Here is a 144,179-nt window from a genome sequence, read left to right as displayed (position 1 = left end):
TCTCTCTTCAGGTGAGTTACCTTGAGAAGAAAGTATCAGAGTTGGAGAATGACAGCGCTGCTAACGGAGATCTCAAGTGTAAACTCAAGCACGAGAACACACACCTGGTGCACAGGTAGGAACACACACACACACACACACACACACACACACACACACACACATACACACACACACACACACACACACACACACACACACACACACACACACACACACACACACACACACACACACACACACACACACACACACACACACACACACACACACACACACACACACACGCTTACACATCAGTATCCATTCTTGAAGTGGCCTGCACCTTTGACTCTAGCTCAGAGGAAGCTTCAATGACTAAAGTCATTAAATACCAGCCGCTCCTCCATACCATCACAGAGCTAGGTACTTGTTTGTTTGTAAGAGGCTTCTAACAACTTGGGTTGCCGAAAGAAAAGCAATATTCCGTGCAATCTCTTCTACCATTGGTAGCCGCCTTTATGGCTACCAATGGTAGAATATGGCGAAGACGCTGTTACAGTACTTGTACGCCTGAGGGATGTTTGGTTGTTTGTCCTGAAGATTTGTTGACCGTACTTTTCTACAACACCTTGTAAATATCTGTGTTCTTATATTGTACCGCTCCCAGGGGTCCATGAGGGGGTCCCCAGTAAAAGAATTGTTAATGCAGCATCACAATCATTTTAACCACGTTATCCATTTATACGTTGGCTTTTCAAAAATAGCAGATGTACAAGCTCACAGCGCGGCACTTCGTGCCGCGCTGTGAGCTTGTACATCTGCTATTTTGGACTATTTTATTTGGTAATATAAATCTTCTTTTATGGGGGTCCCTGGCAGAAAACATTTTCAGATGGGGGGGGGGGGGGGGGGGGCAGGGTCCATAATACATTTGTGGGGGTCCTTGACACGAAAAAAGTTTGAGAACCACTGGAATAAAATGATTACTGTGTGTGTGTGTGTGTGTGTGTGTGTGTGTGTGTGTGTGTGTGTGTGTGTGTGTGTGTGTGTGTGTGTGTGTGTGTGTGTGTGTGTGTGTGTGTGTGTGTGTGTGTGTGTGTGTGTGTGTGTGTGTGTGTGTATGTGCGCGCGTGCTCTCCAGGGTTCATGAGCTGGAGGAGCAGGTGAAGGATGCAGAGCTGCGTTCGGAGCAGAGTCTGGAGGAGGAGATGAGGAGACACAGGGAGACCTACAGCAAGATGGAGAGAGACCGCAACATGGAGATAGAGCTACTGAGTAACAGGTACACGCACACACACGCACGCACGCACGCACGCACACACGCACACACGCACACACACACACACACACACACACACACACACACACACACACACATACACAATTTACTATATGGGCATTTAACCCATTTAAACGGGGAAAGCATCTGTCTAATTTTAGACTTTAGCTATACATCGTTGCTGTCGGACAGAAACCTCTTATCTCCATTATTAGCAGCTGCAAAGCTGCTGCTCTACAAACAGGCTGAGACATAGTCCGACACCTAAGTGACACCTAAGTGTCATTGGCTGTCCTGACTGTCCTTCACTCCTTTAAGCCAATGGCGACACGAATGGGGAGACGGCCCGTCCCCCGCAGTAACCGTGCTCCGCTGCGCTCCCCTCATGGCGACACGAATGGGGAGACGGCCCGTCCCCCGCAGTAACCGTGCTCCGCTGCGCTCCCCTCATTCACAGACAGTGCAAGTTTTACTGCAGCCTCAGGCAGGAGGGTTAGCCTAAATGCTAGCGTGCTTCATTAGACCTAGTTTGGCTATTAAGTTATTATTTGGCAATGTTCACACTGACTTCAATCTTAGCTATTGTTGGGAAGACCCGTGTGGTGTCAAAACATTTTGCCACCACTTATATAAAAAACTTTAGAACGTTTAGCGTCGCAGATTCTGTCATGCTGATGTTGCCAGGTTTGGCGAGAGAAACAAGCAATCCGAAAAACAAGTAATCAGGTCTATGAAAACAATCACACACACACACACACACACACACACACACACACACACACACACACACACACACACACACACACACACACACACACACACACACACACACACACACACACACACATACAGAATGCAGCTGCTAATAATATGACTGTCAAGTCATATTTATTTCTTGTTCTAACTTGTTGTGTTTTTTGGTAAATTGACATCCTACTTGATCATACTAGACAGGCAGATAGACAGGTCGGTCGACAGACACACAGACACACTCGTAGGAATTACACACATTTAAAGATAGATTATTCTCTACTCACACCATTATGTACTCCATTATGTACCCCCAAAATGATACGTACTGTACTAGCAGTGGTCGAAAAAGTACTCAAATTCTTTACTTAAGTAAAAGTACCAATACTGCAATATAGAAATACTCTGTTACAAGTAACAGTCCAGAATTCAAAATTTACTTTAACGTAAAAGTACAAAAGTATTGGCATCAAAATGTACTTAAAGTACCAAAGGTAAATGTACTAAAATATTTGAAAATAGCCTATGTATAAAATAGGTCTAAAGTGGTTAATGTGTGTTTCATAATATGATAATTTATATCTGAAAAGTAACTAGTAACTAAAGTTTTCAAACAATTGTAGTGGAGTAAAAGTACAATATTTGCCTCTGAGATGTAGTGAAGTAGAAGTTAAAGTACTGAAAATTGGAAATGCTCAAGTAAAGTACAAATACCTCAAAACTGTACTTAAGTACAGCACTTAAGTAAATGTACTTAGTTACTTTCCACCACTGCGTACAAGATATGATATGTACAAGATTTAAAAAAAATAGCAGATCTACAAGCTCATACCGTGGCACTCGGTGCCGCGGACAAGAAGAGTTAAAATCTCTTCTTGTCCTTTTTAACCACCTAACCACTTAAAGGCCTAGCTGGGGCCGATTCTACAAAATGCCTTCTAAACAGGCATGTAACGATTCACTCAACTCACGACACGATTCGAATCACGATACTAGGTTTAATAATAATAATACCTGGAATTTATAATATATATTTATAATAATACCTGGTTTACGAAACGATGTCTCACGATTTTTTAAACACAAAATTATTTTCCAGACAAATGAACATTAAAAAAAGTGTGTTTGTGTGTGTGTGTCGGTGTGTGTGTGCGTGTGTGTGTGCGTGTGTGTGTGCGTGTGTGTGTGCGTGTGTGTGTGCGTGCGTGTGTGTGTGTGTGTGTGTGTGTGTGTGTGTGTGTGTGTGTGTGTGCGCGCGTGTGCGCGCGTGCATGCATGCATGCATGCATCAGGGTACAGCAGCTGGAGGACGAGAATGGAGAGATGAAGTTGAATGTCTGCAGACTCAAGTCCCAGACAGAGAAACTGGACCAGGTAGGGTGTGTGTGTGTGTGTGTGTGTGTGTGTGCGTGTGCGTGTGCGTGTGCGTGTGCGTGTGCGTGTGCGTGTGCGTGTGGGGGTGGGTGTGGAGGTGTGGGGGTGTGTGGTGTGTGTGTGTGTGTGTTCTCCCACAGAAAGAGTGAGCAGAGACAACAGAGCCAGGCTGAGAAGAGAGTAGAGAAACTATACTATGTTGCTGTCTTTTACTGACCTCTAGTGGCGGTTACGGGGAGCTGTAGGCACTAATTGCCAATTCAAAATCCATTACTGAAATATGAGCCCTGTGCTTCATTGTGTGACAAATAGTAAAAGAATATCTATGTACATGCAACATTTTCTTTCTTTCTTTCTTTCTTTCTTTTAAACTGTTTGTGGAGGAAAAGAAGAAGTGGGTGAAATTTGTTTTTGCAAGTGACCATGTTTTGTAGCTTTGTAGCTAGTGTGAGGGCAGCATTATCCCTGCTGGCACGGGCACTTCTTATTCACCTTGAGAATCAACCTACTCATCACGCCTCGTTGCTATGCTGTTTGCTATGGTGTGACGCGTCAATCCACAACCCCCATACATACATACATACACACATACATACATACACATATACATACTGTACACCATACATACATACATACATACATACATACATACATACATACACATATACATACTGTACACCATACATACATACATACATACATACATACATACATACATACACATATACATACTGTACACCATACATACATACATACATACTTACGTACGTACACACATACATACATACATACATACATACATACATACATACATACATACACACATACATACATACATACATACATACATACATACATACATACATACATACATACACACATACATACATACATACATACATACATACATACATACATACATACATACATACATACATACATACATACATACATACATACTGTACACCATACATACATACACACATACATACATACATACATACATACATACACACATACATACATACACACATACATACGTACACACATACATACATACATACATACATACATACATACATACATACATACATACATACACACATACATACATACACACATACATACTGTACACCATACATACATACATACATACATACATACATACATACATACATACATACATACATACATACATACATACATACATACATACACACATACATACATACACACATACATACTGTACACCATACATACATACATACATACATACATACATACATACATACATACATACATACATACATACATACATACATACATACATACATACACACACACACACACACACACACACACACACACACACACACACACACACACACACACACACACACACACACACACACACACACACACACACACACACACACACACACACACACACACACACACACACACACACACACACACACACACACACATACATACATACATACATACATACAAACAACACGTTTCGGTGAAAACAAGTTGGAGGTGAATACGGCAATTAAAATGCGCTGAAGGGAACGGCCATTGAGATGTTTTTTTTGTGTCCTCCCCTGGTCGTCCAGGAGAAGCAAAGGATGACTGACAAGCTGGAGGACACCAGCCTGAGACTGAAGGACGAGATGGACCTGTACAGGAAGATGATGGACAAGCTGTGGCACAACCGCCACCAGTTCCAGAAGGAGAAGGAGGCCATGCAGGAGGTGACGCGCACGCACACAAACGCACACACACACGCACACACACACACACGCACGCACACACACACGCGCACCTACGCGCGCGCGCGCACACACACACACACGCACACGCACACGCACACGCACACGCACACTTATACACAAATACTCTCTGTCATGTCCGGTCATCAAGATACCGTTGCTGTCGGGCAGAAACCTCTTATCTCCGTAAATGAATTCCCTACTTGATCATACTACAGCGTCATACAAAAAGCATCACAAAGTAGCAGATCCACAAATCCGATTGATCAGATTGTAAATCTGCTGCTTTTGCAATTTTTAAACAATTTTGGACTTAATGAGGGTTCCACCCGACAGCGACTACAGTATATATTACAAGTCACTTGATAGGACGTTCACATTAGTATGGTTGTACAGTCTAGGATTTGGGTATGAGCGCCATTTATATGTGTGTACATTGTATAATGCATTATGGCATATACTGAAGTTGACCTCTGAACTGGCTGTGCGTGTGCGTGTGCGTGTGTGTGTGTGTGTGTGTGTGTGTGTGTGTGTGTGTGTGTGTGTGTGTGTGTGTGTGTGTGTGTGTGTGTGTGTGTGTGTGTACTGTACGTGCAGCTGATTGATGACCTGCGTCGTGAGCTCAATCACCTCCAGATGTTCAAGCTGGAGACGGAGCACCCGGGTCAGGGCATAAGCACCAAGACCAGAGAGATCGAACTGGAGCACGAGGTCAAGAGACTCAAACAGGTCAGAGCGGACCCACAGGTCATTTACAACAGTGGTTCTCAAACTTTTTCAAGTCAAGAACCCCCCCCTGGGCCCCCCCCCCCCAAACGGTCAATCACGCATACTGTTTAGCACTGCTTTCTTTTAACACCTTGTATGCATTTATTTGTTTGTTTGTTCATTTATTTATTTTCTGTTGTATTTGTTTTTGTGTCAAGATTTTATTTAGATTTAATTTCAAGCACTTTGGATTGCATTTGTTGTATGAATGGTGTTATATACACAACAAATACAGTTTATTATGGCAGAATACGGGGAGTCAGGATTGATTCACTCCTTATCTTCTCTCCTGGAGTCTGAAAACTCACCTCTTCAGACTCACACCTCCTAGCTCTCCTTGTTTCTTTCAATTTAACACAACAATTACATTTTATTATAGTGCCAAATCACAATCAAGTTGACCCTTTACATAAAGAGCAGAGACCTTTTGTTCTACATGTACCATGTATTTTATTTAAACATGAGATGTTACTGTAGGTGTGATGTCTGCCCTGCTATTCTAGTTACTTTGTAGCACCTAATTGTTTTCTTTGCATTCTATTTCCTCCACCAATTACCCTGTTTATTGACTACTAGGGTGCACTCTTGCATGTTGCAGGTCTGCTAAATTGTAATTAGATGGAGGGGGATGAGACAGAGTTGTTTCCCACAAGTAACAGAACAACAGCCTTACAAATTACACCTCAATCTCTTATCTCACATTTTTTCGTAAATGAATGCCCCACTTGATCGTACTACAGTGTCACACAAAAGGATCAAAAGTAGCAGATATAAAAGCCCGAAACGCGGTGCGTTTTGAAGGGACTCCCTCTTTCTTTGGCGTGTCCCCCAGGTGGTGCCTGAACCCTAACCTTTTAACTTGACAAAAACTATGCCTAACCCTAACTATCACACCCGACAGAGAGGATATCCTACCAGTATAGATTATACCAGTACACATAATCTAAGTATACACACAGATTCTAACATCATACAGCTTTTTTACACCAAATGCAACCAATATATATATATATATATATATATATATATATATATATATATATATATATATATATATATATATATATATATATATATATATATATATATATATATATATATATATATATATATATATATATATATATATATACTGTACACGTTCCATAAAGAATGAGTGAATCACAGAAGATAATAACACATCATCTGACTGTCACCTCCAGGAGAACTTCAAGTTGCGTGACCAGAACGACGACCTCAACGGTCAGATCCTCAGTCTGAGCCTCTACGAGGCCAAGAACCTGTTTGCCTGTCACACCAAGGCTCAGTCTCTGGCCGCAGAGATCGACAACGCCTCCAGAGACGAGGTGAGTCCACTGTTTCTCAAACTTTTTTTCATTTCAAGGTTCCCCCCAACCAACGTCTGTGTGTTGGTTATAAAAAATATTGAACGAATGAAAAGTATTAAAAAAACACTTCTGACAAAACCAGCCAACTCCATTGGATCCTCAAACACTCTGTTAAACCAGCTAACTCCACCAAAGGGGGGTGGAGTCAGGTTTTCCATTTACTCCACCAATTACCTTGTTGGTTGTCCACTAGGGTCCGTGCAAATCACTGCTCTCTTGTACTTTGTAATAGAGCTGCACCCTATTAGGAAAACATGTGATATGCGAAAACATTGAATATTGCGATGACCATTTGACTCCACTTTCCAACAATATGTTTTTACTGAAAACTTTGCACCTGCTATTGACAATGAATATATACTTTGCAATACAGTTTCTCACTGTATCAATATCTTTATACCTGGCTTGGTGAAATGAATAAAAACCTGAAGACAAGTAGCAGTGAGTGACTAAATGTATTGATATGCAGAGTGTGAATACATGGCACAATGTATTGTATTTTGCTATTTAGCCTATATTGTGCATGTTGATATTGCGATGATGGTACATTTTCGATAGGGTTGTCCGATATTGGCTTTTTTACCGATAACCGATATACCGATATTGTCCAACTCTTAATTACCGATACCGATATCAACCGATACCGATATATGCGGGGATTATTGTGATTAGGGTAAGCTCAAATTTCATATCACACACACCATATACAGTAAAAACTCCTGTAACTTATTTATAAAGCAAAAAAAAAAAAAAAAAAAAAAAAAAATTTTTTTTTTTTCAAAAACCGATACCGATATTTTCCCGATATCAATTTTTATGCTAATATCGGCCGATAATATCGGGAGGCCGATAAAATCGGACATCCCTAATTTTCGATATAGTGCGCAGCCTTACTTTGTAAGTCTGTTAAATGGCTAATTTGTAGTTGGAAATGTTAAATCTCATTTCCTTCTCTTGTATTGCCTTTCCACTCTCTCTCTCTCTCTCTCTCTCTCTCTTCCTCCATTTGCCTTCCTCTTCCTCTCTTTCACGTGCTCTTCCAGTTGGTGGACGCCCTCAAGGAGCAAGAGGAGATTAACTACCGTCTAAGGCAGTACATGGACAAGATCATCCTGGCCATTCTCGACCATAACCCGTCCATCCTGGAGATCAAACAATGAAGACCACACACGCACACGCACACACACACACACACACACACACACACACACACACACACACACACACACACACACACACACACACAGACAGACAGACAGACAGACAGACAGACAGACAGACAGACAGACAGACAGACAGACAGACAGACAGACAGACAGACAGACAGACAGACAGACAGACAGACAGACAGACAGACAGACAGACAGACAGACAGACAGACAGACAGACAGACAGACAGACACACACACACACACACACACACACACACACACACACACACACACACACACACACACACACACACACACACACACACACACACACACACACACACACACACACACACACACACACACACACACACACACAGGGGGCGGCCATAGCTGAATGTTTAGTGAGCCCGCCTAGGGAGCCAGAGGCCCTGGTTGCCCCAGGTTCGATTCCAGACTAGGTCAGCATATGTGTCGATGAAATGAAATTTGTCCCTGAGCAAGACTCTTAACCCCTAATTGCTCGCAGGTTGTCATTGGAAACAAGACCGCAAGGACTTTCATGAACGACCTGGAATTATCCTTACACACACACACACAGACACACAGACGCGCGCATTACCATACCTTATTGTTTCCATGTGCACAGCCTCACCATGAACCCATGGACCGAATACAGACGTTTCAAAGTGAAGACGAGCTAATTGTCCACACTTCCCTAAAAGGTCCTGACTTGTTGTATACAGAGACGTGACCTCTTCCTCACAAGTATAGATACATGTTGGTGCACAAACACACACTCTATTCTACTCTACCCTACTTTACTCATTATTGTACTCTGCTCTACTGTATTCTACACTACTCTACTATACTTTACCGTATCCACCAGTGATTTATGACAGAAACACAAATGGAGCGACAGAGAATGACAGGAAAGAATAGATAGGAAACAGGAATCTTGATGTACACTTATTTACTGTTATTACACTACCTCAGCAAATTTGACTGCTGTCCACAGCTAACACTAACAACTCTACTGTCACTGGATGACAGGGGGTCTGCACCTGAAGCATCTGATTGATTCGAAGTGGGTGCGACTTAAAACATCCTGACATATTCTTTGTTCAATGTCTTTACATGTGTTAAATGATGGCGTGGAACTGGGACCAATTATGTGCTTCGGTAGCCCAAAGTGATTTCCCCTCGTTGCATTCCTTGCCTTCAGCTAAAGGCGGATCTTTACGTATTAGGATCATGGTGTACCATTGACTTCACCAAGTAAGCTAAAGGAGCTTGTACTCAACTGGCTTTCTTCTTCCGTTAACACCTCTCATACCCGGCGGCTTCTCATTGCTTTCAAAAAGACATGAGATGGCATTCCGCCATTGAGCTGGTCAAACGTAAACATTTGGCAAGCACCTGTCAAACGCGGAAGTATCGGTCAAACCTTTAAATATGTGTCAAAGTATTGCTGCTTACAGCCAGGTTTGACCTCAGTCAAACCTTTAATAACTTGCAACCTTGCGTCCCTATCTATTTTGGGCATGTCAATCAATGTACATTTTTTTAAAATGCCTAAACGTTTTGACAGATTTTCAAAACTAAATAGCAAGGCTCGCAACATGTCACACATGTGTTCCATAAGGACGGACGTTTATAGGGAAGCAGGTGTCTATTTAGAAACGGGTGAATATGGCGTTCCATAAGGAAGGAAGTTTATAGGGAAGCAGGTGTCTATTTAGAAATGGTTGAATAAGGAGTGAACAAGGAGTTAATGCGCACTAAGTCACCAGCTTGTACTAAAGGCTATTTTACTTTGTTAGTATTGATAGTATACAGTATTAGCCTTAAATCAAGTCTGTTCGTTGAAGCACAAGTCAAGGTGAATGGTAGATTCAAAGAAAAGCGTCTCTGTAGGGCTTGATTTATTTTACTTATGAATTAGGGGAACAAAGAAATAACTGTGGAAAAGTGGTGGGTGGAAATGCAATGTGTAAAGAGGAACATGTTTATTTTTCTTACATAAAGTAATCCTATTATCTTTTCCCTGTGATTGTTTGTTGGACCTGCTAGCTAGAGCACACGTTCAGAGTATGTTCATTAGTTTTATCAAGACAATGCAAATCAACTGTTCCTCACTGATCACAGCGTGTGATGAAGTTTCTTTGAAGAAAAATGGGTGCATAAGATTCAAGGTGCCCCTATACTGTAGGACCTGACGCACTGAAAGTGTCATTGACGCAATCATCACATGAGTCCGCCTGTTCACATCGTTTAAAATAGAACCGAGCTCTGAAAGACCCGTCAACAGGTTTTGATGCGCTGCCACCATTTCTCGTAACTGGCAGTGAGTTCCACGTCTCTTTCTCCTATAGGAACCATTTCATTTAGCTTTTGAGGTGCACTATGAAGGGCATATAGCATTACTGAAGGACATTACTAACACTAACCCTACTCCTCATTGAGCAGAGACTAATGGTTGCTCTTTGTCAGTTAAATCGTTTATGTGTCACTATGCGAAATGCAAAGAAAAAGCTATAGGCACTTGTGAGACATATTCAACGTTCAACTTTGAAAGTTGTTAGATAACAATCTTCATTGCAGTTAATTCTAGAGAGGAATGATCTTTTACCACTTTTACCGCATTTCACAAGATGAAGAGAATAATTCAGTGATTTGTACAGAACTGAACAATGGAAGTTTCTCAAATAATGATTCCAAGTATAGAAATGTGCAGGTGAAATGTTTACTTGCATTGCTTAGAGTTATGTAGAAGTGCACAGATATTCATGAACAATATATTGATTTGAAATGTCACAGGGAAAATCACGTCATGTTTCACGTCACTGGCCCCAAATGTAACTTAGGCATTAGGTATTTTCTTCTGTATTGTTATGAATGGAAATGGATTTTGCTTCATCCTTAAGATTTGCTCACTCAGAAATCATCCACTGACATGAACGTGCACGTGTACACACACACACACACACACACACACACACACACACACACACACACACACACACACACACACACACACACACACACACACACACACGTACACTGTAGTTGATCACGCATAGATTAGCTAGCCAGACATAAGGTGTGTTACACCAAAAAGGTCGCCATGGGCTATCAAATATTGAGCCGTGTGAATAGAAATGTATTGTATTGTCAAAAACACAAAACTAGTTTTGCTTGGTTGCACAAATATTGTACATCTACTTTCTTTCTTTTTTGGTACTGTTTTTCTTTGCGTGTTCATTCACAGTTATCTTGTTTTTGTGCCTTTGTATCAGAGGTATCACAAATGATATTTTTTCACTAGTCGAGCTCTGATTGTCTGCAGTGGCCATTGTGAGTGAGCTTTTTTGATATCTAAACATTTGCTATTGGACTCATCCCATCATTTGTGTTTTCTTACATTGTAAATGTTGTACAGAATCTAGTTAATATTTGTATTTATGTGCCACGCATTAAACTTAATGAAGAAAAAAGCTGTCTTTTATAATGTTTTATGATAAGAAAATAAAAAGGGATAATCTGTATCCTAGACATTATTATTATATACGTGTGACCTGGAAATATATAGCACACTTAAAAAGATGTCATAGCCAAAGTATTTCCTTATAATCGATCCCTTAAATGTTCTAAAAGTCAATGAAAATCTAGGCTTAAAGTTATGTTATTGATTCATTCTCACATGCAGAGAGGAAAATACTTGTCTTTAGATGCAGATAATGATATAGTCTGTCACCAATCCTACATCAATAACTTAAACCCTATATACTTAGTTGTTCGGGATCCCCTTGGACTCTATACTTGGTCTGCTCCATTTTTCACTATACACCAAATATCTTCGCCGAAATTTGCCAATCGACAAGCTCACAACGTTGTGATGCATTGTGAGCTTGTATATCTGCTATTTTTGCCGAATGTTCATCCCAGAATAAGGACGCTAGGCTTCATGTGGTTTAATAGATCACTGACATTTTTTGTTCACTTACAGACTGTCAATGGTGTTGTACAAACTAGACATGATGCTGTAAATAAACTCCATTGCCTTTGGCATGACCAACTGTTTTCTCTGTCTTCTCTTCACTTGTTTCTGGGGCTTTAATGCAGTATTTTAATGTGGAAAACATTCATAATTAAATGAATAAAACAAACAGGATGTGAAAGTGGTATGATAAGCATATACACATGCAGTATCTCTGCAACATGTGGTCTTCCTCTGGTTTGCATTATGTGGTGGATTATGATGGTAGTTTGATTAACAGAACACACTACTACTATGTATTTACATTCTTTGTGTCACTGACTGATAGCTGTTCACTGGAGACACACCCATGCTTTCCCTGCTGAATAAAATTAATGCCTGCATCAAGGTTCAAGGTTGTACTTTAATGTACCTGTGCACAAGATGTAACAATATAGTAAAGTAAAACCTATTTTTGTTCTGCTTCCTTCAGACAATGTAGCAGCATTGATAATAAGTATAATAAGTAAAGAAAAGATGAAGAGAAAAACGTAGAGTAGTTTTATACTACAGTAATAGGATAATACAAATGTTATACCTAGGTCAATATTATACTGTACTATTCAATATAGACAGTACTTTAAAGCTTAATACACTAACTAAACCATATGGATAGCTAGCGTACAACAAGTAGTGAGGCCAAATCAGGCCATAATGACAGCAGGGGCAAACTTCTGCATTTTATTAGCCTGATTATCAGACTGAAGCGTGAAGGCAGTCCACTCAGAGAGCAGGAGGGGTCTATGTTCAGTTCAGTTTTATTTTCAGATCCTTTGGACAAGTATACAAATAATACCAAAAACACACACACACACACACACACACACACACACACACACACACACACACACACACACACACACACACACACACACACACACACACACGCGCGCGCGCGCGTATATGTACATACAATTAATTAATTTGGTTTATTTATAAAACTATTCATACTAATCATAATAATAATCATAGTATCTATCGTAATAATTGTCCATAAGGGAGAAGCATTCAGCTTGTCGGGCCCAATATTACCCCTGGTAATATTTCCCCCTTTTTTTTTAAATTAAATAAATAAATCCTTAAAGCCTGGTGACGCGAGGTTAATCCAGGGAGGCTAGCCTTTCTTTCTCGGCTCTGAGACACCGTGGTTCTCTGGTCAGGATCCTCCTTCACTGGGAGGACTACAGCACATTTGTTATTGTTACAGTTGACTCCAGGAATAAGACCGAATTGTGTCAGGAAGAGGGAAGACCGGTGGAAAGTCCAGGGCTAAGGCTAAAAGACCCGCTCATCTCGTGCCGGGCTCCAGTTCACCGTGGGTCGTGTCCAGTCCACCAGGCTGCTGCGTAAAAGGCAACTATGCCCAGCGTGTCGGTGCCGGCGCCCCGGTCTATCTGGCAGCTGTTCTGTATCTGACCGCTCACCGCTGAGATCCTGGAGCTGGCTGGAAACGCTGCTCGTGACAACAAGAAGTCTCGCATCATCCCCCGCCACCTCCAGCTGGCCGTCCGCAACGACGAGGAGCTCAACAGACTGCTGGGTGGAGTGACCATCGCTCAGGGCGGTGTGCTGCCCAACACCCAGGCTGTTCTGCTCCCCAAGAAGACCGAGAAAACTACCAAGAAATAAATCTCATTCGTCAAAACAAACCCCACAAAGGCTCTTTTAAGAGCCACCCACTTTCTATATTAAGAGTTTCTCCTCATGTACCGTTTTCTCCTGTCCACGCTAATTTTCTGCAACAGCAGTTAATAACTGAATTTTATTATTTGTCATACGTCTTACAATTATAACGTTTCCAGTGCAGCCTCATGCATATCATTCTTCTGAGGTCGGATCACTCGCACCGTGTGTGTGTAAGACTACACAATGTAGTTATATACTACATAGGCCTACTCATTAATAAATTAGCCTAATATAGTTAAAGTGCTCACCATCACCCATTGCCTGGACAGATCTAAACATCATAACCGATGCTTTTAAATGCTAAGTTTATTTAGAGTTTACATGGAACACGGATTGTAATCCTTTTAGGTGCTTTTTTGTTGCACTGTGTACTCTTTAAAGTTGTAAATAATGTATGGTCTATTCTGCAATCTTATGGCAAATATAGTTGCTTGGTTCATTTTTTTAGTGTAAGCATCATAGGGTTCATGAAAGGCGCTATATAAATTCAAGCTATTGTAGTGAACCTGCACTGAGTGACGTGGACAATGACGCGTGTCAATCACAGGCTGATGGCACGCACCTGATTGTGAGTGACAGACGCCGATCAATCACGGCTGGACATGATTGTGTTGAGGGTGACGGCGGGACACTATAAAAGTGTGAACTCAGAAGAGACTAGTCGTGTCTGGATAGCGGAGCTCATTCAAGTTTAAAGACGAAGCCAGCGTAGCTTCGGTCTTACACCGCTGCGGGGGGTGGTTGCTGCTCGCATGCCGGTTAGGGCTGCCGGCAGTGAAGATAGATAGGAGGGCAAGGGACAGGTTGCTGTGTTAGGCAGGGCGAGATATTAGTATAGTGGGGACGAAATAGGAGTGCTTCATCATCCCGCTCTCCAGTTGTGCGAGTGGTCTCCTAAAGCCAATGGAGGCTGCTCACGGCGTTGGACGAGCAGACGCAAATCACACAAACTGTCAATCAAAGTCTGCTGACCCAGCGCCAAAGTCCAGACCCGTTGGGGGTCGCCTATCCTTGGAGAGTTAAGTAGTAGTTTTAGAGTTTCTAGTTAATGTGTTTGATTATATTCTAGGTGTTCATGCTCGAGCTGTTTTAATTATAGTTTATATTTGATTATTTAATGAATTGTATTATGCGATTTGCCAATGAATTGTATATGTGACTGGCCTGCCGCCTGGTTACCTAATCGTTTTATTAGTGTCTGCTGCTTTAGTATCTAGTTAAATAAATAAAGAATCCTGTTTAAATTGACATTGGAAGTTCTGCCTCCGTACGTTATTAATGCTTACAGTAGAAATATTCTGTGGGCGGGCTCTTTACATTTCTCACCTGAGACAAGGTTTATTACACTACTATAGTTAAAGTGCTCACCATCACCCATTGCCTGGACAGATCTAAACATCATAACCGATGCTTTTAAATGCTAAGTTTATTTAGAGTTTACATGGAACACGGATTGTAATTATTTTAGGTGCTTTTGTGTTGCACTGTGTACTCTTTAAAGTTGTAAATAATGTATGGTCTATTCTGCAATCTTATGGCAAATATAGTTGCTTGGTTCATTTTTTTAATGTAAGCATCATAGGGTTCATGAAAGGCGCTATAGGCCTATACATTCAAGCTATCATTATAGCGATTCCAGCCATGCATAACGTCATCCTCCATGTTTTATCGAAAATACGTTTTTCCCACTAGATAAAAATACTCTTGCTGTCCACTACATTGTTTTTAAGTCAAGCCTGGTTACATCAAGGTCTATTTTGAATAAAGGACAATCAGCCGAAACGACTCCAGTCAAAATCAAGACAATCAATGGGACAATAAAATATGCAAAAACAGAACCCTCATGGGGGGTAAAGTAGGCTACTCAAATTACAAGAAGCCTACTGTATGCTATTTAACAGTATACTACCATTTATCTTCATTTTCCCATAATTGTGTAGTGCACTGTTTATCTAGGCTCTCTTAACATTGATCATTTTTAGGTATTATCTTACCATTACGATGGAAAATACATGTTTTAAAGGCAAGAAATACAAGAACCGCCTTTGTAATCAGTTTAAACAAATCGGGCAGGGGTGGCATAGCAGTAAATAAGGGCAGAAGTAGCCATTGAGCCTCCACCATTGGTCAAGCATCCACTGCATTTCTGATAAATATCCAAAGTAGTGCAAACTGAAATCTATATGGATATATTCTATTTTGATAAGATGCATGGTCCTTAAAAGGAACGTTGTATTAAGAGCGGACTATGTATTTTACTTGGCGCTGGTGTACTTGGTCACAATGTTCGTGCCCTCTAGCCAGTTTGGAGGCTTCACCGGCGATGTGCTCAAAGATGTCGTTGACAAAGGAGTTCATGATGCCCATGGCGTTGGAGGAGACACCGGTGTCAGGGTGGACCTGCTTCATCACCTAGTAAATGTAAATGGCGTAGCTCTCCTTCAAAGACTTTCTGCGCTTCTTACCACCCTTGGTGGAGATCTTAGTGACAACTTTCTTGGAGCCCTTCTTCGGCACTGGCTTGAAGGGGTTCAGGCATGCGTCTATCCTTGAATCTTGGGATGTAGTGAAGAAGTGATTATATGCGCGTTGCACCAGTAGTTATACCAGGCCAATGCAAATGAAGTGTGCTACTCCCAGCACATGATTGGTGCCACTGCTTATGTGACCCACAGAGGGAGGGAGGTGTCTTACACTGGCTGTCTCTGCTCCAATTTCAATCCAGTTGTAACACTTTATTATCGATACATAATGTATACAGTATAATCTAGTCAATCCACTAACTGCAGACTATCCGAGATACTTCTTCTATCAGATATAAATTAAGTAGATAGTTTTACACATTCCCGTATGGTCTAGCGGTTAGGATTCCTAGTTTTCCCCCAGGCGGCCTGGGTTAGACTCCCACAATGGGAACTTATTCCAAACTGAATCAGGGAGCATGACATGGTGCTGGCAAGTGAATGTGAATTTCATCTGCGTTCAAAAAAATAAGTAGGCCTATAACGGTCAAATAAAGTCACTCCCTACACTAGACAATATAGAAAATGCTGGACCAGTGGACATTGGTTTCCCTATCTTAACTCCTTAACTTAATCTTGACAAGATTTTATAAAGCTTCTTATAACAATTAAATTCGTGTCATATTACTTATCTTCCTGGAATCTATCGTATTGCTTGCTGAAGAAGTTCAATGTGCATTGTGCAGAGAGTTGTACACCCTCAGTTTAGACTGTCTTGTTAAAATAATCTGTTATAAAATAATAAGTTACCATGGTCACTGCATGCAGTGTACTTTTCTTTGATCTCATCCAACCCTTATACAGTCTATGATCCAACCCCGTCCCCCACTGGCGACTCTTTGAATAGCATACATATAAATGAAGACAGACAGGTTATCTTGGGTGTTTTTAAGCGTCTATATTCCAACTCACCCAATTACGGTCGTAATAATGTTATGTCGGAATTATGAGCGGACCTCTACAATATGCTTGTATGGCATTTTATCCAATTTACATTATGACCAGTCCACGTTCGAGTACGAGGTTGTAGCCTACATGTTAGGAGTTTGACCCGTTCACTGACCATGAATCATTTATACGAGGCAACCTACCTGCCCAAATAAGTATAACCTTATAATGTTGCTCACAATAATGGAATAAACTCTGTAAAGAAAATGTGGGTGGCTCTTAACAGAGCCTTTAAGTTGCCGGTAAGAGTCAGTCCTTCATTTACCCGCTGAAGCCGTACAGAGTGCGTCCCTGTCTCTTCAGAGCATAGACAACATCCATGGCGGTCACGGTCTTTCTCTTGGCGTGCTCGGTGTAAGTGACGGCGTCACGGATCACGTTCTCCAGGAAAACCTTGAGGACACCACGGGTCTCCTCGCAGACCAGACTGGGGATCCGCTTCACACCGCCACGGCGAGCAAGTCGGCGGATAGCGACCTTTGTGATTCCCTGGATGTTATCACGAAACACTTTGCGAAGACGCTTTGCGTCTCATTTACCAAGACCATTGCTTCCTTATTTTTTAATTGACTTTATTGTAGTTTGACAGGTTTACAAGGCATGCGTGGCCACACAACATGGCAATAAACATTTAAATACAAGGCAATATACATCAATACATATTTACAAAAATATAGTGCTTTTTTCTTTTTCGTTTTTTTATTTATTTTTTTATTTTTCCTTTCTTTTTTCACAATGTCAATAGGTGCCATGGCTTCAGTTTTTTTTCTCTGGAGTCAAAAGTTCTTTGTCTTTTCAGTTCCGTTATGATCTGTTTCCAGACCACCTCTCCAGATATTGACTCCTGAATTAACACCATGGCACATCGTGTTTTCCATAGCTTGTTTACCACAGTACACACCACGTTCCAATGAAAGTCTTGGTCCATGGCCGACATTTTTTCCTCAAACTCCATACATAACAACATTATAAGTGACATTAATATTAAAACCAATGTGTGCCATTTTCCCCCAAACATATTGTGACCTCTGGCAATCTAAAATAAGATTGCTTCCTTATCCTCGGCCCTACATATTGGAAATGCTGTTGAGGTAGAAATATTTCATTAGACCGAAGCCATGCCTGATTATATGTGTTCTGAGGACGTATAGGAAGACAGGCAGCACTGGGCGTTGCCTAAAAAGTTGCAGCCCCCCCACCCCCTAATTATAAAAAGCTACTATCTATTTATACTGCTATTTTAAAACAATGGTGAAAATGGAATCCACGTTGACTGTGTACAAAAGTTATCTGACCATTACATGTTTATATAACAATATATGTTACTGTTTAAACTTTGTGGTGCTGCTATTCTTGTCTCCCTTATAAAATAACATGGATTATCTATTCCAGGTGTTCATTTTCACTGAGCTCTAGAATATTTCAAATGCATCACCTGGGGCTGAAGTGACCTAATGAAAACCTAATGAGACCTTAAATCATAAAGACATTTAGAAAGACCAACTTAAAACAGTGGACTGGATAATGAAATGATCATTATTAATAAAATAAAATAAATCAAATCAAATCACAACAAATCCCCCTAGTTTCTGTTGACATGACTCTGTTTTAGTTGGTTTGTTTAACTAATAAATGTATTAATTGATCTGAGAGACATATGTTTGTATATATTTTTAAAAAACAATGTATTTAGAGGTCTATGTATGTGACGTCACGGTCACGGGCTTCTTTGGCTTTTTAGCCGCGGCAGGTTTCTTAGCAGCAGCGCTCAGCAACGCTGGGACCTGTCTTCTTGGGTCGAGGAGCTGCCTTTTTCTTGACGGCCTTGGCCGGTGCTGGAGCTGGTGCGACTGCCAGACGCGAAGAACGCTCTCGTTGTGTATTGATAGGCTCAACATCTCACTCTTCATATTTTATTGACAGATCGTCTGATTTTGATTGAATGAATACTTTATCAACAGTTTGCAAACATTGGTACAATTGTACAATGATACTAAAAGGATAACACAGAAAGCCCTATAGGGGCTTGTTTCCATTACAAACAAGTGGGGGGGCGGGGGGGTCATTTCTGGTGTTGGGCTTAGATTACTTTTCTAGGACCAGTTAACTTTAGACTCGGAAAAAGCCATTTGTCTTATTATTACCTATTACAAACGTGTGTGTGTGTGTGTGTGTGTGTGTGTGTGTGTGTGTGTGTGTGTGTGTGTGTGTGTGTGTGTGTGTGTGTGTGTGTGTGTGTGTGTGTGTGTGTGTGTGTGTGTGTGTGTGTGTGTGTGTGTGTGTGTGTGTGCGAGTGTGCGAGAGAGAGAACAATGCCAGTTGGGATTGCATCATGCGGGACTACTCGGGATTTAAAAGAGTACTTCTACATTGCAGTAGTGATACTGATGAAGTAGCCCAGTAGAACATACCATTATGGTTATTTCATATCAGCATTAAAAAAAACAACGCCCTTTGAAATATTATTTACAACTTAAGTTTATATTATATATTCACTGCTATACTAACAGCCATAACGTTATGGCTGATATGACTATAACAGTGTTAATACGTGGATTTCTTTTTTCAAATGTCAGTACAGTTAAATGCCCTATCGATAATTGTAATGAGGACGAATCTGTTGAGCACCTGCTTTTAGATTGTCAGAAGTCACAATATGTTTGGGGGGAAAATGGCACAAATTGGTTTTAATGTAAATGTCACTTATAATGCTGTAATGTATTTAGTATTTAATGAAAACATGTCTGACATGGATCAAGATTTCTATTGGTATGTGGTCAACCAACTATGGAAAACGCGATGTGCCATCATGGTGTTACACCAGGAGTCCATCTCTGGAGAGGGGGTCTTTAAACAGATCAAAACTGAACTAAAAAGAAAGAACAATTGACTCCAGAGAAAAAAAACTGAAGCCAAGGCACTTATTGACAATGTAAAAAAAAAAAAAAATACAAACAAATATTTTTGTATAGAAATAATTATTAACCTGTATTGAAATGTCTATCATGTATTGAAATGTTTATTAACATGTTATGTAACCTTGCATTCTTTGTAAAACCTGTCAACCTGAATAATTTCAATAAAGTATGTTAAAAAGTAAAGGAGGAAAAGGTCTCGGAAAAGGAGGCGCTAAGCGCCACTACAGAGTGCTTCGTGATAACATCTAGGGACTCACCAAGCCCGTTATTCGCCATCTAGCTCGCCGCGGCGGTGTATCTCCGGTCTGATCTACGAGGTGTTCGCGGAGAACGTGACGCCGTCACCTACACCGAGCGAGCATGTCAAGAGAAAGACCTCGACCACCATGGATGTTGTCTATGCTCTGAAGAGGCAGGGACGCACTCTGTACGGCTTCGGAGGCTGAACTTAACTACTGACTTCTATCAACGACCCAAAGGATCTTTTAAGAGCCACCCACACTTTCTTTACAGAGTGTGTTGATTCCGTTGTTGAAATGTGAGCAACTTTAATTTATTTAGACAGTAAATCAAGACCGTGAAACTTAAGGGTGTCCGTGTTTGAACGGACCAAAATATAGTCAAAGGGATGACGGCATCATCATTTTGCTTCCATCAATTTTCATTCAAAACAATCTAGCCGTCATAACTTTTAGTATCTAGTATACATGTTAGAGCTACTAGCAGACAGATCCCTTTCACAGCACTGTCATTTTGACAAGTGAACGCAGGCATCAATTGCCATATTTAACACATTTTCCTCCCACTATGTCATGTTTTGTAAATGACACCATTGGCGCTTGCTCTCAACTGGCCATCGTTGAATAAATATAAATATTGTGTGAAATGAAAACATGTCAGTTTTTTTTTAATAATTATTCGCGAAACAAGAGCTTAGCAGTCAGATTTGATCCGTAGACTAAGTGGTGTGGTGAAAAGATGAATAGCTCATATTAGACTATGCAGAGCAACTCCTTCTTGAAAAGATGGGTGGTCTTTAAAACGACCTTTGTGTGCTGATGCTACTTGGTGACGGCCTTGGTGCCCTCAGACACGGCGTGCTTGGCCAGCTCACCGGGGAGCAGCACGAGGACGGCGCTCCCTGGATGAGATGGTGCGGCGCTTGTTGTAGCGAGCCAGTTTGGAGGCGTCACCGGTGATGCGCTCAAAGATGTCGTTGACAAAGGAGTTCATGATGCCCATGGCCTTGGGAGAGATACTGGTGTCAGGGTGGACCTGGTTCATGACCGTGAAAAGTATATGGCGTAGCCCTCCTTCCTGCGCTTCTTGACGAAAAGCGGTCGCAGGGTTTTGCTCATGTTTATATTGGATATGTATGCAAATGAGGAGTGTGCAACTCCCAACACAGGATTGGATCAACGGTATCACGTGCTAGGAGTGGGTCGCTATAAAGTTGTGTGACGTTAACGCACACCGTCACTCGTCAACACTTATTGGAGACGTTAACAAGCAACATGTCCCAGCAGCACAACTCATCAGCTCTTCCAGACTCGGCGCCAGCGGCATCCCCCGCAGTGTTGATCCCCGGCACCGTTGTCCAAGGTTGGACCTCCGTCTCTGTCTTCCCAACCTTTCAGTGTGCCGGCCGCCGACCAGCAGCCGAGCAACCTCTTTGCACCAGCTCAGGCCGCCATTGGGGCGCCTCGCGGAGATTGGCAAGGACCCACACATCCTTATTTAAAGAAGGGGTCCGGGCTCTTAAGGAAGGTTCTTATCGGGCAGCAAAGGAGAGCAGCTGCTACTGCCTAGAGGGCGGCTGCTGCTCGGGCGGCTGCTGCTCGGGGAGCTGCTCCCCGCCAAGGCAACTTCGCTGCTTTCGCAAACGCCGAGGCGGATGGGGGCACTTAGACGTGATGTTCATTCTGATTTGATCTACCAACAACCCAAAGGCTCTTTTAAGAGCCACCCACAACTTCATTTAAAGAAAGTTCCTTGATTAATATAGCTGTCAGCAGTGACAATTGTCTGTCAATGACTGATGAGTCCCTAATGCTATTAAAACGTCACAGTGGTTTTGGTTATGGGTCAGAAATGAACCATGAAGGGGAACAATGCTTCGAGCACCATCGTAGCCAAGATGTGCAAGCCCACAAAGCATAAGGGGAAAACATCAGAGCAGTTAGCTTACAGTAAACTGTACACAAGATCAAAGATCAAATGCATAGAAAATAGTAATCTAATAATAATAAAGTAACAAGGATGGAAAGCAGAAATGCTCCTCGTGCAAATGCCATCGGCATGGAATATAATAATATAAAAATATGAAAATCTAATGTTTTTTATTGACATCTTTAAAATACACTTTGGCAAATGAAAACAAAAATCAACGGCCTCTTAATTAAATTAGTGTTTCAATTCAAATTAGTTTGCTATTGGTCAAAACAAATACTGGAATGATTTTTGCATAGATGGATAACATGATTGATCTCTGCTTTCCCTACTGAATGGAATTGGCGTACAAATCAGAGTTATAAAGTAAGTAAGTACTGTACTTAAGTACAATTTTGAGGTATTTGTACTTTAATTGAGTATTTCCAATACTTTTACTTCTACTCCACTACATCTCAGAGGCAAATATTGTACTTTCACTCCATTGCAATTATTTGAACACTTTAGTTACTGGTTAGTTTGCAGATATACATTATACTATTATAAAACATAATGCAGTAACCTCTTTAGCCCTATTTTCAAATAGCCAAAGTATATATATGGGTTAATGTATGTTTTGTGGACAAACAATATAATATCCATTAACTTTCCACCCTGATGAAAAGTTAGACTAGACAAAAAATATATAATATCCTTTATATCCCTTTTGTCTGGCGTGATTATTATCTGTGTTATAGATTGCTATCTATGATTTTGTGATCATATTAACGCTTGTTCCCATTTAATGAGACACTGACCCACAGGGTCAGAGATCATTTGCGATATAATGGTCCAGGTGATGGGAGGAAGGTGCCAAATGATCTTGTGTGGTTTGTTAACTATGCACAGAATTTCTATGTGTGAGTGACTGTTCATGCTGTTCACAGTTACTGTTCCAGTCTCATATGGGTGAGGAGGATACAGGTCAAGTGGGCAGACCTAAACAATTTGGACAACTCAAAGTTAAATTGCAAATATAAAAAAAGTTGTTTTTTTTAGATAAATGTATGTTTTCAAAAGTAGCCAGGAATAATGTCAAGTATACATGATTTGAACATGCACAGTACTTCATTATCAAACCTAAATGTACCAGTTTATCATAGGTTTTACAGCAATTGTAACATTAGGCAGTGGTGTGGACTGACCAGTTGCAGACTGGTGCTATTTAATTTGGGGATTATGTTTGCAAGTAGTTGCAGTTGCAAGGGGTTGCATTGGATTGTGGACTGGCCTTTAGATGTCATTAAAATGATGCGTTTGCCACATTTTATAAAATGCATCTAAGAATAAGAACAAATATTAACATATTAATAGAATAAATACATGCCCAGCGGTGTGGATACTAACTAATGATGCAGAATCTCCATTTTACTTGAGATTGTGTTTTGATGTGCAATCTGCATTCTTTTCCCATCATCCTGCACCGTTTTCCACCCTATACCGCGTTTTTTTTAAATCACCATGTGATTACTATACCATTTGACATGCAATTTTCAGTTAGAAAATGCCACCACTGGGTGGTCCTTAAAAGGACCTTTGAGTTTAGAGAGAATTAGGCAGTCTACTTGGAGCTGGTGTACTTGGTGACAGCCTTGGTGCCCTCAGACACGGCGTGCTTGGCCAGCTCACCGGGGAGCAGCAGGCGGACGGCGGTCTGGATCTCCCTTTAAGTAATGGTGGAGCGCTTGTTGTAGTGAGCCAGTTTGGAGACTTCACCGGCAATGCGCTCAAAGATGTCGTTGAGGGAGGAGTTCATGATGCCCATGGCCTGGCCTTGGAAGAGATACCGGTGGCAGGGTGGATCTGTTTCACGACCTTATTATGTAGATGGCGTAGCTCTACTTCCCGGACCTTGTAAGTTTCTTGCCACCCTTTTGCAGGACGGCAGCGGACTTGGTAGCGGCTTTCTTGAAGGCCTTCTTGAGCACCGGATAAACGGTTCAAGGCACGACACAGTTGAAATAATTATGGTCTGTGTAGCGCACGATTATATACGGTACGGTATGCAAATGTGGTGTACAACTCCCAACACATGATTGGATCATCAGCGGTCTCGTGTACCAAGCAGCCAAGCATGTTAGGAGTGGGTTGCTATAAATCTGTGTCACGTCTGCAGGTTTCACACGACACTGAAGGCTCCATCATGGATGAGAAAGAAACCAAGAAAGAAACCAAGAAACAAACTCCTACTGAATCTCCCTCCATTGAGCAAGAGGAGGTTGAAAAGACCGAAGATGAGCAGCAAGGGTATGGAAAGCAGGAGCGCCCATATCGCCATGATTACACCTCGCCGCCCTACTATGAGGCCAGCATTTTTGAGAATAAGAATTTCCAGAACGCTGGAGACCTCAAGGCCGCTGAGATAAAGAGGAGACGAGAGCTGGCGCGCTTGGATGCAGAGAATCAAACGCCGTGGGACAACAGTATCACTTGTTCTTCCAACCCGCACTTTGAGCCATTCATCGCAGCAAACAAGAATTTCGGGAAGTCTGGACGCCTCAAGGCCGCTGAAATTAAGGAGAAAAAAGAGCGGGAACGCGCGGCTGCAGAGAAACGCCCGCCGTGGGACAGATCCATTACCGGAGGCAGTGGGGACCTGGGACATGAGCCCAGCATCCATGATGGCAAGTGGTGTGGAGCATATGGAACAGGAAGAAGAGGAACCAGTGACGGACCATCCGTTCCTGGGGAGAAGAAGAAGGAAAAAAAAGGGAAGAGTGGCCCTGACAACAACCCTGAGCCTTGTTGGAAGTAATGGCAACGAGAAAATCAGCGACGAAACGGCCGAGGAAGACTGTGAGAAAATCAGCGACGAAACGGCCGAGGAAGAGGGTAGCGGCAACAAGGAAAGCAGGGACGAAGATAACAATTGAGAAGAGAAGAATGCCGCTTCCGATACCAGAATGTAATTTAAGACTTTCTGCCTGCATTTAATTAGGCATGTTTAACTTTGCCATGTCATTTTTGTAAAAATGTGTTATTAAAAACAATTTAACGGAAGAGAGAGATTTATTTATATTGAAAACTGTCACCACCCTGGGTGAATACAGGGATATTTACTGCAAAAGTTAGTGAATGCATATATCTTGGGTATTATGGGTGTCTGCTCTTCCACAAACAAGTGGGGACCATCTTTTGAAAGAGTTGTAATGGATATGTTTGTTTCCCATAATTATTATAAATATGCTGACTAATACGTGGCAATGATTATTTCTGCCTATAATTATCATAATATGTATGCATGTAGGAGTTTCAACCATACTCAATGTGCAGAACAGAAAACAGAACTAAGCCTCCTATTTATGTTTTTTACAGCATTTTTTAACCGTGTGAAGGGGCAGTATTGCCATATATTATAAGCGACTTTGGGCCTCTTTTTCTGTAACGTTGCTATATTTGGCTGAAAATGCTTTGTGCCAGGGAGCCACATACCAGATTTGTATTGTGAGAATGTTTCAAAAAATCTTCCAAATATTCCATATTCCGAAATTAGCCGATCTACAAGCTCACAACTCATTGCGCGCGTGGCCTAGGAGCTTCTTTTGGGCTTGTTTTCCTAGACCTGGTTGCTTATTTCTCTCTATCTTTCTGGCAACACTAGGGAGGGTGTCTGTAGCTTTGGCACCGCCCAGTGCAGAGTGGTTTGCCTGTCCTCACCTACGTCCTCAGCTCAGTCAGAACACAGTTTAACATGCTGCATCCTACAGCGACAGAGGTGTGTTTCACTCGCTTTGAAAAAAAATGTCAGAACGAGGATAGATAACTAGTTTTCAAATAATTGTAGTGGAGTAAAAGTACAATATTTGCCTCTGAGATGTAGTGGAGTAAAAGTATTGGAAATTGGAAATACTCAAGTAAAGTACAAATACCTCAACATTGTACTTAAGTACAGTACTTAAGTAAATTTACTTAGTTACTTTACACCAGGGTTCTTCAACGTTTTCAGGCCAAGGACCCCCTAGCTGAGAGAGAGATGAAGCAGGGACCCCGTACTCTATATTGGAAAAAAAAGTACAAAAGTATGGCGTCAAAATATACTTCAAGTACCAAAAGTAAGATGCAAAATGAAAATAGCAGATCTACAACCTTGATTGATTGATTGAATACTTTATTACAGTTAAATATATAATAATCTAAATCTATGAAGTAACTAGTAGCTAAAGTTTTCAAATAATTGTAGTGGTGTAAAAGTACAATATTTGCCTCTGAGGTGTAGTGGAGTAGAAGTAAAAGCACTGAAAATTGGAAATACATCAGTAAAGTAAAAATACCTCAACATTTTAAGTACAGTAAATGTACTGAGTTACTTTACACCACTGCTATTCTGAGTACTTATTTTACTACTTTTTACTTTTATCCGTTACATTTTAACACAAGCACTAGTACTTTCTACTGAGTACATTTTCAAAACAGGCTCGTTACTTTAGTTTTAATGCTAAATATTAATGTTGCGTGGCAGCCGGCAGATCAGACGAAAATAAGCGCTCATGATGCATGCAGTTGCCGTTACGTCAGTTAACGGAGTTTAAGCAATGGACTGCTACGGCAGAGGACTACGGTAACCGGAAATGATCAGCGCTCGATAGATAAACCTGCCGTCGCCGCAGCCTATTTTACTACGCCAGAAGCTACCGTTCCAATCTATGGTGTGTGACACATACTGAAAATGTACTTCCTGTAACTAGACTAAAACATAAAACTACTGTTGACTAATCATATACATATATTACAACATGCTCTTATTTTGAAATCGTTTCCGCTCGTTTTAGAGGAAGTGTGTTAATTGTGTGTGTTAATCATAGAGTTAAAAATAATAGCGAAGCCACCGGATATCGCATCCCATCCACTTGCATTGAGTTGCTCACATTAGGTGAGTAGTGGTTATTAATGATCTCATTATGCTGGCTAAAGTGCTACTCCTACTGTGTGTGTGTGTGTGTGTGTGTGTGTGTGTGTGTGTGTGTGTGTGTGTGTGTGTGTGTGTGTGTGTGTGTGTGTGTGTGTGTGTGTGTGTGTGTGTGTGTGTGTGTGTGTGTGTGTGTGTGTGTGTGTGTGTGTGTGTGTGTGTGTGTAAAGACAGAAGTCCGCAAAACTGTAGCTTTGATTTAACAACTTTTCGGTCATTAGCTGTGTGTGTGTGTGTGTGTGTGTGTGTGTGTGTGTGTGTGTGTGTGTGTGTGTGTGTGTGTGTGTGTGTGTGTGTGTGTGTGTAAAGACAGAAGTCCGCAAAACTGTAGCTTTGATTTAACAACTTTTCGGTCATTAGCTGTGTGTGTGTGTGTGTGTGTGTGTGTGTGTGTGTGTGTGTGTGTGTGTGTGTGTGTGTGTGTGTGTGTGTGTGTGTGTGTGTGTGTGTGTGTGTGTGTGTGTGTGTGTGTGTAAAGACAGAAGTCCGCAAAACTGTAGCTTTGATTTAACAACCTTTCGGTCATTAGCTGTGTGTGTGTGTGTGTGTGTGTGTGTGTGTGTGTGTGTGTCTGTGTTGCAGATTCAACTTTTTCATAGATTTCATATAGTTTGGCTGTCATCAGTGTTGTGTAAATTAATGTTTTTAAATTATTTCAGACATTTGACCACTTAAACCTTCAATAGGCTACTTAGTACTTGATTTGCTCCTTTTCCCCCCAACAGCTTTGCTGAAAATAGATCTACAAGCTCACAACGCCTTGCAGCGTGAGGCGTTGTAGATCGGCTATTTTCGGCTAATGTTCCCCTGATAATAGGGATGCTATAGGGTTCAAGTGGTTAATGTAAAAAAAAACATCCTATCACACAAAGATTTGCCGGACCCCCTATAGTAGCTCTGAGGATCCCCTAGGGGTCCCGGACCCCCTGTTGAAGACCACTGGTCTAAAGTAAAGTCTATATGATCAGAACATGCATAAACATTCGACAATTAAGGTTGCTACAAAACCTGTATCCAGTCATTTTGGGGCATAAACTAGAAGTTGAAGGATAAATTAAGTCTGATAATGATGTACTGTGCATGTTCACATCATGTATACTTTACTTTAATTTTCAAATATTACATTTTTTAACATTTTGGACAAAATAGCCAATTTTACATCGAGGTGCCCAGATGTCCCTAGTGCCCACCTATCTGTATCCTGTAGTATAGCCGAGTATTGTATTGAATATTGTACTGTATTTTAACATCAGTCATAATGGTGGTAGCCTACTTGGAGAAGCAAATATTTACTGAGGTGGTACTCAGTGTAAAAAGGTTGAGAACCACTTATTGATTTCAAGAGTTGGGTCGACTACTTGCATGATTCCTCACATCACAGTTTGGAAACTTATCCTGGGCTTTTAAGACGTGTGGTTAGTGGGGATCTTTTAAGTTTAATAGCCGTGGGGTACAGTTGGCTTTGCACAGAAACATCCGGTAAAAATACTTTTACTTTTACTCATAAAGTACATTTTAGAGCCTGTACTTTTTGGGGCGGTGTAGCCGCCCCCTATAAGTGAGTTTTGGACACCGACCAAAACATTTGTGTACCCCCTAACCCTTCCATTGTTAATGCAAATCGATACTTTTTTCATATCAGCCAATCACATTACAGCTAGTGTCATCACCACTAACTGTAATGTGATTGGCTGACTTTGCAAATTCAGGACTGTGATTGGCTAGCGAAACACATGACACATGTGCAGCCCTATGAATAGCAGTATGGACTTTAAAAAAAGTCATTTATCCTTTTTAAAGTGAGTCATGTTGTGATGACCACACACCGCCCACTTCACACTGGGTGTGATTTTTTACTTTTACTCGAGTAATTATTTGAATGAGTACTTCTACTTTTACCAAAGTATTTTTTTACACAAGTGATTGTACTTCTACTCGAGTACAGAAAGTCAGTACTTTCCCATCTCTACCCTTTTCTGACCAGAGCTCAGACTCATACAGTCTGCCTACAGATTACTTATAATATTATATTATATAATATTATAAGTTTGCACTGCAGTGCACAACCCTGCTGTGTGTAACTTGTGTCTTAAGGTTGTTTTCACGACAGTCTGTGTAAAGAGTGTCAATCTGCACATATGTAATTTCTACACAGGGTTCGTTCAGAGACTTGTTGTGTTAAATCTACCGCTAGAGTCAGTACATTACACGTGAGCAGAAGTTTTCTAAGTTGAACTTCCTCAGTTGGACGTTTTCAGGGATGGTCTGCTCTGCTGTTTTCAACCTGAAGAAACAAAGAGGACAATCCAGATAGTTAGTTATTCTGGCTACGTGGATGACAGTGACTGGACTGGGATACCTTGCTAACGTGTGTGTGTGTGTGTGTGTGTGTGTGTGTGTGTGTGTGTGTGTGTGTGTGTGTGTGTGTGTGTTACTGGGGGGTGACAATTGTGGGTTTCACTTGAATATTTCCTTTGAGAAGGTATACTGTACATTATTTTGGTATATTGTTGTTAGCCCTGAAACATGGATGAACTTCAAATTGGTGTTTGCACTTTCTCCTTTTTTGGTCCGTACACCTGCACAAACGTTCATATTTCAAATATAAAGTGCTTACCTCATGGCCACGGATGTTACAATTATGTACGGGCCAGTTTTTTGCAGTCTGGTCAAAGAACTGCCTCATTCTGGATTTTATACTCCACTGTACGACCTGAATGAAAATAGCCCACCTATTTACACACTAGGTTGTAGATCTGCTATTTTCAACACATTCTCTCTGAAAGTTTTTTTTTAAGGTTTTGAACAATTTAGAAGATGTTTGATATGCCCAAAATTGGGATGCCAGTTGGAACGTTGTTGTTGTTTTAAAGCTGTAGTCTAATTGTAATAACGTCTGTTTGTTTTAAAGCTGTAGTCTAATTGTAATAACATCTGTTTGTTTTAAAGCTGTAGTCTAATTGTAATAATAACGTGTGTGTGTGTGTGTGTGTGTGTGTGTGTGTGTGTGTGTGTGTGTGTGTGTGTGTGTGTGTGTGTGTGTGTGTGTGTGTGTGTGTGTGTGTGTGTGCGTGCGTGCGTGCGTGCGTGCGTGTGTGCCTACAAGTGATGTCCATCTATCCAGTCACAGCATGTTGCCTCAGCACCACATGCATTCCTACAAATCAGCAGCCCTGAGTCCAGACCATCCAATGGCTCCTTCCACCTTCACCTGGGAGGACAACAACCGCACTGATACAGGCAGTGAGTCTCTCTCTCTCACACACACACACACACACACACACACACACACACACACACACACACACACACACACACACACACACACACACACACAGTGTGTACCCAAATTGGTACACTGTATCTCTGTAGTCATGTGATCAAGATGTATCTTGTCAGATTGTTCAGATTCTATTCCGATTGATTATGATTGGCTTTCAAAGTTTGCTAGGTGGGATTGTTTTACACGACATGCTACAAGCACCACTGGACCGATTGGCGGGAAACTTTGCACGCACACTCCCAGTAGGCCAAGGAAGAATCTCCACCACATTGTTTTTTTTTCCTCCAAATTGGCATGTTATGAGACAGATGTTTTGTCTGTAAAAGAGAAAACAAGCCACAACACATTCACAGATGTACAGTGGAGAGTTTTTATTTTAATTATTATCAATGTTGTCATAAGAAGTGAACAAAACTTTTACTTGTAACAGAGTATTTCTCCATTCAGTAAATAGATTGTGTAACAGGCTAACTAGGCAGAGAGCTGCTTACCGTAGAATGCTAGTTGTTGCTGTAGTTGTTGTTGTTCTCTCTCTCCACAGTACAGACAGTGATATATGGTTGGTTTGAGCCCTGGTTTCCCACAACACTGACCCAGCACCACTTGGAATAGCAGAGCTTGTTGTGTATATGGTCGCTGTCAGGCAAAAACCTTGTGTCTACATTTCAACATTTTGTTTATTTAATTATTTTCGTTATTTTCTTTTAATGAATTAATGCCCCACTCCGTCGTAAAACATCCCAATCTACAAGCTCACATTGATGGCCTTTTGCTATTTCTGTTTTTTTTTGGAAGCAAGTCTGTCTGTGAGTTTTGTGAATAGTAGGCATGTAACGATTTATCGTAAATCGATTAAAATCAATTCAAACTGGTGACAATTTAAATCGATTTGATAAGAAAATGCATTGCGACGCAAACAGCAGAGGGCGCGTAAAAAAAAGTTTTCAGTCATTTGATACTGTATTGAAAAGAGAATAAGAGAAAACACAGTATTGTCAAAAATATAAAGGAGAAGAAACTGGATTTGTGTAAGAGAAATAATACAAAAATATATTTTCCCGTCATTTTTTAAAAATAGAATCATGAAAAATCGTATTGTGTGTGTGTGTGTGTGTGTGTGTGTGTGTGTGTGTGTGAGTGTGTGATTGAAACATCTTCTTTTTCTGAAACGAGCCATATGCAACTGCTGATTACAACAGAAATGCATGTTCATGGTAAAAAAAAAAAATCTGGTTAATAGACGAGACCCGACGAGATCTTCAAAATAAGTTAAAAAAAAACGCTGGCAGCAGTGGATGAATTAATTAATACCTGGCAGAGAATGTGTTAAGTCTAAGATCTGATTTAATTTCGACAAATCATTTTCATTCACTGCCAGGAACGAATGAATGAATTCATCCGTCTACGGTCCTCTTTGCCTGAAAAAAAAAAGAGAATTAGTATACATTGCACAGATCCAGTGCAGTCATTCCGTGCATAGTCGCCTAGAAACCCCCAAATTCCGTGCATATGTACGGGGAGTCCCACGGTGGGCGTAACCAGTCGCAACCCGGAAAAACCAGGAAGTAGAGCAGTCCCCACAACAAAATTTACGATTCTGTGCCTATCGGTACGTAACTCAAACGGCGCTGAGTAGGCTCAAGGGAAATGTCGCAATGTTCAGGACGGCAACTCGCTCGCTTTAGCTCGCTCGGTGGTCCTTCACACGGCGACAATTCCCTTGAGACTGCGCGCCTCCGAAATGGTTTAGTCACAATGGGGGAGATGCGAGGCGGCTATGCACGGAATTTGTGTTTTTCCAGTAGTCTATGCACGGAGTTTGAAAAACGTTGAAAAACGTTCAATGAGAACGTTTCCTCTGGCGATCGGGTTGTTCTTTTTGTTCCTGTTGTCATGGCTGCCAGTTCCCACCTGATGTTGTGTGGGAGTCCCCACTGCTGCAGACCATACTGAACAACTGCTAGCTTGCATACCATCTTAAGACTAGGACTTAAGTCTAAGATCTGTAAGATGGGCTGTGCATGGTCTCTGTATCCTCCAAAGAGTATGATACGATCTCCTACCATGCTACACCACCTAGCAGAACTCCAATCTTGGCCTTTCCCCTTGGGCTCAACCTTCTTCCAAGAAAAGGTCTTAGAATTTAACTTCCACAGATCATTGTACATCCAAATGTCATATGTCATTCTGAGGATGGAACCACCAAATATGTACAGATCTCCATTGTACACAAAAGCTGAATGACCACGGCGTCTTTCTGGAAGAAGCTGTGCAGAAGATGTGTTCATCCAACAGTGGGTCTCTGTGTCAAACACACTAATGTTGTTGTAGTATTCCCCCTGTCTCCCAAAGCCCCCAAATACAAACATCTTTGTCCCGATGATGGTGGCAGAGTGACGTTCTGAAGCAAGTGGCGGAGTGCCTCTGGTGTTAATTAAAGACCAGACCATTGTACAAGTGTCCAACTTGTAGATGTTATTATTAAATCCAATTAGCTTGTTGCATCCTCCATAAACGTACATGACCTTCGCCAAGACACAGGCTGAGTGGCCGACACATGTTGCAGGAACAAACCCAGAAATCTTGGGCTTTAACCAACTGTGGGTGTCAACATCAAATGCATAAAGAACGTTGTCCCAGAAGTCCCCTTCGACAGTAGCCCCGGTATCTCCGACATAATATATTCTCTTACAATTCACTGCACCCCCCCATATGTAGATGATAGATTCTGCCAGCACAGCTGTGTGACCCCAGCGCATGGAGGGAACCTCAAGAGGACGTCTTCCTCCTCTTTTAGGTGTCACTGGGGGAAACTTCATCCAGCGTAAAGTCACTGTGTCTAAGACGCTCACATCAATCTGATCCATGGTGTAGGATGTGTTGTTAAAGTACCCTCCGAAGTAGTAGACCTTGTCCCCTGCTGGTTCAGCAGCACAAGCAAGCAAGTGTCCCTCTTGTATTATTTCCGGATGCACCGGACCTCTTTTCATGGGCAACGTCCAGCACAACATTTCACCCTGTCTCTCTCTGTCTCTCTCTGCCTCTCTCTGTCTCTCTGAGTTCCTCGCTGTATTAGTGTCCCTCTCTGCCACTCTACATATATCTCCCAATAGATGTCTAGATTCTCTGTTATGGATGTGTGCATCTTCTTATATAAGTTGACCAGAGCTCTATTCTGATGTCACACACAACACAAACCATTGTAGAACAACAACGATTTGCGCAGGCGTTAATATCTACATACATTTATTAGAGAATCATGAAATATTTGTTTGTCGGTGTGTCCTGGACATAATTATGCATCCACACTGTTAGTTTCAAATTTACTGGCTACCATTCATTTTCAGTGCAAGCCAGCGACATGAAGATACAAACTAAGTGACGACCGACATTTGTAGCTGCTACAAAATCTACAAAGCTACCATTAAAGTTGAGCTGGTTGCAGCTACAAGGGCTCACTCTGTCGCGCTTCTTCCACGAATCTACGTCCATTCTATAGAATAAAGTCAAAACATGTTTCGCATGCTTTACGTGAAATGTGATGTTTAACATCACTCTACAGTCTCTACAGTCTTCATACACAGGCAGAGGAAGAGAGTGAAGGTAGAGCAAAAGAACAAATGGTTGAAGAATGTCCTTTAGAGGTCAGGGAGGAGCTAAGACTCTTGGCCGCATAGCAGTACGTTCCCGACATGCATGGTCCCAAATAGGCCGGCCTAGAATAGTCCTACAATCTGTAATCAGCATGGCCCAGGTTATTGTGTGGTTGAAGGAGGCTCTCTTGAAATAGGTTCCAAAGTGATGCCTTTTACTGTAGATTGTCAGTGTCATATGACAGATTACTTGGAGGCCGGTCTATGACGTCAAATATATGATCAGTATGTGACGTCAGCACTGTGTGCCTGTCTATATCAGTACCCAGCATCGACCAGGTTATTGTGCGGGTAGAATAGACACAAAGTATTTTGAAGCCAGTTTTGACACCAGCCCATCTACGATGACAGAAATCTATGACGTCAACATTGGGCATAATATCTACTATAAGGTTCAATTGTATGTCGGGGGTCGGGGTGTTAATCTGTGTGTCTGCATTATGCCCAACTGTCTCTGTCTGTCTGTCTGTCTGTCATTTCTAAAGTATATATTTTTGTTCTCTTGTGTTTCAGTCCGAACAGAAAGATTTCCAGTACAGCGTTTGGACGGTACGTATCATCCACACACCACCTACACACTGTGTGAACAGAGGGGATTCTTGCCATTCAAAGTTCTTGCAAGCCAAATATACAACAAGATACAACATTACTGTCTTCTCTGTGAATACTGCGATCCCTGTTTTAACCACTTAAAGGGATAGTTCACCCCCAAAAGGTTTTTTTTCTATCGATTAGTCACCCCATGGAGACTTGAATTTATGGATATCTTTTTGCTGAAAATAGCAAATCGACAAGCTCACAATGTAGTCACGCATGCACGTGCGTGGGTGGGCACGCATGCACACGCGTGCATGCGTCCCCGACCCGTGGGGTCAATAACCAAAAATGTGCGGTTATTGGTCGGATTTTGCGCGTTTTTTGTTACTTTATTTCGGTGTTAGGGTTAGGTTAGGGTTATGTTATTTAATTCTTATTTTTGCCTGATTTTACCGAGTTTTGATCAAAAAAATAATTATATAAAAAGAAAAAAAAAAGTATTTTTTTTTTTTTCTAAATCGATTGAGTGGGCCAGCTTTCTATGTGGGTGGGCCACGGCCCGCCCAGGCCCACCCATGGCTGCGCCCCTGACGTGCGCACGCACACACGCACGCACGCAGGCACACACGCACGCACACACACCTGCACACTATCTACAGTCCCATATACACAGGGACGGATTATGGCTTGGGCAAAGTGTGCACATGCACAGGGCCCTGAGCCAATGGGGGGCCTTGGATTTAATAGGCTTTTAAAAAAATATATATAATATACATAATATATATATATATACCCTAACCCTAACCCTAAAACCGAAATAAAGTAACCAAAAAACGCCCAAAAACGCCCAATATAACCGCAGTAACCGCAAAAAAATCCGCGCGCGCTGTGCGCGCGGGGGGGGGGGGGGGGGGGTCCGTTGCGATTTTGTGCACAGGGCCCATTTTCACTTTAATCCGTCTATGCATATACAGTAGGCCTTTATGACAGATTGATACAGTAGCTACCAACAATTTGCATGGCCCCCTTTGTGCGTGCACACACACACACACACACACACACACACACACACACACACACACACACACACACACACACACACACACGTACACACACACACACACACACACACACACACACACACACACACACACACACACACACACACACACCTCATAAACTCTAACTGGGTAACTTTAAATAGACAAATTTACCGAATGTATTCATGGCACATGATGCGGGGGACATGTTATATGTTATGACTCTGAATATCTAAATGTAGAGGTTGTATGTGTGTGTGTGTGTGTGTGTGTGTGTGTGTGTGTGTGTGTAATCCGCGGTCCTCTGTGTTTGTTGTGTCTCAGTTCTGTGCCAACGACCCAAAGGTGTTTGTGCAGGCTGCTCTTCTGGCCCAGGACTACTGTGACGCCATCGACCTCAACCTGGGCTGTCCCCAGATGATAGCAAAGAGAGGTACTCCACCACATGTAGAGGAAACACAGGAAGTAGAGCTACTCTCACTACATGTTGAGGAAAACACAGAGGAAGTAGAGCTACTCTCACCACATGTTGAAGAAAACACAGAGGAAGTAGAGCTACTCTCACTACATGTTGAGGAAAACACAGAGGAAGTAGAGCTACTCTCACTACATGTAGAGGAAAACACAAGAGAGAGCAGGGGTTTAAAAGGGTTTAAAGCTCACGTAGTGTAATATAATTGTACTCCCCTTTATGCAAGGCACACAGGAATGAACCTTTAATTCTGTTTGCTTTATCTTTCTAAGGGCGTTATGGAGTTTTCCCTCAAGATGAATGGGAGCTGCTGGAGAAAATGAGTAAGTCTGCTTTAGGGCTGCACATAATGGTTGAAAAAAATCCTTTGTATTTATACAATATAGCATTTGTTTTTATCTTAATTTATATTTTCTATTCATTGCAATACCTTTGGGCACACATGTATCCTTCATCTCTGACTGTGCTCTTATTTATTAAATGTTATTTCAGATTCTTGATCATTTAAATTAACATTAGTCATTATCTCAATATGTATTGCAATTAACTGTGCAAACTTTTATGTTTGCCCTAAGAAGAAGGTTGATGGAAGATACCAATCTTTACTGGCAGTATGGAATTACTTCACCATTGCATTGTAAACCTGCACAATAACATCCTGACTGTTAATATAACAAAAAGAGAGAGTGTTCAAAAGGAACCAAATGAACCCTTAGACATTTGTTACTCAGGAGTATGCAGATGAAACTGAAAAAGATGTACTAAATAACATCTTAACATATTGTGCTATTGAGCTTCAGGCAGTACTACTGCCTGAATCAACCAGTAGGTGTCCTACCCGACACCAGGGCGTACATTTTCAATGGAAGAGTAGGGAGACCACCCACCTCCAACCACTGCAGATGTGCTAGTTATATCGTATTAATGCTCCACCAATACAGATTGGTGGAGTTGCAGATAAGTTCCCCAGATTGGAGCTTTACCACTCAGGATTTTACAGTATATATACCTGCTGTTAACATCCTGCTTTTCTTTTTCCATAGTCAAGTTGGCCCATGAGAAGCTGTCTGTTCCCATCACATGTAAGATCCGTGTGTTCAAGGAGATGGACAAGACGGTGCGCTACGCCCAGATGCGAGAAGGCTGGTTGTATACAGTTCATTGTATTCAGCTCTGCATATGATCCTAGGTTGTCTGTTTGTAGGTTGACTGTTTTCTTAGTCCTGCTCCCGTTCCTGCAATTATATACATATAAGTACTAGCCTAGTCCCACAAAATTTCCATTAGGACCCAAATACATAACAAACAGAAGCAGAGAGAGAGACGGGGAGCGAGAGAGACGGGGAGAGAGAGAGAGAGACGCCCTTTCCAGGACCACGGCAGACAGCAACACAGTGGAGTCGGCTTGCTGCTTATTAACAATTGAGAAATGCTTCCAAAGGTCAGACCCGCCTCCTTGCTTCGCTTTTGTATTGTAATCTCCGGGACGATACGGACGTGCAGGATTTTCTTTTGATCGCAGTCACTTAAAGAAACGCTCACCCCTGTGATATTTGCATTGTGTCACCCAGGATCCCAATCGTAGCTTCGTAGCATTTAGTTGCACTTAGCATTTACTCCGATCTCACACTTTGTTGGGCACTCTGGATAGGAGTATCTGCTAAAGGCCTAAATTGTCATTTTAGGAGGAGATCGCCAAAGGAGAGGAGGTGGGACAGAAACAGGCGAACGGCCTGCCCTTCCCTCACTGGATATGCCAGCCGTACGTCAGACCACCGTGAGTCATCACTTCACTTCTCCTTACTATTCATCCTCACTTAGTCCCCGGATACATATCAGTTTGAGGGGTTGGATAACATTTTTTTTTTAAACGGCCCCTATCCACATTGACAAAACCAATCCAGCCCAGTTCCAGGTTCGTAGTTGTATTAAAATAATGACATGCTCTTTATGACTTAACATTGACTTACAGACCAAAGTTCCCAACGGCAATGGGCAGGAGTCTGAAGTGAAGAAGACGGTTTGTCACAAGAGGGCGCTGGAGGATTCTGATGATGGGCCTGCTGACACTCTCTCCAAAAACCAGCAGAAGAAGAAAGCCCGCAACCCCAACAAGAACTTCTGTCCTGAGCAGAAACGTAAGATCAACAGCGTCGCCAACCATATCCTGGTTATTTTCTCTGTTTAACATTTGTTCATCTGCTTGTCTAAAGTATTGGACTATAAACTAGAAGAGAACTCAATATATTCAGGTTATTCTTTTTCTTTTTGATTAAAGTCTAAATGGATATGGAGTAGTAATATAATTGGCATGTTGTTGTTGTTGTTTTATATCTAGAAGAAAAGTTGAATCATGTCAGGCAACAAAATGACCTTTTTTCTTCTTCTTTTGTAGCAAAGTACATCAAGTTTGAACAGTGTGGGAACCCAAAGGTGAGTCATGTAGCTCAGCGGTTCCCAAAGTGGGGTCTGGGGACCCCCAGAGGCCCGTGAGGGGGTTCCAGAGGGTCTCCAACCAAATGGTTGATATAGTTATAGGAACCACATGGACTCAGAGAGCATACAAAGGTTCCATTTGTACGCTCTCAGTGTTAAGTTAACCCTGATGATACTGCAGTGTAGATTGGGGGTCCCAGCGATCAAAATGGTATCACATTTAGGTCCTAATGCATATCAACTGCTGGGGGTCCTTGAAATTAAAATGGTCTCTTATAGGGGTCCCTGGTGTATCTTTTCAAATGGGGGTCTGCGGGCTAACATGTGTCATTTTGGGGGGTCCTTGACATGAAAAAGTTTCAGAAACACTGATATAGCCGACCACATGAGGTAGAAGAGTGAAGAGAAGCATTTTGACAGCAGGTGTCTGTATCATGACCTGAGTGAATGTTATATTCCACATTTTGCTACAGCACTGCTCGGCAAAGACTTTCTTTTAACACATTTTACATGTGGGGTTCTCTATGCATGTTGCAAAGGGATATTGTTAGCTTGTAGATTGGCTGTATGTAGATTGGCTATTGGGGGGAAAAAAGGAGGTGACCAAGTATAGACCCCTGGAGGACCCCAGTCAATTAAGTAGAGATCGCAGACTGTCCAAGTAAGTACACACACACACACACACACACACACACACACACACACACACACACACACACACACACACACACACACACACACACACACACACACACACACACACACACACACACACACACACACACACACGAAAACTCATCAATGGCCCATTTGATAGATTTATGAAAGGAAGATGGTGTCATTGTGGTCCTTGTGAGGCAGGCCAGAGATGATTGGTGCTTTTGAATACAGCGCCACCCAGTGTTCTGGTTAAACATTGTCCTGTACAAAGGGCCGAGCCCTTGCGAAATAGCCTCGATTGTAATTTTTTTGTCCTGTGAGGACGAGAACTCGCCATCGCTCACTAAAACGTTGGCCCATGGGAGCACCACAGCATGCCGAGATTCATCTATATTGTGCAACCCAGTTGTTCCCAAACTGTAATGCTCAATACCCAAAAAAGGTGATGTCTCCCTGGGACCCAAATCAGTGAAAATAGTCGATCTGTAAGCTCACAATGTGTCGCACCATGACACGTTTTGAGCTTGTAGATCTGCTATTTCCACTCCTTTTAAAAAAAATGTTTTAAGACATTCTGTTGAAAGATTTCTATTTCATTTCTGAAAATGTTTTTAGTTTTTTTGTAACTTTAACTTTTCCCGACCCAGTGTTTTTGGGAAGCGGTGGTGTATAACCTGTCTCTGTTGTCCACACAGGCCACGGACTGAGGTTCAAGACCAAAGCGGAGAAGAAGCAAATGGAGAAGGGGAACGAGGGCTGGGCGGAGGAGAGCAGAGCCGAAGAGGAGACTTGAGAACCATCCTCTACCAAACACACACACAGAGCAGCTCAAGTGTCTTCACACAGAGACTGCCAAGTAATCTGGTTGACGGTTTCTGAGTGCCGCTGTCTTTCAGGACGGGGCTGCTCTTAATGGATTTGTGAAACTCTCTTGACCTAATAGCATATGGACAACCTATCTGCAGACCAAAAACTGTGTCTTTTTCATTGTAAAACGGCAAGATTATAGACAGCTCTCTCTGACTGACTGAGATACACATTTTCAGGTCCTTTTTTTTGGGCACATACCTTAACACTCAAAGTGAGGCCATGACCTCTAATGCCGTCATCTGAACATAATCATGTTCACACATCATATCATTTTTTGTTTTTGGAAATTCTTGTTCCCATGGCGCAACAAAAAAAAGAAGAAAAAGCTTTTGGAAGTGCTGTGCTTGGCCGGAAAAGCAGATCAGATCTGCGCTTTTTATAAGGTGACTGCTTTCTGCGAGCTTTGCTGTCGCTTCGCATCGGGTTCGAATGTGAAGAAGGTGATGGTTGGCGCTTGTAATTAAATGCTTGTGAACATACCTTGATGGAGAAAATCTGAGGCTTCCACTTTCCATCCATTTTTTCCCCAAGATGGCATATGATTTTGTGAGGATTTGTGTCCTTTTGGGTCAAATTTATTACAGTCACCAAAGCTTGATGATCCAAGGGGCGGCAGTGGGCCAGGAGATAAAGCGGATGTTTGGGACCCCGGCTTGATCTCTGATTCCTGGCTTAATGTCGAAGTGTCCTTGAGCAAGACACTAAACCCTGACTGATCCCCGGGCGCTGTTCAATAGTTGAACACTACTCCTAATAGTTACGATGGGTTAAATGCCTAGGACAATGTCCAGGTATACAGTATGTGCAAATGTACTTGGCCAAATACCGCATCAACAACTAAAGGTTACACTATTATTATTATACATAATCTGATCAGGTGGAGGTAGAAATGCATCATTTTAGTAAACCAAATGGACATCTGTTTTCATCTTTTAATACCTTCATTTAGGGTTATGGATATGGCTGCGTTTACATTAGTTGACTTTTTAATATTTCTTTTGCTTGGGTTTTGCTAGCAGTGCATTGACTTACAGTATGTGCCTTTTTCATTTAAAGAAAATACTGCCTATCTTGATATGAACTTGAGTTTATATTTTAGTACTCTGTGGACAGTGTATAGAATATTGGTTAGTCCATTACTGAAGGATTACAACTATTATGGATCATAAAATCAAGTAAAGAAAGTTTTACCCCTCAGATTTCTCATCTGTCTTTATATTGGTTGGTTATCATCACTATCGGTGGAAACCATGTACAAAACGGTTATTTTTCAGGAAATCGAAAAAATAACCTGTGTTCCAATATATCCCTTGTTAATACTTTTCATTGGTTCCAATATTTATAAAACCCACACACACTTAACCACATTCACTTTCACTTAGATATTTTTGTTCAACAATATCAGATCTGCAAGCTTGCAATGCAAAGTGCTGTGAGCTTGTAGATCGGCTATTTTTGCTACTTAAGTGTGACACTAGTATGACAAATTAGGGCATTACTTCATGAAGTGACATTAAAAGGTTGAAATATGTGCATACAAGGGTTCTGCCTGGTGGCAACGTTTTCACATGCCCAGCCTTGATTTGCCCTGGGTGAGGGGAGTAATAAAACGACCAAGGGTGTTAATCTTTCCTGTATCTTCCCAAGGGATTATACGAATAGCGAAAATAGCCAATCTACAAACTCATGACACGTTGTGAGCTGGTTTTGTCAATACATGATTGAATATAATAGCTGATGTCGTGTGAGGATGCAGTCACCCTGTAGAGAGAATAAAGATAGAAAATGTCAGCTTAACAACGCCCTCCCACCCTGAGCACCAGCGGGCGCCCCTGTGGTTCAGCAGGGTGGATGGATACTCATGCTGAGTGTTAGCAATGTTGGAGGGGTTTCATGTCATAGCCCCAGTGGTGGAAGAAGTACTCACATTGTTTACTTAAGTAAATGTATTTATACCACAATGTAGAAATACTCTGCTACAAGTAAAAGTTTGGTGTTAAAAATGTACTTGAGTAAGAGTACAAAAGTATTGGCACCAAATTATACTTAAAGTTCCAAAAGTAAAAGTACTCATTATGCAGTGTGTAAGTTCGTCATGTATACAAAAAACATCTTTGGGAAATAGCAGATCTACAAGCTCACAACGCATCGCAAAACGACGCGTTGTGACCTTTTAGATCGGCTATTTTCAAATAGCCAAAGTATATATATATGGGTTAATGTATGTTTTGTGGACAAACAATATAATATCCATTAACTTTCCACCCTGATGAAAAGTTAGACTAGACAAAAAAATATATAATATCCTTTATACCCTTTTGTCTGGTGTGATTATTATCTGTGTTATAGATTGCTATTTGTGATAATATTAACGCGTGTTCCCATTTAATGAGACACTGACCCACAGGGTCAGAGATCATTTGCGATATAATGGTCCAGGTGATGGGAGGAAGGTGCCAAATGATCTTGTGTGGTTTGTTAACTATGCACAGAATTTCTATGTGTGAGTGACTGTTCATGCTGTTCACAGTTACTGTTCCAGCCTCATATGGGTGAGGAGGATACAGGTCAAGTGGGCAGACTGGGCACCTAAACAATTTGGACAACTCAAAGTTAAATTGCAAATATAAAAAAAAAGTGTTTTTTTTTTTAGATAAATGTATGTTTTCAAAAGTAGCCAGGAATAATGTCAAGTATACATGATTTGAACATGCACAGTACTTCATTATCAAACCTAAATGTACCAGTTTATCACAGGTTTTATAGCAATTGTAATATTAGGCAGCGGTGTGGACTGACCAGTTGCAGACCGATGCTATTTAATTTGGGGATTATGTTTGCAAGTAGTTGCAGTTGCAAGGGGTTGCATTGGATTGTGGACTGGCCTTTGAAGTCATTAAAATGATGCGTTTGCCACATTTTATAAAATGCATCTAAGAATAAAAACAAATATTAACATAAATAGATTAATACATGCCCAGCGGTGTGGATATACTAACTAATGATGCAGAATCTCCATTTTACTTGAGATTGTGTTTGATGTGCAATCTGCATTATTTCCCCATCATCCTACACCGTTTCCCACCCTATACCACGCTTTTATTATCACCATGTGATTACTATACCATTTGACATGCAATTTTCAGTTAGAAAATGCACTGGATCAACTCCTTAAAGGATAACATGGGTGGTCCTTAAAAGGACCTTTGGGTTTAGAGAGAATTAAGCAGTCTACTTGGAGCTGGTGTACTTGGTGACAGCCTTGGTGCCCTCAGACCTTCTCTTTATACAGTCTATGCCTCAGACACGGCGTGCTTGGCCAGCTCACCGAGGAGCAGCAGGCGGACGGCGGTGGAGCGCTTGTTGTAGTTAGCCAGTTTGGAGACTTCACCGGCGATGCGCTCACAGATGTCGTTGAGGGAGGAGTTCATGATGCCCATGGCCTGGCCTTGGAAGAGATATCGGTGGCAGGGTGGACCTGTTTCACGACCTTGTATATGTAGATGGCGTAGCTCTCCTTCCCGGACCTTGTGAGCTTCTTGCCACCCTTGGCAGCGGACTTGGTGGCGGCTTTCTTGAAGGCCTTCTTGGGCACCGGTTGAACGGGTCGAGGCACGAAACAGTTGAAAGACTTACGGAAGTTTCCCTCAGGATAGTTGACGCTCGACAGCTCGCAGTTTTATCTGGTAAAGCGAATGATTAGAGATCTTGGGGCCGAAACGATCTCAACCTATTCTCGAACTTTAAATGGGTAAGAGGCCCGGCTCGCCGGCTCTGTTTAGCGCACGGTTATATACGGTACGGTATGCAAATGTAGTGTACAACTCCCAACACATGATTGGATCATCAGCGGTCTCGTGTACCAAGCAGCCAATCATGTTAGGAGTGGGTCGCAATAAATCCGTATCACGTCTGCAGGTTTCATGCTGCCACGTGCTACGATGGATGCTGAGCTCATTTCCCAGGTCGCCACTGCCTCCGGTATTGGTGAGCTTCCACGGCTGGCGTTGCTCTGCAGTCATGCGGTCCAGCTCTCGTTTCATCTTTATTTCAGCGGCCTTGAAGATTCCAGGCTGCACGTAATTCCTGTTTGGTGAGATGCTGGGCTCATAGTAGGGCGACGTGGTGAAATCATGGTGATAAGCCGGCAAGCGCTGATGCAGAAGGGGGGGGTGTAATCGGAATCATTGTCGGTCCCTCCCTGCTCTCCAGACACTTGCTGCTCAGTCACAATGAGGCTAGTCTCGCGTAGCCAGACCCCACAGAAAATGAAAAACAGCGACCTCTGTTTTCTGATATTCAGGTCAGAATCTGTTCTTGAGAGATTACAATGAGGCCAGATCCAGCGGATGGTGTGCTGCAGGCATCATCTTCGGTCTTTCAGACTCTTGCCCCGTCACAATGGAGGTAGATTCAGGAGGTTGAGTTTGTTGGGCTAATCTCTCAGCCAGCCATGATGGAGCCTTCAGTGTCTGCACACGTGACACGGATTTATAGCAACCCATTCCTAACATGATTGGCTGCTTGGTACACGAGACTGCTGTCCTTCCCTGCTCTCCAGACACTTGCTGCTCAGTTACAATGAGGCCAGATCCAGCGGATGGTGTGCTGCAGGCATCATCTTCGGTCTTTTCAGACTCTTGCCCCGTCACAGTGGAGGTAGATTTAGGAGGTGGAGTTTGTTGGACTTCTCTCTCGGCCATGATGGAGCCTTCAGTGTCTGCAGTGCACACGTGTAGGGAAACCAGTGACATTGACGAAGCACCCGTTCCTGGGAAGAAGAAAAAGAAGCGTGGCTCTAAAACGGTGGCCTCGGGCAGGCGTGGTTCGCCCCCGCCGTCCTCATCGCCCCAGGCAACGGTCGAGGAAGAGAGTTGTTGGCGCAGCAGCCATTACCAGCAAAGGTCTGGATAGCCTTGGACTAATACGGAGGAATAAAAGACGCCACACACTTGCATGTAGTTCACATGACACTGACTGACCGAATCTCACGAGTGAGCAAGCCGTGATCCCTTTATTAGCACCAGCTGTGTAGTACAACCCCTACTGATTGTGATTGACAGATGACAATGATATGACGTCAGCTGTGACCATCATGCCCAAAGACATCCAGCTGGCCCGTCGTATCCGTGGAGACCGTTCTTAAACTCACCTGTCACTGTCACAACCCAAAAACGGCTCTTTTAAGAGCCACCCACTTATTTCTGTAAAAGATTTCCACTCTCCAAACCCCACAAGGCGACTAACAGTTATGGCTGTAATTCTAAAAGGGAAAATATAAACCTTTTTTTTTATTTTTTCAATTACCATTTTACAGGGACTGGGCTATTTGATCCGTGATAGGGGTCTCTCCTCACCATCTCTAGCCCTTTGTGAACACAAAATAAAACGAATGATTGATAAAGGAGTATAGAGCCCTCCAAATAACATTATTTCCCCTGGTTCTGGCGACTGCTATCCTTATGCGTGAGAGGGCCACGTTTTTGTCACCAGGACCATGGATGTGTGGGTTTTCAATGAGTCTATATAACATGCTCAATTATATAACTTATAATGGGGTTACATCTGCATAGGCATTATATGGACACAGGTGGGGCATGACGCATTCCCCAAATGCCTTTGTTCCCGAGTAGGCCAGTCAACGGTCTAATTAACAGGCATATCAGGCCTACAATGACCACAGGTGGACATTTTGTCTGCAACAGTAGAAAACACTGCATTCACATTATTATGTATTCATTAAAAATGAAAATAAAACAATCCTTGATGATTTCGATCCCCGTCACACATGCATTATCCCGTTACATTTGATGCCAAGCAAATAGTTGTTTGTAGAACCATCTTTCACGTATTGTGTAGACTGCAGATTGATCTGGTAAGGGTGTTAAAATATAGCAAAAATGGAAAGAACACCAGAATGTAAGGAACCATTAACAATATTTGGTTATGGAATTACAAAAGTAAAAATATTAAGACACACACACTATTTGTTGTGAGTAGACCCTAATCCAAAACAATTGTATAATAAGCCGAATGTCTTTTTCCTGTTATTAAAGTATTCAATCAACAAAATCAGACGATGTGTCAATTCAAATACATGAGTAATACATATTTGCTCCCAGGTAGCTTTATACCAAAGAAAATAACGTACAGCAACAGTTCACTTGTGATATATTTACTGAACAGTTCTGTCCCATGCTGCTATAAAGGCAGGCCTAATTGATATGGGGATGGACATATTTGCTATGGCAGTCCCACTATTTTCATACAGAACGCAATGATAATTAATCATGCAGCAGGATATTTGCATCATGGAGTTCTAAAATGTGTGTTTAAAATTGTGTAACCGTTAGCTAACTCTAACTGTATTAACCATTACATCGTTGATTTAGCTATTGATGACATATACATTTTAATAAAAAATAGATAAAATCCAAAATTACATGGAGTAGTGCCAGTCGGGGGAAAAACGTTGTCACAATAGAGGACCAATTATATGAAAATGGGTGATATGGCCCATATATAAATATATATACATAAATAAAAGCAGCAATAACGCAATGTAGAAGTAATGCATACACAGCAATGCATAGAATACATCCACATTTATTCACATACATAGACCTCTAAATGAATTATTTAAACAAATATATACAAACATCTATGTCTGTCAGATCAGATCAATTAATACATTTAAGAAAAAATGCTGGGGAAAAAACACAAGATGGACAGGTTTTACAAAAAGCACACACATTTGTGCTTGCGCTTAGTTGCAAGTGTGAACTCTTAAGGGTATGGGCAAACTCAGAAAGGGATGCTGTTATAACCGGTAGTTAAACAAACCAACTAAAACAGAGCCATGTCTCCAAATGAAAACAGAAACTAGGGTGATTTGTTGTGATTTATTTTATTAATAATGATCATTTAATTATCCAGTCCACTGTTTTAAGTTGGCCTTTCTAAATGTCTTTTTGATTTAAGGTCTCATGTCTATTTTAGTCACTTCAGCCCCAGGTGATGCATTTGAATATTCTAGAGCTCAGTGAAAATGAACACCTAGAATAGATTATCCATGCTTGTCCCATTGAAATAAATGTTCTATTTTATAAGGGAGACAAGAATAGCAGCACCACAACGTTTAAACAGTAACATATATTGTTATATAAACATATAATGGTCCGATATAACTTTTGTACACAGTCAACGTGGATTCCATTTCACCATTGTTTTAAAATAGCAGTATAAATAGAGAGATAGTAGCTTTTTTAATAGTTAATTGCCTCCACCAAGTCTCTGTTTTTTTTTTCAAAACCATGCCCAATATAACGTTGGAGAGGTTATTGTCATGCAGAACACATAATAAAGGGGGTGGGGGGCTGCAGCTTTTTAGGCAACGCCCAGTGCTGCCTGTCTTCCTATACGTCCTCAGAACACAGATAAGTATGCATGGCTTCTGCTCAAGGAGTCACTTTAAATTCAACAATATCATTAAAATGTCAGGCAGAGGAAAGGGAGGAAAGGGTCTTGGAAAAGGAGGCGCTAAGCGCCATCGCAAAGTGCTTCGTGATAACATCCAGGGAATCACCAAGCCCGCTATCCGTCGTTTAGCTCGCCGTGGCGGCGTAAAGCGTATCTCCGGTCTGATCTACGAGGAGACCCGCGGTGTCCTCAAGGTTTTCCTGGAGAACGTGATCCGTGACGCCGTCACCTACACCGAGCACGCCAAGAGAAAGACCGTGACCGCCATGGATGTTGTCTATGCTCTGAAGAGACAGGGGCGCACTCTGTACGGCTTCGGCGGGTAAATGACGGACTGACTTACCGATAACCCAAAGGCTCTTTTAAGAGCCACCTACACTTTCTTTACAGAGTTTATTCCATTATTGTTGGCAATATAAGGTTAGACTTATTTGGTTTAGGTTTCAGTTTGACTCTTATAAATGATTCATGGTCAGTGAACGGGTCTCAATACTATCTCTCAATAACCACGTAGTGCACACTCAAGCTTGGAATGGTCATATTGTAAATAACAACACAAAACATAACATCATTCTGACCGTTTTAGTTACAATTGGGTGATTCGGGATATAGACGCTTAAAAACAGCCAAGATAACCTGTCTGTTTTCATGTATGTGTATGCTATTCAAAGAGTCGCCAGTGGGGGACAGGGTTGGATGAGATGGAGGAAAAGTACACTGCAGTGGCCATGATGTAACATCATGCCACTTATTTTTTTTTTTACAGATTACAAGACAAGACAGTCAAAGTTGAGGTTGTACAACTCTCTGCACATTGTACTTGTGGAAATCTTCAAGCTATAGATTCCAGGAAGATAAGTAATATGACACGAATGTAATTGTTATAAGAAGCTTTATAAAAGCTGGTCAAGATTAAGATAAGGAGTTAATATAGGGAAACCAATATCCACTGGTCCAGCATTTTCTATATTGTCTAGTGCAGAGAGTTTATTTGACCGTGGTATACTTATTTTTTGAGCGCATATGAAATTCACATTCACTTGCCAGCACCATGTCATGCTCCCTGATTCAGTTTGGAATAAGTTCCCATAGTGGGAGTCGAACCGAGGCGGCCTGGGTGAAAACTAGGAATCCTAACCGCTAGGCTAGACCATACGGGAATGTGTAAAACCATCTATCTATAAATTATGTATCGATAGAAAAGTATGTTACAACTGGATTGAAATTGGAGCGTGGAACAGAGCTATTCATTCCAATTTGAATATAGATTTACCCTAAATGTTTATGATACGTTATCCCTAGTAGGCGGGGAAACATGCAGAAACAGAGACAGTGTAAGACACCTCCCTCTGTGAGTCGCATAAGCAGTGGCACCAACCAATCATGTGCTGGGAGTAGCACACCTCATTTGCATTGGCATGGTATAAATACTGGTGCGACAGCGTTTCACACACACTTCTTTACTTCAACCCATAAGGAGAGAATCATGCCGGAACCCGCCAAGCCAGCGCCCAAGAAGGGCTCCAAGAAAGCCGTCACTAAAACCGCCAGCAAGGGTGGTAAGAAGCGCAGAAAGTCCAGGAAGGAGAGCTACGCTATCTACATCTACAAGGTCATGAAGCAGGTCCATCCTGACACCGGTATCTCCTCCAAGGCCATGGGCATCATGAACTCATTTGTCAACGACATTTTCGAGCGCATCGCCGGTGAAGCCTCCAAGCTGGCTAATTACAACAAGCGCCGCACTATAACGTCTAGGGAGATTCAGACCGCCGTCCGCCTGCTGCTCCCCGGTGAGCTGGCCAAGCACGCCGTGTCTGAGGGCACCAAGGCTGTGACCAAGTACACCAGCGCCAAGTAAACTACAGTCCGCTCTAAACACAACGGTCCTTTTAAGGACCACCCATATTATCAAGAAAGGGCGCATCCATATAGATTTTAATTTGAACTACTTCGGCTATTTATTAGAAATGTGATACTTGACACTGCACCCCCCCCCCCCCATTCGTTTAAACGGATTACAAAAGCGGTTCTTGTACTATATGTATTGCCTTTAAAAGATGTATTCATTGTAATGGTAAAATAAATACCTAAATGATCAATGTTAAGATAGAGAAAGCTTAGATAAACAGTACACTATAAAATGATGGAGATGTAATGGATTGTAGGTAGCCTACTGTTAAAAAATAGCATAGTAGGCTTCTTGTACTATAGTAGAATTTGAGTAGCCTACTTTACTGAGGGTCTTTTGCATATTCTAGTGTCCCTTTGACTGGAGTCGTTTCTGCTGATTGTCCTTCATTCAAAAATAGACCTTGATGTAACCAGGCTTGACTTAAAACAATGTAGTGGACACCGAGAGTATTTTTATCTTGTGGAAAATCACTGGACTTTCTATAATGATAGCTTTAATTTATTTAGCGCCTTTCATGAACCATGTGACGCTTACACAAAAAAGCAACTATATTTTAAGATGGCAGAATGGACCTTACATTTACACCTTTAAAAAGTACACAGTGCAACAAAAAACACCTAAAAAGGATTACAATCTGTGGTCCATGTAAACACCAAATAAACTTAGCATTTATAAATTATGATGTGATGTTTAGATCTGTCCATGCATTGGGTGATTGTGAGCACTATGAGTAAGGCCTATATATAGTATATACCTATACATACATTGTGTAGTCTTACGCATATAGCGAGTGATCAGACCTCATAAGCATGATATGCATGAGCGTGACAGCTCAACACTGGTCATGGCATTATTTGCCATAATTAATTTAGGTGTCAGTGGTGGCCAGCTAATGTACATTAACACATTTAACTGATACACATGTGGTGTTTATTTTCCTCTGCTGTGCTCCTTGGCTACCGTATTCCTTTTGATAAAATACAAAAATATATATTGCATACCCATATTGCCTATTATAATTACTTATGAAGCAATCTGGGTATACATGTGCTGTGTAAATTGCTTGTAAATAAATGGTGTGCTGTGTTTATACATTTGAAATCATGTCAAGTAATAATTATGTAATATGTCATATGTTTTGTAAATGGCACCATTGGAAAAGTGGAGCTTAACTGGCCACAGGGAAGGACAACAGCAACACTGTGTTTGCAGACACTGGAAAGTTTGAAATTTAAAACAAAACGCTTTGCCAAAGAGGATCTGTTTAACTGTTGTTCCAAAGTCAGACATCTCAGCTTGATCTGCAGCAAATATGGAATTGGATATTCTATGTTTAAACTATTTTAAAAGACAAATTACAGAGGAAAGCTGGCAAACTCCTCTCCTTGTAATGGTGTATATGTGAGGTTTTTAACATCTCCAAACAAAACTCAGGAGTCCTCAGCGCTCCACATGATTTGATTATGAAGTGAAACATGTCTGCTATCGGCTCCATTTGTTGTTTTGACTTAAATCCATTTCTACGTCTGTATTTTATTTGGTTTTAGTTGTGTAGAAAACACAAGTGTCTCAGTATTCTGCAGCACACAGAGCACTGACCCAGTGGGTTGAGTCTACATGGTTCTCACACATCCTTTAAGTTCCACCCCCTCCTCCTCTATTTCATCAGTCTCTACTCAGACTTTAGTCAGGCGCATCTGAAACATCAACCAGAAGACAATGGCAGAAATTGCTCCAGCCCCAGCTGCCTCCCCGGCTAAAGCAACCAAGAAGAAGGCCGCCGCCAAGCCCGTGAAGGTCGGCCCCAGCGTCCAGGAGCTCATCGTCAAGGCTGTGAGCGCCTCCAAGGAGAGGAGCGGTGTGTCTCTGGCCGCCCTCAAGAAGGCTCTGGCCGCCAATGGCTACGACGTGGAGAAGAAGAACAGCCGCGTCAAGATCGCCGTGAAGAGCCTTGTGGCAAAGGGTACCCTGCTCCAGACCAAGGGTACCGGTGCGTCTGGATCATTCAAGCTCAACAAGAAGGTTGAAGAGAAGGTAAAGAAACCCGCCAAGAAGGCAGTCAAACCCAAGAAGCCGGCAGCCAAGAAACCCGCCACGGCAAAGAAATCGCCCAAGAAGGCAGCAGCTAAGAAGTCCGCAGCCACTAAGAAATCTCCCAAGAAGGCAAAGAAGCCTGCTGCAAAGAAACCAGCAGTCAAGAGCCCCAAGAAGGTGGCCAAGAGTCCCAAGAAGGCGAAGAAACCCGCTGCCGTTAAGAAAGCACCAGCAAAGAAGGTAGCAAAGCCCAAGGCAGCGAAACCCAAGAAGGCAGCCGCTAAGAAGAAGTGAACATCCACACAGCAACCTGTTTACTCCACAAAGGTTCTTTTAAGAGCCACCCACAACTTTATTTGAAGAGTTCCCTTTTCTTTTGTTTCATATCTTGGCACTGACGTTTATGATTAGTTATCAATTTAAAAAGAAAAATAAGCACAAGGTATATGCAAACTAGCCCCAAAAGAGGCCACATGAGCGCTAAAGCCTGTACATCGGTAGGCGTTGTGAGCTTGTAGATTTGCTATTTTGAAGAAAATCTGGGGGGGAAGCAGGGGAAAAGCGACATGAATAAATATATGAAAGTCTTTAAAAGTACACAGTGCATCAAAAAGCACCAAATGAATGAAAGCACATTGTAAAACATGCAACACACAAAAGACTAGACAGACAACAGCTACAAGCATTGGGTGTGAGTTTTAGATACAGATAAGGCTGTCCATGCAATCAGGGTGATTGTGTACAAATTAAATATGGTAATTTTACAAACACTGATATTTATTGATATGAATATTATATATATATATATATATATATATATATATATATATATATATATATATATATATATATATAGTGTGGCAATAGTTATTAGGAGAGAATATAAATATGCATATTGAATTCACTCATTTTATTTTATTTTTTAATCACATCTAACAGCCATGGCATATCTACATAATGATACATCACACAGAAACGGCATTATGTTCAACAAACAGTTCGTTTTACTTTGGACTATATTACAACTTAATACATTCATTATAACAATTGTATTAACAATGTAATATTGTCACACGACACTCTAAAGTCCCAGTAATATGTTTTAAAATGTGTTCATCATTACAATGGATCCTATTCACAGCAGCCTGTACATGTTGCTTAGTTGTACCTTTTTTTAGCTTAATACTGACAATGTTATTTTAGTAGCACTATTATACAGATGTTTTAAGTTTAAAGTTAAACTTTGTAGCACTAAATCATTGTCCTTTATTCATGCGACCTTTTACTATATTGTCGCTTGATTGTACAATCTGTAAAATATAAATCACACATTAGTCAATAGTATGAAGAGTGTCTGATAACTGTACTGTCTAAACTGGACATTGAACTGAGAGACGCCGTCATTCTCTGATTGGTCAGGAACGTCGTTTGAGGAGGAACCGTACGTTACTGGTTCTGATTGGTGGGGAGCATTTACAAACTTAACTCCGCCCACTTGAAGATATAAATAGTCCTGTATTCCTCTCCTTAAACACATTTCTCTCTCTAAATCTCAAGGAATCAAACACAACCATGTCAGGAAGAGGCAAAACCGGTGGAAAGTCTAGGGCTAAGGCCAAGACCCGCTCATCCCGTGCCGGGCTCCAGTTCCCCGTGGGTCGTGTCCACAGGCTGCTGCGTAAAGGCAACTATGCCCAGCGTGTCGGTGCTGGCGCCCCGGTCTATCTGGCGGCTGTTCTCGAGTATCTGACCGCTGAGATCCTGGAGTTGGCTGGAAACGCTGCCCGCGACAACAAGAAGTCTCGCATCATCCCCCGTCATCTCCAGCTGGCCGTCCGCAACGACGAGGAGCTTAACAGACTGCTGGGTGGAGTGACCATCGCCCAAGGCGGTGTGCTGCCCAACATCCAGGCTGTTCTGCTCCCTAAGAAGACCGAGAAAGCCGCCAAGAAATAAATCTCCATTCGTTTGACAAACCACACAAAGGCTCTTTTAAGAGCCACCCACTATTTCACCTTAAGAGTCTCTTTCACACCCTGTTTCACACCCTGTTTCACACCCTGTTTTCACACTCAACCCGATGATAGTAATTTAAAGATGGCAGTGTATTTCTGTTGCACTTCATACATTTCTGGCTTAATAATATCACTAATCTAATTGACTAACATTACTGAACATATTAAGCATAAAAAGCTCCTTAGGTGAATGAACACTTCTAGTGGCCAATAAGGGGCATGACGTGCAGTATATTTGAAAATGTCATATGTATGCAGGCAACCTCTAGTTGTCCGTCTTCATTAATAATCCACGTTGGTGTGGGACTATGTCAGTGACGTACTCTTCACCTTTCATAATCAAAATATAACTATTTGATTAATATCCGCAAACGTCAGCTCATTAGATTTGTGATGATTAACGCAGAGATTCTTAACTGCAATAGAAAAATGTGCATTATTATCTTAAACTCAATATTTTCATCGGGATGAGTTAAATTGAAACGCCATGCATTGCAGGGAGGGTGAAACAGTTGGTGTCTCTTAAAAGAGCCTTTGGTGGAGTTCGTTTAAATGAATGATTCATTTATTTTCTTGGCGGTTTGCAAACGGGCGCGCGAGTCCGGAACATGAGTCTCTGGCTCATGTTCAACTTAGTACTGTCTGTGAGCGCCCCACCAATCACTTAAGCGAACGAAAGCGCGGGTTGAGTATGTATGCGCTCCCCTCCAATCAGTACTAGTGGCGCGAGCGGCTCCTCCCAAAGAAGGAGGTTCCTGACCAGAGACCAATCAGAGAAAGACGGCGTCTCAGCGCCGCTGTAATAAAACCAGCATTTTGTATATGTTTAAGCACAACTCTTAACTTCGCCTTGCTGAGTGAGAAAAATGGCAAGAACCAAGCAGACCGCCCGCAAGTCCACCGGTGGCAAAGCCCCCAGGAAGCAGCTCGCCACCAAGGCAGCTCGTAAAAGCGCGCCGGCAACCGGTGGAGTGAAGAAACCTCACCGGTACCGTCCCGGTACAGTGGCTCTGAGGGAGATCCGTCGTTACCAGAAATCTACCGAGCTGCTGATCCGTAAGCTGCCCTTCCAGCGCCTGGTGAGGGAGATCGCCCAGGACTTCAAGACTGACCTGCGTTTCCAAAGCTCTGCTGTCATGGCTCTCCAGGAGTCGGCTGAGGCTTATCTGGTGGGTCTGTTCGAAGACACCAACCTGTGCGCTATCCACGCCAAGAGGGTGACCATCATGCCCAAAGACATTCAGCTCGCCCGTCGAATCCGCGGAGAACGTGCTTAAACTCACTTAACAATCTTGCCCCAAAACGGCTCTTTTAAGAGCCAACCATCTAAATTATTTAAAGGGCTATTTCCATAATGTGTAATGCATATACATTTATGAATCCAGGGCTGTAAGATCCTTATATCTAGATTAAACCCATATACAAATGCACCAATAGAACGAAAACATGACGTATGTTTGCAAGAACAAAACAGACTATTTCTCCATATTTCCACTATCTTAATTGGTCAAATCCTGAGAACACATGTTTTGCATAGATAACATGATTCATTTGCTCACTATGTAATTCTCTACCAAATGAAATGGCCTTTTTCCTACGTAAGGCATCTGCTGGTGAAATAAGTCAAATGAGGAATACAATTGCCTATTTTGTGCATTTGTCTACTAGTCTGGGACTGTGTGTTGCAGGTTATAATGCGCATGGCTACATTATCTCTGGTCTCTGCCAAATCATACTCCCTTACTCAATTTTGAATACACTATCTTCCCATACTAGGAGTTGAACCCTGTCTGCCAGGCTGGAAACCAGGAATCCTAACTGCCAGAGTAGACCATATGGGACAGTAGCCTAACAGAAACCACAGAGAGACAACGTTCATGTTCATGTTGTCCACACTGGTAATATGTTGATAATATGTATACATAAACTCATCATTTAAAGGTACAGGTCTAAAACAAACAAACACACACACACACACACACACACACACACACACACACACACACACACACACACACACACACACACACACACAGTTTGGATAGATAATCTTTATCATTCTTTTCATATTGACTGTTAACGTGTTTAATTTCCTTATTAGTGTACCTTGATCAGAGAGAAACAAAAGAGCAACGTGTAACTGGTCCTAGAAAAGTAATCTAAGCTTAACACCAGAAATGACCACCCCCCAACTAGATAGATAGATATGTTTAGATGATAGGTAGATGATATGATAGATAGATAGATAGATAGATAGATAGATAGATATGTTTAGATGATAGATAGATTATATGAATAAATACATGTACTGGACTATTGAAATAGTTTAATTAGGTACACATCAAATATGTACACATGCATAGCAATCCTCCTACATTGTACTATTTGATGTACTGTTTTGTGTTTTTTTTTTGCTGTGTAAAACTACATATCAGCTTGCTACTTATTACTGTCCTTGTAACATTTATGTTGTTATGAGCAATAGTGTAAATGATACAAATGTATATTCTCTATTGCTGTATTATGTATATTTGTCACAATTCATGTTGAAGTATGGAGATGAACCTACTCATGACCATGAGTGATAATGTGAATGGTATACTGAGTGTTTTTGAAAACCAAAACCAAATACATGTAAAAAAAAATAACCACTTTACACCCATGCCTGCCTGGCTTACAATGATTTATAATATGGTATTCTTAAAAAGACATGGTATACATAATGGATACGTTGGAATAGTTTGTTAATTTCATTCACAAAGTCTCAGCTTTATAATCATGCCCAATATAACCGTTGGAGAGGCCATTGTCATGCAGAACATAGAACCCAGAATAAAGGGGGTGGGGCTGCAGCTTTTTAGGCACCGCCCAGTGCAGAGCAGGCTGCCTGTCTTCCTATACGTCCTCAGAACACACATAAGTACCCACGGATTTTGCGACAGAATTATTCTGTTCTGAATATACTTTAATATTAATCATGTCTGGACGTGGCAAAGGAGGAAAAGGTCTTGGAAAAGGAGGCGCTAAGCGCCATCGCAAGGTGCTCCGCGATAACATTCAAGGAATCACCAAGCCCGCTATTCGCCGCCTGGCTCGCCGCGGTGGAGTGAAGCGTATCTCCGGTCTGATCTACGAGGAGACCCGTGGTGTCCTCAAAGTGTTCCTGGAGAATGTGATCCGTGACGCAGTCACCTACACCGAGCACGCCAAGAGAAAGACCGTGACTGCCATGGATGTTGTCTATGCTCTGAAGAGGCAGGGACGCACTCTGTACGGCTTCGGAGGTTAATTTGCGATTCGATTACCATCAACCCAAAGGCTCTTTTAAGAGCCGCCCACAGTGTCTTTAAAGAGTTGTCTGCTAATTATAGGATAGAGCTCTTAAGCAGATATAATTATGAGCTGACAACCGGTAAATAAGTAGTAATGTCAGTGCCACCGTGTCGTGTCTGACTAGTAGAGTTGGCATGAGAAACTAGTGTGTTAATACAAATGTATTGATTGAATACTAGATGTTTGCAGAAAAAAGCACATGCAAATGCACACTGGTAATCTGCATCCACAACCCAGTTACATTTGGCTGCTGTATTCCTTTTGATGAAATTAACAAAGACATATTTTACACCCAGATTGCATATTACCATAAATTATGATGCAATCTGGGTATACATGTGCTATGTGAATTGCTTGTAAATCGTGTGCTGTGTTTATACATTTAAAATTATGTAGAGCTGTGTCATTATGTTTTGTAAATGTCACCATTGTAAAAGTGGAGATTACACTCAACTGGCCATCCATAATATTAAGTTCAGTTTTCCATTTTTTGCAGCACTTTGGTAACCTTGCGTTGTAAAAAAAAATATGCTGGATTGGAATTTAAATGATACATTTAAGTGTGAAATGAAATGAAACATGTCAGGTTTCTTTTAATTAATAACTAAACAAGAGCTTAGCAGAGCCAGATAATGAACCAGTGTCGTCTCATAAGTATCCACTGTGTTTGCAGGCACTGGAAAGTTGTACATTTAAAACAAAACCTTTGCCACCGACGACCTGTTTTACTGTTATTCCAATGTCAGACATCTCAGCTTGCTCTGCAGAAAATAGAGAACTGGGTATTCTATGTTTAAACTAGTTTAAAAGACAAATGACAGAGGAAAGCTGGCAAACTACTATCCATGTAACCGTGTATATGTGAGGTTTTAAACATCTTCAAACAAATCACAAGAGTCCTCAGCACTCCACATGATTTGATTATGAAGTGAAACCTGTCTGCTATCTGCTCCATTTGTTATTTGACTCTAATCTAGTTCTCAGTCTATATTTTATTTGGTTTTAGTTGTGGAGAAAACACAACTGTCTCAGCATTCTGCAGCACAGATAGTACTGACCTAGCGGGCTGAGTCTACATGGTTCTCACACATCCTTTAAGTTCCACCCCCTCCTCCTGTTTCACCATCAGTCTCTACTCAGACTTTGTATCTAAAATCCGGACCAGAAGAGAATGGCAGAAGTCGCCCCAGCTCCAGCTGCAGCCTCCCCGGCTAAAGCGGCCAAGAAGAAGGCTGCCGCCAAACCCAAGAAAGCTGGCCCCAGCGTTGCCGAGCTTGTCGTCAAGGCCGTGTCCGCCTCCAAGGAACGGAGCGGTGTGTCCCTGGCTGCGGTCAAGAAAGCTCTGGCTGCCGGTGGCTACGATGTGGAGAAGAACAAGGCCCGAGTCAAGATCGCCGTCAAGAGCTTGGTAGCAAAGGGTACCCTGGTTCAGATCAAAGGTACCGGCGCGTCTGGTTCTTTCAAGATGAACAAGGAAGCAGTGAAGGCAAAGAAACCCGTTAAGAAGGCAGTCAAACCCAAGAAGACGGTAGCCAAGAAACCCGCCGTGGCAAAGAAATCCCCCAAGAAGGCAGCAGCCAAGCCCGCAGCCGCTAAGAAATCCCCCAAGAAGGCAAAGAAACCAGCAGCCAAGAGCCCCAAGAAGGCGACAAAGAGTCCCAAGAAAGTGAAGAAGCCCGTTGCCGCCAAGAAAGCACCAGCAAAGAAGGCAGCAAAGCCCAAGGCGGCGAAACCCAAGAAGACAGCCGCTAAGAAGAAGTAAACATCAACACAGCCAGTTACCCCACAAAGGCTCTTTTAAGAGCCACCCACAACTTCATTTAAAGAAAGTTCCTTGATTAATATAGTTGTCAGCAGTGAGAATTGTGTGTCAATGAATGATTGACTCCCTAATGCTATAATCAGAAATGAATCCCGTTAGAGGGGAGCTATGCTTCGAGGCAAGCACCATCGTAGCCAAGAGATGTACAAGCGCACAAAGCATAAGGGGAAATCGTCAGAGCAGAATGATGACACGTTACATTTGCGGCGTTATACAAATAAGGACAGGACGCAGTTAAATGCTCCTCGTGCAAATGCCATCAGCATGGAATATAATATAAATATGAAACCATGGAATCTAATATATTTTTATTGACATCTTTAAAATACACAGTGCAACAAAAAGCACCCACTGGGGTCCATTTAAAACACTAAACGCAACAGTGCAACTAACCCCACAAGAATAAATGCTAACATAATTCGGTATATGTTTTTTTGTATATATGGAGATAAGGCTGCACATGCAATCAGGTTGATTGTGTGCAAATTAAACTATAGCAATTTATTAATGTATATGTAAATATATATAGTGTGTGTGTGTGTGTGTGTGTGTGTGTGTGTGTGTGTGTGTGTGTGTGTGTGTGTGTGTGTGTGTGTGTGTGTGTGTGACAGTGTGTGACTGTGTGTGTGTGTGTGTGTGTGTGCGTGTGTGTGTGTGTGTGTGTGTGTGTGTGTGTGTGTGTGTGTGTGTGTGTGTGTGTGTGTGTGTGTGTGTGTGGGGGGGGGGGGGGGGGGGGGGGGGGGGGCATAATAGCAAGTGATCTATGAGCTTATAACCCAATGATAGATAGAATGTGATATACTAAAATATAGGCTAAAGACTGAACACAGACTGCAATGACCGTTACACGCTGCAGTGTAGGACTTTAATTCCAACCCAGTTTAACTCTTGTTGATTCTATAAGAGCTTATATTTACTTAAATTGTTTTAATGTAATATTGCTGCAAAGACGTGGTACAGTCCGCCTTGTATTAATTGTATCTGAAAATAAGCAATGACAGCCTATACAAACAAACATGACTGTCAGTTCCTTATAACCACACATACGTTATCAGATACTTTATATTATTCTTTTATTTGTATATATATATACACAACAAACTATACTAAAAACACAAATCATTTTCTTCCCGGGGAAAATAGTGGATGGCTCTTAAAAGAGCCTTTAGGGTTAGTCAAACAAATGAAGGTGGTCTATTTCTTGGCGGCTTTCTCTGTCTTTTTAGGGAGCAGAACAGCCTGGATGTTGGGCAGCACACCGCCCTGAGCGATGGTCACTCCACCCAGCAGTTTGTTTAACTCTTCGTCGTTGCGGACGGCCAGCTGGAGATGACGGGGGATGATGCGAGACTTCTTGTTGTCACGGGCTGCGTTTCCAGCCAGCTCCAGGATCTCAGCGGTCAGGTACTCGAGAACAGCCGCCAGATAGACGGGGGCGCCGGCACCGACACGCTGGGCATATAGTTGCCTTTCCGCAGCAGCCTGTGGACACGACCCACGGGGAACTGGAGCCCGGCACGGGATGAGCGGGTCTTGGCCTTAGCCCTGGACTTTCCGCCGGTCTTACCCCTGCCAGACATGGTATATGCGTCTTTCTAGAATAAACCTTTAAAGAAAATAAGAAATGTGGTTGAGAAAAGGAACACGAAACTTTTTATATCTTCAACTTAGTACTGTCTGTGAGCGCCCCACCAATCATGAAAAAGGCAGATCTGTCAGCCGGCTTATCTGGTGGGTCTGTTTGAAGACACCAACCTGTGCGCCATCCACGCCAAGAGTGACCATTATGCCCAAAGACATCCAGCTGGCCCGTCGTATCCGTGGAGAACGTGCTTAAACTGATCTATCACTGCCCGAACCCCAAAACGTCTCTTTTAAGAGCCAGCCACATATTCATTTAAAATATTTTTACATTCCATAAGCACAGATAGCCTGGTAAACCCTCCCTCTGGAAATCTCATTTCCATTTGATTCCAGGAAATAAAATACAATTGAGATTTCTGGAGGGAGGGTTTACCAGGCTAAAGCACAGAGACCGAGAGAAGTAAATTAATGTAAATGTTATAATGTGCTGTTCTGCTGAGCATATAATGCATTATAACCAGCACTTATAATATCCCTAACATTGTCATGTCATACATGATTATAAACATTTATAACAGGTGTTATAATGCCTTATAGGCGCAAATGCATTATAGACATGACCTTTAAGTAAAGTGTTAACAAAATATCAGCAGCAGCTTTGCTCTGGAAACCCAATACCCCCCAAATGCACACAACATACATGTCATGTAGTAGCTATTTATTTAAAAAAATCCCATAGAGATTTACACAATTATTTATATCAATTATTTTAAGCCTAAAATCAAGCCATCCAGGGTCCTGGTGAATCATGACCATAAAACATTTTATTCTGTGAAAAAAATGGAATATGTAATTATATGATATACTATATTTTATACCTTTTCTTTTTATTTTTTTCACAGAATTAAATAAATATTTTTGGAAATCTCTATTGGAGTGGAATGCCCTATTCAGCATTTTAGTCCTATCAGTGTCTTTTTCTCCCACCAACATTAGTAGCCTAATAATCTAGGCTAGTATTACACTATTACCATATAATTGATATTCTAAACAATAACACAGCCATATTTAACTTTTTTGTTTTTGTTTTACCTGGCTGGAGTTTAATACTTTGACTTGTGTTTGGTTGTATTGTATTGTATTGTTTTGTTTGTTGTTATTAGTTTGTTTGGTTGAAGTGCTTGTAGTTGTTTTATTTTGTTGTGTTTTTTCAATTGTGTTTAGGACCCCTCAAAATCAAGATGTTACAACTCAAGGTGTTATTCCTAAAGAAGAATTTCAATCTTCATCATATTAAATATTTTTTCAGATAATTGCACCAGATGATTTAGGAAGGGAATAAAAAATATGAAGATATTGGAAAGTAATATAAGTATCTTTCTTTGCACCTTTTCTTTGTGTTAGTCTCAATGCCTTCTCTACAATAACCATGTTTACTTACCGCCAGGTGGCAGTATATACTCTCATACGGATTGCATAAAGCCTCAATCACACAATCGCCACAGTTACAGGATTTATAAATTACTAGATTTTCAGGCCGCTACACACAGCCTTCAAATGTAGTCCTGTATTGCATTGTTCAGAACAATGGTCACCGCGAGTTATGGCCATTTGAAATGTTAGAAATTGCTGGAACACTGCTGTATTGCCCCACATGTGTGCAATTAATTATAGGTAGGGTTAGTGATTTTCTTTGGTTAAAAAAAGTGTTAAATAGCTCTATATTCTGATAGTACTCATTGCTATAGAGTGTTTGTTCAGTAAAAGAAGTGTCCTTGTCTCTCCAGCTCTTTATAAAACAGAAAATGAATTTTCGTTTCAGTTTCATTTCCAATTTTATCCAATCAGGATAGAGAACTCAATCAGGATATAGATTATACAAGTGAAATTGGAAGTGATGACATTAAGAAATGAGCAGACAAAATTGGAACTGGAACAGACACTCTATAGCAATGATTACTATCAGAATATAGTGCTTTAACCTTTTAACAAAATACTTTTTGTTTTAACCAAAAAATATCACTTACCCTACCTTTAATTTATTTTTTTGGTGTAACTATTGTCATGGCAGATCCCTGAACTGCATTTGTTCGGAGCAATGGTGTGCCTGTGGCCCCCGGGGGACCCTGACATGGCCCCTGGTGTGACTATTGTCATATCAGACCCCTGAACAGTGTTTGCACCAACATGGCCCCTAGTGTGACTATTTTCATAGCAGACCCCTGAACAGTGCTAATTGGAGCAATGATGCACCCATGTCCACTGTCATACCTGTGCGACCTTGCGTTCGGGAGGTAGGGGTAAATACATTATCAGAGTGGGGGACAAATTGCAATCTCAACCACTTCCAGTGGTCTGATCAACATCAGATCTTTACCGCTGTACCCAAAAATAGGTAGGCAGAGTTTCGGGTCTCTACGGCCACTTTCGGGTAAAACTGGAAAAATTTTAAGTGGTCATTTTTTGATGAAATTTGAAGTCGTTGGGTTGGGACCACCCACCAAGTTTGGAGCCTTTAGCATGGGAACTGGAGTTATGGCTGTTTAAACCCCAGCCAATAGGAAAGCAGAGGGGGCAGGGCTTCAACAATTACAGCCCATCCTGTAGGACCACCTACCAAGTTTGACGGCTTTAGCATTCTGGGAACTGGAGTTATGGCTGTTTAAATCCAGCCAAAAGGAACGTAGAGGGGGCGGAGCAATGGTGCGCCTGTGACCCCTGGTGTGGCTATTTTGATGGCAGACCCCTGACCAGTGTTGGTGCCAAGTTTGGTGCGGATTGGAGCAACGGTGCGCCTCGCAGGTCTGGAAGTTACGTTTGTGACCACAGCCAGCGGTCCATGGTCCACTTATTCTGTAGGCAATTTTAATATAGGATTTTTCTCTTCCTACTATTGAGGCATTCACATTTGTCCTTAGAATAATTTAGAGGGACAAGAGAGCATGCGGCGGGAAAACATTATGCAAGGAAACCGAATGTCTGCTTCAAACACTTTTAAGGACCACCCAAATCTTCAAGCAATAGTTGATTGATAACTTACTGACCTACTTGCAATGTTAGCCTATGAAACCCACCATTTAACATTATTGCTTCATCCTTCTGAGAACTGAGAAAAATTGAATTCTCAAGGAGTCACAAGAGAACAAATTATTCCCCTCCCAGTGTCACAGCTTATTTTTAGACTAATACTCTCAATCTGTAAATGTATTAATTAGTAACAACTCTAAAAGGTTAATGTCTTGCATTATTTTATAGGAAAATAAACATATTTAGGAAGATTTGACCTTTTACCCCCAACATAGTTGTTCTGCCACAACATTTCTCCCCACACACATTTGTGTGTTGTATCCTACTGACTCGCCTGCCAGTGAGGGGCCCCCACCGGGAGGACATAGAGCCTTCGGCCTACTCCTCCCGCCCAACACTCCCTGCTGACAGGTGCTGCCCCAGTCTGTTGTATTACCTTATTACCTTATTATTACCTGCAGTGACCCCCACCCCGCTTAGCCGGCTTCCCTCCCGTGAACATGGGCCAATTGTATTCATAAAGATGCCCAACAAAGCCAGCTGCACCACGGTGGAGTTGGTGGAGGAATCGAGGAATCGAACACACAACCTCTGTGGTAGTGGGCAGGTACTTTACCACTGCGCCACCCGAGCGCATCTATCTCTTGACACCTCAGTTAAGAGTGCAGTTGCCTTTAATAAATCGTCAATCTACAAGCTCACAACACATTGCAAAGCAACGCACGGCTAGGCTAATTTCGCCGAAGACATAATGTTTGTAGCCTGAAAAGGGAGCAGGCCTAGGTTGACCCCTGGGTTCCTCCAGTCAATGAATGGTGATTCAAATTATAAGAAAATATTTCTTTATATGTTCTTGTGAGATGTATTAAATTACATGATCATGATGGGTGTTGGAGGCCATCAGCTAAAAAAAAAATACAAAAAAGGTCACAGGCACAGGATTTCCTGTACATCATCAAGCGGCATGAGTTCCAGGGAGTTTGAACAAAGGCTGAGTCATGTTCTGTTTATTGAGCTGGGCATGAAACACAACAGATGGCTTGATTCTGGACTACTAATAGGTTGTAACATGAGCTGCTGAAGACTGTGAAAACATGAATAGAACACATTTATATTTTGTGAATATTCTTTTTAGTGAAAAACGCAACATGTAATATTGCCAACATGTAATCACAATGAGAGACAAAAATCCATTAATTAGAATCTATCAATCTGACAAGGTAACACTTTGTTCAATTAGTTATGTGTTGTAAATGCACAGTAAATTAATTACTTGTTTTGTGACAGAGGAACAGTAAGGACAGGTGAATTCATGATAGATAGATAGATAGATAGATAGATAGATAGATAGATAGATAGATAGATAGATAGATAGATAGATAGATAGATAGATTGATTATGAATGTTGATTTAGTGTTCTTTAGCGATTTAAGCCCAATTGATCACACAGTGAATATAGTTGATCTATAAGCTTGTGATGTGACGTGTTGTGAGCTTGTAGATCAGTTATTTAGAAAAAAAAAGTAGAATGACATGCCCAAAATAGGGACAAAAGCTTCAAAGTGGTTAATAGAATACATTAATTAATAATACAATAAGATAGACAAATATGCTGTAAAATATGTTGCATTATATAAGTGGTTTGTAACTTTTTAAGTGGGGTCCAGGGACCCTCCTCAGGAACACTGGCCTGTGACTCTGAGAGAGTGTAAAACTGGTTCCATTTTGTTCACTCTCTTTAAGAGAGAACCAGTTTTACACTATAAGAGTCTTATGGGAGACCTTGAAATGAAAAGCTTTGAAAACCACTCTCCAGATAGTACAAACGTGCCTTGCCTTGCCTGGCCTATAGGTGGATGTAATACATGAAATAGGTTTTACACCCGCGCACACCAGAAGAAGAATGTGTTGGTAGGCGGCAGAGGCGGTGTTTGCTTGTCACCAGTGTTGCCATGTCCGCTTATTATAGGCGACTTTGGGCTTGTTTTTCTGCAAAGTAGCTTGTAAATATTGGAGGTTGCGGGTTTTTGGGCTTGTCTCCAAAGTAGTTGCTTATTTTGGGCTTGATTCCTAATGTTGTTTAAACCAGTGGTTTAAAAAAAAAAATGTAATGATCAAGGACCCCCAAATTAATATGTATTTATTTTGTCCACGGACCCCCATCTGAAAATATTTTGTGCGAGGGTCACCACCATACAAGATTTGTGTGTGTTGTTAAAATGTTTCACAATTTTATTTGAAAATAGCTGATCTACAAGCTTAGCCGACGTGTGTTGTTGTTGTAATGTGTTGAAAAACATTATTCAAGTATTATTCTTTGTAGGACCATGCTGGTTTTTGGTGACTGATTATGTATTACTCTATTCCTTCTTTAAAAAAAACAAATCGCCAAAAATTGCTTTCTTAAGGTTCAAACTGCTCGTGTGGCTTCTTTTTGGGCTTGTTTTCACAGATCTAGCTGCTTATTTCTCTCCCAAAACCTGGCAACCCTACTTGTCAGAGCAGCAGAGCCTCCAGTCCACAGAGGATCGATAACAACATCGTCTAACCTCCAGGAGGAACTATAACAGAGACATATATACGACTTGTTTTTAAGTTATAACATAAATAAACACTCCGCCGCCATGGAAGTCCCCGGACCAGACAGCGACTGGCGGAGCCCGCAGTTTAGACAAAAAGTTGTTACACAAATGTGAGACTTGTTTTTTTTTTCCTCCTTTCTTTTCTCTTACAATATGTTTAAAAAGCTACGGAAATAACGCATGTTTAAAGTCCGTTTTTCTTTTTTTCTTTTTGCTAAGCTAAACATCATATGCTGGGTTATTGTGTGTGTGTGTGTGCGTCGCAGTACGGGAAACAATTAGCTTAAATAATTGACGAGGCCTCCAGCCCCTTTCTGTTAATTTTGCATGTAAAACAAAATGATGATATTAAGCTAATTTGACGCAGCAGCCGCTATATGTATGGTGGAGGAGGCTAATGTTAGCACGCTAGCTAGCTAGCATGCTAGGTTAGCCAGCGAGCTAACCTCGTTGGTCAGTGAGTCGTGTGACGTCATCAACGTTCATATAGTGACAGTATTTATTAAATAGTGGGGTTTTATCTATTATAGAGAGATCCCGAGGCTTCAGTTAAACAACTTTGGGGCCAAACAATATCCTATATATCAGGGGGTCTTTAAGCGTTGTTCAGGCCAAGGACCCCCTATGGCTGAGAAACGGATGAAGCAGGGACCCCCCCATCTCAATTTGTTGCAGATTAAACTTTTTCATAGATTTCATAGGTAGCTTCATAGACTTGCTTTAACAGCACTAACATCATATCAGTGTGGATCCATGTTAATGTATTTTCAGACATTTGACCACTTAAACCGTCAATTCTTAGTAAACATGATCTTTCGGTCTGCTCTTTTTTCCCCTCTACACCAAACCTCTTTGCTGAAAATAGCCGATCTGCGAGGCATTGTGAGCTTGTAGATCTGTTATTTTTTGGCAAAAGTTCTCCTCAGAGAACGAATGCTAGGGTTCAAGTGTATAATAGGATCTTGAAAAAGATCCTATTATAGAAAGATTTGGAGTAACATCTGAGGACCCCCAAGGGGCCCTGGACCCCCTGTTGAAGACCCCTGTTCGATATAATAACCATTCTCTTTCCAAATTAATTTGGCTACTCATTATTAGATGTATGAAGTTCTTGCCTGTGGTTCTGAATATTGTATTGGAATTATGCTAATCTTTTTTTTGTGTAATGTGTGTGTGTGGGCATAATGGTACAGGATCTTCAAATCTCACTCTTAACTGTGAGATATAGCCTGTAGCCTTGGAGCCTTGGATCAAGGCTATCTATCATAGATGTATTTAATCGATTTTGACATTTGCATATCTAAGTAAAAGTCAGACTCTATAAAATACCTCTATAATAGTCTTGATCCAAGGCTAAGATATTGGTATGCGTGTGAATCACAGTTATTGGTACATATGAATCACTGTTAAGTTAAGTTTTGTCTGCTGCCTACTCATCTGACTGGTTCTCTTTCCAGTGAAGAGGCGATGAGGAAGGCTGGTACCCCACACACTAAAACCAGCAATGACATGGAGAACCACGTTTATGTCAAAGCCAAATCAAGAGTGAGTAACTAGTCAACCAAAACCATCAGACACACCATTGAAGACTTTTAATATGGCATCCCTGTTCTTGGACATGCCATTATAAGCGAATAATGTCAACATTTTCAAAGGTTGTGAAAATAGCCGATCTACAAGCCGTAGCCGCCCCATCTATTTTCGCTATTTGTTACACATTAAGTGGCTTAAGTCGATAATGGCCTAGCCCAAATGATCGAAGAGGATATGGCAGAATTAATATCAGTAAATAATTTCATCGTAATGCATCTGCCAGTTTCCAATAGGGCTACACATTTATTAATGATAAAATTATAATTGAGTTTGAGTTTATTTAAGTGAATATTGCAATTAAAATAATTAATCACAAATATTGATATTGATGATGATGATACATTTGTTGGTGGAAAAATAGAATAGAATGTTTTTCTAATGCCTTTGTTGCACATTATGCTTCTCGGTGTCATATATTTGGTCACATACTATGTACAGTATTTGTCTCTGTTTTTATTTTATTGTTTTGTTCCTGTCAGCCGGATGTACGTTGTTGTGGTTATTAATCCTTGTGTACTTGGTGAGGAGACGAGTGCAAGTTAGCTGGCAAAATGTGGTGAAAAATGTGACCACAATTTTTGATTATCGCAGCCATAGTTTCCAGTCAAGTGCCAGTGACCGTAAAGTCAAGTGCTTTTCATCAGTGAATACTAATAGAGATGTTTATAATTCAAATTCTGTTGTAGAAAAGTCTCTCCACACTGCTAGATATCTTGGGGAGTGTGACAATGACTAATTATAGTTAATTCAAACACGTGAACTCCATTCAAGCTTACTACGCATCACACAGTGACGCAGGAAAATGCCTTGACGGCAACTCGATAGTTCTGTTGATTCCCTTTTTGCTGCTAATTCTGCGAAAATAGCTGCATCTACAAGCTCACAATGTGTCACAAGCTGGTAGATTGGCCGCTATTTTTGAAAAATATTAAAATTCTTACATTTTTGCTTCTAATGACATGCCCAAAATTGGGACGGCAGGGTTCATGTGGTTAAGCTAGCTAGCTAGCCACATCCTTACTTGTATTGCACACCTATTCTATCTCCAATTCATCTCACTATGCATATTTACTTTGACACTTTTAACATTAATCATAGAAACTAATTCTGCTGAAATTCGCCTGACATGCACACAGTTTTATTTAGCCACAATACAATAATGGATGACTCACACAGAAAACAAATAAAATGTATGATCTTAAAAGAAAAAAAAGAAGACTTGATATTTACTCCTAATGTATTTGATTGGGTAGACCTGAGGCCGTGTCAAAATGGACCTGTGGGCTAAACGTTTGTACCCCAGCAGTACTAACACAGTATGATCTAGAGTAGGCCAGTGGTTCTCAAACCTTTCCACGTGGAGGACCCCCAAATTGATATATATATATATATATATATATATATTTGGCCGCAGACCCCACATCTTAAAATGGTTTGTGCCAGGGACCCCCCAGAAGAGAAGATTTGTGTTTTTAAAAAAAAAGAAAACCTCACACGCTGTGAGATGGTAGATCTGCTATTTTCAAATAGCCAACAAAAATATGGATTATGGGGTAAAAATGATTGTGATGGTGTATTAACAATTTTTGCTGGGGAGCCCCCCTCAAGGACCCCTGGGGGAAGCACTTTGAGAACCACTGATGTAATAATCGGATATAATGTGACACTTGTTTTGTGTGCGTTTACTGGTGTAATCACTCTCTCTCTCTCTCTCTCTCCTTTCAGGAAGAATATTTGTCCCTGGTGGCAAGATTGATCATCCACTTCAGAGACATTCGTGAGTCAAACAACCAGTCCTGCTATCTCTCTTTGTTCTCTTTTGTAAAGGATTGTTCTTTATTTTATTCTGTTTTAGTTGTAGAAGATACAAAGATGATCCACACACCGTGGGCACATTCAATACATTTGCAATCAAGGGAGCTGCAGTGTGTAGATCTTCTGTGATTGTGTTTCTTTGATTCCAGACTAAATTGGTTTATGGATGTGCTTTGCACATTGTGCAAGCTAGATTCTATTTAATTTGCAAACATTAAAACATATTTTAAATACAGTAAATACAAATGGTTGTGTATAGGTGAGGTAAGAACCCCACCCACCAGGCTTAAGTTATTATCACACATTTAAATGATTCTCACGAATGTAGCACTTATAATGTCGCACACATTGAAATGAGTGTCGCACACATTTACAGTGACGTTATTAATAATATAATTGGCCAACGTGAATGCAGGAGGACTGACTGGAATCTCTGTATCAGACAGACTGCCATCTGTGCACTCTCTCTCTCTCTCTCTCTCTCTCTCTCTCTCTCTCTCACTACAGAGTGCAGCATGAGGCAGATTGAGTAAATAATGTGATGGCTAAAGCTGCACAGTTGCAGCGTTGCAGGAGGAAACAAAGGGGCTTCTCAAAACCGCCTACTTTATAGCTGAATATTAATTGGCTAATTCAAAATGTGGTCATCTGGTTAAACGGATAGTTCACCCAAAAAAAAATTTGGATGACCAGCGGACCGGTAGTATCCATGAATTCAAGTCTCCATGGGGTAACTAATCAATAGAAACAAAGTCATTTTGGGGGTGAACTATCCCTTTAAATTGATAAAGCTTCTGTCTTTGTGGAGGATGTTGAAAATGCTGTGCTAAAAAAAAAACATGTACAACGTTGTTAAGTTGAAAGACATGAAGCGGAAGAGACAGAGTAAAATATTAGAGCATGGAGACGAGACAAGAGACAGCCACCATAAGACAGACTAAAAGATACAGAGTAGGAGAAAGAGACGGCCATACACAGAGAATCCTTTTAACCCATTAAAGCCGGGAAAGCATCTGTGTGTAACCACTTTAAACCATTATTTTATACTTTGGCTATTCAAAAAATAGCAGATATACGAGCTTGTAGATCTGCTATTTTCCTTTTTTAAATTTGCGCAAATCTTTGAATGTATATATACTTTTGAAGCAAACATTTTTAACTCACTTTACTTCTGGGGGGGTCCCTGGAACAACATTTTTGGGTGGTCCTTGACATGAAAAAAAGTTTGAGAACCACTGCAACATAATAAAAATTAAACGCCACGCTACGAGCTTGTAGATCTGCTATTTTTGAATAGCCCAAAGAAATCTTAAAATGACACAGATGTGTCCCCGGTCTGAATGGGTTGAGTTGGACATGCAATTTCGGGTAAGAAAAGGTCCAATCTAAGACCAATGTAACTTCACAATTAATGTGTCCCGCCTGTTCACAAAATCTACTTGGTTGGTAAAGTACCGGTCAAATTGGTTGCTGAATTGTGGGATAAATCAGATTGTGTGTAGACCTTTTTCAAACTGTTTCCTGTTTTGTTTTGTCACGCAGATGTAGAGTGGTTATTGTCAGTTCCTGAGTATTTTTCCAGGATGTGCTAATGGTGAACTGAATCATAACAAACTGTATTCCGTTTCACAGACAAGAAGGCACAAGGGGGCCCAGGTAAGTGGACATGCATTAATCTACTTATTGTTTTTTAAATTGCGTTCTGTCTTCTACTAGACTAGAGACCTGAACTTGTAGCGTTGACGATCAGCAGTGCATGTTCATGAGCTCTGTACTGTCATCTGTTGTCTGCCCTTCTTGCTAGATGCCATGAATGCCCTGACTAACCTGACAGGGGTAGGAGGGGCCCCCGGCGGCATCGGCATGGGGCCTCGCCCCACCGGTGCCCCGATGGGCGGCATGGGGCCCATGCAGATAGGCCAGCATGCCATGGCAGGGGTGGCTGGAAACCCGCAAGCCAGTGAGTGTGTTTCCTCCGATGTGTGGTGTTAGTCTGTCTGTCTGTCTGTCTGTCTGTCTGTCTGTCTTTGTATTTGTCGGTCTGTTTGATTGTTTTGCTGGACAAATGCACTACTTCTTTCCAGACCCTGGTGACAGTGGATGCTGGCTGTGTTCGACCTTGCATAATAACTTCTCGCCAAGATTTGTTTTAGCTTTGAACAACGTCAAAGAAAATAAGATAAAACTAAAAGTGCTACAAAAAGTGCTTCAGTTCCGGCTGTTTGTTTATGTTTTAATACCCAGTCCAGACCACTCTGCTTAGCTGCTCAACCTCTCAGCTGTAGGATGTCTCTCTCTCTCTCTCTCTTTCTCTCTCCTCCCTTCACATCCGTCCACCAGTAGGAGGTCCTAGTCAGCTGCAGATGCAGCAGATGGTCCAGGCCCAGCAGCAGCAACAGCAGCAGCAACAGCAGCAGCAGCAGCAACAACAGTCCATCCAATTCCAGCAGTTCCAACAGGCCCAACAACAGCAGCAGCAGCAGCAACAAAATGCTCTGCAGCAGCAGCAACAGAACGCTGCCATCCAGCAACAGTTCCAGGTTCAGCAGCAGCTCAAACTACAGCAGCTTCAACAGCAGCAGCAACAGCAGCAACAACAGCAGCAGCAGCAGCAACAACAACAACAACAGCAGCAACAACAACAACAACAACAACAACAACACCACCAGAACCAACAGCTCCAGCATCAGAACCAACAGCAGGCCCAGAACCAGCAGCAACAGAACCAGGTATTAGAACATAATTATATCCGAACCAGGGAGGGTATTACAGAAACTTCCTAACTCTAAAATTATATCTTCTCTGTTTAGTAACCATGGTAAATTGAGTAAGAGTAGGAAATATAGACATTACAGTAAATTTCCAGTAAATATCGAATACATTTACTTCGGTTTTATCTCAAAGAAATGCTACCTTTTGAGTCCTAACTGTCACGGCCAAATTAACCCTCTGTAGATATGATTAATTATCAGAATAATCAGAACTCCTCTCTAGGATTTGACTCTCACAACTCGGAGGTGAGCACAGTCGGAGCTCAGTTTGTTAGCAATTTCTTTTCCACAATATTTATCTGTGGAACAACACAATGGGGGTGTCCCATATGGTTAGTTTGAGGGGTGGCGGCCTGAAAAGGTTGAGAACCACTGCACTAAGCAATTTCTTTTCCACAATATTTATCTGTGGAACAACACAATGGGGGTGTCCCATATGGTTAGTTTGAGGGGTGGCGGCCTGAAAAGGTTGAGAACCACTGCACTAAGCCATCGACCGGCTGTGTGCAATTGCCTTCATAATTCCCTTTCATGACATCTGGCTGGGACTGATCAGCACCAACGTTTTTACAGGCTGGTCACATCGGACTCTCTCTTTTCCCGGTGTTTTGCCCAGGTGGATGTGGTTTTGAGGTTAGGTTTAGGCATAGTTTCTGTGAGGTTTGGGTTAGGCATAGTGTTTGTGAGGTTAAGGTTAGGTTTAGGCATAGTTCGTTTGAAGTTAGGGTTTAGGCACCGAATCACTTAGGACCCAAGTCCGAGATCCACCTGGGATCCTGCGAATCCACATCATTTCCTAGTTTAAGACGTTTAGCAGATGCTCTTATCCAGAGTGACTTAAAGTGGAAGCTCTGAATAAGTGTCATGAACGTTTTGTCAGCCAGCATCTTCATGTCTCTCTCTCTCCCCCTCCAGATGCATCCATCCAGACTGCAGACACAGCAGCAGATTGTACAGCTACAGCTACAACAACAACAGCAGCATGCTCAGGCTCAGGCTCAAGCTCAAGCTCAGGCTCATCAGGCCCAGGCTCAAGCCCAAGCTCAAGCCCAGGCGCAGGCACAAGCCCAGTCCATTCAGCACATGGTACAACAACAACAACAGCAGCAGCAGCAGCAGGTCCAGGCCCAGTCTCAGTCCCAGCAGGGCCAGCTGCCCCCACACGCCCAACAGCAGCAGCAGCAGCAGCCCGGCATGGTGCCCCAGTCTCTGCCTGGCCAGATGCCCAACGTTAACATCAGTTCACTCAGTCAACAACAGCAGCAACAGCAGCTCAAAATCCAGGCTCTGCAGGTATGTGGAGGGGTGCCGCTGCTGCTGCAGCATTCATAAACTGTAGGGACTTGATTGAAAGTGCAACCTTTGGCCAGGAAAAACAGAAGAATAAAGAATTCCTTTGCTGTTTGCTGCCATGTCTGGGAGTAGTGGTGTTGAGCATTTTACTCAGTGCAGTTTAGAGCTTGTAATGTATCACTGGGAGTAGAACGTGCAGGTGACATAGTTGGGGAGGTATCTGATGAACCGAAACCACAACAAAAAGCGTCCCTACACCTATAATGGCATGCCCAAAATAGGGTCACCCGATTGAAATGTGTAGATGTGTATGTATTTGTGTTTGCCTCTGCGTTTGTGTGGATGTTTATGTGCACATATCTTTGTTGTTGGGTGCCTGTTTATGCATTTGTGTGCTTATTTGTCTGTGTGTGTGTGTGTGTGTGTGTGTGTGTGTGTGTGTGTGTGTGTGTGTGTGTGTGTGTGTGTGTGTGTGTGTGTGTGTGTGTGTGTGTGTGCGCGCGCGCGTGTGTAGGCCAGAGCAGCCTTGCAGCAACAGCAGGCTGCACAGCAGGCCCAACAGGCTGCAGCTCAGGCCCAGCTGGCAGGCGCCGTACCTGGGCAGGTAAGTCAAGTCAACTCCTATGTGTTTAGCACATTTCATGCCAAGTAAACACCTTCATGTGCATCACAAAAAAACATGCCCCATAGCCTTATTCTTTCACAAAGACGATGAGAAAACAGAAATCGTACAACAGGTAGTTCCGACCAAGCAATCTGATTGGTTGAAATAGGCTCTCTACCCGTGCTCAAGCGAGCATGACAGCACACCTTATCAAAAATATAAAAATCAGCTGTGCTGATCAGCCGGAGTCTCGCAGAGCTAAGTGACTAGGCTAGCAGTTTGCAGACGTAGTAGCTAAATCTGTCATTTTAAAAAATGGATATTCTATTGATTATCTTAATTACAGTGAGATTTAGCTAACAGTTAAGTTTTGTTTCAGTTTGTTCAGTTTGGGAAAAGTTGTCTAGTGCACAGGCAGCCATCTAAATGTTTGGTCTGGACAGTAAACTGAGACTCAGACCCCTTGTATTTCCAGGATAACCGAGAGATAACACTTGCAGAAAAGGTATTTTGAGAGCGAAATGCCCCACAATAGGAATAAAATGTTTTTTTTTGATGGAATAATATGTTTTATTTTGATGGAATAAAATTCCAAAGTTTTATTTTGATGGTAACTGTTGTATAATCGCAATATTACACCCAAGTGTGGCTTGATCGTCATTATTGGCACTTTTAAATTAAATATATTAACATTACTGTCCACAAGTTCATAGTCCATATTAGTTCTGTCTGCTGTTTTGAAATAGCTTAATTAATGCATTACTGAACAGTATAATTAGAACATGAATAAACATAGTTTAATGTTAGTCAGTGAGAAAAAAGCTTTTGATCATCAACACTTTAATTTAATAGATATTTTACCATTAGGCCTTCTGTTAACATGGACCAAGTTCATGTCAATTTATAGCAGTGCTTCTTGCTTAAATAAATCATCATGAATATAAACAAGGACACATTGTCTGTTGTTATGAAATAGCCAAATCATTAATGGGGTGGGGGGGGGGCATTTTTATTCACGTAAGAATTGTGATGTCACAATTTTTCATCCAGCAGATGGTGGTGTGTAATTTAAATGTAGCATGTTATACCACAGCCACTTCATGTTGCTGAAATACTCAGACAGACTCACTGTCTGTCTGAAGTAGAAAAGGGGAAATGTCATACTAGCTCCCATTTTCTAAAGATCAGATACAGGGTTAAAAAAAAACAAAAACAGATTGGACATCTTTGTAACGGCCAATCTGATAGAAAATATTTATTTTTCCAGACAAGAGTGTAAAGAGACAGGAAGCTGTGGGTAGAGAGAGGAAAGATGTGCATTTAGCTAGAATCAAACCAAATGTCGACCGCATGGTTGGGGAGCAGGAAACACTCGGCAAGCATCATCTGTCATATCGTCTCTTGTCAGGGGGAAAACCCCACATGTCCAAAACTCGTACTTTTCAGGGTTCAAATGCGAAAGTAGCAGATCTACAAGCTCAAAACACGTCGCTTCTCACCGCGTCTCAAGCTTTCGGACCTGCTACCTTTGATGTTTTTTTGGTGTGACGCTGTAGTATGTATGATCAAGTAGGGCGTTAATTTATGGGGAAAAACACCAAAAAACGTAGAATAATGAGATGGGAGGTTTCTTCTCGACAGCGACGATATACACTGTACCAGCCATTCGCTCCACCTCTGACCGTACAGCAGTGTTAATTTTGTCGACTAAGACTAAAAGACTAAGGTTTTTTATATTTAGCCCATTAAGACCTGGAACTGTGTCATTTTTAGATTTGAGCTAAAAAGCATTATTTTACACTTTGGGCTATTCAAAAATAGCAGATATACAAGCTCATAGCGCGGCACCGAGTGCCGCGCTACGAGCTTGTAGATCTGCTATTTTTGAAAATTCAAGAAAATGTGTGCAAATCTTTGAATATATATATATTTTTAAAGCGAACATTTTTTTGTTGGGATTTAGGAGACATGTAGAATCGGCTTCAGGTCTTAATGGGTTAGTCGACTAGACAAGACTAAGACTAAACAATTTTCAGAAGACTAAAATAGGACTAAAACTAAATGGTGTGTTATTCAAACGACTAAGACTGAGACTAAATCAGAATATGCTGCAGTGTAATTGTTTTTGACAAAGACTAAAAGACTTAAGGTTTTGATATTTAGTCGACTAGACTAGACTAAGACTAAACACATTTCAGAAGACTAAAATAGGACTAAGACTAAATGGTGTGTTATTCATAAGACTAAGACTAAATCAAAATTTGCTGTCAAAATGAACACTGCCGTACAGCAGTGACAACATGTTCCACACTGTTAATTGGCACTGATCCCCAACCATTGCTGTGTGTGTGCGTGTGAGTGAGAGGTATGTGTTGTTTTGAGCTAAGGATGTGCATGTGAATTCACATGCTTGCCAATTCACATACATATGCCTGTCTTTTCCGTTGCTCCTGTGTGTGTGTGTGTGTGTGTGTGTGTGTGTGTGTGTGTGTGTGTGTGTGTGTGCGTGCGCGTGCTGCAGTGCATGCACGCCTCATGTCCACTAATTGCACTTGCATTTTGGTCTTTTAAAAAAAAATGTTCTTCTTTATTTTGTGTCTTGTTGTGACATTGTCTTGTTGTGTCCCCTCTTTGTCGTCTCTTTCCAAAGATGCTGCTACGTCCTGGGATGCAAATTCCACCTGGGTTGCCTCGCGCCCCAAACCCCCCCAACCCTGCTGGGCTCGGAGGACAGCAGATGCAACAGGTATTTTAACCCCATCCTCACCCCCAGCCTCGGACTCACTATTGACCCTGACCTGATTATTCGATGCCAGGGTGCTGCCTGTTTTTATTTGATTATTTATGAAATTAAATTATTTTGAATTGAAATATTTATTTTCTCTGACCTTTTTTTTAATATATATATATATATATAATAATGGTCAAAAACAACTAAGAAACTGCAGGGGGGGGGGGGGGGGGGTAGAGTACGGTATATTTACTTGTGTTTGGGAAACAGTGTTCTAACAACTCCAGTGTCCTCTGACATCGTCATGTTGTGCTTCTGTGTGTTAAGCTCTCTACTTCCCGTTCTCCCTCCATTTGTCCATACACTTCCTAACTCTCCTTACATCTAAACCTCAAACTAAAACCCAGACATTTTTCTCTCATATCTCTCATGTTTGACTGTAACGGAGAGAACAGACAGATTCAAAGTAGTCTTTTAGTAATTGTTTTGACACACCTGTCCAGTCACTGTGTTAAATCAACACCTGTTACTAGTCAAAATGCCGTAAGTTGTGGACACAAGTGGCCATATCCAAGAATCACTGACAGTCATCACCATGAGTCTATTTGCTGTTCCAAAAAGTATTTGACTGGTAAAATGGCGACGGTGGCTGATGAATTTGTAATCAAATCCAATGGTGGGTTGATGTGTCCGGTAAATAAAACTTTTCCCACCCTTAACTCTTTCTGCCAGAGTAAATCCATAAATAAACTCACCCACTGCCAGTGTTTTTGTGTTTTTTAACCTTTTCAACTGGTCACAGAAAATGTAGATCCATTATGATCTATCGTCGTACCGTGTGTAAACACAAACGGTATCTGTGGCCGTCGCCCAGAGGAAAAACATTTCACCCGCAAGGTGCCTTTCTTTGTCGCAGCCTGCCGAGTTAAAGAGCTAAAGGTAGGGTAAGTGATATTCTTTGGTTAAAACTATTTGTTTTGTGAAAGCACTATATTCTGATAGTAATGATTGCTATAGAGTGTTTGTTCAGTGCATGAGTCTCCCTGTCTCTCCAGCTCTTTAATAAACAGAACATACGATTTCAGGTAGGTGGTAAAAAGGCATCCAACCAGGAGAGGGTACCCATTTATCAGCATCATTTTCATACTATTCCAGTTCCAATTTTGTCCGCTCATTTCTTTGTGTCATCACTTCCAATGTCACTTGTTTAATCGTTATCCTGTCTGAGTTCTCTATCCTGATTGGATAGAATTGGTATCCCGACCTGAACATGCATTTTCTGTTTAATAAAGAGCTGGAGAGACATGTAGACTCCTGTTACTGAACAAACACGATAGCCATGAGTACAATCAGAATATAGAGCTTTTTAACACTTTTTAACCAAAGAAAATCACTTGCCCTACCTTTTTTTTAATGTACTGTTTAAGGTGAGTATTGATGTTCTGCAGTTGCATTCCATGACCGTGAGTCTTCAGGTTGGCCTTGACATCAGCGCTCATATTAGCTACAAAAGTAGAACAATGTAGAACGTGGCCAATGACATGAGATGGGCGTGGGACATTAAAGTAAAACACAGAACACTGATCCGAGAGGATCAGTTTAGCCTAGGCGCACGGCTCCTCTGCCCTCTCTCTCTGTGTGACACACTGTAGGCTGATCTCCTCTTCTCTTGCTCTCCGTCGCATTCACAGGTCCAGCCTCAGATGATGATGTCGTCGCCGTCTCCTGTGCAGGTGCAGACGCCTCAGTCCATGCCCCCTCCGCCCCAGCCGTCACCTCAGCCCCCGACGTCCCAGCCCAACTCAGCCAGGTAAATGAAGGGTCCCATTTATTTTTGTTCATTTTATTTGTGCGGTTTTGTTCAGTAGTTTATTAGCACATTGTAATATAAAATAGAAACGATTCATATCGAAAGAAAACAAGTTATTGTGCAAGAAAAGGAAGAAGCCAACAGGCCATTAAAATGGCATCCTATATTAAAATTGCCCCAAGGGCCGGCCGGCAGGCGGGCCGGACCTCTGACGTCAACGCTCATGTTTTTCATGACATGCTTTTCTATGTAGTATTTGTTTCTGAAACGGCATTTAATCCTTGTGAAAGCATGTGACCCTCAATTGTAACAGAAATACCACTGCCGCACATCCTTGTACAGTAGAACGCTGTGCTAAGGCTTGAAGACAATAGGGTAACAGTGATTCAGCATTGCACCTCCCAAAATGGCTGTTGCTTGTGGGGTACATTATTGTCAGACAAGTAACTTCTTTTTTTTTTTTTTTCTATAATTTTTATCCCACGATTTTGTAACCCACATTTTTTCACCCAGTGCCAATTGCCTATGTAATCCTGGGCACTACCTACCCTCTGCCAGCCTAGGGAGAGCCCAAGCTGAAGCTCATGCCTCCTTCAATGCATGAGGAGCAAGCAGGCCGCTTCTTATCACCCGACAGGGGGGAGTTTCCCTGGTTGGACATAGCGCGTGGAAGGAACACGTTATTCCAACCAGTTCCCTTCTCCTCCATCAGGCGCCCCGGCTGACCAGGGGGAGGCAGTATAGTGACCAGGATTACTACATGTTTTTGTGAGGGTATTAACTACCCTAGGAGACACGGGGAGAACATGCAAACTCCACACAGAGTAGGCCCTTTCGCCAACCCCACCTAGGGTATGGGCGCCGATGACGTGGAGGAGAGAACACGCCCCCAGCGCCCACAGCGTCCCTGGCGGGAATCGAACCCAGGACCTTCTAGCTGTGAGGCGACAGCGCTACCGACTGCGCCACCGTGCCCCCCCGACAAGTAACTTCACATGCCTTCTGTGTGGCATATTTTCCAAAATGCTCAGGGAAGTGACAAATGGTGGGGACGGAATCATTTGGTTATCAAAATAGTAATGAATCACTGCTCTAAAGTGATAACCCCACAATTCTGCTTCAGGTAAGAGTTTATATTAGGGCTGTCGGAACGAAATTCGGTATTCAAACGTAATTTGACTATGAAAGAAATGAATAATCTTCAAATGTTGAAATTGCCATTCGAATGTTTTTATTTGTTCCTCCATAAATGTACTGAGTAATGAATCTAATGATGACTCACTTCCTGTGTGTGTGTCTGTTTACGCTGAGACTGTGACAGACCACGTTGGTTCAGTGCAGCAGGCAAGACTTCTCCCTTTCCCCCCATAAACTTCACTTAGTTGAAAGAGTTAAGTTTCATAATTATGACAACTGAGGGAAATTCATCATTAATGTAACATTGTTTACGTTGTCGCTGAGGCTACGACGTGGACCTCTGGCTATCAACAGCCCTGGGTACTGTGGATGGAGAGACCCCGTTCTCGTTATCAAAGGTACATAGGGCTGCGGAATGATGGATGGATCTAGCTATAATATTACAGTGACATCCATCTAAAACTACACACCCGCACAAGAGAGAAATTTAAAGTCGGTAAAGCACAGCTGCTTACAAAGCGACGCAAACCAGCTAGAGTTTATATTTCCTGCCATGTCATGAAAATAATCAGTGCCTAACGTGGACTTTGCCTGGAGGTTCCGACACAAACGCATAAAACCAGTGATAATGAAGTGGTATTTCCACTCACCAACATCCAAAACACACTGATAAATCAGTGCAGTTTAATCAACTTACTGTTGTAAGAGGACAAACTGCAGGGCCAACGTCGATGACCACTGGCCAGGCTACTCGACGAGGTGCGTCCTTCTCGGAATCGCGGGAAGAAGTTGTAGCCTAATATTACACTCCTCTTATCAAAAAACCCGAAAATGAACCTATATTGAAGCCAAAACCCTTAACTAATATAGTTGGTTTCACTATTTTGCTTAGCCTGTTATTATAGCATTTGTGTACGTGGGTGTTTATTTTTGTATAACTATAAGATATTTTATATATTTATTATTTATATTATGTATTCATTAGTACTGTATGAATTTGAATATTAAAAATAATAAAGCATCAAAATGTGAATGGTATAATAGAGGAAAACTGACAGCACTTGTTGATATGATCCTGTAATTGCTGAGATAGTGTCATTCCCATAAGGCCCATAAAACTCATGGTTTTCAATGTGAATACAATATGGGACACATTTTGTTCAATAGGCTTTTGGAACCACTGGATAACAACCGTTACAAAATTCTATTCCTCCTCTCATGGGACAGTCCAATGACAATGTGCATTGTCACTACTTTTTCTTCTTCCCTTTTATTATTGCAACCTCATGGTCGTCTTAACAAATCAGAGGTCAACAGTCTGTCCTTCACCAGGCAACTGGCGAGAGAACTGACAGTCCCTCTGCTCCATGTACCGTTTGGCCCCTGTTAGCCGAGTGCTTGCTGCCAGGTGGCGCTCTGCTGTGTCTGCGCGCCTGTGCTGGCTCAGTGGCGGACGCTTCGGTGTAGTGCTGCACAATTCTTGCTCAAATGTGAATCACGATTTTCCTCCATAAGAATTGAGATCACGATTCTCTTTTAAATATAAAAATATATTACATTTATATATATATATATTTTTTAAAAATCGCCATCATTTAGAAATGAGATTGCATAGGTGTCTGAATCGAGATCACGATCTTTTTGCGTTTAATTGTGCAGCACTACTTCGTTGGCTCTGATGAGGCGTGTGATGTTACGGACACCCTGTTGGATGATGACATCAAGTTCTCGTTGGATCTCCCGAACCAAGGCGGTGTCCGGAAACATGTCCATGAAACGATAGCTCATCCAGAGGTAAACGTCCAGTATATCATGAACAGCCTCTAGGTGGACTGGGTCTTTGATGTCTTGGGGCGGAGACATACAGTAGGCCAGCTGATATGTCGACAGACCCAGTCAAATATCATCTCGACTGAACTGACGGGCGAATTTCAGGAAAGACGTGCATACAAAGGGTTGTTTCTTGTCGATGGGCGCGGTACAAAACGCATAGCGTGACCTCAGGTCACTAAATCAGGTCACTAAATCTGCTAAATCAATCACCAGAAACTTAAAATCGTCAATGTTACACACAAAATAGAGACCATCCACCTGAGAGAGGCTGACAAATATGTCTATAAGGTTGGAGAGTGTTGCATCAGGCAGATGATGGGCAAACAACCCTATTTGTTAAGCAGTAGGATGGAGACTTGCAGTCTCTATGGGGTCCACTGTGTGGCTGAGGATTTTCTTCAGGAGGGGCAGATCATCTCTGTCCATTGTTGTTACCTCTCCTTTAAATATGGATGAGATCCTGCCTGCACGTCCAGCGATCTGCAGGGCCTGTGACGTGCTGATTGTTTCCATATGCTTTTCTCCCGCTTTATACTCCGGTTGAGGCCCATGCCAATGGCATCTGTTGCAACCAGGATCTTGCACGGGTCATCAGGGTCATTGAACTTCTTGGCCTGGGACAGCTTTGTGCCTGGTGGTAGGCTTCCATAGATTACAGCACATTCTAGCCCTCGGACCTCTATATGTCTACTGATTGAATAGATGTCATTTTTACTGAAGCAGACGATACAGTCTCCTTGTCTGAGGTTGTCTGTCTAGTGATTCCACAGCATGGTCCAAGATTGAGAATGGCGTTAAACGCTTGTAGGTATTAACCTCCTTCTCCTCCCCTGTGGAGAACATCAGCTCCCTGAGAAAGTTAATGGCAGCAGGTTCCCCACACACATGGATCTCCTCTGCACACAAGCAGCGCTCTCGTCCAGGCACAACCTCTGGAGGAGTCCCTGATCATCTGAATCTCATCGATTACAGCCACCTCATATGGAGTGGTGACACTACACGTCTCAATTGTACACGCCACATGATCAGCTGTTCTGCCTTCGGGGTCCACACGTGTCCTTTCCTCTCCCGTCACCAAATCACAAGGCACGCCAAGCCTCGTTGCTCTTCTCGAAGATCTCGTGAGCCAGTAGTTTTAGTGGACCACAGTAGACCCCACTCTTAGCAGCCAGTGGCATATACTGATGACATCAGCGACCTCCATATATGGGCATAAAAGGCACAAGGAAGCAATTATGGTAACTATTGGTGAATCTAAAGTTAAAGTGATGAACACGAGCGGTCGCCTGGGAATCTGAAAACTCCCGGTTTGATCCCTGCTCCTCCTCCTGTCCTTGAGCAAGCCACTGAACCCCTAACTGCTCCCCGGGCGCTGTTCAATGGCTGCTACTGCTTCTAATAGGATGGGTTTGAAAAAAAAACAGTTCCAACATTTTTCAAAGGTATTTCATAAATAAAATGAAAAAATTGAATTACCATAAATATATATTTTTTTAAAGTTTAAGAAGTAGGGAAAATAGCAGATATACAAGCTCACAGCGCGGCGCGAAGCCACTAAACTTGTGAACCTTAACCTGTATTGGAAGAGAGACGTAACTCTCTAGGGGCAGCAAGCAGGGTTGTTGGACTCTTAGGGCCCTACTGTGGGGCACAAAGCACACGGGGTGTGGCAACAGATTTTTGGCGTTTATGTGGCCGGAGAAGGGCGGTGTACCAGTTGTGTTTTGGTTGGAATGTTGTTAGTGGGTGTGGTAGGAGCTGGTGTTGAAACAACCCGTCGAATATCCTCTTGTTCCTTTGGCCAAGATGGCAACATAGGACGATTTCAGAATGAATCTAACTGGCCTCCAGGCTCAGGCCTGCTAGTTGGGTTTTAGACTTTTCTTTTTTCAATAAATGTTCAACGATAAATATTCACTTGTTTGTTTGTACCTTTTATTTGGAAATGCAAAGTTAAGAGTTACTTGTTCAATATCTTTTTTCTTTATAAGTAACTTTATACTTTTTGTAAATAATTTGCAATATTAGTCCCACATGTTAAGTGCAATATCCAGTGGTCAGTGTGTAATGCTTGTATTTAACTCATTGAGTGCCATTAACGTGTTTCACGTGTTTTTACCGCTATGGCTCAACGTGCCAATGACGTGTTTGACGTGTTTTTGGAAAAATAGTAAAAAAAACAAAACTTTTTTTTCTCTTTTTTTTTAAAACATGTTCAGAACCCAAGATATCATCATCTGAAGATTTGCAGCTCCATCCACTCCTTGTTTAACTTAGAACTGAAAAGGGCTGTATCTCACTTCCTAAGCACTTTTTGTTTTCTGTGAAAAAAACGCTGGCACTGGGACAACATCATTCTGAAATAATTCTGGCAATTCTGGCACTCAATGAGTTAATAGGGATGTGCATGACTGACCAAAATCAAAGTCGATAATACTACTGCTATTAAAAACACATATTCAAAAATGTCCATCCTAGGTTACAATAACAGCATTGCTTTAAACTGGTTTACAGAAATAAACAAAGACCGTAGCATGTGCATCGTTTACATTATTGTGACTAAACCATTAAGAAAACAAAAGCTTCAACAGTGAATTTATTCTGGTGGTATCCTCATGAATTTGTTCTTTGTATAGCCAAGCCAACTAGCCTTGTACATTTGCCTAACATGACTATGCTAATGCTGAAGAGAATACATATTTACACCCAATAATCGTTTTTATCCTCAAAAAACAATTATTAGAACATTCGATTATTCTGACCCATCCCTAGTATAAGACCTGGAACGCATCTGTGTCACTTTAGATTTCTTTGGCTATTCAAAAATAGCAGATATACAAGCTCATAGCGTGGCACCGAGTGCCGCGCTATGAACTTGTAGATCTGCTATTTTTGAAAAATCTTGAAGAAAATGTAAGATTTTTTTCCTAAAACTGTTTTCTTAATGGGTTAACAATTTTCTGAGTTTTTTTTTTGCCCTCAGTTCTGGCCCGACGCCTTCCCCAGGGGGGTTCCAGCCCAGCCCGTCTCCCCAGCCCTGCCCGAGTCCTGCCACTGCCCGCACGCCGCAGAACTACGGGGTTCCCTCGCCAGGACCTCTCAACACCCCAGGTCTGATCACTGTCTACTTTCTTTACTCCAGTATTCCCGTCCCTTCTCTGTGCTCATCTTATTATTTCCTGGTTACTGGGGTCTCACGGAAACAGAAGGCCGTGTGGACTGTGTGGACTCATCTTGGTTCACTTCGTCCTACATGACTATAGCCCGGCATGGCCAGTCCAGACTGATATCACTGCTGGAATCACAACTGATATCACAAATGGAACCAAATGGACCCTAACGGGTCCATTTGGTTCCATTTGTACACTCTCAGAGTTACATTAACATTGATTTTACAATATGAATTGGGGTCCCAGAGATAGAAATGCCATTAAATGGGGGTCCGTAGCCCTAATGCATGTCAAACTGGGGGGGGGGGGGGTCCTTAAATTAAAATAGTTGAGAATCACTGCTAGAGCCGTCTCTTTTGGGGGTCCCTGGCATATTTTTTCAAATGGGGGTCCGCGGGCTAATAAGTGTCAATTTTGGGGGTCCTTGACATGAAAAAGTTTGAGGACCACTGCTCTATTTGAATCCTTTCTCTCCTCATACGTACGTCATAAAGTACAACAGTGCAGAGACGGTTGTACTTTCTTTCTGTTGTTAAAGGGGTTGAAGGGAGTTAGGAACTAAACAAACACAGCCACTCCAGCAGTTCTTTTCCCCGACCACCAGGGGGTGACGCAGGCGGGACCTCCATAGAGTTAAGGGAGTTCCAAAATGGCCTTGCCCAAAATAAGTGGCTCTATGCGGATACAATTCGAGGAAATGCCCACCCCTACGGTTCTCTGAATTTTTATTTTTAAATAGGCTCTTTCATGATAAATTGACCACATAAATGAAGTTAAACAACTACATTCTACCCACACGCTATCTTAAAAGTAAATTCTGTGCCTCAAAAACGAAGTTTGAGAGCGTTTTAAAACCGAAAGTAAAACGTTCATACGGACACGGACGCGCACGGACGCGCACATGCGTGCGTTAATTTACGTCCCGGTAGTAAACATAGAACACATAAACATTAGGGAAAATACAGATTTCAGAAGGAGGACTGTGTTTCAATGGAGGAAAACACCCCAGCATCATTATATAGTGGCTGATAGAGGGGAAAAAATGCAAAATATATATATATATATATTTTTTACATTTAGGCTTAATGTTCCCTACAATCCCTTTAAACAAGTCTGTGTACTTTATATACTGTGTGTGTGTGTGTGTGTGTGTGTGTGTGTGTGTGTGTGTATGTGTGTGTGTGTGTGTATGTGTGTGTGTGTGTGTGTGTGTGTGTGTGTGTGTGTGTGTGTGTGTGTGCTTTTTGCAAACTTTACACTAGTGGTTCTCAAATTGGGGTCCGGGGACCCCTAGGGGTCCTTGGAGGGGTTCCAGGGGGCCCCCAGCTAAATATGTTACCGTGGCTATTTAAAAATACCAGATTTACAAGCTCGTAGCTAGTACATCTGCCATTTTTGAACATTTCTGAAAAATCTTGAAAGTGTTTTCAGATGGGGGGTAGGGGTCTGCGTGGTCAAATATACCGTATTGTCAATGTGGGGGTCCTTCCTTGGCATGAAAAGGTTTGAGAACCACTGCTCTACACAATGTAGAACTTAACTTGCATTTTGTTGAACTAAACTTACAGCACATTATTGGAACCCGTGTTGTGTTTGTGTTTGGTTGTGTAGGGAACCCCAGCTCAGTGATGAGTCCTGCTGGGCCCACGTCTCAGGAAGACCAGCAGTACATGGAGAAACTCAAACAGCTGTCCAAGTACATCGAACCCCTGCGGAGGATGATCAACAAGATAGACAAGAATGAAGGTACACTGCAAAGCAAAGCAAAGCAAAGTTTGTTGTTTACCCAGGGTGTCGGACTAAGCACGAAGCTTGTTTCCAGCCGGACCCTGCATGGAAGCCTTGCTCAAGGGCTATTCAGCGGTGATTCATGATCGATGTGATGAATTGGGGAATCGAACTAGGGACCTTCCGGTATCAAGGCCGCCCCTCTAACCACTAGGCCACCGCTGCCACCATGCAACAAACAGGAGTCTTGGTTTAACACTGGGAGTGTACAAAAGGAACAAAATGGACCCTTGGTTCCATTGGTACTCTCTCAGAGTTAAATTAACTGTGTAGACGGAGGATATCAAATGATGTCTCAAATTACATTTTCCACACACACACACACACACACACACACACACACACACACACACACACACCGCACACAAAAGAAAACTCATGAATCCCTGCAGTGTTAGGTCTGCGTTCATGTTTTTTTTCCTAAAACGCAGAAGGGCTTAAGTTATGACTCATGAAAAGGTATTATGTGTTCGTTGTGTTAGGAACTTTTTCCTGTGTGACACATCTGTGGTTAAAAGTTCCCCTGTTTTTCACAGATTTCTAACTAGTTTACTAACTAAAGTCTTTTGCGTGTTAACAGACAGGAAGAAAGACCTGAGCAAGATGAAGAGTCTTTTGAACATCCTTACAGACCCTAACACACGGTAAACACAGCATGCATTTGAAGTCTTTCAGCTTTTTTTAACCTCACATTTCTGGTAGATGTTGAGCTTTAACTTAGAAATGGGTGGTATGTTATTTTAACCCATTGAGACCTGAAGCCGATTCTACATGTCTCCTAAATCTCAACAGTATTCTGAAAAACGTATGTTTCTATATCAGTGGTGCTTAAACTTTTTCATGTGAAGGACCCCCAACATGATATGTATTTGGCCACGGACCCCCATCAAAATATTTTGTTCCAGGGACCCCCAGAAGCAAAGATTTGAGTTAAGATAGCCCAAAGTGTAAAATAATGCTTTTTAGCTCAAATCTAAAAATGACACAGTTCCAGGTCTTAATGGGTTAAGACTATAAAAAACAGAGCATGTGAGCGGAGCTGAGCGGGGGGGAAATGTCGCTATTCGCTCATGTTGACTCCCCTCCCCACTCCGTCGCTCACCTTGATTTGCGCAACGGTCGCTCCACGCTCCGCTCAGGCCCGTCTGCTCAGCAGCAAAAAAAAAAGGTATTTCGCTGCGTGTCAGAAACACTTTCTATTTGGGCACAAATGCATCCCATCAGTGTAAAGATGTAGGCAATTGTCTTTTTTAATAAGACAATTTTTTAAATAGACAATATTAACAAATAGTTAAAAAAAAGAAAATTGACCCAAAGACCAAGGAGATATGATTTTTCGAAGATCTAGACTCCTATCCACTTCCTTGTTGACTTAAAACTTAAAAATGTGGTATCTCGGCTCCTGAGTACTTTTTTTTTTTCATTGAAAAATCTCTGGCATGAATAATAATAGGCAGTGAAAATAATTCAGGCAGTGAATGTGTTAAATCCTGTGGGTTAATGATTAATCCATATGCAGCACGGACAACACAGCACACACGGACGCGTTTGACGCCGAAACACGTCCATGTGTGCTGTGTTGTCCGTGCTGCATATGAATTAAAAGTACCAGAAGGACTTCGGAGTGCCGGCTATTGCTTTATTTACTGTGAATCTTCGTGAGCCGTGCACCCGTAAACTGCATCATATACTGAGAGTGCTGGTTGTTATTTTCTATTAATGATTAATCACCAGGTTTGAGAGAGGGGGACTCGCATACTAGCGAGTATGGTTCGTTCAGCCAAAACCCCTCACTTGCGTTTCAAATTGTATCCTTTGACTGGCCGGTGAAATAACATAACTGACGCTAGGTATTTATTAACATACTTGTGTGTATTACGGAGAAATGTGAATGGAATCTTGATTAGGGACGTGCGTTGTGCACTTCTGGATTTCTTTGTGTCTGTCCGTGCGACTGGGCGTGCTCAAGGCACGTGGTGCAAGAATTTTTCAAAAATAGCAGATCTACAAGCTCATAGCGCGGCACTCGCCGCGCTATGAGCTCGTATATCTGCTATTTTTGAATAGCCTAAAGAAATCTAAAAGTGACACAGATGCGTTCCAGGTCTCAATGGGTTAAACAAGTCTAAAGTGACCTAATCTAATGATGGTGGATAGCCACCCTGGGCAAGACCTGGGATGTTGGTTGTCTAGGAAGTTGACAACCGGAAATGGTTGAATTTGGCGGAAGTACAGCCCAAGGAAATGACGTTGATGCTTTACAAATCTGTTAACATTCTCCGTGAATGAAACGAGTGTTGTGATTGGTCAAAAAATATAGTTTCCGGGGGAAACGGAAATCCTGTCCACTCAGGACTTCCTAGACACTCGCTGCTTTAGGTCGTGACCAGGCTCTTCTTTTCGCAGATGAGTGAGGCTGGGACCGAGGTTAGGCAATATGTGGCTTTATGTACAAAGCTGCAATGAGCAATATTAAATGGGCCAACACTGACACCTAGAGGGCGTTTCCTGATCTTTTATCAGACTTTTGGCAGTGGTAAATAGAGGTTACAGCTCTTGGATAGAAGGTGTATTTTTGCTACATAGCATCTTCAGACAATCCAGACAGATCTTTTTAATTATCGAAAATTGAGCCCACTGTGCATGAAAATGTTTTACTGTAAACGGTTCTGTAAATGGCTACTGCAAAGTTTCACTAGTTTGTTTGTTTATTGATACCTCCATTTTTTTTAACTCATTGGCTGCCAGCTTTTTTAATTTTTTCCTACAGTAGGCTGCCAGACTTTTTCAATGAGAAAAAAAAAGCACTTAGGAGCCGAGATACATCATTTTTAAGGTACAAGGAAGTGGATGGGAGTCTAAACCTTCGGTAAATCATATCTCCTTGGTCTTTGTGTTTTAAAAAAAAAGAAAAAAAAAAAACTTTTATTTTGAAAACATTTTTTTTTTGAAAGAACGCAGATCTGCGTCAATGGCAGCGAACGGGCTTTTGCGCAAATGAACGCAGATCTGCGTTCTTGGCAGCCAATGTGTTAATATAGAATTTCTGAATAGACTGTTGTCACAGGCAAACTATTGGGTATATATATATAATGTGAGTTCTTCAGTTGACAGTTATTACAGGCAACAACTGAGGACAAGCCACATTTGCAATCTTTAATGTATTATTTTAGGTAGGTGAAAGTCCAATAAGCACGAATGTGGAATGCCCTATTAACAGTCATAAAAAAGGGTGACTCTGAGTCCTTACCCTCATTCAAAACCACTCTAAAAAGAGCACCTACAGATGGCTGCAATTTGCAACTGGCCCCCGTAAAAGGTCTCATCACTTATCACCGGAAATGAAGTTTGAGTAGCTATGGTTGCCATCACTGCTGTCCTGACATCATGAGCAACTCCATACTTGAGTGTGGTTGATCCAAAGCTCCATATATGGAGCGGGTGGTGGAGATCTCTAGTGCTGACATCATGCTTATGTGAAACTCCATGTATGGGTATAGCTGACTCATCGTGACATCAGGGAGACGTCACGAGCATCCAGCCAAGCATTATTATTATATAAAGGGTTGCAGTCACGCCATGAGATCAGATCCTATCAGCGTTAGCCTGAATATCCCACTATATCCAAGACCTAGAACCTTCAAGACCATCTCGAAGTCTGGATTAGAGACGCATGATTTTCAAGGATTTATGTATGTATTTTTTTACTTAAAGAAGCTTTAAATAACTAGACGTTTGCACCTACGTTGTGCCACCAATCCGACCGATATGTCTTGAGTCATGGTGTCGGGGGGCTTTGTCAGACCGCTGTCACCCCTGCAAAAGAATAAATATGTGCAGACCAGTCGAGTGCTCCAGTACTTTATTTGGTTAGTCTCTCCTGCAGTGTCCAGGTATTATTCTCTCTTAGCGTCACCTTCTTAAACTAATGGCCTACTTCATTTTCTGAGGAAATGTATATTTTTGCCCAAGTCACCTCATGACACTGGCCACCTCTGGTAAAATCTTCTAATTGAAAAGGATCATGCTGTTCCTTCCCCTTTTAGTATAATGGCCTATCTCCCTACTGTGACTTGGGCTAAAATAGGCTTCTTGTTTTGCCTAAGTCACATGTTTTTGTGACTTAGGCCAAACACATGGCCGAAGTCTGGAGTAAATCAGTAAATCATTTGGCCTAAATCAGGTTTAATCCTATTTCAAACCTATTTAAATCTTATGTTACATAACTGACAGACAGTGTTGTCTTTATGTTAATAGTCATAATTTGTTATTAACGTTTTGGGTGAAATGATTAAGAAATATCCTATAATTTTGTTTTGGATCAGCTTTAAATTTTTTCTGAAACACTTACAAAACTTACTTAGGCCATTAGAAGCTGACTTTATTCAAGTTATCCCTGTTGAGCACCAACAAGCCCTTATACCGTCAACTGACCGTCGGCTGAAGCCATAGACTGTATAAATGAGATGGACAAACCCCCTCCGCTGCTTTCTACAGACCGAAAATGAATCCTTTGCTGCAGACTGTGGCTCCGCCATCTTTCACTACGCGTCAGAATGAGTTCAGACCATTATTGGTTGGGTAACTTGTCAATCAAGAGCGGGGGGCGGGGAATGAATGCTATTGGTTGTGTAGCGTGTCAATCAAATCATCCCGCCCCTCCTAGAGAATAGCCTACTTTATCGTCAATTTTATAATAAATAGAACCATAATTTAGCAAAACGCATATCCTGATGATTGAAAGGAGACTTTAAACTAGCGACTGGAAGCATATAGAATTTATGACAATTTTTATTACAGTAAGAAAATCGAGTCTGAAAGTTGGTAAAAACCCATCGGCTTGCGTTAAAATAAATTCTTTCTGAACTCACAGGTCGGCACGGGTGAAACAGCGCCTCTCGCTGGACATTTACTAAACATCCGGGTTGGCCTCATAGTAAATATCTCAGCCTTGCCCCTTGGCTGAAGCGCGTTAGACTTCTCTTTGTACCCGTCTGTCTGTGTCCCTTTTATACCCATATATGGAGATCCCTGATGTCATTAGTAATATGCCCATTGCCCATACCCTGTATATTAGTATTCCCATATATGGGCATATTGGTTGTATCTGCGATTCTTGACAACTGGATATTCATATATGGGCGGATCGGCGGTTCTGGACAACTGCATATCCGATCAACTCAGTGATGGGCACTGCACTGCCTCGACTCCTTGCCGATGTTAGAGCTGAGTTTTAGGCCAATGCTAATATACTAGAAGTTTTGGGCCCTCACGTTACGCTACGCAGCCCTCACAGCTACGTCGCACCGCCAATCCTACTGATATGCCCATTTATGGAGATCTCTGCATCTGTCAATCCCTGTCCCTTTTATGCCATGACGACACATTGAGGTTAGACGACACACTCCATATTTGGGCGTAGCTGCATTGGGAACTATATAATATGGTTATGGCTGAGTCATGCTGACATGAGTGAGTGTGATGTCACCTCCCTTTAAGGGAGGACCGGTAGAAGGAAGAGGAAGAAAATGAAAAATATGAAGAAATAAATTGGAACATATGAAGGTCTGTCAGCAGAACAGACCATAATCATCCTATCCTACATTAAAATGGGCTTAAAGGAGTAATTCACTCAATGGAGACAATTTGAGTCTCCTACCGGAGAAACCGCCGGTCACCAAATTATTGGCTTAGGAATGCGATAAAAACAAAAATATCTTCATGAATGCAGAGCTTCATCGGGTGTGTAATTGATAGAAAATAAGTAATTCTTTGGGGTGAACTACTGCTTTAAGCCAATTTTAATATAAATTAGGACGATTATGGTCTGTTCTGCTGACCTTCATGTGTCCTCATTTATTTTTTCATATCTTTAATTTTCGTCCTCTTTCTTCTTTCTCAAAATGTAGCACCCCGACTCACTGCTGCATGCATGTTTTGTCATGACATGAATGCATCCTCTCAGATCTGCATTAACGATCTTCTCCCTAACCTGTAGATGTCCTCTGAAGACCCTCCAGAAGTGTGAGATAGCTCTGGAGAAACTGAAGAACGACATGGCCGTGGTGAGATGACGTTTGCTTCGGTTGTATCTGATATTCACCAAATGAATAAAAAGATAAGACCTATATGACAGCTGGTTGGTGGCAGATTCGCGACTGGATTGGATCCATTGCCTTAGTTGAAGATGATTATTAATATAATATAATGTGTCTGTTTTATTGTGTGTATGATTACTGCGGTGTTTGGTGAAATTGACAAACTACTATAGAGTACACAAAGGACATTATTCTACATGAGTATCATACTGGCATACGATAATTGATATGTACGTTTTGCTTTGTCAACATTGTATTACTCATATAGCTAATTAAAATGGCTCCATGTAGGAGGAGTGTTTAATTACACTTTAACCCATTAAGACCTGGAACGCATCTGTGTCACTTTAGATTTCTTTGGCTATTCAAAAATAGCAGATATACAAGCTCACAGTGCGGCACCGAGTGCAGCGCTGTGAGCTTGTAGATCTGCTATTTTTGAAAGATCTAGAAATTAATTAATAGATTTTTTTTTCAAAAAAACTGTTATGTTGTGATTTTGCTAGTCTATCTTTTAGCTAAATCAAATCCAACTCAGTGTTTTTGTGTTCTCCAGCCCACCCCCCCTCCTCCCCCAGTGCCCACCAAGCAGCAGTACCTGTGTCAGCCTCTCCTGGATGCTGTGATGGCCAACATCCGCTCTCCAGTCTTCAACCACTCCCTGTACAGAACCTTCTCACCGGCCATGACGGCCATCCACGGGCCTCCTATCACGTAAGTAACTACTGGACAGCGTTCACAAAATGTCGCATACTTGGTCCCCCATGTTTTTTTTTTGTTTTGTTTTTTTTCTCTACATTTTTATCCCACGATTTTGTAACCCCTACTTTTTCACCCTGGTGCCAATGCCTAAGCGTGTAATCCTGGGCACTACCTTCCCTCTGCCAACCTAGGGAGGCCAGGGCCGAGCTCATGCCTCCTTCAATGCATGAGAGCCAACTGACCTTCTTGTCACCTGACAGGGGAGAGTTTCCCTGGTTGGACGTAGCGTGTGGAAGGAACACGTTATTCCAACCAGTTCCCTTCCCCTCCATCAGGCGCCCCAGCTGGCCAGGGGGAGGCAGTATAGTGACCAGGATTACTGCATGTTTTTTGTGAGGGTACCTACCCTAGGAGACACGGGGAGAACATGCAAACTCCACACAGAAAGGCCCTCTCGCCAACCCCACCTAGGGTGTGGGCACTGATGACGCGGAGGAGAGAACACGCCCCCAGCACCCACAGCGTCCCCTGCGGGAATCGAACCCAGGACCTTCTAGCTGTGAGGCGACAGCGGTACCGACTGCGCCACCGTGCCCCCGAAGACACAAAATGTCGCATACTTGGTCCCCCATGGTTATCTTATTCCATTGTTCTTGTGAGAGACATGTAGACCTGTACATGTCCATTGTGTTTGTGGCTTCCAGGGCAGTGGTTCCCAAATAGTGGGTCGGGACCCATGTTTGGGTCGTGGACCAATTTTTATGGGTCGCGAGTGAATATCCCCTTTTTTGGTTTCCTACATTTAAATGTTTTTATTTTATTATTTTTTATTTAAAAAGGTTCCATTGGAACTATTGTTGGATTATTGTAAAAAATGTTGTAAGAGCATTGTGGGTTAGATTGTGTACTCCACACCATAAATTAATAAAGATCGCCTCTCTCTTTCTCTCTCGCGCTTAGGGGTCCCAGTATCGCTGGGCGAAAGAGGAAGCATGACGACGATGAGCGTCAGACCATCCCCAACATCCTGCAGGGCGAGGTGGCTCGCCTGGACGTCAGGTTCCTGGTCAACCTGGATCCTTCGTACTGCAGCAACAATGGCACCGTTCACCTCGTCTGTAAACTGGGTACGCAGCGCAGGCGCCGACAGCAGTGGCAATAAATATCACCATGTCGTCCCATTGCTGGGCAGAGGTCTCCAGCAGTGTTGATTTCGTCGACTAAAACTATGACGAGAAATGTTCGTCGACTACCTAAAACTAAATAAAAACTAAGCTATGATGACTAAAACTAAGACTAAATATATTGACAATTTCGTCAACAAATACAAACTAGACTAAAATGTTAGGGAGGGACTTGTAGAGAAGAGATCCAGTAGAACTAAAAGACAAGTCATATGCTTGGTTGCGCTCAGGTGTTGAGCTCTGAAAATAGCAGATCTACAAGCTCACAAGCGCAACACATTGTGAGCTTGTAGATCTGCTATTTTCAGCATGCAGCCAGGTGTATAATCAGCCATTACAACGCCATCAAGGTCCGCCAAAATACAATTTAGTCGACTAAATCACTTGTAGATTTAGTCGCCTATAATCTTATGATATTCAGTCAACTGAAACTAGACTAACAGTAAAACATTTCAGATGACTAAAATATGACTAAAACTAAATGGAATTTGATTCAAAAGACTATGACTAAAACTGAATCGAAATTAGCCGTTAAAATCGACACTAGTCTCCAGTCTGTTTTAACACTGTTCTTGTTCTCTTGTCTGTGTCTCAGATGATAAGAACCTTCCCAGTGTTCCTCCGCTGCAGCTGAGCGTTCCTGCTGACTACCCCGACCAGAGTCCCTACTGGGCGGACGATGGGGAACAATATGGTGAGGAGTTCAAACCACCCTGTCCTCCTCCGCTCATTAGCAAATTAGTTTAAGTCTGTGTCCCTTTTTTATTAAAAGAAAAAAAAGGGGGGGGATAATCGCCATTGTTGACTGTTCTGTATTTGAAGCACACATGAATACGTCTCCTAAAATACTAACGGATGTTAAAGGAAATTTCCCTTTCAAACATGTTTGTGGTCAATTTAACGTGTACTGGGGATTTTGTGAGCACCCCAGACAGTTTTTAACACATCGGGTGCCAGAGGTTTATTAAAATATTGTACGTTCAGTGCCTGCTATTCTTCCATCCACTTACGTTGATACGTTTCGTGCTGTAGAAGCCCCGACGCGGAAGTGCAGGTAAACAAAGCGTGCGTGCGAGACGGTGGAGGGTCCCGACTAACGCCTGGAACAATAATATTTCTAACGCGATCCTCCATTGCAGAGTGATCGCCGATCGACAACGGCTCACTTCCACCACGTTAAAAAGAAATGGGAGATATTAAGCTTTTAGTCAAGGAGTTAACGTTGGAGAGGCCGACCGGAAGGATTTTTGACATGGGATCCACATCCGGTCTCTCCTTCTCAGATACTCCTTGGATGATCCCAAGATTTCGTTAGAGGCGCTCTAACGCAGGGGTCTTCAACGTTTTCAGGCCAAGGACCCCCTGGCTGAGAGAGAGATGAAGCAGGGACCCCCTACTCTATATTGTATAAAATTGTGTTTAAGATTAAACTTTTTTTTTTACTTGGTCTGCTATTTTTTCCCTCTACACCTATAGCCTCTTTACCAAAAATAGCCGATCTACAAGCTCTCAACGCCTCGCAGCGCGAGGCGTTGAGAGCTTGTAGATCTGCTATTTTCGGCTAATGTTCCTCTCAGAAAAGGAATTTTAGGGTTCAAGTGGTTAATGTAAAAAAAACGAAATCCTATCACACAAAGATTTGGCGGACCCCCTATTGTAGCTCTGAGGACCCCCTAGGGGTCCCGGACCCCTTGTTGAAGACCAAAATATGACCGCATTTTATACCAAGAGGTTTAAATAAAGTCGTGTCTGTAAATGTTGACGGTCTTATGTTGAACTTCTTCCTGCCCAGGTGCCAACAGCTTCCTGCAGACCGTTCACAAGAACATGACGTCCAAGCTGCTCCAGCTCCCAGACAAACATTCAGTCACTGAACTGCTCAACACCTGGGCTCAGAGTGTCCGACAGGCCTGCCTCTCTGCAGCGTAGACTACACGACTACCGCTAAACCTATGCTGAAAACTACCGCTAAACTACCACACGCCTGGTAAAAAAACAAAAGCCCAACCAAGACTGACAGTGACATTCTGTGGGAATACAAATACCCCCCAAAACAAATAGACGTTTTTGTTACTTTCGAAAAATCCAATACGTAGTGTCCTCCCTGGTGAAATGTAAATCATGGCTCAGTTCAGCATGTTGCTTTGATTTTTTTTTTTTAAGAAGAGAAATCAATGCTTTCATATGGGTGCGTTATCTCTGCGGGTCTGGACATCGAAGTGCTGCTGGGCACAATACATGAACTAAACCTTTATTTCTGTGTACATACAGATACCCAGTATGCAATCTGGAATGAACCATTATTACAAATATGCCTTTATCATCTCTCTGCTTAGGGAAGACCACCTCTATTAGGGTGGGACTCCAGTTCTAAAAATTATGGCAAGTTCCAGCTTTGGAACTTAAACATGCATCGCCAGCCCCACAACAACAACAAGGTCTCAAAGTAGGTGATAGATCAACAATCAAATGTGAATAATATGCACTCTATGAATTTTTATTATGCCCATAGAATGTTGAGTCAACAACAACACTACACATAAAAAAAAAACTGTTGAAAGGTTACATTCAGTAGACTTTTACCTTCGCAAAACATGCACACATTTCATTAATGCTTCATTCAAATGTTTATTGAAAAGACGTGAGGTAAGGATGGGATGGAATGGAAATCTAGTTTGATATGTAATTTTTATTTTCTACCACAAGGGGGAGTGCTGTTGCACTGTAATGTGAAATGAAAGGATTGACGTGGGTTTGTTGTACGTACCGAGGAAGGGAAATGTTTGTACTCTGCTGTCCAGAGCGTTGAAATGTGTATAGAAATCTGTCTTTTTTTAAATACTTTGAATAAATATTATTCTGTTCATCTGCACCATCCATGGTTACATTTATTTAACAGCATGAACACTAAATCATTGGTTCTCCAAATGGGGTCCGGGGAACCCCAGGGGTACTTGAGGGGATACCAGGGGGTCCCCAGCTAAATGATTTATAGGATCTATAGCACCCTTATGGGTCTGTAACTCTGAGAGTGTACAAATGGAACCAAATTAACATCGATTTTACAATATGAATTGGGGTCCCAGAGATAGAAATGCCATTAAATGGGGGTCCGTAGCCTAATGCATGTCAAACTGGGGGGGTCCTTAAATTACAATGATTGAGAATCACTGCTAGAGCCGTAAAAATCTTCTCTTATGGGAGTCCCTGGCTTATCTTTTCAAATGGGGGTCCGTGGGCTAATAAGTGTCAATTTGGGGGTCCTTGACATGAAAAAGTTTGAGAGACACTGCACTAAATGAAACTAAATACCACATTTGTTTTATAAACTGCATATGAATGCTAACCGTTTTAAATTGTTCAAAATATGTGGGCAATAGACAGGTCTAACACTGCACTGTGCCTTTGTCTGTCAATATTATTCTAGTGCTCCTATTTACATGTTTTATTTTTAATCTGAGTGCTTTTATTTTCATGTGAATTATGTATATTGGATTATTATATATGGCGGCATTTGTGAAGTTGATACATTGTAATGAGTAACAACAATACAGAAACGACTCAATTATCAATGAATTGACTCAAAACATAAAGATAAACAGTTAAATAAAGGTACAGTTGTTAACAGAAATAAAAATAACTGCTAGACAAGTTATTTTATTACAACACAAAATGTACAGTATACAATACACATGAGCCCTATGGCAAACCACTATCTAATTCAAATTGGTATTAAAGCAGCGGTTTTCAACCAGTGGTCCGGGGACCACCAGTGGTCCTTGAGGGGGTTCCAGCCAGGGGGTCCCCAGACAAATTAATAGTTGGTAACCAAATTGACCCTTGTGTGTCTGATTGATTGATTGATGTACTTTATTTAGTAAGACATGAGAACAGTACATGGCAGTACATGGAAGTACAAATTCGCAATACAAGGTCTACTAAACTGGATAGCTCATTAAGCACTTAGCTTGTTTAAGATGAGATCCCCATGCACACAAATCATGTTGACATATAAGAGACAGACAGATATACACACTACTATACAGAATGTCATACAATCAGTTTACAGGTTACTGGTATGAAGTATGAAGGGTGAAAAATATGTACAAAAAAGAAAGAGAGGGGGGGGGGGGTAGGTTAAACTCTAGGTAGGTCTAACTCTGAGAGTGTACACTCAGAGTTAAATTAACACTGATAATGATACTACAGTGTAGATTGGGACCCCCAAGGAATCAAAATGGTTGAGTCCCTGGCATATCTTTTCAAATGGGGGTCCCTGGGCTAATATGTGTCAATTTGGGGGTCCTTGAGACAAAAAAAGGTTGAAAACCACTGTATTAAAGTATTTATTTAATCTACATATTTTCTTATCTGATCTCTTATTATCTAACATATACTCGGTAAGAATGTTGTATACATATATTAATGGAAATTCATATTAATTTAGTTCCTACTTTCTATTACATTATTTGACATTACAATTAAATCAAATAATGTAATGTTCAATAATCAAGGATGTTCTGACGCGCAGCGCGACGCACGCAGCCGGAAAGTGCGTCACAAGAAATTCACCCACAATTCCTCGCCGCGGTTCCGCTTTCCAACATTCCGACTCTGTGTAAGATAAGATGGCGGACCGGCGGCGACGACGGAGGCGCGCGTCCCAGGACAGCGAGGAGGACGACGAGTCCGGTTCGGGTTCGGAGAGCGGGAGGTCGGGCTCGCCGGCGTCCAACAGCAAGCCGCCCAAGGCCCGGGAGAGAGAGGCGGCCGAGCCGGCGGAGGTCGCGGTGACGACGACGACGACCCGGCCGCCGCCGCCGCCGCCGGCGAAGACCGACGCGGAGTCCGAGTGTGTGAGTGTTTGTCCCGGATGCTAGTTGCTAGCTGTTAGCGAACACCAAAAACGCTCGCCCCGAAACACGGTCGCCCCCGGTGCAAATCCGGTGGTATTCACCTGACATTCTTAACTCTGCCGAAACCCGAACCTTATTCTCCTAATCGTAACCACAGGAAAACTGTGCCAAAATCTAACCTTATTGCTAAACTTAACCTCAGTAAAACTATGCCTAAATATAACTGTAGTTTTAAAGCTTATCCTCGGTAAATCAATTGTAAGAATAAAATGACCGGCAGTCCGCGAAAAGAATGGGGGGTGAGCGTGTTTTGGGGCGAGTCTTCTGGTTACCATGCTAGCTGCTAGCCAACACAACACCGCTGAAACGCTCGCGCACAGTCGCACCAAACGAGATCCGGGCGGCTTTTTCTGTGGAGAATTCTAGAAAGAAGCGCCGTTATTATTCTGCAAAGTCCCCGTTTAGTTGTGAAACGGGCTCAACAAGGAGGGGTTACGGAAGTGTTTTGGAAGATGCATATCGATGTTGTAGTTAAGTTTTATGTTATCTAGGCCAGTGGATCTCAGGGACTCTGGGGTTCCTGTGTAGGGGGATGTTGACCCTTACAAGTATGTAACTCTGGCAGTATACAAATGGAACCAAATGGACCCATTGGTTCCATTTGTATACTGTCAGAGTTCAGGGTGGTGGTGGTCCTTAAAATGTAAAAAGTTTGAGAAGCAACTGATGTAGGCCACGCTGTGTCTACATCCCCATCATGTGAGAGAGAGAGAGAGAGAGAGAGTCCGCCACGTCCAGCACGTTTGTCATAGATCACACGGACGGTTAGATCAACAGCTACACCAACAACAACCAACCGACAAAAACACACACACCGTCCGGTAGTACGTGTACGACGTACGGTGCCCAGAGAACCCACCTAAAACGTATTGTGTGATGATATTGTTTACTTGAAACGCTGCATGCATTCACTGCAGGGATCTATAGCCTTGGATCAAGACTGGTCATATAGGACAGTCGTGTATCAAGGCTTGCACGGAGCTATAGCCTTGGATAAAGACTATCGTGGATGTATTTGATAGATTTTTTTGTTGACATTTGCATGATACGAAAGTAAAAGTCAGACTCGATTAAAGTACATCCATGATGATGGTCTTGCTCCAAGGCTAATAGCAGGGATCTGGACCTGCCTGTAAATAAACCTGCGCGTCTCACCGCTTGCGAGGGACATAAAACACTAATGTTAGTTGATTTATTGTTTTTTTTGTATTGAAACGTTTATTCTCTTTAGCCGTTGCAACATCTTTTTCGCATGATCTGGGTTGTTAGTGTACCGGTAGCTACGTGCACGTTAAGCTGTGGACAGTTATTCCTTAACATGCACAAACACCCACAACTTGAACGTGATATAAGGTGGTTTCCGTTGATGACGGGTTTGTATTAATGTCTGTTTAGAGGACTGCTGTAGTTTGTTATAGTTGAATAAATGAAAAAGAAAACAACTGGTATGATTTTGTGCGCAGTGCTGCTGATGGCCGCACCCTTTACCGACGGTTACGAAAGTCTTCAGTTTTCGACTGAAAAAAAAAAAAAAGCAGTGGCATGTTTTTATGAACCTCGAGTTATTAGTGCTGGTGTTTAGGTCTCGGAGAAGCTGATGGACTGTCACGCAATATTAACCCAACTGCTAACAGGGCTTGAATAATAGTGTAGTTGCTTAGCAACTGTGGATTCTTGAACATTCTCCCTAGCCCAGGAGGAATTGGGGAAACTGTTTTATTTATGGTGATTTCAGTAACCCAGTTCTAATTCTTTTTTTTGGGAGACAACAATGCTTTGGCGACTGTATTGTTTTTGTGTACTTAAAACGGTCTCATTACATCACCACACTGCTATCTTGAAAACCACACAATGGCTGTTGTGTAAGCAGACATGACCCAATGTCTACAGTCTGTTTGTTGCTGCATTGTTATACAGTCAGGGGGTCTTCAACACTTTTCAACCCAAGGACCCCTTAGCTGAGAGAGAGATGAAGCAGGGACCCCCCCCCCCCCCACTACATATTGTATATAATTCTGTTGCAGTTCAAACTTTTTCATAGATGGCTTCAGACTTTTTTTTGACAGCACTATCATCAGTGTATGTTGGATTCATGCTAATGTGTATTTTCAGACATGTAACCACTTAAAACGTCAACACTTGGTAAACTTGACCGTTGGCTCTGTACTTGGTCTGCTCTTTTTCCCCCTCTACACCAAACCTCTTTGCCAAAAATAGCCGATCTACAAGTTAACACCGCGTTGCGCTGCAACACGTTGTGATCTTGTAAATCGGCTATTTTCTGGTTTAAGTGGCCTCACAAAGATTTGGCCTGCCCCCTGTAGTAACTCTTGAGGACCCCCCTAGGCGTCCCGGACCCCTTGTTGAAACCCCTGTTCTACAGACAGACATGACTTTTCATCAGCTTGTGACTTCGCCATTCACCCACCTTGAATCATCATGAGTTTGTGGAAGGCAGCCGTTGATCTGTGTGTTATGTGGTTGTAAACTGAAGATTAGTCACAATGAAGTTCATTATCTATATATTAAGGTCGTCTATGGTTGCACGTTTGTAGGAAGTTTTGTGTTACATGAGGCCATACATTTGACCTTCTGCATTTGTTGCATGCCTTGGGGCGTAACACAATCACCCACATGTCTGGTCTGGTGTGAATAATTTGTCTGTACAATATTTGTGCAGAGTATATTACTGTTCTTTCAGTTGTGAGGTGTTTGCCTTGTTAGTGTGAATGGGATTAGTCCGCCATCATGTCTTGATCGTGTGCTCCCTGACACCGGTGTTGAGCGATGAATTATTTTAACCCATTAAGACCTGTGGCCGATTCTAAAAATGTTTTCTAAATCCTAACAGTTTTTTGAAAAAAAATATAAAAAATATTTTTTCACGATTTTTCAAAAAAAGCAGATCTACAAGCTCATAGTGCGGCACTCAGTGCCGCGCTATGAGCTTGTATATCTGCTATTTTTGTATAGCCAAAGAAATCTTAAAATGACACGGATGCGTCCCCGGTCTTAATGGATTAAATGATTATTTCACCGTTCCAGATATATGGAGGTGCAGAACAAGCATACCAGATTAAAGTAATATTTCTGGTTGATTTGCTGATGGAAAATGAAAGCAGTCCAAGCAGCAGCCATTTGTGTTGTCTTCGTTGCAAGCAGCATCTACTAACTATTAATTGAATGTACTTAAAGTGTATTCGCCATGTTACTGTGTTCATTTAAAATATGACTCCGTATTGGCAGATACTCTGTATTAAATCACTCAAAGAACTAGTAGCAGCTATTTCTCAAAACTAAGCTATAGCTGGGGTGTGCCTAAAGTTTAGGCCCTAAACTATTGACTGTGATGTTTTTTTCATGCTCTAACGTTCATCTCGCGCGATATCGATATATAAAGTTTATAAACGTGCCCACGAAATACCAGGAAGATCGAACTGGAAACTTAAGCTCCCAGACAGATGCTCTGCCTCCTGAGCCCAAGGAGTGAACAAATCAATCATACGTTTATGTATCATATTTTAAGATATGGAGCTAAAGCGCATGTTTCTGTGATGAGAATAGTAGCTCCCTGATCAGGGGTGAGGTAGTAATGCCTGCTTGTTTTTCCCCCTCTGCAGGAGAGTGAAGATGGAGGAGTTGGAGAAGGTAAGCTTCATATCAACATTAAAAACAGCTGCACCAAAGGACTTGCTTATTACATTAAATGGCACCTTTACTTGCTAGTATTTCCCTCAACACAAAATCGCCCAAAATAAGGCTAAGAAATGGTGACATCACTTTTTAAAGCATTTTCTAAGACAGTCATGTTTCAAAGTAAGTTGATTAATGATGATTAGAGCTGGCTTCACTACAGTGATGAATGTCTTGTGTCTTTGCAGCCGTTCTGTCTGATTATGACAGCGCTGACCCCGAAGAGAACGCTTCACATTCAGAGGTAATCTTTTATTGTTTGTCCATTCGTCTGTCTGTTTGCTGTCACTCTGCCTCCCACCTTCTGTCTGTTCCTTCTCCCTCCCATCAATACTTGTCTCTGGACTGTCTATAGACTATACTATAATATTCGTTAGTCAAACCTATATTTGAATATTAACCCATTGAGACCTGAGGCGATTCTTAAAAATGTTTTCTAAATCCTAACAGTTTTTTGAAAAAAATCCCCAAAAATCGTTCTCAAGATTTTTCAAAAATAGCAGATCTACAAGCTCATAGCGCGGCACTCGGTGCCACTCGGTGCCGCGCTATGAACTTGTATATCTGCTATTTTTGAATAGCCAAAGACATCTAAAGTGACACAGATGCGTTCCAGGTATCAATGGGTAGACAAAATGTTTAAATGTGGAAATGAATACGATATTTGTTTAAATTAAAATAAACCTCTGCCTCAGCGAGTTCTCACATGGCACTAGACCCCTGTCACCTTGCACGGCAGCTGGCCTCGCAAGATCACAGAGACAGCCGCATAAACACTTCCAAGTTGTTATGCCCCTCCCTTGCTGTCCGCTGAATGCACGCAGCGCGGGAGTCACAACAACACTGGTGTGATTTTATTCAAATTGATCATGTAGATGCAGCTGAACCGGCTTGGTAGTGATGGCAGACGAGTTCACACCCAGATTTGACTGAAGGAGTGATCTGAAAACCCGGTTTGGAATTGTCCCTCAGCGTAAAGCTGTCACCATGAGGTGACTGCCCATGGCTACGTCCCACTCCAGACAACGGAGTGCGAGAAGGGTTAAATGCTTTAAACCTGCCGTCCCTGAAAATGTTCAAATAATTCAGAAAATTACAAAATGTAAAAAAAAAAAGTACACCTACAAGCTCATAACGCATCACAATACGACGTGTGAGCTTGTAGATTGGCTAGTTTGTATTTGCCGTGTGGCAACGTACATAGGATAATAAGTGGTTAGACCCTGATAAAATCAGCTTCTGCCTTGTGAAAAGTGCCTCGTGCAACCACGCTTCTCTTTTTTTTGTAATAACTTAAAACAACTTAGTTTCAGAGTATATAGGGAGTCAAATAGCATAGTAACTACATAAACCTATAGTTAGGAAATGACTGGTGGTTGTTGCCACTGCAGCCTGTGTGCGTATTGTGTATTGTACGGTTCCTAAAATGTGATTCTTCCTGTTTAAAGAACTTCCGTTATATCCATTTAATTTCCACTTTGTGATGTTCTCTTCCTGTCGACCCATTCAAACCTGAACGCGTCTGTAATTTTTTGTATTTCTTTGGGCTATTCAAAAATGGCAGAACCTCATAGCAGCTACCGCATAACCGCGGCAGCAGCTTGCAGATCTGCTATTCTTCTGAAAAATCGTGGAGAATCTTGGGTCTTTGAATATATGGGATATTCTGGGGATTCTACAAATGTCTTCTAAATCTAAATCCTAACAGTTTTTTTGAAAAAAAGCTATGTTGCTATAATATCAGTGGTTCTCAAAAATATATATATGTATTTGGCCGCGGACCCCATCCAAAATATTTTGTCCCAGGGACCCCCAGAAGTACAAATATTCGCTTTAAAAAAAAATATATATATTCAAAGATTTGCACAAATCTTCACGATGTTTAAAAAACAGCAGATCTACAAGTTCATAGCGCGGCACACTGATGTTAACTCTGCACTCTAAATCCCAGGGAGGAGAGGAGGAAGAGGAGGGGGAGCACTACAGCGACGAGGAGGCTCCAGCAGCAGCCAGTGAGGCACCCAAACCAGCAGCGGCTGAAGAGCCCACAGCGGAGGCAGAGGAGGCGGAGGATCAGGGAGAGGTGGAGGAAGAGGAGGAGCCGGAGAAAGGGGTCGGCGGCAAGGAGGTGAAGGAAAACCTATCCGGAGAGAGACAGAGTGGAGACGGACAGGTAGGGATGGAGGTATGAATGAATAAATGAACCATGGATGGATGAGTGGGTGAAGGGGTAAGATGTGTGATGTTGGGCAGGTTATGATGAAGTAAGGCCGTTATTGATCACCGAGGGGAAAGTCGGGTGTCGTAGTAGCGAGGTATGAAACATAGGATAGGGGCGGCCATAGCTGAGTGGTTAGTGAGCCCGCCTAGGGTGCCAGAGGCCCTGGTTGCCCCAGGTTCGATTCCAGGCCAGGCCAGCATATGTGTCGATGAAATTAATTTTGTCCCTGAGCAAGACTCTTAACCCCTAATTGCTCACAGGTTCTCATTGGAAACAAGACCGCAAGGACTTTCATGAACGACCTGTTAAAAGGAATTATCCTTATATGTATAGGAAAGAGTAGAGAGATGAGATAAGATAATGTGTATCATTTTGAAATAAATTTGGAGTCTGACCCTAGCCATCATATGTATGTGTGTGTGTGTGTGTGTGTGTGTGTGTGTATAATGACTAGTATTAAAATTATTTTGTCTTTCTTATGTGCAATGTAGTTGTATTTAAGTTCATTAAGTAAAACTAAATGCATTGAATTTTTTTTTTAAATATGCTTTTCAGGATTCCAATTAAAGAATAGCATGGGTTAAAAAATGACAGAATGGCGAAGTAAGGCATTAATCTACGAAAAAAGTTAAAATATGGAAATAAGAGGTGTCCGACAGTATAAGCAATGTGGCCCTCTGGAGTGAGTGTGGAAATATAGTGGCCCTCTCCATCATCAAAGTTGCATCACCCCTGGTTTAGGGATGGATCAGACGTAAGATGTCTCCCTGTCATCCAGGAGTCTACTGACTGACTGTGTAGGGCAGTGGTTCTCAAACGTTTTCATGTCAAGGACCCCCAAATTGACACTTATTAGCCCGCAGACCCCCATTTGAAAAGATAAGCCAGGGACCCCCATAAGAGAAGATGTGTACGGCTCTAGCAGTGATTCTCAATCATTGTAATTTAAGGACCCCCCCCCAGTTTGACATGCATTAGGCTGCGGACCCCCATTTAATGGCATTTCTGTCTCTGGGACCCCAATTCATATTGTAAAATCAATGTTAATTGAACTCTGAGAGTGTACAAATGGATTTGTACACTCTCAGAGTTACAGACCCACAAGGGTCCATTTGGTTCCTATAAATCATTTAGCTGGGGACCCCCTGGTATCTCCTCAAGTACCCCTGGGGGTCCCCGGACCCCACTTTGAGAACCAATGGTGTAGGGATAGATCAGAAGTTTAAAAAATAAAAGTGGTCTTTTCTCTGCCTCCCTCTCAACCAGGAGTCTACAGATGACCCGGAGAACAAGTCGGGAGGGAAGGTGGGCCTGAAGTTGGATGACGACGAGGACCGGAAGAATCCAGCCTACATCCCCAGGAAGGGTCTGTTCTTTGAACATGATGTCAGAGGTCACGCCCAGGAGGAGGAGAGGTAGGATGGAGTCGCTCTCTAAATGTTTTTGCTCGACTAGAGAATGGAGACAATTAGAGGAAAAAAAAGCATTGCAGTGACATCCTTCATATCGTTTCTGTCGAGCTTGTAGATCTGCTACTTTTGCTATATTTGAATTTGAAGGGTAACCGTTTTGAGACGATATTAGGGTGGTGACAAAATGAGTTTCCAAAGCAGCCAGTGGGAGCGTAGGTTTGTTTGTGGCCGGTCTTGTCGCTGTTTGCCACTGTTCTAGCAGCTATCTTGCATTTAGAATTCCCCTGGAGCCCCAAGAGTTAAAAACCTTAAATCCCTACCAGAGGTTATCAAATTTGCAATTGAGGTAGTTCAAAATCACATCAGCATTGGATCACTTTGATATCTGATCTGTGATCTATCTCAGCAAACATTACATCAATAAGAAAATATCTTTTAACACCCAATATCCAAATTTGATCCACTCGTATAGGGATTAAAGGTTTTTAACTCTTGGGCCTGGACGAAGAGATCGTGAGCAGAGATCTCTGATCTTCTGGCAATGGAGGACTACTTTGGAGCCAGACCAATTTATCAGCCAGACCGATTGATCATTAATTGACCTTTTTGACAACATTGGTATCTGCAATGATGCAGCCGATATGTCCCAATTATCAGCCTCTTTCGTCCCTATTTTGGGCATGTTAAAATATTTTCAGAAATGTTCATATACAGCCGATCTACCATCTCACTGTGAGCTTGTAGATCTATGTTTACATTTTCCATTTTTGAAAAATAAAACCAGTCAAATAACATTTTTCAAATTGATAAGAATCTTTTCATTTTTTTGGTACACACTTAAGCTTATTTAAAAATGTACTACTTATTACCACTCAGCACACTTGTATTATAACCTTGTTACATACGTTATCCTTATGTTTTGTTTAGTTTTGTTTCTTTTACATATGTTGGTCATGGTTGGCACAGTCTGGCAGAGCTTGCCACACCAACATTTCACTGTACGTCCTCGTATGAACATTTGACGAATGAAACTTGTTGACACTCTTCCATTCTCTCTGCTTCTTTCTCTCTGCCTTTCATTCGCTCAATCAGACCTAAAGGTCGTAACAGGAAGCTGTGGAAGGACGAGGGTCGCTGGGAACACGACCGGTTCAGAGAGGAGGAACAGGCTCCTAAGAGCCGGGACGAGCTGATCTCCATATATGGATATGACATCCGCAACAACGGAGGGGGGCCAGGAGACCGAGCCTACAGACAGCGCAGGCCCAGGTGAACATTACTGAACGTTACCGCAGTGCTTCTCAAGCTGGGGTCCTTGAGGGGCTTCCAGGGGGTCCCCAGCAAAATGGTTGATAGTTGGGAACCAAATGGACCCTTACGGACTCTTACAACTCTTGACGGTGTACAAATAGACCCATAATTTGGTTCCATTCGAGAGTTATGGGAGTCTGTGGCCCAATAATCTGAGTTCCCAGAAGTTTTCGCCAGCTCTGGCGAGGAACTTCTGGGCCACAGCCCTGGTATTTGTGGGCGGGATGTACGTCACGCTCTGAATCTGAGCGGACACGCCTCTTACCGGTCTGAGAGCTGTGCAACTCGTCTAAAAAGTCCGACGAGAGGCAAACAGCAGTACACAACAATGGCGGCCGAAATTTCTCAAGGGGAAATTGCTTCCCGTCGATTCTATTTAGATGCATCACCCACTGCATGTGGATCCCGCCCCCTTTTCTTCATTGGCTGTTGATTTGAATCACAACGCAGTGGCCGCGCCCCTGCTGTCCAAGCTCCGACGCTAACCCTCCCAGACTAGTGGCCCAATGCATACCAGACTAGTTTTTGAGAACCACTTCATTACTGAACCCTACTGAATGCTAGGGCTGTCACCAGTGTTTCTGTGAGAGAAACAAGCAACCAGGTTTAGGAAAACCACTATGGGCCACATGAGCACTTTAACATATACATTAGCTATTTGAAAATAGCAGATCTACAAGCTCACAACGCATCGCGATGCAACGCGTTATGAACTTGTAGATCTGCTATTTTCAAATAAAATCTTGCGGGGAAATTATAATAAGCAGATCTGGCAACCCTGGCTGTCACCATCGCTTAAGTTGAGAGTTAATTGTCGCACGATTAATGATTTTAATTGAGTTTTTGACAGATATGACGAATAACTTGAATATAGAAAGTCCAGACTGTACATACTTATTGCCTTGTGAGTGACCGTTACTCTGTCTCTGTCCTCAGAAACGGTACGTCTCCCGGCAGAGACAAGCGCTGGCGGGACGGAGGGGAGCGACCCGTGCGCTCCTGGCACAGTGGAGGAGGAGGAGGAGGTTCGACTCGAGGAGGCCCCACCCCCCCGCCTCCCTCTCTGCACCCTTCTTCCTCTTCAGTCCCTCCCTCCTCCGCCGCCTCCTCCTCTCAGCGGGCCCACAACAACAACTCCCTCAACAGACCGCCTCCCTCCCACCACGCCCCCCCACCGCCGCGCAGACCCCCTCCGCACCAGAACCACCACCAGGGGGGCCACCTCTCCTCCTCCCAGCAGCAGCAGCTCCACCAGTACAGGAACAACGACTCCAACAACGCTCCCCATCACCACCACCACCAACATCCAATCAGAGAGAGGCAGGGCCCCAACAAGACCCAGCCCCAAGAGCCCGCCCACCACCACCACGCCCACCGGCAAGGTTTCTCGTCGGCCGACGGAGAACGAGGCGGCGTCAACCGAGGTGGGAGGGGAGGCGGCGGGAGGGGCGGTCCCTCCGTGGTTGTGGAGGAGAATAGCGGAAACCGAGGTGACGCCGAGGAGCAGGAGGAGGCGCTGGGCGTGACGACGACGACGGCGTCGCAGCCGGGCGGGTACCAGTCCACGTCGTCGCCGCGGCGGCATCATCATCACCACGAACGAGGAAGCGGTTCCTCGCCCGACCCCGCCCCTCAGACGTCATCGTCGGCGACCGCGAACAACCGGGAGACGTCTCCTCCCGCCGAGCGGCCCGTGGAGAGGAAGTCGTACTCTCTGGCCAGGAGGACTCGCTCGAGGCCCGCCGACATGGGCAGCAAACAGACGTCCGTGGACGAGACGACGACGTCGACGACGACGACTGCGCTCGGAAACGTACCCGCGTCCTTGTCGTCCTCGTCGTCCTCGTCCTCCGGCGGGGTGACGGCGGCGGCGGCGGCCGGGGGGAAGGGCTGGACGGCGGTGGACGGGGGAGGCGGGGGTCTGACCGGGATGGACCAGGAGATGGCCCGCTTGAGTCTGGCCGGACAGACCTGGACTCAGAGTCCGCCGTCCTACCTGAGATCAGAGCTGAGGGGTGAGAGAAACGTCATTTTGTTAGGACTGCAAATTCTATCGTCGCTGTCGGGCATAGACCTCTTATCTCCGTATTCTAACTTTTTGTGTTTTTTCCTAAATTAACGCCCTGCTTACTTGATCCATACTCACAAAGCCATCAAAAGTAGCAGATCCTCAAGCTCGAAACGCTGTGCGAAGCGACGCGTTTTGAGCTTGTAGATCTGCTTCTTTTGCTACTTTGGAATTTGAATCCTAAAAAGTAATGGTTTTGGATATGGTTTCCACCCTATAGACGATATTCTTGGCAATTTTTCTATTGAATAATATCTTTTTTGATTAGCCGAATTCAACAAAAAAAAACAGTTTGTGTACAAGCTCACAATGTGCCGCAATCTTGATGCATTGTGAGCTTGTATATGGGATACATTTTCAGCACGACATCACGGCATCGTCTCAACCCACTCCACCAATGATTCGCCATGCAACTTCTTGCAACATGCAACTACTTGCAACCATTGTCCCTTAAGACCTGAAGCCGATTCTACCAATGTTTTCTAAATCCCAACAGTATTCTGAAAAAAACGTATGTTTCTATATCAGTGGTGCTCAAATGTTTTCATGTCAAGGACCCCCAAAATTATATTTATTTGGCCGCGGACCCCATCTCAAAATATGTTGTTCCGGGGACCCCCCAGAAGCAAAGATGTGAGATAAAAATGTTACTCTTTAAAAGAATATAAATATATTAATTTGCACATTTCCTCGATTTTTTTCAAAAATAGCAGATCTACAAGCTCGTAGCGCGGCATTCGGCGCCGCGCTATGAGCCTGTAGATCTGCTATTTTTGAATAGCCAAAGTGTAAAATGCTTTTTTAGCTCAAATCAAAAAGTGACACAGATGCGTTCCAGGTCTTAATGGGTTAAAGCAGTTGCAAGGAGTTGCATCGGTGCGGTTGACCCCGAAACTGTTTTGTTGCAAAGAGTTGTGACTAGTTGCATTGGTGCGGTTTGGCCTCGTCTTTGTTAGTCTCTCCCTCTCTTGCTCACAGTCTTGCTTGATGTCTGTCTTTATTGGTTGTATTTCTGTCTGTGAGTGTTGGTCTCCTCTCTCTCTCTAACCTCCATCCTCTCCTCTCTGCTCCAGGACTCCCCCCTAACCCCCCCATACACATGACCAGTCCTCAGTTCCCCGCCATGGAGGAGTTGGGTGTGGGATCCAACAGAGCCAAGCGGTACTCCTCCCAGCGCCAGAGACCTGTACCTGACCCTGCTCCACCCCTCCACCTAGGGGTGATGGAGGGACACTACTATGAACCTAGTAAGAACCACCGCTGACTGTACTGCTAATGTATTATTAAGGTAGAACTAATATGCTACTACTTGAGGCCTTTTCATTTTCCACCCGACAGAGATGATATCATGGTTACCTTTCAGGATTAAAATTCAAAATTAGCAGCTCTAAAAGCTCAGAACGCGTCGCTTCGCACCTCGTTTCGAGCTTGCAGATCTGCTACTTTTGATGATTTTGTGTGTGACGCTGTGTAGTAAGTAGGGCGTTATAATATACAAAAAAAACTTTTAGAATGTGGAGATCAGAGGTTTCTGTCCCGACAGCAACAATATGCAATATCAGCAATGAAGCATTTACAAGTTATCCTCATCAGGCATCTGTTATGGTTGTGTAGTCGTGTACATCCCAGTAGTACATGGGTGCCGGTGCCCCCGTGTCATCATGCCCACAAGCAGCCAGTATGTCAGTGCAGAGAACGGCTGTGGAAATGGACACAGCTGAGGACGGCCATCCCTTACCAGAGTGAGGGCACAGACATCACATTAAAATCTTATGTATAGTGTTGGCGGGGGAAAAAATATAACCTACTGTCAGGTGGTCTCGCAAAGCCAGACCAATCAGAAATCTCTGCCGACCGACACACCTGGGGAAATCTAAATTCGACGAATGGTAACCATTGGTAACAAGCAGGAGAGGAAGGACATGCTGCACATCCCCAAAACCCTAAGCTAGACAGGTGCTGAGCGAAGGCCAGTACACAATAGAAAAATATACACTTGCACACTGTAGTAGGGCTCCAATGTCTTCATCAGACTCAACCATTAGTAACAAACCTACCCCCACTGCTTTGGAAAACCAATTCTGACCCCCATCCCATATGAAGGACCTCCAGAAAAGGATTTGCATTGGTTCTTCTTAGATTTCCGAATTGTTTGCACCCAGTTTTAGCCCATTTGTTGAATGTAGCCAGAAGTATCCATCCGTAGGTGAAATATCTCTTGATCGTCTGGCTATGCAAGAGCCAAAAGCAAGTGGTTCATGGCCACGGTAAATCATGTGAACACATTTTGATGTCTAGTCGGGTGTTATAATAAATCTGTATGGGAATGAAATAAACCTGGCTCAGTTTAAAGACATTAAGACCTGAAGCCGATTCTAAAAATGTCTTTTAAATCCTAACAGTTTTATGAAAAACCTATGTTTCTATGTCAGTGGTTCTCTATCTTTTTCATGTCAAGGACCCCCAAAATGATATGTATTTGGCCGCGGAACCCCCCCCATCTCAAAATACGTTGTTCCAGGGATCCCCAAGAAGTAAAGATTTGACTTAGAAAAAAGTATATATTCAAAGATGTGCGCACTTTTTCAAGATTTTTCAAAAATGGCAGATCTACAAGTTCATAGCGCGGCACTCAGTGCCGCGCTATGAGCTTGTATATCTGCCATTTTTAAATAGCCAAATTGTAAACTAATGCTTTTTTTTTTAGCTCAAATCAAAAAGTGACACAGATGCGTTCCAGGTCTTAATGGGTTAAAGACATTATGCACCGTCGTTGCACGGCCACGTTCAATATCAAGAATTGACAGTGCAGAATTTAACGTGACCCGTTATGAAATGGCCTTAACTCATTCACTGCCAGAATTATTTCTGGCCGCGTTTGCCCACTGCCAAGATCTTTCATTGAAAAAAAAAGGACTCAGGAGCCGAGATACAGCATTTTTAAGTTTTAAGTTAACAAGCAAGTGGATAGGAGTCTAGATCTTCGAAAAATCATATCTCCTTGGTCTTTGGGTGAAATATGTATATATATTTTTTTAAAAGAGATATATATATATATATATATATATATATATATATATATATATATATATATATATATATATATATATATATATATATATATATATATATATATATATATATATATATATATACACACAGGGGTGCGCACCCAAAATAAAAAATGCGCACCACATCAGGCGACGCGAGGCGCTTTTGCGCACCAACAGCTGGGACAGGAATTTCCAAGCTTTTATTTTTTAGCAAAAATAAAAAATAAAAGCCTGGAGATCGAGGCTAGGAATTTACTTCCTGAAGCCACACTCACACAATCACTCTAAAGCACCCGTCGGCCCCATGTACAGCCATTATAGGCACAGGGGTAGAGATATGACTCGCGTCGCCTCGCCTCGCATTGCCTCAGCGGCTGTTAGAGGCACTCGTCACCGATGATGAACGCACCGTAATGGTGCAAAATATGCCGTGAACGTCCCAATCTGGCGGATAAAATCAGCGCAGCAGCACAGGGCACCAACCTTGGGGGCTTTATCTAACAGCGTGAGAAAAAAAAAACGGCGAAAATCGGCGGAATTTAGAAGCAGAGCATCCTTTTTTTCTCGCCCCCCCCCCCCCGTTGACAAAACTGTCCGGTGGGCACCGTGCTGAACCCCCCCCCCCCCCCCCCCCCGTTGACAAAACTGTCCGGGCTGAACCCCCCCCCGTTGACAAAACGGGACGGGCGCCATGCGCACCAAGTCACATGTCCAGGTGCTCTTCTGCGTACCAGACCTAAAAAGTTATGTGCACCCCTGTATATATATATATATATATATATATATATATTTTTTTTTTTTTTAAGTCCTTTTAGGCGTTCTAGGCAGGCATGGCTTAGGGACAGAAGTCGTTTTGGTCGTTCTAGGCAGGGAATGAGTTAATACTACCAATACCTGGTGGTGGGACGGCATTTATTTAACCCTGCAGGTTGTTGCTGGTAATAACGGGAGTCAAGAGAAATACTGGTCGTTTTATTGTGACTTCTCCTTCCTTTTTTTAGTGTCGTACCAGGGACCAATCTACACTCATGGGGAGAGCCCAGCACCCATGCCACCCCAGGGCATGCCGCCCCAAGGCATGCCACCCCAAGGCATGCTGGTCCAGCCTGAGATGCACATCCCCCACCCCGGTTAGTGAAGCTGTGTGTGTGTGTGTGTGCGTGCATGTGTGCCAGACATTTGATGTTTGTTAGATTGATGTTTATTGGAGGCATTTAACCCTTTAAGACCTGAAGCCGATTCTACATGTCTCCTAAATCCCAACAGTTTTCTTGAAAAACCTATGTTTCTATATCGGTGGTGCTCAAACTTTTTCATGTCAAGGACCCCCCAAAATGATATGTATTTGGCCGCGGACCCCCGTCAAAATATCTTGTTCCAGGGACCCCCCAGAAGCAAAGATTTGAGTTACAAATGTTCGCTTTAAAAATATATATATTCAAAGATTTGCACACATTTTCACGATTTTTCAAAAATGGCAGATCTACCAGCTCGTAGCGCGGCACTCGGTGCCGCGCTATGAGCTTGTATATCTGCTATTTTTGAATAGCCCAAAGTGTAAAATAATGCTTTTTAGCACAAATCTAAAAATGACACAGTTCCAGGTCTTAATGGGTTAAGGCAGCGTTTGAATCTGATCTCAGGTCATTGTTGTCTGCACTTTTTGACCACTTCCTCAATAGAATGGTCCTAAAAAGGTACTCGAATGAGGGATTAAATTGAATGTAATTCCTATTGTTTGAAAGCTCTCTCTCGCTCCCTCTTTCCCGTCTAGCTCTCCATCCCCACCAATCGGGCGGTCCGATGGGTAACCCCGGCCTCTATGGTGCCCCGCCAGTTTCCCTGTCGCCGGCGCAACCCCAGCAGCTGTTGGCTCCGCCTTTCTACCCGCCGCCAGGGGTCATGACCTTCCCCTATCCAACCATGTACCCTAATCCACAGGTAGGACCACACAGCACCACACACGCTTACATAATCATGTTTCACCTCTGTTTTCTGGACTGGTTGGTAGGCGTCAGAGCTCTGGTAGAGCAACTACACGGGCATCAACACATGGTGACTGTACTGTGCCTATAAGCAAGAACACATTCGGGCAGTCTGCCTTCTCAGTAAAGGGGGTAAACCTTTGGAACTCTTTGCCTACGGTTCTAAAACTAGAGACGTATGGTAATGTGTTTAACAGAGGACTCAAATTATGGCTGAAATCAAATCAACTGAGCTCACATGTATCGTTACTGATTGGTTATCTGAATGATTGTCTTTTCTTTTGTTTAGTTAATGTATTGGGTCTGATATTGATTTTGATGTTAATTATTAGTACATGTGTGTGTATATGTCACAGGTAGATTGGCATTCCAGGTAGAATGGAAGTGGAGCGCTTGTTTTTAGGCTCGGTGCGGGGCTGCACATACATACCAGCTTCAGTGGCGCACTTTGATAATCATTAGACTCCCCATCCACTACCAGTGGAAGTCTGGGTTTGACTGCCGCTTGGGACATTACTTTTTCAAACAACCGCGGACTACTTTTTTTCGCCGATAAAGTATAGTTTTGGACGGAGGCGTATATATATATGTCTGTCTGTCTGTCTGTCTGTCTGTATTTTTGTACCTGATTGGGTTTTAGATTGGTGTTACTGTATTTTAGAAAAGCTTCCTGTGGACAGGTGTTGAAAATTTACTGTAAACAAAGCATCTGGTTCCGTCCAATGTAATCGTGATGTCCATATCAAATAAATAAACATAAACAGTAGTCACATAGTTCTGTTAATAGGACCTTTGCTCACAACACGTCTACAGCGTATTTGCTCCTATAAAGATATGCCCAAAATAGGGGGCGCCATGTTGAAAGTGGCAATGAATGAATATCTGAATTTGGGACAAACCTTTTTTTTTTTTCGTTCCAGTTGCAGGCCCAGTTGCAGGCCCAGTCTCAGGTGTACGGCGGGGTAACGTACTATGACACAGTGCAGCAGCAAGCCCAGCCCAAACCCTCGCCCCCCCGACGCTCCTCTCAACCCGTCTCGGTCAAGCCCCCTCCTCCAGAGGTCCCCTTCGCCTCCGAGTGACCCCACGACCCCCCTGCAACCCCGCAGTCTCTACCACACCCACCCAAAGGCCACACAGGTGAGTTTACTACACCACAGCTTGACTGAGTGTTCAAAAATGTTAGCATACTAACACAATGGTTCTCAACCTGTGGGTCGGGTCCCCACATGATTGTTGGGGGTCCCCAGATGATTTGCTTAATGTGCAACATTGTTTTCTCATTAAACGGTAAACAAACCAAAATACAGTATAAGTGTATACAGGGTGTCTGTACATTTCTAAAGTGTCAATTTAAGGACTGTTAAGACCTGTTATAATACCTCTAAAATGAAAAGAATTGAATAATGATAAGGTCAAATATCACCTAAGAAATGGGCATTAAAAAATAGCCGATCTACAAGCTCACAACGCCTTGCATTGTGAGCTGTGGGCTATTTTCACTATTTACTGTATCTGTGAAACTGAGTCAAACTACATTTAATGCCTCAACTCCTACAATAAAAGTGCTTGTCAGGGTGGGGTGTCCGCAGTTCCAATATGATTATTTTTTTTGGGTGGTCACGGCCCGAAAAGTTTGGGAACCCTTGTTCTAATGGATCTAATAGTTGGTGTTAGTAGTTATTATTTAATCTCCAGCTCTTGTTTATACTTTTCATTTGTTAGATATTTATAAAGTGGTCAAACTAGCAATAGAATATGTTTATAATAATAAGGGTTATTAATAAAATAAGATGATAAAAGTTTAGAAGCATCTTCCATGAACATGAGTGGTCTCAGTAATGTCATAAAAGCAAAGTTTAAAGCCTCAAACTGTGATTTCTTCAACCGGTTGGCTGTATGTAGAACCGCAGCAAGGTTTAGAATGATAATACCTAAACCATTGGTTCTCAAAGTGGGGTCCGGGGACCCCATGGGGTACTTGGGGAGGTTCCAGGCGGTCCCCAGAAAAATGTGATAATATAGCATCACAATCATTTTAACCACTTTAACCTTTTATACTTTGGCTATTCAAAAATAGCAGATATACAAGCTTATAGCGCGGCACCGAGTGCCGCACTATAAGCTTGTAGATCTGCTATTTTTGAAAAATCGTGAACATTTGTGCAAATCTTTGAATATATATTTTTTTAAAGCGAACATTTGTGTTCTCAAATCTTTGCTTCTGGGGGTCGCTGGAACAACATGTTTTGAGATGGGGCTCTGCGGCCAAATACGTATCATTTTGGGGGTCCTTGACATGAAAAAGTTTGAGAACCACTGACCTAAACATCATTACATTTTCAGTCATGAGATTTTATTTAGCTTTATTCCATGCAAGTAAAAGTTTTTTTTTTTTCTTCTGTGTCTCTCTCTCTAGGTGTGGGGTTGGGGGGTTGGTGAGGAGCAGGTGTCCGTAGCAACCAACATCAGTATGTGAACGGAGTGATGGATGGAGGGAGGGATGACGGGGGTGTAGGGGAAGGGAGGGGTCGATACTTGGCTGGTGCTTCACTTCTCGTTCTATTTCTCTTCATGTTCTCCTGTGTCGGCCCCGATGGCAGCCAGTAGTTGAGGTTTGACTGCTGTGGACTGAGGGCCAATGTCTTTCTCCGTCGCACGATGGTGTTGCGCGCGCCACGAACAGTTGAGAATAGCAGGACCTCCCAAGCGCACAACGCGGCGTAGATGTGACGTGTCGTGAGCTTCCTAGCTTAGGCTATTTCTGGTGGTGTGGGGGGGGGGGGGGGGGGGCGCAACATCATCGTGCGACGAAGCATGAAATTGGGCTTTAAACGTCCGCCGTGCAAAGAGGCTTTGAAGGTGGAACTAGTGTCAGTCAGTCTGAGCTCAAGCATATCGCCGTTCGTTTAGTTGTCAACGTGAAGTTGATTCTTCATTTTTGCTTTTATTACTCAACAAAAACAATCTTTTTTTTCCTTTCCGCAATATTTTCTGAATGGAAGAAGGATCTACCTTGAAAACATTTTGAAGCAATATAGTCGGTAACCGTGCTGTGTATACTATACGCCCGTTACAGTGGTGGTTCCGTTTTTGCATTGGGTTGGCTCGTTTTGTACAAGGTTCTTTTTCTCCACTCGTCGTGACTTCAGGTGACGAGTAAAAGTTGAGTAATTAAGACAACCAAATACATAAGTGAATAAATAGAATAAAATGGCAAGTAATTAAGCGTCAGTCGTTGGCTGATGACGGGTGTTCATATTTTTATATTTTATTATCCCTCTCCATCGCTTCCTTCACTGGATTTGACTTTTTCGTTTGGCCAGTGTGTCATTTAGTGAAACTGGCCCTCTTCATCTTGGGGGGTAAATGCTTTTTATAAATGGTTTAGTTTTCCGAGCCGTTTTCCCACCAGAAGAATGTTCCCAAAGGTTAGGACCCCCACGCAAATGCCGTGGGCCCCTCAGCAGTGTTGAACCGACCTTGTCGGAGGAGTGTTTAAGATGATGCAGCACTGTATGGGTTTTTAAGGGAAAAAGGGTACAAATCCTAATCATTTTTCCACAAGTCTTTTCCGTAACACCCACCACAATCCTAGGAAGCATAGGTGTTTAATTAAAAGTAGTGTGCTTGCACCTTTTTTCAGTTGTAGTTGAATATATTTTTGTTTTTTTTATATGAAAACATTAAATGTTGCATTTGCTTGATGTCAGAAATTTCAGCTTTCAGCCTTTTCTAAATGCTGCCGCTGTTTTGCATCCTCTTTAATTAATACGGGGACTACAAACGGTGACACAGTTGTATAACCAGAGGTGCTGCTGTGTGGAGAGGAGATGGATAAATGTTGCTGTACATAGATGTCTAAATGTGTATATAGATGCTTGAAAAGAGGATGACAGAGCAAAAAAAAAAGAAGAATATTGTAAAACTACTACTAGCTCTACAAAGCCAGCTAGCTAACTCTTTACGGTCACCTTAAATAAAATGTGTCGGCAGGGACCTCCAGTGTTTAGTTTTGAATAGTCTATTAATGGACTTATGAATCACTGAATATTATTAAACATTGAATGAGAAACAAAGAAGCCCTCTGGCTTTTGAAATGATTGGTATTTTTTTTTGTTTTAATTGTTTTGATTTGCTTGTTTCTTTCTCGCATATATACTGTATACAGTATATGTGTGTTAATCCCGGAATGTCTCTTTAGTTTTTTTTTTGTAATTGGGAGGAGTGTTGAAGTGGCCTCTGCTGATCAACTGTAGTTTTTACCTATTTTTTACCTTACCTTACTTAACCACTTAAAGCCATGTACTTCGTCGTACAACAAAAGTGATTATCGCAAATCTACGTGTTCATTACAAATCGTGACCTAAATCGTGTTGCGAGCTAGTAGATTTATAGACGTTTTCTTTTTTTTGGCCCCAAAGTAGTGATGCCAGGGTTGGCGTGGTTAACAAACCTTCATAAGGCATTTCTTTCTGTCATCTTCAACTCTTTGAGATTTTCCTCCAGACCCCCCACCCACACACACACACACACACACCCAAGTCAAGTTCCCTACTAGTGGTAGGGTTTCCAGGTTGTAATTGAAGATGATAAAGGCACCAAATTGTCATTTGTCTCTGTAGAAGCACACGGCATTAATTCCTAGGAAAGATGTATTCCTGATTTTTATTTCATACCAACCCTGACCCCCTCAACACATAAAATCCAGGACAAGCTACAGTGAAAAGCGAGAGCCACTGACTGTACTGTACTGTACTGAATGCTCAGCTCACACCAGATGTTTGATGCGAAGAAGAAAAAGAGTCTATTCTTAGTCGAGCATAATAATTATGCAATAGTTCTATGGGATTCGTTCAGTTTCTTTGTGGCCGCCTCATCGTTTCAAACATTCATGTTGTGTTAAACATGTTCACTCATCCAGAGTATATATATAGATATACACAGTATACTTGTTTCCATGTTTAATCTCCGTTTGAATCTGTGTGGTTCCATGGATCGGAGATTCTGGCTTCTCTTCTCTTTGCCTTATCAACTTGGTGGCATTTTAATCGGAGCCAGGGCTGGGTTCACTTCACGTCTCATGAAAACGGTTCAACAACCAGGAGAGGGAGATGGTTTATACGTTTTTTGTTATTGAAAAGTGACTTCATATTGAATGTTGGTCATTATTTGAATTTTGATTAAATACTTGAACAACCTAAAGTTTTTTGCCAATCAGGTTGGATAGGAATGCCTTTATATGTCAAATGTCTGTGCACGTTTAAAGAGAATAGAGCATAGTATATATTTGTAACGTACAACCATGTTGTCCCTCATTTTTTTCAGAGGTTAGCTTCTGAAACGATAATTAACTGACCACTCACTGTCCGTATCTGGATGTCAGTATTCCAATTTTATTAGGGGATTTTAGTTGTTGTTTTTTCCAGTGTCGCTCAGAGTTTGAACTTCAGATGAACCACCCAGTTACTGTTGAGGATGATCTGAAGCTGGCCCTGGTTTCTGCTGACCACATATCTGACCCCATCTTACTGTATTCATGGTGACTGCAGTGCTCCTTACGTTGGTTAGTTTCATGGGTGTGTTCAGTGTTATGACACAATGTTTTCTTTTTGTTTTTTCCTTTTTTTTTCTTTTTTTTGTCCAGACAGAGGAACAATAAAGAACATAAGTAAAATAAATGTTGCACTGTGCTCAATTTCTTTTTTTCTAGGCCAGTGGTTCCTCAACTAGCCCATTAAGACCTGAGGCCGATTAAAAAATGTTTTCTAAATCCTGACGCTTTAAAAAATATATGTATTCAAAGATTTGCACAAATTTTCCGGGTTTTACAAAAATAGCCTAAAGAAATCAAAAAATGACACAGATGCTTCTCCAGGTCTTAATGGTTTAGGGGAGCTCCTAAAATTATTTTGGGGAATCCCCAGATGATTACCGTTGCTTAATTTGCAATATTCTCAACAGTAAAAATAAGGTGAACTGTATCAGTGTGTACAGGGTATCTGCACATTTCTAAAGTTACAATTGAATGACTTAAGACCTTTTTTAATACCAAGTTGTAAATATTATAGGCGCCGTGAGCATGTAGATCAGCCATTTTCACAATATTTATCTGTGGAACTGACAAACTAAATCTAATGCCTCAACTCCAAGTGCTTGTGGAGGGTCCCCAGCTCAAATGTTTTTTTTAGGTGGTCGTGGGCTGAAACCTTTGTGAACCCTTATTCTAGGCATCTTTAGCAGTATTCTGATGTTTTTTTTATTTCATGAATAAGATGAGAATCCACTGTACAACTACTTAGAATAAAACAAATGGGATTTTATTAATATTGACGCAGAGGATTTCAAAATTAGTTGTGAATGAGTGCAGTAGGACCAACGACCAAACAATGATGTAGTTCTTCAGGATGAACCAAGCATTTTATATTTGCCATGCCTGATAAGTTTCTCCTGCCATTCATAGGATTCAAACCAGGGACTTTTTTAGTACAGGCCTGTGTGGAGTAGATGACACTCTTTTTATACTTTAATTGATCTCTTATGTGACTGGAATTTTATGTGTGTGTGGATAGATCGATCGATCATGAACTATTTATTTTACTGTTTTGCTGTCGTGCCAATTCTCTACCACTAGATGGAGATGTTGACTAACAGGACCAGTGAGTTAACAGCCTGCAGTCACCACGGCAGCAGGCCTACTTTATGCCCATGATGTGAGGGAAAGGCATCACCTTGTGGCTCTCTGATTGTTGTCTTCACAATCCTGGTGAGAAAAGGTCTTTATTTCTTCATAGAGCAGGATTCTCCTTCATCCATGGTCCTCAGGGCAGGTAACTGCTGTGCTGGATACCAGGAAGTCCTAGATGGGGATCCCAAATGATCGTGGGGGGGTCCACCAGATGATTAGCTTAATGTCATGTGCAACATTGTTTTATTACTAAACGGTAAGATTCAAGATGTCATTTGTTTTCCAGCTGCAAGCAGTGTTAGAAAAGTAAACAAAATGATGTTTCTCCTAGTAACAATTCATAAAAGAGTAAAAAACAAACGTTGCAAAAAAATACTATCGACATGAATAAATAAGTCCTAAGAACTAGAAGAATTCATCTTGTAAAAATAAGCATACCCAGATAAAACGATCTATATTGAAACTGAATGAATTTGGTCAACTTCACAACTTCACATTTCTAAAGTGACAATTTAAGGACTTTTTAATACCTAGAAAATGTAAAAGAATTGACTAATAAGCCCATTACTACGTCAAAAGTAATCAACAAACTGTACCATGAGAAATTGTGAAACATTACCAAGGAGGCAAACATTTTGAAAATTGTATGTGTATGATTTTTTTTAAATCACGTTTCAAGTATTTCATAAGTTAAAAAAATCTAATTTCTATAAATAAAATAGTGTTTAAGTAGTGAATAGCAGATCCACAAGTTCACAATGTGGTGCGAAGTGACGTGTTGTGAGCTTGCAGATCTGCTATTTTCACTAGTTTGGATCACAGGCAAACACCTCATTTCTATTTTCGGTGTTGAGCTCAAACGTTTGGGAACCACTGAACCAGAAAGTAACCGGAACAGTGTGGGCCCCTGAGAGAACTGGGCACCAGAGGTGGTGGACACCGGGCACCAGAGGTTCCCTGAGAAGAACCACATTTGAAGAGTGTACCATGGAATATTAAAGAGTTCATTAAATACAGTCAAGTAAATTACATTTGGGCAGCTGGAGGTCGTTTAATGAGGTAGTTGGCACTTGGCCTACAAGACGGACTGGAACTACTTAGATCCCCCCGAGAACAATGGGCACCATTTAAACAATATATGTATTTATTATTTGACGGTATATCTGCATTTATGTTTTAAATCAGGGGTCTTCAACAGGGGGTCCGGGACCCCTAGGGGGTCCTCAGAGTTACTACAGGGGGTCCGCCAAATCTTTGTGTGATAGGACTTTTTCCTTTTACATTAACCACTTCAACCCTAGCATCCCTTTTCTGAGGAGAACTTTAGCAGGCTAACTTTTGCAGGCTCACAACGCCTCGCGCTGCGAGGCGTTGTGAGCTTGTAGATCTGCTATTTTTGGCAAAGAGTTATAGGTGTATAGGGAAAAAAGAGCAGCAAAAGTTTCTGAAACACAATTGTATACAATATAGAGGGGGTCCCTGCTTCATCTCTTTCTCAGCTAGGGGGTCCTTGGCCTGAAAACGTTGAAGACCCCTGTTTTAAATGATGGGCCAAATACACATGTTTTTATTTAAGGCCCATTATGTCTACAAATCCTACAAATTGCTACAAAACCTGTGATATCCAGTCATTTTGGGCATATAGAAGTTGAAGGGTGAATTTTGGTCTGATATAATGATGTACGTACATTGCATGTTAAAAATCATGTATACTTATTTACATACATTATTTCCCACCATGTTCCTGTACGGCGTTAATTTACGAAAAAACACAAAAAGTTTAAATACGGAGACAGCAACCATACCACTGTCCTGTCCCTCTCTCCCCTCACAATACTGTCCAAAGATGCACCAAATGACTTAAGAATGAATGTCAATAGGAGAGAGTAGAGAGAGCAGTGAGCAGGCTCAGGGACATTGTTGCCATATTTTGTGGGAGAAATAAGCAACCAGGTCTATGAAAACAAGCCTAAAAGAAGTGTGGCCACAAGACCACTTAAAACCTATATAGGCTACTGTACATCGGCTATTTGAAAATAGCCCATCTACAAGCTCACAACGTGTCGCCATGAGACGCGTTGTGAGCTTGTAGATCTTGAAATAAAACGTGGAATATTTGGCCCAATTTAACCCAAATCTGGTATGGGCATCCCTGGCACAAAACATTTTCAGATGCGGGGGGGGGGGGGGGGGGGGGGGGGTTAGGGACAAATACATATTTATTTGTGGGGTCTGTGACATGAAGATATTTGAGAACCACTGGTTTAAATAATAATCAGAACACTTGGCAGCAAGCCCAAATAAGCAACTACACTTTAGAAACGAGCCCAACAAACTGCAACCCACAACCACCGATATTTACAAGCAACTTTCCAGAAGAACAAGCCCAAAGTTTGGCTTATAATAAGTGGACATGGCAACACTGCTCAGGGTGCAGAACTAATCTTCCCTCCACAGCTTGGAGCTTTGGTGCTCTTTGATCTCCTGTCTTGTGGACAATGTGGAGGAGATTAGACTTTTGCATTTTAGGTGTGTCGCTTAAGCCTCAGTTATGCTTTAGCTGTGTGCCGGTGTTGTGCTCAGTAAATGGCAGATCTACAAGTTCACAAGGCGTCACGATTGTGATGCGTTGTGAGCTTGTAGATCTGCTATTTACGGCATGCATGCGACACCAGTGTGCGACTGAGTATAACTGAGGCTTTACAAGAGCAGCTATCAAATAAATATATAAATAGCTCCATTCAATTTTAAATCACATAGCTATAGCTGACTCTCTGGTCCAGATTGAATAAAGAAAAGGTATAGGAAATAAAATGAAACACTCCAGGGTTATGTAGTTAGTTTACTGTGAAGAGGGGGGGAAATAAATAGTTTACTGTAAAGATTAATTTACTGTAAACAAAATACATTTCTGCCTGGTGGGTTACAAATTGTGTCCAATCAGGAGAGAGAATAATAATTTAAAGACTGATGAAAAAAAAATCATCAGTTTATTGTTTAATCACTTCAGTTTTCACTTGTTCATACTGTAGTGGTCTGTGGTCTCTCCCAATTGGTTAAAATTGGTATCCCGCGAAAATAGCAGATCTACAAGCTCCAGTGTTCATTTTGTCGACTAAGACTAAAAGACTAAGGTTTTGATATTTAGTCGACTAAGGCTAAACAATTTCAGAAGACTAAAATGGGACTAAGACTAAATGGTGTGTTATTCAAAAGACTAAGACTAAATCAAAATTTGCTGTCAAAATTAACACTGACAAGCTCACAGTGTGATGGGGTGAGTTTGTAGCTATTTTGTGGCGACTTTTCAAATAGTTTGCAAATATTTAAAGAGTATCTTCCTCCTTGTTTCCCCCCCTATAATTACATGCCCAAACGTGGGATGCCATGGGTTAAATAGAATGCTGAAAAAAGCACCTGGCCTTAAAACAATAAGAACAAAACACAGGATCCTGTTTCTCTGACCGCATTTGTTCTTTTACCTGTCACTCATCCAGACACTGCTTCCCCAGCCAATGAAGGATCATGATTACGCCCCACCTCATGAATATTCATTAATGCATACATAAAGAGAGCCTGGGTTGACCACTGAGGGAGCGTGTGTGTGTGTGTGTGTGTGTGTGTGTGTGTGTGTGTGTGTGTGTGTGTGTGTGTGTGTGTGTGTGTGTGTGTGTGTGTGTGTGTGTGTGTGTGTGTGTGTGTGTGTGTGTGTGTGTGTGTGTGTGTGTGTGTGTGTGTGTGTGTGTGTGTGCATTCTCCATTGGTTTGTACATGAATATGTAGTAGGCTACTGTATGGCTGCACATGCATGTAGATTACTGTAGCTTCTGTATAGATGAGCTTTTGTACTCTCTCTCTGTGTGTGTGTGTGTGTGTGTGTGTGTGTGTGTGTGTGTGTGTGTGTGTGTGTATATGTGTGAGTGCACGCTGCAGGTTCCAGCATGCATGTCAGAGCTGTTTGCACACGTGTCTGTTGCAGCTGCATGTAGTTGTATCAGAGAGAGACAGAGAGAGAGAGAGAGAGAGAGACATTATGTAACCTTGTTAGTTTAGGAGCATTCAGTGAGCACCCACTATCACTGCTCTCTGCTCTCTAATTGGTTGATTACTGATGATGTAACACCACCTCTCCCACTCACACAGAGAGAGAGTGATAGAGAGAGAAATCTCTCACACAATTTCATGCAATAACCCCTCTCTGTGTGTGTGTGTGTGTGTGTGTGTGTGTGTGTGTGTGTGTGTGTGTGTGTGTGTGTGTGTGTGTGTGTGTGTGTGTGTGTGTGTGTGTGTGTGTGTGTGTGTGTGTGTGTGTGTGTGTGTGTCTCTCTCTCTCTCTGTCTGTCTAGTTCCTGGCCTTCTCTATCCTTCCATCTCCTCTCTCTCTCCATCTCTTTTCCTCTCTCCACTCATCGCCTCTCTTTTCCTCCCCTCTTCAATCCCCTCTTCTTCTTTTTGTTGTCTTCTTCCTGGTCTAATGACCGGCACCACTCGTCTGTTCTCTCATGTGAATGTGCAGAGAATGACATTATGTCATAGTGAACACAGAGTGATGTTAGTCTGACAAACATGGAAGAATGTCTACTTTAAATATCATCAGAAGTCATCCTATACTCTCAGTCATGACTTATGGTCCATTAGTCAGTCAGTCAGTGTGGATGTCTTATTGTTCAGTGGTCCTCAAACATTTTCATATTTTTCTAAAGCATATACAGTGACAAAAAATACTTTTGCCCAAAATTATATTATTATTATTATTATTATTACTATATTATTATTATAGGCTTATAGCTCTTATTCAGCAGCCTGGTAGTTGCTAAATAAAAACGGTTCAATACCAGCTGTATGACAACTAATTATCCTGAATTTAGGAGCATGGAAGATGTTCTACCCACAACCACAAGGCTGTTGAGAGTCAGGCCAAATATACTTTATCGTACGACAGACAGCGACACTGGCAGATCTACAACCGCGCCACGATGTGTTGTGAGCATTTCATATGCAAGAATTCTTAATGTCCCTTGATATCAACCTCTATCAAATTGCCCACAAATCCGCTTTTAAAAACCAAGCCAAACAGTGGGGTTTTGACCCCTGTCTTGTTTGTTTATTGCCATAGCAGTGCTTCCCAAACATATTGGCTCACCCAAAAGTCAAAATCTGATGTCTCCGAGACCCAAACTACTGAAACTAGCCAATCTACAAGCTCATAGATCGGTTGAGCTTGTAGATCGGTTATTTTCACCTCTTCCTAAAAGTTTTCTGACCAATGTTTAAAACATTGTTGTAGGAAATGGACAAAAAAAGGGGTATTTACTTGTGACCAAAATGTCCAGCCAGACCCATTGTTTGGGAACCACTGTGATGTGGGATGGATGTGCCAGAGTGACATAATGTTGGGCTCATTTCCGTGGCAACCAGTCCCTCCGCCCCTCCTTCATCTGTTCATCTTTTGTTATTTCTGCCTGTCTGGGCCCCCCACTTTCACCCCCTCACCCCGCCCCCTACCTGCGTAGGAGAGTGTGTGTGTGTGTGTGTGTGTGTGTGTGTGTGTGTGTGTGTGTGTGTGTGTGTGTGTGTGTGTGTGTGTGTGTGTGTGTGTGTGTGTGTGTGTGTGTGTGTGTGTGTGTGTGTTCAGTTTATGAACAAGATTGTTAACGGTACAGTCAAAGGTTAATGCTGAAGGGATAACACAAAAAGCCCTAGGGTGGTTTGTTTCCATGTGTGGTCCATTGACAATCTGACAGTGGTGGAAAAAGTACTCAAATGTTTTACTTAAGTAAAAGTATCAATACTGCAATGTAGAAATACTCTGTTACAGGTAAAAGTCCGGAATTCTAAATTTACTTGAGTAAAAGTGCAAAAGTATTGGTATCAAAATGTACTTAAAGTACCAAAAGTAAAAGTACTAAAATGTTTGAAAATAGCAGATCTACAAGCTCACAACGTGTCGCGATGCGACCTCAAAAGTACAGTTCTTCTTGAGTACATGTGCTTAGTTACTTTCCACCACTGCAATCTGATGATGGGTTGTATTACTGCATTTATATAGTATAGTAAAATATATTTATAAATACGTAAATAAAGGTTATTAATAAAGGTTACTAGTATTAGCTAATTCAGTGTTAAATGTGTTTTGTTTTTCTTTGTTTTGATCTGGGAGGTTTGTGTTGTGATGGCAAAATGACAACTTGATTGGCTTTGATGTCGCCAACGTCACTCAGCAACACAGTGTACAGCAGGGGTCTTCAACGTTTTCAGGTCAAGGACCCCCTAGCTGAGAGAGAGATGAAGCAGGGACCCCCTCCTCTGTACTGTATAAAATTGTGTTTCAGATTAAACTTTTTTTGTTCTCTTGGTCTGCTCTTTTTCCCTCTATGTACGCCTCTTTGCCAAAAATAGCAGATCTACAAGCTCACAACGCCTCGCAGCGCGAGGCGTTGTGAGCTTGTAGATCTGCTATTTTTGGCTCAAGTTCTCCTCAGAAAAGGGATATTAGAGTTCAAGTGGTTAAGGTAAAAAAAAAAATCATAACACAAACATTTGGCAGACCCCCTGTAGTAACTCTGAGGACCCCCTAGGGGTCCCGGACCCCCTGTTGAAGACCCCTGGTGTACAGTATGTTGTCCTGGAGGCAACACAGTGTACAGTATGTTGTCCTGGAGGGCTGGATGTTAAAAATTACTTTGACACTTTCACACACTGACTAGATATGTGCTGTTAGCCTGTTACCATGGCAATTAGTCTTTGACTGACAGATGAGCACTGTTAGCATAATAGAGAGAGAGAGAGAGAGTACGTCCCTTTTGCACAGTGTTTTGTGTGTGCAATAATCTCTGCATATCGTTGCTATATTGGGCAAAAAACTATTATCTCCATATTATTTTAACTTATTGTGTTTTTCCCGCCCTTCTTTTTTTGTGATCAAGTTTTTATTTTATTTTATGTCTACATAGCTGGAAGTTTGGACAAGCATGTCTGCTGCCCAGTACTCCAACCATTTGACAATTCCAACACATATTTCATGTTTGTCAACTGCCCAACAAGGGGTTCTTATTTGAATTTGAATCCCGAAAAGTAACAGTTTTGGACGTATGAGGTTTCCACCCATATGTATGTATGTAGTGGAAAGTAACTAAGTACATTTACTTAAGTACTGTACTTAAGTACAATTTTGAGGTATTTGTACTTTACTTGAGTAGTTCCAATTTCCAATACTTTTACTTCTACTCCACTACATCTCAGAGGCAAATATTGTACTTTTATTCCACTAGAATTATTTGAAAACTTTAGTTACTAGTTACTTTTCAGATATAAATTATTACATCATAAAACATACATTAACCACTTTAGCCCTATTTTATACCTAGGCTATTTGAAAATAGCAGATCTACAAGCTCACAACGCGTCGCATCGCGACGCGTTGTGAGCTTGTAGATCTGCTATTTTCAAACATTTCAGTACTTTTACTTTTGGTACTTTAAGTACATTTTGATGCCAATACTTTTGTACTTTTATTCAAGTACATTTTTAATTCTGGACTTTTACTTCTAACAGAGTATTTCTACATTGCAGTATTGGTACTTTTACTTAAGTAAAGAATTTGAGTACTTTTTCCACCACTGGTATGTATGCACGTACGTACAATGTGAGGACTGACAGAACATATTAAATATCAGCAGGTAATACATTATGACGATATAGAGGACAGACAGAAAACCATGCACATTTAATCTGTCAACTCAACTCCTGCGATATAAATCTATATTTTGTACAGCTGTTATAGACTGTGGTAGCTATAGTGTGTGTGTGTGTAGGCTAAATGCAAGATACAGTGTTTGAGTGGGAGTCTAGACTTTAGACAGTTTTCATTTGTGAAACACTTTAGTGTGTGTGTGTGTTTGTGTGTGTGTGTGTGTGTGTGTGTGTGTGTGTGTGTGTGTGTGTGTGTGTGTGTGTGTGTGTGTGTGTGTGTGTGTGTGTGTGTGTGTGTGTGTGTGTGTGTGTCATCTGTCTGCAATAAGTCTGTCTAATGTTTTCATTGCATTGATTCCTCTGATTGATCGGTGTAACGTCTGAGATACTGGCTCTGTTAATGCTCCCATCAAGCATTAATGGACTATTCAAGACTGTGTGTGTGTGTGTGTGTGTGTGTGTGTGTGTGTGTGTGTGTGTGTGTGTGTGTGTGTGTGTGTGTGTGTGTGTGTGTGTGTGTGTGTGTGTGTGTGTGTGTGTGTGTGTGTGTGTGTGTGTCCCATTGTCACTGTCACAGTGACACACAAAGCAACCAGATGATGTCATCACCCTGCACAACCCTCCCCCACCGTGTGTGTGTGTGTGTGTGTGTGTGTGTGTGTGTGTGTGACAGTTCATTGAGCAAATGCATGATTCATGATGCTTGTTAGCCAAAGCAGGCATCTATATACAAATGATCTGTGTGTGTGCGTGTGTGTGTGTGTGTGTGTGTGTGTGTGTGTGTGTGTGTGTGTGTGTGTGTGTGTGCGTGCGTGCGCACGCACCACGCACGCACGCACGCACGCACGCACGCACGCATGCATGCATGCGTGTGCACGTGCCACATGCACAAGGTCAGGGTACAGCTGCTCACCACCTACACATTTTTTTTTAATTCTCTCTACGAAGAAAACACCATCTGACAGCATGTCTCTCTCTCGCTCTGTAAATGTTGTTTCTGTCTTTGTCTCTAAAATTCAAACATATGCTTTATTGGCATGAATGTCACATGCAGGAACAGTATTGCCAAAGAATTACAAAATGAGGTAAAGATATACAATGAATTTAAACAAGATATGAAATGTAGTATGAAATGTTTATGAAAGTAGATAGCTGATATATTGCACTTTTACCTTAGCGCTAGGTATACTCTTGGTTGCTTGTTTTTACAGGAAATGCACTTAAGACCTCTGGTGATTAGTAGTTTTGTTCCCTACCTATGTTGATTGCACTTATTGTAAGTCGCTTTGGATAAAAGCGTCTGCTAAATGACTGTAATGTAATGTAATGTAGTAATCATTAAAAAAAAAAAAAAAAGTAAATGGGCCTTTCCAAAAAACATACTTAATTTGTATCAATTAAATACATTTTGAACAGGAGAAGCCCTTACATTACCGAAGCAACTACATGGAAGGTATACATGAAATAATAAAATAAATAATGAAATTGTACCAATACTGTACATTGGTTGTTATGGTATTCAGTTCATAGGTTACAAGATGTATCTGTACGCAGTAGGCTAGTCTAACATGATATTCCATACTGAGTGTTATGAGTTTTTAACCTTTTTTTATACTCTCTCTCTCTGTTGTGTTTTAAGCCAAATGAGTCATGTGGCCTGTCCGTTACTGGGTCCAACAGTGACAAAACTGTGCGTGTGCAGAAGGAAATACCCTGCTGTCTCACACACACACACACACACACACACACACACACACACACACACACACACACACACAGTTGGACCCTGTTATGTAATAACTGAACTATGGTGCATTATTATTATTGCTGTTGCTAGGTGACATTGATGTCCACACTCATGCTTCCTGTTTCCTGGTTCATTCAGAGATGTTATTGGACCACTAGGCTCTCAGTCCAGACAGCTACTGTATTCCACAATATTTCTCAAACCTTTTCATGTCAAGAACCCCCAAATTAATATGACTTGTACCATCTAAACACATTTTATGCCAGGGACCCCCACACAAGATTTGTTTTGTGTTGTTAAAATTCAGACCGGGAACGCATCTGTGTGTAATTTTTAGATGTCTTTGGTTATTATAAAATCGTGAAAATTTGTGCAAAACTTTGAATATATATTTTTTAAAGCGAACACACATGTGGAACCACACATGTCGAATTTTGCCCTTGGCTCGAGTGTGATAAGATTGCAAGAGAGATGAGCTACAATAGATGTTTAAATCAACAACATAACAGCCTCCTCCATACTCCAAACTGTTCCACGGTCACTGAACAAGGAGGCTTGGTCTCCTGACCCGCTAACCCAGAGAGCAGGTCATGTTGGATTCACTTTAGTAACACTAGCACAGCATGTGATTACTTAACCACCCTATTAATACTCCACCGTACGACCAGGGGTCATCAATATGCCACGGACAAAATGTGACTGTGACGCAATTGTTTCTGATTTTGCAGGACAGTTTGGTAGTGAATGTTGAAATGTTGAAAACTGGGACATAGTGTTATAGCGACGTTTAACACGATTCTGGAGAATACAAGAACGCTCGCCCCAAAACATGCTCACCCCTGGTCAAATCCGGCGACCTTGGAACGGTCGCCACCAGGTTTTCATAAACGTGACCTCAGTAAGACTATGCCTAAACCTATAACCTTATTCCTAAACTTAACCTCAGTAAAACTATGCCTAAACCTAGCCTTATTCCTAAGCGTAACCTCATTAAAACTATGCCTAAACCTAGCCTTATTCCTAAGCGTAACCTCATTAAAACTATGCCTAAACCTAACCTTATTCCCAAACTTAACCTCAGTAAAATGATGCCTAAACCTAACTTTATTCCTGTATGTAACCTCAGTAAAACTATGCCTAAACCTTTAACCTTATTCCTAAACTTAACCTCAGTAAAACTATGCCTAAACCTAGCCTTATTCCTAAACGTGACCTCAGTAAAACTATGCCTAAACCTATAACCTTATTCCTAAACTTAACCTCAGTAACAAAAAAAAAACGTGTGTGTGTGTGTGTGTGCGCGCGCGTGTGCGTGCGTTTTTTTTGGGATGGGTGGGGTAATGAATTGATCAGTTCCAGAGGAGAAAGGCGTAACAGCAGCCTTCAGACAGAGCAGTGATATATGTGAAGAGAAGACAACAGTAGCAGTGTGTGTGTTGTTCATTCAGTAACCAACACAGCTTTGTTCTCTATAAAACATTGTGACATTAACCACTGCTTCTATTTGAAGCCTCATTCAGCAGCAACTGTATGGAAGATCTTCGCCTATTTTTAAACTTAATCCGCTGGATCTGTTTTCACTTCCTGTTGTGATAGTTGTTGTTGCTTAGCAAATTTTCTTTTGCAAAATTATTGGCTCATGCTGTATCGGTTGCCTGGCAACATGGAGTTATTATTTCAGTCTTGTGTCTGTGCATGTATTCTGAGGAGATATGCTGAGTGTGCATTCTCTGTTTCAGTAACACCCTGCTTCACACACACACACACACACACACACACACACACACACACACACACACACACACACACACACGCACACACGCACACAAACTCGGCCCTCAACTGTCTGCTGACCAGCACAAAATCACTCTTCTTCTTCTGTTGGCTGTTGACCAATTACAATTCAGGCCAGTGTGGTTCTCACAGGACCCCCAAATGTATGTATTTGGCCTCGGACCCCCCATCTGAAAACATTTTGAGCCAGGGATCCGCTTTCAAGATTCATGTTGTTAGCTACACTAACCATTGAAGCCCATCTAAAATTGCCCATCTACAACCTATGTACTGTATGGTCTGCTATTTTCACAATTGCCCCCCCCGCCCTATAATAGTAGGCAAAATAGGTTGGCCAGATTGAAAGTGGCTTCGATTGATTGATCGAATACTTCATTAGCCAGAGCAGAACCTCTGCCCCAAATTGTTCAGATCGATGCCACCAGGAGGCCGAAAAACTCATTTTTTGACAGTACTCCTACAGATGTTGTCCAAACATCACGCAACTCGGTACACAGCATCTCTATATTCATTAAACGAAACAGTTCTTTCAGATTTTTCATATCATATCTGAAAGTGGCTTCGATGGATTGATCGAATACTTCACTAACAATAAGTTTGATAGCAGTACATGAAGTACAGTACAGTCAAAGGTCATATCCCAGGGGGCTTGTTTCCATTGTGGTCCAACGGTTTGGCTTTTTACATTTTATTTATTATATCATGGACAGTGCACATTAATCAACATGTCGGTTTTCACAAAAAAACTTTCACCAAAACTGTTACTTTTCAGGATTCAAATTCAAAAGTAGCAGATCTACAAGCTCGAGCTTGTGGATCTGCTACTTTTGATGCTTTCGTGTGACGCTGTAGTGCAGTGGTTTTCAACCAGTGGTCCGGGGACCACCAGTGGTCCTTGAGGGAGTACCAGGGGGTCCCCCACCGAGTGCCGCGCTATGAGCTTGTAGATCTGCTATTTTTGAAAAACCTTGAAAAAGTCTGCATATCTTTGAATATTAATATTTTTTTAAAGCAAAAATTAACTGATATCTTTGCTTCTGGGGGTCCCTGGCACAAAACGTTTTCAAATGGGGGTCCGCGGTCAAATGTATATCAATTTAGGGGTCCTTGGCATGAAAGAGGTTGAAAACCACTGCTGTAGTGTTATCAAGTAGGGCGTTGATTTTCAATGGGGATGTGACTGCATGGACGGATCACTGTCACTTCCCTCTATGGTTATATGGAAAGCACTGAGTCATCTCCTATAGACTGATGACACCCTGCTACTTTATTTACAGTATCACATCTGCTCCGTTTCCATGGAAACTGACCCCTGGCTCTCTTTCTAAAGCACTGGTTCTCAAAGTGGGGTCCGGGGACCCCCCCCCCCCCCCCCCAGGAGTCCATGAGGGGGTCCACAGCAAAAAATGAGGAACAGTTTCAACACATGCTGTAAGGCTTACAGGTCTATTTTCAAAGAGCAAAAAAATTACTTAGGGCTTACAGTGTAAGCCCTAAGTCATTTTTTTGCTCTTTGAAAATAGACCAATCTACAAGCTCACAACACATCGCATCTGCGGCGACACGTTGTGAGCTTGTAGATTGGCTTTTTGTCTCCGCCAGGCCGAAGGCATGGTGGAGAGTATGTTTTACCCTCCGTCCGTCCGTCTGTGAACACCTAACATTGGTCAAGCTTCACGTGACATCACAATATGTAATATAAATAGGTAAGACAGGAACAGTACTTTCTTTTACCACCTCGCCTGGCGGAGACCTGTGCTCCGAGGAGCACATTTTCTAGTTTTTCCTTTTTTTTAAGATAAATATTGACAAACCTTCTCTTATAGGGGTCCCTGGCACAACATCAACATTCAAATGGTCTGCGGCCAATTAAGGCCCCTACATTTTGGGGGTCCTTGACATGAAAATGTTTGAGAAGCACTGCTCTAAAGCCGCAGACCCCCATCTCAAACGGATTTATGCCAGCGACCCCCAGAGGAGAAGATTTGTGTTAAAATTGAAGTAAACATTTTATTCAAACTTTTACAAGGTCGCATCGCGACACAAAGTGACACGCTGTGCTGAGCTTGTAGATCTGCTACTTTTGAATAGCCAACATATAAATGGATAATGTGGTTTGTGATGTCGTATTAGCTATACTTTTGCTGGGGACCCCCAGCAGAAGTAGTGAAATTTCACGAATCGCACACTGTGTTCATGATTTGAGGCATTCTGTTCAAAACGGAGCACTCCAAACTTTGGAAGACAATCGTTGCCAATCGGGATGGAATAATTATGAAAAGTCTGGAAGACCTGTTTAGTTTAATGAATATAGAGATACTGTGTACCGATTTGCGTGATGTTTGGACAACATCTCTAGGAGTACTGTCAAAAAATGTGTTTTTCGGCCTCCCGGTGGCACCGATCTGAAAAATGTGGGGCAGAGGTTCTGCTCTGGCATCCAGGGAGTGTTTGTGCACAGTTTTGCTGCGAACGGCTAGGGTTCGTTCAGTGTATAACAGTGGTTCTCAAATTGGGGGCCACCACCAGGGGTCCTTTTGGGGGGGGGGGGTTCCAGGGGGTCCCCAACAATATTAGTCAATATAGCGTCACAATCATCTTAACCACTTTAACCATATTTTATACTTTGGCTATTCAAAAATAGCAGAAATAATCTTGAAAATGTGTGTACATCTTTTAACTAAAATCTTTGCAGGTTCCCTGGCACAATTTTTTTTTAGATGGGGGTCCGCAGCCAAATACATATCATTTTGAGGGTCCTTGACATGAACATTTTCTTAATTTTGAGAACCACTGATATATAATTCCGTCCGGATCCGGGTCCCAGGGAAACACTGAGTTGATCTGTTTGAGTGAGTCTGGATTTGAGAAAGCTTAGGGAACCAAGCTTAGGGCTAATGTTTCCCCCAGAATATGGATGCTGAGGTTGACAAACGTATTATGACATCATTCAGGAACACAGGAAATAATTATCAACAATTGTTTCAAAAAAGAAAGCTGCGTTTGACCTTTGACCTAGAAGACTGTGGTTCAGACTGGAATCAATGATTGGAGGAGGAGTGTTTTACCCACTTCCTGTACTTCTACCACCATTTATTACTCTATCTATATCCCTGAGCTAGCGTTAGCTCGTAGCATCTGCTGTCCATTGATTTCCAATAGTCCTGTATGAGTCATCATTAATATTGACCTGTGTGTACATGTACCTCACACTGCTCAATGGACATGATGCATGCTGGCCTAAGGTCATGAGCACTGTGTGTGTGTGTGTGTGTGTGTGTGTGTGTGTGTGTGTGTGTGTGTGTGTGTGTGTGTGTGTGTGTGTGTGTGTGTGTGTGTGTGTGTGTGTGGATGTGGTGTGTGTGTGTGTGTGTGTGTGTGTGTGTGTGTGTGTGTGTGTGTGTGTGTGTGTGTGTGTGTGTGTGTGTGTGCGTGCGTGCGTGTGGATGTGATGTGAACGTGTGTGTGTGTGTGTGTGTGTGTGTGTGTGTGTGTGTGTGTGTGTGTGTGTGTGTGAGAGAGAGAGCTACAGAGAAGAGTGTAATGACAATGCCTATAGCATTGAATGGTGGTGACCCTGGTTCAATAGCAAGTACAACACAACGAGAGAGGAGGAGGGCAGGGGAGGGGGGGGGGACTGAGTAAGAGGGACAGAGACAGACAGCCAGACAGACAGACAGACAGACAGACAGACAGACAGACAGACGGATAGAGAGAGAGAGAGAGAGAGAGAGAGAGAGAGAGAGAGAGAGAGAGGGAGTGTATTAATTAGAACATTATAGAAGATTGTATTTACTACATTTACTTACATTGAGAGAGAGAGAGAGAGAGAGAGAGAGAGAGAGAGAGAGAGAGAGAGAGAGAGAGAGAGACATGTTCTATCCTTCTTCTATCTGCTGTGTCAACACACAGAGAAGATGAGCTCATCTCTCAAATGAGACAAGACAATCACAATGTGTGTGTGTGTGTGTGTGTGTGTGTGTGTGTGTGTGTGTGTGTGTGTGTGTGTGTGTGTGTGTGTGTGTGTGTGTGTGTGTGTGTGTGTGTGTGTGTGTGTGTGTGTGTGTGTGTGTGTGTGTGTGTGTGTGTGTGTTAGCCACTCTAGGATGTTGCTTCAGTCAATCAAGACAAGTAGCAGACCAGCTCCTCTCCTTCTCCTGACCTCTGACCTCTGTCATCTGACCAGACCCACTTAAAACTACTTAAACCCCATGTTGAGCGGTGTTAAAAATGTTACTTGAGTAGAAGTACAAAAAGTATTGGCATCAAAATATACTCAAAGTACCAAAAGTAAAGGTACTAAACTGTTTGAAAATAGCATTGTGAAAATTGTGAGCTTGTAGATCAGCTATTTTCAAATAGCCTATGTTTGAAATAGGGCTGAAGTGGTTAATGTATGTTTTATAATATAATTTATATCTGCCAAGTAACTAGTAACTAAAGTTTTCAAATAATTGTAGTGGAGTAAAAGAACAATATTTGCCTCTGAGATGTAGTGGAGTAGCGCGATGTGTTGTGGGCTTGTCGATCTGCTATATTTCTGCGAAAGCTTTCCCCACAATAAGGATTCTGGCGGTTTAAGTGGTAAATGTACTTGATTACATTTTAGAGGGAGGTTTTCTCCTTATTTTTGCTTGCAAACTGATGATTTTCAATCGTAATGTACTTTTGACTCTACTACATTTCTTAGGAAGGGACCCCTTGGGCAGATTGGTTATGTTTTGACTAATAATCTAAATCTACAAAACAACATGTAAGAAAAAGCTTTCAAATAATTGTAGTGGAGTAAAAACTGCAATATTTGCCCTCTGAGGTGTGGTGGAGTAGAAGTATAAAGTCTTGAAAAATGTACATACAATTGTAAGTAGTAAAAGTACCTCAAAACTGTACCTATAAGCACAGAACTTGAGTAATTGTAGTTACTTTCCACCACTGATACTCCCAGCCTTCCAGTAATGGATTGCTCTGCTGTGAATGGAGCGGCGGTGTGATCTGACCCTGGGACAGTGGCTCTGCCTGCCTTCTCCTTGACAACACACAGCCTTGGAGAACAGAGGACCGCACTGAGGAACAGCCTTATTATCACTCACTTTAACACGTCTCTGTTGGATGGAAACCTTGTATGTATGTCCAAAGCCGTTCCTTTTTTAATTAATATTCTTTTAAAATTCTATCAAAATTGTTAAAATAGCTGATCCACATGTAGATCTGCTATTTTCACTTTGTGCGACACTCTTGTAGATTAATTTACGAAAGAAATAAGTAAATACTAGAAAAAGTGCTCCTCGGAGCACAGGTCTCCGCCAGGTCAGGTACGTTATTGTGGCCTCCTGGTGGCGCTATAATAGGCCAATGTGAAAAGGGTGCCATTTATTCTTAGGTTGTTCACGGCAATCGGACACTGCATTCATGATTTGAGGCATTTTGTTCAAAAAAAAATAAAAATGTTTTGCTAAATTAGAATTGCTGGTGGCGCTATAACAGGCCAATGTGAAAAAGGGTGGCATTTCTTCCTTGGCTAGTGGAAATGTTTTTGTGAAATTTCACGGAAATCGCAAGCTGCGTTCATGATTTGAGGCATTTTGTTAAAAACGGACCAATCCTGCAAATTTTGGAAGCGAACCTTAGGCAATGAGGATGGAATATGGGAAATCGGACAGATCCGTGTTGATCACATGACTGTAGAGACACTGTGTACCAATTTGCTTGACGTTTGGATACAATCTGTAGGAGTAATGTAAAACAATGGGTTTTGCACAAATCGGCCTCCAGGTGGCCTTATAACAGGCCCATGTGAAAAATGTGAGGCAGAGGTTCTGAATTGGCATCCAGGGAGTGTGTGTGCACAGTTTCGCAGCGACCGGGCCAACGGTGCCAGAGATTAGCTGGTAACACACGGACAGGACACACGGACACACACACAGACACACACAAACACACACACACACGGACAGACGGAGGGTAAAACATACTCTCTCGCCATGCCTTTCAGCCTGGCGGAGACAAATATGGAGAGATATCGAGGTTTTTGACACGACAGCAACGATATCTGTCGATGACAGGGCCAAAGTAGTGGCCGTGAAGGTGACAGAGCCATTTGCAATTAAACCTCCATCGAAATTCAACTTCATGTGTATTGTCACATCTCAAGTTTACACGAGGCATGGAGTGAATGAGATTATTTTGTGCCGAGATAAGTGCAGAGAGGGAAGTCGGTCGGCTTGTGCAGAAATGTAGATATTTCTGGACAAGAACCACTGCCCCATAGGTTATTAACAGCTGTGTGTAGATGTCTAATTAACCCTGATGGAGGCTCTGAGGTGCTGCATCATGAACAGCATCATTGTGATGATGGTCTGGAGGACAGGTAGCTGCTGCTGGTGTCACTTTACTGTGACATGTGTTTAATGGAGCTCCACCAGGCTGATGGAGCAGGTCAGCCATGCAGAGAGGAGAGGAGAGGAGAGGAGAGGAGGTGGAGGAGAGGGGAGGGGAGGGGAGTAAATTGGAGGACAAAATAGCAGGCAGTGGTGGAAAGAGTATCAATACTGCAATGTAGAAATACTCTGTTACATGTAAAAGTCCGGAATAAAAAATGTACAAAAGTATTGGCATCAAAATGTACTAGTAAAAGTAAAAGTATTCATTATGCAGAATGTCCCATTTCAAGTCTTCAAATTTATAGAAATCTTTTGAAAATAGCAGATCTACAAGCTCACAATGCATCGCATCTTGACACAGTGTGAGCTTGTAGATCGTCTATTTTCAAATGGCCGAAATGTATATAGGGCTGAAGTGGTTAATGCATGTTTTGTAATAATAATCAAAATCTACAAAGTAACTAGTAACTAAAGGTTTTCAAATAATTGTAGTGGAGTAAAAAGTACAATATTTGGGTCCGAGATGTAGTGGAGTAGAAGTAAATGTAAAAGTACAAATACCTACCAAAATTGTAAAAAAAAAAAAGTAAATGTACTTAGTTAGTACTTAGACGAGAGATCATGATGGTAGTCGTGCGTGCATGCGTGCGTGTTTGTAACACGATACTGTGTTTATATACTGTGAAACACAAGTCTCTACTTACACAGTGCTACTCCTTTTTGTGTGTGTGTGTGTGTGTGTGTGTGTGTGTGTGTGTGTGTGTGTGTGTGTGTGTGTGTGTGTGTGTGTGTGTGTGTGTGTGTGTGTGTGTGTGTGTGTGTGTGTGTGTGTGTGTGTGTGTGTGTGTGTGTGTGTGTGTGTGTGTCTGTGTCTGTCTGTGTGCACGTGTGAGCACGTGTGAGCGTGCACTCGCGCGTATTGAATTTCTCCCTGCTGTCCCACTGATTATCCTGGTTATGAAACTGTGACAGGACAATGATACGCTTACAATACCACAGTACCCCCCCCCCCCAACCACACACACACACACACACACACACACACACACACACACACACACACACACACACACACACACACACACACACACACACACACACACACAGCAAACGTGTCCATTGAGCGCTGAAATAGTCTACATGTACATATCAGTCAATACTGACATGTGAATCTAGTGGAAGTCAATAGATGACAGATGCACACACTGATATTGACGCACGCACGCACACGCGCGCACGCACGCACGCACGCACGCACGCACGCACGCACGCACGCACGCACGCACGCACGCCGCACGCACGCACGCACGCACACACACACACACACACACACACACACACACACACACACACACACACACACACACACACACACACACACACACACACACACACACACACACACACACACACACACACACACACACAGGACTCAAAGTCTACTTATAGACAGACAATAAATTGACATTAATTGAAGGAGTGCAAAAAAAAACATTGTCCTTTTATATAGTTATTAAGTGAGAAAAGAGAATTCACACATTTGCTTTACTTTTACAGTATAACTGCACACCATGGTGTGCACAACAACAAAAAGAGAAACGACAAAATACTAATTAATGGCCATATTAAAAGAATATTCATATGAAGCTGGAATCGGTTCCTTGTTTTGCATATCGTCTCTGTCGGGTGGAAACCTCATATGTCCAAAACTGTTACTTTTCAGGATTCAAATTCAAAAGTATAGCAAAAGTCGCAGATCTACAAGCTCGAAACGTGTTGCTTCTCGCCACGTTTCGACCTTGCAGATCTGCTACTTGTTTGTTTTTTTCTCGTTAATTTATGAAAAAAATAAGAATATGGAGATAAGAGGTTTCTGCCCGACAGCAGCGATATGCATGCATTAACATACGGTCAAACTGACCATGCAACATGTCCACCACTGTACCCTTCAGCTGACCTTCTGGCCAATGCAGGTCAATGAGTCTGACATGTTGAAAAAGTCCTGCATGACTATATCTGCATGTTATATCATGATACATCTTGTGTACAGTTAATATCCTTCGTGTTAAATTCAACTCCAAAGAGAGTAAATGGTAAATGGCGCATTTATATAGCGCTTTTATCCAAAGTGCTTTACATAGATTTTGCATTACATTCACCCATTCACACACACACACCGATGGCGGAGGAAACCATGCAAGGCACCAACCTGCTCATCTGCAGCAATTAGGGGTTCAATGTCTTGCTCAAGGACACTTCGACACTAACTCTGGGGGAGCCCCCCAGCCCGGGATCGAACTGGGAATCTTGCGGTTTCCAGTTCACTCTACCCGGCCACTCTAGCACTGAGTCACTGCCGCTTCTGAGTACAAATGAAATGGTCCATTTGGTTTCATTTGTACACATTTCTGGGTTTAAAAATGAACACTGAGGATTTTGCTGCATAGTGGAATGTATGAAGACTTTAATTAACCAAGATGATTTCCAATTAACTGCAATGCACTCCAAGTGAAGCAAAGTTTCCACATGTTCTATGGAACTCTGCCATGCTTGTGCTGAGAAGAAAACAAATGAGGAACAAATGAGGAATATGTCTACAAATCCAACCCAAATCCAGTATGTCTACATATCCGACCCTCACCCTAACCCAGTGGTTCTCAAACTTTTTAATCTCAAGGACACCCATAACGGAGTTACAGATCTGTAAGGGTCCATGCAGTAAATGGCATGAACCCAGTTGTTCTAAGGACCCCCATATCGATACGCATTGGGCCAACAGACCTATATAATACCCAATTGTATTCACAGCAGCAACAGAGCGATGTTTCGACCTTGCTGTTGAATGAATGAAGCTGAATATAGTCATCTCATTTTCTCTTTTGATTAACTTCTAGCTGGTGAAATGATAGTGAAATTAAACTGTTTCTCATTTTGCTGCATGGGGGGAACCCCCCTCCAGGGGACACCTGGGAGTCTTTGGGAACCACACAGTCGGCAAACGACAGGGTCGAAACGGTCACATAAATAGACTACAAAGAAACCCATTAAGTGCTACAAAGTAACCAGGTAAACATCAAACCTATCATCAGTCCAAACAGCATGCTGGCTAAACACAATGAAACACAATACATGTTGACAACGGATTACAGGACCGAAACATATGATGGATATGATGGAACTTTTTTTTTTATTTGTACATTCCAGGCAAATAAAGCAGTGGTTCGGTATTCATTTTGACAATGTTCTGACTCAAATTAATCTGAGTTCCCAGAAGCTCTCGTTTAAAACAAACAAACAAACACAGACTAAAAGTTTCTAAAACGAGTTAGATGATTCTTAGAGCAAAAGAAAGACAATTTGATACTTGTAACATCTGTATCTATAGATATGCTTTCTGACATGATTTCATAATGATGATGATGTTCTGTATAAAGCACATTGCATTGCCTTATTGTTGAAACATGCTACGCAAATCAAATTTCCTTGCCTATAAACTTGAAATGAGTTAGATCTTTTATGTCGTTGCTATTGACTACTAGGCCATCACTTTTGTCTGGTTTGGGTTCCACATAGAGAGCCTTGACTTGTCTGTATGGAAAAACCTGAATAATGGGAGGGGAGATGATCCATATTTTTCTTGTAGATGTTTAAAAGAAGTAAATATGCCATTCATCATTTCCCCTTTGGGTGCTTACTATAGGCTTATCATCGTTACATCTGGGTGAACATCTGGGCTTCCTCCATATGGGGGTGAAGAGGGAGAAAGGTTCCCTGTAGCCCAACAAATAATGGAAACTCTTCCATGTTTGTAAACAATTAATAATAATGGGGTTCTTCCTTTTTTCAATCCCCTGCAAACTGATATAGGGCAGATATTTAATCTCATTTGGGAGAATGTCATAAACCTCCGCTCTTACCCATGCACTTACAATAATGAGCAGGGAGATGAATGCGTATCCAATTCCGTGTGTCCCCGCATATCTGGAGAACAATATGACCGATCGACTTCAAAATAGCCACGCGTGATCGCCGAGGGAGTGGTGTGCTGATTGGGAAGTTGGTTGGATCTGTGGTTATCCAGAAACCCCCAAATCACTGCATCTGTGTGTGTGTCTGTCTGAGTCTTTATATCTATATATACAAATTTGAATCCTGCGCCATGTCGGTTGTCTGTATGTATGTATGTAGCCAGTGTGACGTAATCTGACATCACGCCAGTGTGACGTAATCTCACGACAGCATGACATCACGCAT

At 42.1% G+C, this 144,179-nt stretch overlaps 10 protein-coding genes and 2 pseudogenes across 15 annotated transcripts in view; 10 read left to right on the top strand and 2 right to left on the bottom strand.

The window, feature by feature from the left end:
* The window catches only part of rab11fip4a (RAB11 family interacting protein 4 (class II) a), a gene marked incomplete at both ends in the record, with an annotated part of 65,045 nt that extends 56,569 nt beyond the window's left edge, over positions 1-8,476 (top strand). Inside the window, 7 exons of the mRNA XM_084072900.1 lie at positions 12-115; positions 1,124-1,264; positions 3,304-3,385; positions 5,005-5,142; positions 5,758-5,889; positions 7,131-7,274; positions 8,360-8,476. Of these exons, the coding sequence (XP_083929026.1) occupies positions 12-115; positions 1,124-1,264; positions 3,304-3,385; positions 5,005-5,142; positions 5,758-5,889; positions 7,131-7,274; positions 8,360-8,476 (858 nt within the window). The remainder of the gene's footprint in view (positions 1-11; positions 116-1,123; positions 1,265-3,303; positions 3,386-5,004; positions 5,143-5,757; positions 5,890-7,130; positions 7,275-8,359) is intronic.
* A 39,662-nt stretch (positions 8,477-48,138) lies between these two features.
* On the top strand, positions 48,139-48,450 carry LOC311056385 (histone H4; the record flags this gene model as incomplete). The annotated part of the gene is made up of 1 exon (XM_084072957.1): positions 48,139-48,450. The coding sequence occupies one exon, from the start codon at positions 48,139-48,141 to the stop codon at positions 48,448-48,450; it is 312 nt and encodes a 103-aa protein (XP_083929083.1).
* Positions 48,451-49,610: 1,160 nt separating this feature from the next.
* Positions 49,611-49,985, top strand: LOC311056383 (histone H2B-like; the record flags this gene model as incomplete). The annotated part of the gene is made up of 1 exon (XM_084072955.1): positions 49,611-49,985. The coding sequence occupies one exon, from the start codon at positions 49,611-49,613 to the stop codon at positions 49,983-49,985; it is 375 nt and encodes a 124-aa protein (XP_083929081.1).
* A 1,773-nt stretch (positions 49,986-51,758) lies between these two features.
* LOC311056360 (histone H1-like) lies at positions 51,759-52,367 on the top strand (the record flags this gene model as incomplete). Its single annotated transcript, XM_084072927.1, has 1 exon — positions 51,759-52,367. The coding sequence occupies one exon, from the start codon at positions 51,759-51,761 to the stop codon at positions 52,365-52,367; it is 609 nt and encodes a 202-aa protein (XP_083929053.1).
* Positions 52,368-53,645: 1,278 nt separating this feature from the next.
* Positions 53,646-54,029, top strand: LOC311056377 (histone H2A-like; the record flags this gene model as incomplete). Its single annotated transcript, XM_084072949.1, has 1 exon — positions 53,646-54,029. One exon carries the CDS (start codon positions 53,646-53,648, stop codon positions 54,027-54,029), a length of 384 nt encoding a protein of 127 aa, XP_083929075.1.
* Positions 54,030-54,954: 925 nt separating this feature from the next.
* On the top strand, positions 54,955-55,365 carry LOC311056376 (histone H3.2; the record flags this gene model as incomplete). The annotated part of the gene is made up of 1 exon (XM_084072948.1): positions 54,955-55,365. The coding sequence occupies one exon, from the start codon at positions 54,955-54,957 to the stop codon at positions 55,363-55,365; it is 411 nt and encodes a 136-aa protein (XP_083929074.1).
* Positions 55,366-57,065: 1,700 nt separating this feature from the next.
* LOC311056389 (histone H4) lies at positions 57,066-57,377 on the top strand (the record flags this gene model as incomplete). Its single annotated transcript, XM_084072962.1, has 1 exon — positions 57,066-57,377. The coding sequence occupies one exon, from the start codon at positions 57,066-57,068 to the stop codon at positions 57,375-57,377; it is 312 nt and encodes a 103-aa protein (XP_083929088.1).
* A 1,215-nt stretch (positions 57,378-58,592) lies between these two features.
* On the top strand, positions 58,593-59,183 carry LOC311056364 (histone H1-like; the record flags this gene model as incomplete). Its single annotated transcript, XM_084072931.1, has 1 exon — positions 58,593-59,183. One exon carries the CDS (start codon positions 58,593-58,595, stop codon positions 59,181-59,183), a length of 591 nt encoding a protein of 196 aa, XP_083929057.1.
* Positions 59,184-60,437: 1,254 nt separating this feature from the next.
* On the bottom strand, positions 60,438-60,823 carry LOC311055467 (histone H2A-like; annotated as a pseudogene). Its single transcript has one exon. The product of its transcript is annotated as a histone H2A-like (transcript).
* Positions 60,824-66,350: 5,527 nt separating this feature from the next.
* med15 (mediator complex subunit 15) lies at positions 66,351-97,837 on the top strand. Of its 4 annotated transcripts, none has more exons than XM_084072596.1 (18): positions 66,351-66,546; positions 67,894-67,981; positions 69,755-69,806; positions 71,477-71,500; positions 71,649-71,804; positions 72,188-72,573; positions 73,531-73,908; positions 74,423-74,512; positions 77,163-77,258; positions 78,935-79,053; positions 85,007-85,134; positions 86,805-86,939; positions 87,562-87,625; positions 92,980-93,046; positions 93,636-93,793; positions 94,742-94,908; positions 95,561-95,659; positions 96,758-97,837. In XM_084072596.1, the coding sequence occupies exons 1-18, from the start codon at positions 66,479-66,481 to the stop codon at positions 96,892-96,894; spliced, it is 2,412 nt and encodes an 803-aa protein (XP_083928722.1). In that variant the 5' UTR covers positions 66,351-66,478; the 3' UTR covers positions 96,895-97,837. The 4 variants fall into 4 exon arrangements, with proteins under 4 accessions (XP_083928722.1, XP_083928721.1, XP_083928724.1 ...); XM_084072595.1 differs by having other exon boundaries at positions 72,185-72,573; XM_084072598.1 differs by lacking the exon at positions 73,531-73,908 and having other exon boundaries at positions 72,185-72,573; positions 74,447-74,512.
* Positions 81,838-84,561, bottom strand: LOC311055728 (ATP-dependent RNA helicase SUPV3L1, mitochondrial-like; annotated as a pseudogene). Its single transcript has one exon. The product of its transcript is annotated as an ATP-dependent RNA helicase SUPV3L1, mitochondrial-like (transcript).
* A 1,756-nt stretch (positions 97,838-99,593) lies between the features above and the next one.
* On the top strand, positions 99,594-119,727 carry casc3 (casc3 exon junction complex subunit; the record flags this gene model as incomplete). Its single annotated transcript, XM_084072454.1, has 12 exons — positions 99,594-99,821; positions 103,502-103,529; positions 103,763-103,818; positions 105,526-105,747; positions 107,062-107,210; positions 108,300-108,476; positions 109,455-110,533; positions 111,660-111,833; positions 114,641-114,769; positions 115,414-115,580; positions 116,545-116,764; positions 118,044-119,727. The coding sequence occupies 11 exons, from the start codon at positions 99,594-99,596 to the stop codon at positions 116,704-116,706; spliced, it is 2,571 nt and encodes an 856-aa protein (XP_083928580.1). The 3' UTR covers positions 116,707-116,764; positions 118,044-119,727.
* Positions 119,728-144,179: the final 24,452 nt, after the last annotated feature.

This window comes from Gymnoscopelus microlampas (assembly GCF_963454915.1).
Source record: "Gymnoscopelus microlampas genome assembly, chromosome: 11".
Lineage (NCBI taxonomy): Eukaryota > Metazoa > Chordata > Actinopteri > Myctophiformes > Myctophidae > Gymnoscopelus > Gymnoscopelus microlampas.
The sequence above is the reverse complement of the archived record's forward strand: the minus strand, read 5'-3'. Positions and strand labels throughout refer to the sequence as shown.

Excerpts from the sequence above, each read along its gene's own strand:
- med15 (XM_084072595.1), top strand. The coding sequence starts at position 66,479 with ATGGAAGTCCCCGGACCAGACAGCGACTGGCGGAGCCCGCAGTTTAGA. Across the intron at positions 73,909-74,422 it reads TCAAAATCCAGGCTCTGCAG|GCCAGAGCAGCCTTGCAGCA; the intron begins GTATGTGGAGGG and ends GCGCGTGTGTAG. Across the intron at positions 74,513-77,162 it reads CAGGCGCCGTACCTGGGCAG|ATGCTGCTACGTCCTGGGAT; the intron begins GTAAGTCAAGTC and ends CTCTTTCCAAAG.